Source organism: Tripterygium wilfordii, chromosome 10 (genome assembly GCF_013401445.1).
Source record: "Tripterygium wilfordii isolate XIE 37 chromosome 10, ASM1340144v1, whole genome shotgun sequence".
In the NCBI taxonomy this organism is placed as follows: domain Eukaryota; kingdom Viridiplantae; phylum Streptophyta; class Magnoliopsida; order Celastrales; family Celastraceae; genus Tripterygium; species Tripterygium wilfordii.
The window spans coordinates 3,439,349-3,547,776 of record NC_052241.1 but is presented as its reverse complement, the minus strand read 5'-3'; the positions used below and the strand labels follow the sequence as shown (position 1 = coordinate 3,547,776).

At 38.3% G+C, this 108,428-nt stretch overlaps 12 protein-coding genes across 13 annotated transcripts; 7 read left to right on the top strand and 5 right to left on the bottom strand.

The window, feature by feature from the left end:
* Positions 1–11,031: 11,031 nt before the first annotated feature.
* LOC120007682 (activating signal cointegrator 1 complex subunit 2 homolog) lies at positions 11,032–15,043 on the bottom strand. Of its 2 annotated transcripts, XM_038858075.1 has the most exons (4): positions 14,736–15,043; positions 13,265–13,319; positions 13,032–13,171; positions 11,032–12,442 (listed from the first exon to the last, which is right to left on the bottom strand). In XM_038858075.1, the coding sequence occupies exons 1-4, from the start codon at positions 14,892–14,894 to the stop codon at positions 11,303–11,305; spliced, it is 1,494 nt and encodes a 497-aa protein (XP_038714003.1). In that variant the 5' UTR covers positions 14,895–15,043; the 3' UTR covers positions 11,032–11,302. The 2 variants fall into 2 exon arrangements, with proteins under 2 accessions (XP_038714003.1, XP_038714002.1); XM_038858074.1 differs by having other exon boundaries at positions 13,032–13,319.
* Positions 15,044–18,818: 3,775 nt separating this feature from the next.
* LOC120007760 (GPI-anchored protein LLG1-like) lies at positions 18,819–20,698 on the bottom strand. The gene is made up of 3 exons (XM_038858184.1): positions 20,413–20,698; positions 20,270–20,326; positions 18,819–19,353 (listed from the first exon to the last, which is right to left on the bottom strand). The coding sequence occupies exons 1-3, from the start codon at positions 20,492–20,494 to the stop codon at positions 18,986–18,988; spliced, it is 507 nt and encodes a 168-aa protein (XP_038714112.1). The 5' UTR covers positions 20,495–20,698; the 3' UTR covers positions 18,819–18,985.
* Positions 20,699–21,426: 728 nt separating this feature from the next.
* Positions 21,427–25,730, bottom strand: LOC120007119. The gene is made up of 9 exons (XM_038857302.1): positions 25,394–25,730; positions 24,450–24,590; positions 24,217–24,309; positions 24,005–24,131; positions 23,378–23,487; positions 22,982–23,056; positions 22,323–22,405; positions 21,926–22,198; positions 21,427–21,829 (listed from the first exon to the last, which is right to left on the bottom strand). The coding sequence occupies exons 1-8, from the start codon at positions 25,703–25,705 to the stop codon at positions 21,973–21,975; spliced, it is 1,167 nt and encodes a 388-aa protein (XP_038713230.1). The 5' UTR covers positions 25,706–25,730; the 3' UTR covers positions 21,427–21,829; positions 21,926–21,972.
* Positions 25,731–31,107: 5,377 nt separating this feature from the next.
* On the top strand, positions 31,108–33,735 carry LOC120006949 (E3 ubiquitin-protein ligase RMA1H1-like). Its single transcript, XM_038857075.1, has 2 exons — positions 31,108–31,291; positions 32,839–33,735. The coding sequence occupies exon 2, from the start codon at positions 32,877–32,879 to the stop codon at positions 33,597–33,599; it is 723 nt and encodes a 240-aa protein (XP_038713003.1). The 5' UTR covers positions 31,108–31,291; positions 32,839–32,876; the 3' UTR covers positions 33,600–33,735.
* A 2,722-nt stretch (positions 33,736–36,457) lies between these two features.
* LOC120007902 (guanine nucleotide-binding protein-like NSN1) lies at positions 36,458–41,090 on the bottom strand. The gene is made up of 9 exons (XM_038858382.1): positions 40,976–41,090; positions 40,659–40,903; positions 39,924–40,056; positions 39,659–39,832; positions 39,243–39,478; positions 38,859–39,123; positions 37,633–37,812; positions 37,278–37,486; positions 36,458–37,015 (listed from the first exon to the last, which is right to left on the bottom strand). The coding sequence occupies exons 1-9, from the start codon at positions 40,992–40,994 to the stop codon at positions 36,638–36,640; spliced, it is 1,839 nt and encodes a 612-aa protein (XP_038714310.1). The 5' UTR covers positions 40,995–41,090; the 3' UTR covers positions 36,458–36,637.
* Positions 41,091–53,926: 12,836 nt separating this feature from the next.
* On the top strand, positions 53,927–57,685 carry LOC120008080 (tetraspanin-19-like). The gene is made up of 6 exons (XM_038858589.1): positions 53,927–54,252; positions 55,355–55,454; positions 55,975–56,055; positions 56,464–56,568; positions 57,175–57,369; positions 57,487–57,685. The coding sequence occupies exons 1-6, from the start codon at positions 54,086–54,088 to the stop codon at positions 57,496–57,498; spliced, it is 660 nt and encodes a 219-aa protein (XP_038714517.1). The 5' UTR covers positions 53,927–54,085; the 3' UTR covers positions 57,499–57,685.
* A 2,710-nt stretch (positions 57,686–60,395) lies between these two features.
* LOC120008048 (expansin-B3-like) lies at positions 60,396–63,024 on the top strand. The gene is made up of 4 exons (XM_038858552.1): positions 60,396–60,667; positions 60,742–61,042; positions 61,402–61,531; positions 62,384–63,024. Exons 1-4 carry the CDS (start codon positions 60,511–60,513, stop codon positions 62,576–62,578), a joined length of 783 nt encoding a protein of 260 aa, XP_038714480.1. The 5' UTR covers positions 60,396–60,510; the 3' UTR covers positions 62,579–63,024.
* Positions 63,025–63,989: 965 nt separating this feature from the next.
* LOC120008000 (clathrin light chain 1-like) lies at positions 63,990–67,147 on the bottom strand. The gene is made up of 3 exons (XM_038858502.1): positions 66,571–67,147; positions 64,978–65,131; positions 63,990–64,834 (listed from the first exon to the last, which is right to left on the bottom strand). Exons 1-3 carry the CDS (start codon positions 67,026–67,028, stop codon positions 64,220–64,222), a joined length of 1,227 nt encoding a protein of 408 aa, XP_038714430.1. The 5' UTR covers positions 67,029–67,147; the 3' UTR covers positions 63,990–64,219.
* Positions 67,148–67,229: 82 nt separating this feature from the next.
* On the top strand, positions 67,230–69,533 carry LOC120007999 (lanC-like protein GCL2). Its single transcript, XM_038858501.1, has 6 exons — positions 67,230–67,533; positions 67,631–67,809; positions 67,917–68,028; positions 68,133–68,249; positions 68,331–68,645; positions 69,032–69,533. Exons 1-6 carry the CDS (start codon positions 67,369–67,371, stop codon positions 69,368–69,370), a joined length of 1,227 nt encoding a protein of 408 aa, XP_038714429.1. The 5' UTR covers positions 67,230–67,368; the 3' UTR covers positions 69,371–69,533.
* Positions 69,534–85,080: 15,547 nt separating this feature from the next.
* LOC120007245 lies at positions 85,081–85,944 on the top strand. The gene is made up of 2 exons (XM_038857450.1): positions 85,081–85,587; positions 85,630–85,944. Exons 1-2 carry the CDS (start codon positions 85,081–85,083, stop codon positions 85,942–85,944), a joined length of 822 nt encoding a protein of 273 aa, XP_038713378.1.
* Positions 85,945–86,646: 702 nt separating this feature from the next.
* LOC120007244 (uncharacterized protein Mb2253c-like) lies at positions 86,647–87,882 on the top strand. Its single transcript, XM_038857449.1, has 3 exons — positions 86,647–86,801; positions 87,108–87,200; positions 87,543–87,882. The coding sequence occupies exons 1-3, from the start codon at positions 86,647–86,649 to the stop codon at positions 87,880–87,882; spliced, it is 588 nt and encodes a 195-aa protein (XP_038713377.1).
* Positions 87,883–103,587: 15,705 nt separating this feature from the next.
* On the top strand, positions 103,588–105,958 carry LOC120006846 (ethylene-responsive transcription factor ERF054-like). The gene has a single exon (XM_038856951.1). It carries the CDS (start codon positions 104,073–104,075, stop codon positions 105,402–105,404), a length of 1,332 nt encoding a protein of 443 aa, XP_038712879.1. The 5' UTR covers positions 103,588–104,072; the 3' UTR covers positions 105,405–105,958.
* Positions 105,959–108,428: the final 2,470 nt, after the last annotated feature.

Genomic DNA, 108,428 nt, shown 5'->3' with positions numbered 1-108,428 from the left:
TTTTAACCAAAATGGGATTTGATTCCCAATAAGGCATTTGGATTTTGGTTAATTACCATAATCATAAATTTCATCAAAATATAAAAAGGACAAAATTTATTCTTCATGTTTTTTGAAGGTGATGCCTCTGTGAATTTTGCAAATAAATCTCAACCCAAATGCTTCTGAACAATGTTTTAATCCATACATCATTCTGCATAAAAAACCAGGACATATACAAGTTGGAAGGTTTAAGTAAATTCTCAACCACTTGGGTAATGAAATTTTCATCTGTGAAATCGTATAAATCCGAAAGGTTATGCGTTCGATTCTCACAAGAAATAATATCTTTGTGACCACGCACTTGACTTTGTCCCAACTTAACATGTCGTCAGGTGTAGTGGCCAAAAATGGTCAGACTCATTTTCCTCAGGTATGGCTCGAAGTCTATTCGATTCTTTGACTAATAAGGCCCAAGGTCCATGCTTTATATTCAAATCCACTATGATCTCCTTGGATTATTTACAAATAAGGCCCACTGCAGGTATGACAGTTGTACATATCACGTGCATGATTGGACACCATGTCCATATCATTCTCTATTCAAGCAACTTGCCGCCCAATCTGTCTCTTTATCTCGCCCTCATCATTTGCCTTAGCCGCAATTACCAGAGTCGACCTTAGGGTTCAACCAATTACAAACCTTTCTTCGACACCAAGCCTGCAAGGTTTGCTACTCCATGCAACCTTGGAACTTGCGCCAATCCTATCATAGAGAACGAGCAGCAATTAGTGACATTTTTTTTGTTACCGATCTCATCAACCCTCTTTTATGACACACGCCGCTATCAAATCATACTATCATAGATCATCTTTGAGATCTGACCTCACAGGGCGTGACGTCATCTTCATTACCTGTATAAACTCTTCCTTCTTCCATGAGAAATGGGAGAAGTCGATCTGAATATATTCAAAGATTACGCTCTCTCCGCCTAATCATTCGCTTCTACATTCTGTTTCTCTAAACACTTTATCCAATGCGCCTCCCTCCACGTTTGCAGCCACCCACATTTGCATCAATTACAACTCTCTTTTTGACTTTCGCCTTAGCTGACTTAACCGTCAGAGTCTCTTTGATAGGCACCTCATCAGTGCCAAGGACTTTCTGATTGTCTTATGCCTACATGTCTTGCAGGTTGTTGGTGTCCCACCTTGACTTTTCTACGATTGTAGTTTGAGCACCTGCATTACGTGACGAACTTTTGTGTGCACTGATTTAAAGTTTAGCCCCATATAGATGTCCAAATAATAAACTTATGTTGTATCTTTCTATGTCATAAAAAAAAAAAAAAAAGTGAAGTAAATCCTCTCCTCTGTCTATATATTTTGCAAGTCTCCTCTGTCAGAGAGTTTTCTATTATGAGTATAATTTGGTTTGGTTCATAATACTAATATAATACTTCATATTGTAAGGGTAAATGATAGAATAGAACACACAATTTGAAAATTTACATTACACAATAGTAGAAACAAGAAACATTGACGTTCCATAATTTCATAACCTTAAATCATTTCATTTGACTACTAAATGTAAGAAGATTGCAAATTGTTTGTCAATGGAGTGACTACCTCAAACAATAGAAAAATAGTACGCCGCTGAGAATTATATATATATATATATATATATATATTCTCCTATGTGGATCAAAAATGTTGACCAAGTTTGTGGACTTGTATTTCAACCATAGATGTGGTGGGTCCCATAATAAATGTGTGACCCCCATTTATGTTATGTTTTATTACAACCATTGGATTTTGGTTCATAAACTTGGTCCACACTTTTTTGTCCACATAGGAGAATTCTTCTATATATATATATATAATAACTTTTTCAAACAATTAAAGAATAAAACCACACAGCATTGGAAATTTCAAACACTGAACAAATACATTTGCGTATTTCCTATGTCCGATTCGAGAAAATGAGTGAGAAAAACAAGGAAAGAGGATTGGAGTAAGTGGACCCTCTGATATGTCCGTTACTCGTGGGATTACTTTCGCAAAATTTAATTATTTTGTCATAATCTTCTGCTTGCCATAAAAAGATAAATTCTTGTTTGAGAGTGCTGTCAACTGCTATGAAATGCTGTGCGGTGATGTGAATTATAAAACTGTGGTCCGGTGTTGTGAGGTGCGGTTGACGTATCTAAATTACGGTTATATTAGATAACTAATAATATTAACATAAAATCGCTTAATGTTTACATTGTACATTAATTTAAAATAAAATAATTGACCTAATTTGATTAAGTGAGACAATTCAACATATATACTGTAAGCGTTTGGGAGTGCGGTGAGGTGAGGTGAAGTACTGTGAGGTAAAAAGTTGCAGTGCTATGAGATGAGTTCTGCTGTAAAAGTGTTTGACGTATTATAAAAAACTATGGTGCTATGAGGTGAGGTGCAGTACAAACGCACTGCCAAACATATCCAATTGGCTTTTTCACAGAAGAGAGCAGACTTTCTCATCTTCGTTTGTAAGAAATTTTTGTAAGGTCGAAGAAACTGCTTAAATAAAAGTCAAACGCGCTTTGATTATTGAAATTTTGAAATTGAAAAACGGCTCCTTCGAAGCCCAAAATGAAGATCCGAGACTGCTTATGGTAGGCCCAAAATATGGATTAGTGGGCGTCGGAGATGTCGTGGGCTGTCCAAATCAAAACCCAGTAGACCGCATCAGGTCCCAATTGACTTGTAAGTTGTAACCCGGACAATGAAACTCAAAGCCAATGGACCATTTTCAATGTATGCGTGGAACAAATCTGTACGTTTGACATTGTGTTTCCAGTTTGCCCATACAAATATATAGATTAAATCGGAAGCACTACACATCCATAAATTTACATAAACATGTGACATACCTATGTGATTTTTTTAATAAAGTTTATTTGTTTTTTCAATCTATGTAGCATGCCTATCTGATTTGTCACCTAGATTATGTAAGTTTATGGACGAGAAAATTATGAACATATATCATTTTGGTTAATTTAAGCATATGATTATTCACCATGAGCAATAAAGGGTCAACTTCTTAGTATGTGGAGACCAAACACTATATGATTGTTTTGAATATGGAATTTCATAATTCGTTTAAAATAGGAAAGTATATAATTACTATAATCAAATGGTATGGAAAGTATGTCAAATCATATTATATTTTTGTTGTTTCATTTTTAAAATTTATGCTAAAGACGAGCATAAATGCTAGCCACAAGTGCTAGTCAAACGCACCCAAGTATGATTGTTTTGAATATGGAGTTTCGTAATTCGTTTAAAATAGGAAAGTATATAATTCAACAGGGTTGTAAGCCAAAAAAGAACACGCTTAGAGCCTTCAAACAAAAATCACACATGGTGAGAAAATCACCACACAGTACGAAGACTGAGTATTCGAAAATAAAAGAACAGAAAGCCATACAAAACCAAAATAAGACAAAAGCAAGATCAAACTCCATCCCAGTAAAGCCTAGCAGACTGCAAACACGCTTAGAGCCTTCAAACACAACTATGGCCTACATTGTGTAACTCATTCTCTCTCTTTATCACTTCCATCAATAACTTCGGACCCTTCTCAAACCATGACCTTTGACATTTATCTACAGAGCCGCCTTTGCCAAATAATGGGTCGCTTTATTTCCAGAACGACGAACATGAGAAACTTGCCATGACTCAAACCCTTGCAGAGTACGTTTTATCTCAAGAATAATCCCACTCCAATCTGTCAGTAACTCCTCTTCACGTAATAGATCCTGAACAATAATTTGGGAGTCTCTCTCCAGAATTAAATCCTTAAATCCATGCCATGAGCAAAGATTACTACAGATAAGGCACCTTCAGCCTCCGCCACTGTTGGACCTAAAGCAACCAAACGAGTGAAAATAGTTGCAGCCAAAAAATTACCCACATAATCTCAAATGACAACCCCAAACCCCTTTCTATTCAAAGAATCACTGATCCCCGCATCCCAATTCACTTTAATACTTCCCCTTTTGGCCGAATGCCATGATACCTGATTTGTCGCCAAAATTGGTTCCACAACAAATGATAAAGAAGAAAAGGCTAGACTGTCAAGGGAGCCATTTGAACTAGCCAACCTTGCCAGCTGAATGGGATGCATAAACTCATGATCATGGATAAAAGAATTCCTGTGGTGCCAAAGCAATCTAAAAATATTCGCTAAAGTTGCCAAATCCTTCCCTGAAAGCCTCTCCATCGCAAAAGACCGAAGCTGCTCAATATCAAAAAAGTTAGAACTCATTTTTTGGATAGCTATAGTGTCGTAGGCAAACACCGGCACAGTAAATTCACAATGCCAAAGAGTGTGCATAGTCGATTCAGTCTCTTTTTTGCACATTGGCATCTCGCATCTCAAATAACTTGTAGTCTAAATAAATTAGAATATGTTGGCAAAGCATTGTTGAGAGAACGCTAGATGAACATCTTCGTAGAAGCATGGGTATGTAGAGACCAAATAGAGTTCCCTATGGGCTTCTTGCCATCCCTGGAAGAAGAAGAAGCCTTCACCTCCTTTACAAATGACCGAGCCTGATGGTACCTGCTTTTCACATAGTAAACTCCAGAGGAAGTACCATTCCATCTAAGAACATTCGGACCACTCCTAGGGTGCAAGGGAAGGACGCCAATAAGCTGAGATAATCTCCTTGCATTTTTGGATTTCTGCCCCAATGATGGATATACTTGAAAGACGGACATCTGGGATGCTTATACTGTGGGAGACCTTAAATCGGACATGGATACTCTGAAAACTTACATGACTGAGCTGAGGGATTTATTGAAACTTCGGCCAACATAAGACAAAGGCAAGATGCTAGTTGATGGGGAGTCCTCACACGCACTTAATGAGATCGCTCCACGAAAGGTCGCTCAACCCAATGACACCGCTTTGTTTGATGGTGACCCAAATCGACGTAGGTTGGAGCTGCCATTGTTCAATGGCGAGGACCCTTCGGGGAGACTTTTTAGGGTTGAAAGGTATTTTTCAGTTAATAGAATGCTGGATAATGAAAAGGTTGCAGCTGTTGTGGTGTGTCTTGAGGGAAAAGCCTTAGGGTGGTTTCAATGGATTGAGGTGCGCTTTCCTGTCCGCACTTGGCCAGCGTTCCATTCTGCGATATTACGACGTTTTAGAAATTCACAGGTGGGTAGCGATCATGAGTTTTTGGTGGCTTAGAAGCAGATTACTACAGTAGCTGAGTTTCGAGAACGATATGAGCAGATCTCTGCTCCTTCGCAAAATATCAGTGAAGAGATGCTGGCTGGAATTTTCATGAATGAGCTTAAGGAGGAGATTTGGGCTGAAGTGAAACTAAGCCCACCTCTTACATTTTCAAATATGGCTGGTTGTTCTCATTCCCCTACCTTGGCAGTCCTGTCTATCCTTCATGACCTGCACGAAGAAGTGTTACAGGATCCCAAGCTACAAGATGTTATAAAATGCCTCACTTTGGATCCTGGTAGCAAATTCCCCTACTCATGGAAAAGTGGTTGCCTACTGTATCATGGGAGATTGGTACTTCCTAAGAATTCCCCTCGCATCCCAGCAATCTTACAAGAATTCCATGCTACACCTATGGGAGGTCATTCGGGTTACTTACATACATTGAAGTGGGTCTCGCATATTTTTTATTGGTCTGGTATAAGTGGTGATGTTCGATAGTTTGTGGAGCAGTCCGAAGTCTGTCAAAGGCATAAGTACTCTACTCTTAGACCCCAATGGTTACTTCAACCTCTCCCTATTCCAAAACTTCATGGGAGGACTTATCAATAGATTTTGTTGGGGGATTGCCAAGGGTGCAAGGCATTGATACGGTCTTAGTAGTGGTGGATTGTTTCACCAAATACGCCCATTTTTTACTGTTGGGCCATCCATATTCTGCCAAGGAGGTGGGCATCCTATTTATGAAAGAGGTGGTGCGTTTACATGCATTTCCTCACACTATTGTATCTGATAGGGTTCGTATTTTTTTTAGTCATTTCTGGACTGAGTTATTCAAACTATCGGGTACTACTCTCAAACTGAGTATTGCTTATCATCTGGAGATCGATGGACAAACAGAGGTTGTCAATCGATGTATGGAGGAATACTTGCGCTGTTTTGCTAGCAGTGGCCTAAATGGGTGCCTTGGGCAGAGTTTTGGTACAATACAACTTTCCACCGTGCCGCGGGTATGACCCATTTTTAGGAGCTTTATGGTCGTCCTCCCCCCACTCTGGTTAAGGCTACTCAACCTTCTGCAGTAAAGGAAGTAAATGTGTTGTTGCAGGACCGTGATGTGATGTTAGAACTACTCCACACCAACCTCAGCCCTGCTCAAAATAGAATGAAGCAGTACGCTGATGGCAAGCGCAGAACTGTTACCTTCCAGGTTGGTGAACAAGTTTTCTTAAAATTACAGCCTTATAAATGGCATTCTCTGGCTCAAGATTCCTATCAAAAGCTATGTCCTCGATTTTATGGGCCTTTTACTATTTTGGAGAAGCTGGGTGAGGTGGTTTATCGTCTTGAATTACCTACACATTCAGCTGTGAATCCAGTTTTTCATGTCTCCCAGTTACGCTGTGTTTTATCTCTTGGAGTAATCAGTCAACCCCTACCTTCTGCGCTTACTGCTGAGTTGGAGTTACCCGTGGTTCCAGAAGATGTGAAGCAGCTCCGTAAGCTCCTTAATGGCCAGTTGGAGGTTCTTATCTATTGGCAAGGTCTGTCAAATTATGATAGCTCTTGGGAGTCTTATGATGTTATCCAATCTCAATTTCCAGCATTCAACCTTGAGGACAAGGTTGCCAATTTGGGGGGAAGTATTGATAGAACACCAGTTATTACAAAGATGTATAAAAAAAAAGATGGCACGTGGCAGCAATTGAGGGGTGCACTTGTGTTGCGTTTGTTGTTATAGGGTGGTGGTGGCAGCAAAGCAGGCATTCTGGACTTCTGTGAATTTCTCTGGAGAGAGATTGGGAGGTTCCTAGTTCCCTCGAAGCAACTAGGGTTTATCCTTCTAGTTGTTCTTGTTTAGCTCTTTCCTCTAGTTTGGATTTGTATCAATCTATTGTAATAGATAGCGTATCGAGGATAATTCAACCAGTATACTTCTTATTATCTATGTTCATTATGCTATTTGGGTGATATTGTGCTTGTTCTTTCATAGTTCTATCATCATACTGCCGAAGCCACTGCATCTGAGAAATCCTTCATCTGACCACCAATATTAGCATTACCACCCACCTTTTCAGTAAGGTCCAAATTGCATTAAAATCCCCAATGCACATCCACGCCTTAGGGGGAACTGGGCGTAAAGACTGCAGAAGAGACCAACTCTCGAACCTTTTACTAGCATCTGGATCATCATAGAAATATGAAAGACACCAAGAACTCCCAAACTGACCCTCCATAACATCAGCCATGATATGACGTTGGGAAAAACTTCTAATTGTAACTTCGACACAAGATTTCCATAAAAGAACAGGGCCCCCACTCCGACCTCTAGGCTCAACAACAAAGGCATTTTCAAACTGTAGAGAACATCGTATCTGTTCCACTTTATTCTTTCGAGTCATAGTTTCCATGAGGAAACATATGGATGGCGACTTAGCTTTCACTAGAAGGCGAAGTTCCCAAATTGTTCGAAGGTTGTTGAGCCCCCGACAATTCCAAGATAGGCACGTCATGAACTTTGGCGGGGTTGAACCTCAACCACCGCCTCTTTCTTACTCTTCTTAGGAAGGGATTCTACATCAACTGAGGACCATGTTGCCTTACCAGACCATCTTCATCAAAGCAATGCTTCTCACCTGTGCTAGCCAGAGCTTTCCCACCCAAATCCATATCGTCAGAACTAACCCCCCGAGCCCTCCTCTTCCATTTATTCCTTCCCCTAACCTCCATCTCAGTAAGAGACTCCTTCACCTGATTGTCCACCTCTAAATCTGCAACCACATTCATCCCCAACTTTGTGTTTGCAATGCCCCTCGTACTACTAGTCTCCAACTTCAGGTCACCTGAACGATTGGGAGTTTTTGCATTGACTTTGTTATTAACAATTACAACTTGTAAGTTTGTTGTAGTAACCTGGACCCCCTGTTCTATTCTCTTCGTCCAAACCAATATCATGCAAACTACCCCCAGGCTATCTCTTAATTGCTCATCAAATTGGACCACAGATTAACGCACCTCCCTGGGAATACATTCCTTCGATCCCAAGCTTCCTTAAGTCGAATCACAAGATTGATGTTCAGAGTTATCCTTTTCATTGCTAGAGTACCATTGATATTTTTGTTCCATTTTACAAATGAAAGGCTCCGCCCGTAGCCAACTTCCAAACTGGGCAGAGGAGGTTTGCAAATGCAAGCGAGAAGACTTTGGGCGACACATCCTCTTTGGGTGAATAATACATCCACAGTGAAAACAAAATTTCGGGAGCCTTTCGTACTGAAATTTTACCAACACGTATCTTGATGGGAAATGAGTAATCTTCACCCTAGGTAGGGCTCGGTATCGGGCCAGGCCTGGGTTGGGTTTGGCCTTCAAAATGAGGCCTAGGCTCGAGCCTTTGGGCCGGGCCTCGGGCTTTGGGCCCGACCCCACTTTGATTATTTAATATTTATATATGTATTATATATTATATATCAACTGCATTGTCTATATATATATATATATATATATATATAATAGACATGTAGTTGTGATACATACATATTATATATGTGTATGTATATATATATATATATATATATATATATATATATATATATATACACATTATATATATTGTACTGTCTATATATATATAATCAACATATACAGACATCGCAGTTGTGCACTGTAGACAATGCACAATTGCACTGCACATACACACACACATATATATATATTTTATAGATATATATAGAAATAATGTATGGTGCTATTGGCCAGAAGTGTCGGGCCTCAAAAATGGAGCCTAAGCCCGCCTAAGGCATCAGGCCAGGCTGCCTAGGCCCTATATAATTTTGGGTCGGGCCGGGCTTTGGCCCCTCATGGGTCAAATGGCGACCCCTACCCCTAGGAAGGGACTTTGACAAATCCAAGCTGACACGAGCTCGCAAGTACCTGCCCCAACATAACCCCTCCATATCTGAATGGGACTTTTGGAGGCCGGTACACTAGATTATACTTAATTGTAAAAAAGTGCAATCACTAAAACATCCTTTTAAAAAAGTACACTGGGGATCATCTTTTACCAAAATAACCTCAATTTTGATTTTCTCTCTCCACGAATTGTGATACAATAGTGATACTTTTAAATAGAATATCCAATTTAGTGTTCAATTTATATTTTTGGCTCATAAAATGATGATATAAATGTTAGAATGTAAATTTGATAGCATTACATGTCTTTCTGGTTCAATTATGTCATTTTAGTGGATTTTTGATGTTCGTGATACTATAGTGATACATCTCTGCAGCTGTAAATGTTTTTCCAAAACGAGCAAGAGATGTACAAACCAAGAAAGGAAAAGTAATTAGGAAGAAGAAGTATGCATATTGGTTCAATTGTATCATTTTAATGAATTTTTTGTGTTCGTGATACTATAGTGATACATCTCTGCACTTGTAAATGTTTTTTCAAAACGAACAAGAGAGGTAACCAAGAAAAGAAAATCAAGAAAGGAAAAGTAGTTAGGAAGATGAAGTATGCATACTAGTTTCATCATTTTAGTGGTTTTTTGGTGTTGGTGATACTATAGTGATACTATAGTGACACTATAGCGATACATCTCTGCAAAAAACGAACCAGAGTCCAGATCTGCAAAAAAACAAAGCACAACCCAGATTGAACAACGAAGCATAGTCCAGATCTGTCAAAAACGAAGCAGAGCAACTCGACGCAGTCCAGATTGAGCAACGACGAAGAAGGAGATGAAGAGAGGAGGAACTCGGCCAAAAACGGAGAAGAAGACAACGAAGAACCAGATCGAGAACCAGAAGAAGAAGAAGAAGAAGAAGAAGAAGGAGAGAAAGAAGGAGATAACTTTTAGTAGAGAAGAATGAGAGAAAGAGAGGACACACTAGAGTTGGATAGTTGGAGGGAGAAGAAGAAGAAGAAGAAGAAAGAGGAGGGTATTATAGGTATAAACTAAAAAATATCTTAAGTCAGATGACCAAATTACCCTTAAATTGCACTTTTTTACAATTTTAAAAATGTCCATGACATTTTTACAATTAAGTTGTCTAAAGTGCTCTTACTGTCAATTGTCCGTATCTGAATCAACTTCCACTATCCACCCAATGGTACCCCCAATTTTTTCCTCTAAAGCTTTGGCCATACATGCGATCGAAAGGTTGTGTATCTGCACCCAAAACAACTCTGAATCAAACTTTACTTCCTTGAATCGAGTCTCGCTCCCTATCTCTTTCAAAGCTATCAGATTATGGTCAAACAACCATGGTCTCCCCTCCATCACTCGCTCCTTGTCCCTCTCCGATTGAAAAATTATAGCAAAAACATTTTACCCTAGTTCATAGAAACTCGGAGGTGCCAAGATCTTCCTCACACCCAACATATTTCAACCCACCACATCCATAGCTAATACCCTGTCCGTAATAATCTTTCCCAAAACACCAAACTTGGTAGACTCTGTAGAGAGACAGATCTTGTTCCACCGAGATACCCCGACTATCCTCATCTGTTAATTTCAACGTTGACCAGACAGCTTCTAGATCCTCCATCAGAACCAGCCTTCACGGATCCGTCAAGATTTTTAAGAATAGAACCCAAATCAGAACTCCCTTTCTCCCCTTGGTCGAGAAAAACTAGGAAGAGAGACTCAAACCATTTCCTTTATGAAACCCTAGGTTCCACGAGAGAGAAATTGACTTCTTTTTTTTTTCGTGATGCTACCATTTTAAACTCCAGTGTTTGTGTTAATATGATCACTATAGACGGGGAAAGAAATTATACACAGTACAGCTTACAACAGAGACAAAGAACGGGGGAGAAAACGCAGAGTGTGTGAAGGAACATAATCAGATGGCACATAAATCAGTAGTTGATATTTAAGGTGTAATGGGATCTCCCCATGTACAATAATATTCGGACAAAGGGAGAGGAGCCCAATTCATGAGATAAGCAAGCAAGAACCATGAAAAATATAGGTTGTGCCTGCACAAGATATTATCGTGCCAGACTTTATTCAAATGCATGGTAGAAACACAGCAGCAGCAACGAGGATCACCACTGCTTTCTCTTCACCCCCTCTGAGACTACGAAACCCCAGAAGACTTCGCAATCAACCTGTTGAATACAGAATTAAAATCCGCATGCTGTCCGCTCTCCTCCATCCTCTGAATTACACTGACAACATGATCACCCGAAAAACCCAAGCTCATCAATTTCTCAATCAATTCGTTGTAGGGATGGTTGCGTACAAATTGTGAATGGTTTGGATTTCGCACCATAGCGGCTGCAGATGGCTGAGGATTCTGAAGAGATAGATTTGCGGGAGTATATTCACCCTGTGGGAAGTGAGGTTGCCGAGCTGGATGATGTGCTCTGGCTCCTTCACTGTCATACATCATATATGCACTTCCCGGAGGAGGCAGTCCTTGGTGGGGGCCAACAACTCCATAACCATCACCTGGTTGTGCTCCAAAAGGGACCTTCACTTGTTGAGGAGAAGGCTGCTGTGGACCAGTTCTACTGGCTCCAGTATATCCATAAAGCATAGCATCAGCACAGCTGGATACAGGAGGAACGGATGAAAATGACACTTGCATTGGCATGCTGCTAGGCAGTCTCTCTGGCGATGCATTTGTTGGTTGTCCAGAAGAGTAGGGAGGGTAAACTATTGATGACTGGGGCCTAACCTGAGGTTGAATAGAGGGCTGCTGAGGTGGAGGCACCTGCTGAGGTGATTGCTGTGGCCATTGCAGCTGATACTGGGGGAAGGGTTGGATGGGGGGTGTTTGATTTACTTGAGATTGTGCTGGCTGTGGAATCCTCGAGATCTCGTGGATTGGAGGAGTCCAATATTGAGAATCAGACGGCAGGTACTGACTCTGGGGGTGTTGGGTCTGGGATACTGGAGTAGGTAGCTGGTTTGCACTTAAATAATAGGGTTGTTGCTGGATCACATTCTGGGGAGCGGGCTGAGAGGGGAGGACCACTGGCTGTTGCTGTGGAGCTACCTGATGAGCCAGGGCAAGAGCTAACTGCTGGTTGTGCATTTCCAGAAAGTTTTCAGTTTTCTTGGCATCAGAGGCAGACGGCGAGGATTTATCCTCATTGGATTGAGATTGGGTTGAAGAAGATGACTCTTTCTGAACAAGCTGAAGCTTGGCCAATTCTTTCGGAGTATCAGCAAGCTCTTGCTTGTCCCTCAGGATCTGAATGGACCTGTGGACCTGCAAAAAGCATTATCAAACAAGTATCTTTAATCAAAAAGGTTAAAACTTGCATAGTTATCAAGGAACACAGTGGTTACAAGAGTATAGAGGAATCATAGCCCAAGGCAAAACAGACAGCCATGCTGCTTAAAGCAACTACATTTAATTCTTCCCTTTCCTCCAGCAGTCCAATTAGAAGAATAGACAGTTATATCAAGTGGGGAGCATATAAATATCCTTTTGTTATACCATAGATAAGCAGATACATCAATCATGAATTTTTGTTCTTTTGAATGGTATGAAACTATGAATCATGAAATAAGGTTGTAAAATAGTCTCTGACTTCATTTGATGCAGGAAGAAACACTAAATCTTTATGTTTCCCATTATGGGGAGGTTGGATCTGAAGTCAATGTGGGAATACAAGTAATCTTTACAAACACTTTATAAAACCAAACTGCGAACATTGGTAAGATATGAAATGTACACAATTGCTTAAGACGGAAGCCAGAATTTATAATAAAATCATAGTGAATAAACTCTAGATGACTAGATGTAAAACTTCATAGTTCCAATTCACAGAATCAATTTCCTAGATGTAACTCACCTCTTGAAGATGTTTCTCAAGAGATTTAAGTTTTAAATCTTCCTCCCCATGGTCACAAGATAAATCAGATTGCATTTCTCCAATTGATTTATCAAGATTGTAGCAATAGACTTCCAACTGCGAGAGCCGTGAACTGATTCCTTCAAGAAAGCGCATGAGATTGCCAAAATATTTTTTCATGCTTTTTTCAACAATAGAAGACACATCTTGGTTGAAAGAGTCTTCTGGCTGACCATAGGAAGTGGCAGGAAACACTGACAATCTGGTCATTGTGCTTTTATGGAAATCCTGTAAGGAATAGAAATACAGAATTCTCCAGTCAGTGGATCAACACTTAAAATGCAACTTTAACAAAAATAAAACCAGTGAACACCACCTTATTATATAAATTTAAAATGGAGAGTTCAGTTGAGCTAACAACCTAGTGATTTCATCATTTTAAAGACTCAGAAATAACCATTACCAAACATTCAAGGCAACAAAAGTATTTGAAATAAGTAGAAAATTCCTTTCATTGATAATACTCAATACTATAATATTGGCTCCCATATATTTCTTGTCCACCAAATTATCACTAAAGTTCTTTCTTTGATCTGGTCAAGTTTCTGAAGGACAACATTCTAGCAAGATGAAAGCAGCGCAAAACTAGAGTAATGTCGTAAGAAAAATATGAACATCATAAACTGAAGTAAACAAAAACAAGAAGGCAGAGCCAGCAAAAAGTATGGTATTGGTACCTTAACCAGAAGTTTTAAGGTTAATATAATCACTTTTTCAGGATTTCTTAAATATCACGGTGGGATGGAATTTCTTATGGCCTAATACTTATCCGGTGATCCATGACTAGGTCTATATCACTTCGTTTTTACTATCATTGAACTAATAAACATTTTAAAGGGAACAACCAGAGGTACGAAGCACAGCCCACTTAATACAAATACACAAATGTGTAAATCATCATAGGTACAAATACCTTAAAACCATTTGTGAACATAGTTATCGAGAGGCAACTTATTTGACAAATTGCCATAAGCCCAAAACCAGAAATAGAGTATAACAAGTTGTAATCACAATCTCCGCTGATCAAATAATATTTGGGTTCTTGTTCCCTCCACATTTCAGAATCAATGAAATGAAAGCGTGGTATCATACATCAACTTCCAAAACAATGCTCCAAATTAGTCTTTCCTGGTATCATCATTATCAAATGCCATAACTAGGTGAAGGTTTATTTACTCCTCTTATTCAGGAAAGATACTGGACCACAATGGAAAAGAGGGAAATTAAATTCGCAGAGGCTGATTAGGGACTTTGAGTACCTCGTCAATAGATTGAGTGATTTGGCAACCATTAATCCCTTTAAAGAAAAGGTGGATTTGATAATTCTGTAATCTTCAGACAACCAAACTAACCAACCTTAATCAGTAAGCCTCTTTCCCCTTCAAGGAACTGGCAGTTCTTTGCTTTTCAGTTTTAACAGACATTTCACTTCACATCTATCAGAACAATTGTCATGGATTATTTGTTTTCTATTCAATACCCAAAAAAGAAAATTAAAAGGTCAACGAATTCAAATATAACCGATATCAAAACTCTAACTACATCACCAGAAACCCAATCTCCAGATTTCCCAAACCCCCAACAAGAAACCAAGTATTAAACATGAACCACCAAAACCCAACAACTAAACAATGATTCCAATACCTTGCTGGAATTGCTCCCGACAACAGGATCGGATGAGTGGCCTCCGTTGGAGGAGTCTTGGTTGATGTTATAGTCCTCATAAGAATAGAGAATGTCAGCAGACGCAAAATCGAAACCGTTAGAACCAGAATTAGCCCGACCCGATGATCCGGATGCCATTACTATATGCAAATCGAGGGACAAACTGTTGTTCCTGGGTTAGGAGAAGGTCTCAACAAAGAAGCTCGTAACGATAGAGAGACAGAAGGAAAATGTGAAAGAATATAAAACAGAGAGAATATATTGGGCTTGAATCCTGCAAAGGAAAGGAAGGGTCTTGCCTTCTTGGTAAGTAAACTTATATAAATGTCTCGTTGGGTAAGTTGAAGAAAAACGCTTTCTACGTGGCTCAAAGGAACTCGGATAAGGACGAGCCTTACCGACCTTGCTTTTTTACAATAATAGCCTCGCACGTGTCGTTATTTCATTTAATCTCTCATTATTTAATTTATTCAACAAAAGCCACGTAGAAAATATTTGCCACGTTAGATTTTTTTAGTCTAAATGATTTAGAGGACTAACGGACCTCATTGTTTAGTGCAGCGGAACCGCTGCACATTTTACAGCGGTTCCACTGCCATATGAGAGGCTCCAACATGGAGTTTCTCAGGCGGATCCACCTAAACATTTTTTTTTATTTCTTTTAATTATGGGACCCATGTAATGATTATATCTTTACATTTTATAATAATTAATGTGGGCCCCATAATTTAAATAATATATACACAATTTCTGCTTAATATTATAATATTATATATTTTTCTACTTAATAAAATTATTTTCAGTTGTGATATAAATTCTTTTCTAATATACTTAATTTTTTTTAACAATAAATTATATTTATTAAATTAAATTTAATGATAAAAACTATTTATTAATATTTTAACAGTTATAATACTTAAAATAATGTAAGATTAATAAAAAATTATTATAAAATCATTATATTTAATATTTAATAAAAATAAATTGTTTTATTAACAAAACTATATTTATTATATTAAATTTAATAACAAAATTTGATATAAAAATTATACAATCTAATATTATAATACTTTAATTCAACAACATTTCCACTAGCATCAATTTTTAATTTGTCAAACACCTCACAGCATATTCCACAGCTTTAAGCTCAGCATATTTCCTACAGCATTTCCGCTAGCATTGAAAATCAAGATTTCCGCTTTGCCAAACAGAGCCAAGGGCTTGAACCACCCTGGAAAAAAATAAACGGCCAATAAACTTGTTTTGCAGAGTAAATGGATTATTTTTGTACTTATCCTATTAAAATTTTCAGCACAATACACATCAACAATAAAAGATCAATAAACTTGTTTTGCAAAGTAGGTGGACTATTTTGGGACTTATCCTATATTCTTATTAGAATTTTCAGCTTAATACACATCAACAACATAATATTATCAGCTTTGGGTTTTTCGGTTTTTGTGAATACATCAGGCCTGCACAACTTTGTTTTCCCAGAAGTTCTCTCATCCCAATAGTGTTCTCGTAGAAACGCATGCTTCATTGCGGAGTTAGTACAGGATGTTATCCTCCAGGAAAACACGTTGTTGATCTCAATAGTGCTCTCGCAGAAACGCACGCCTAACTACGGAGTTACTACGAGATGTTATCCTCCAGGAAAATGTGTTGTTGATGGTTAGGAACTGAAATTATCTATATATGTTAATACTCCTCTGCACTCAAGGACGGAGCCACGTGGGTCCTACGGGGGCACGTGCTCCCCTTGGATTTTTCAAAAAACAATACTACATATATATATATATATATATATATATATTAAGTTACAACTATTGTAGTAAATCGGTTAGTAGCGTGATGATTACCTTAGTTGGCCATACGTTTCACATCAAAGTCTTTTTTAGGTTAATTAATTGCTACCGTAGAGATAGTATTTTCTGTTATGAAGAATTTTTTTGTCTTTTTCTTTATTTACCTATTTTCACTTCAACGCCACAGTTTTAGGCAACGTCTTTTTTAGGTTAATTAATTGCTACCGTAAAGAGAGTATTTTCTGCTATGAAGAATGTGAAGAGTCGTTTGCGCAATCGAATGGGAGATCAATTATTAAATGATAATTTGGTTGTATACATTGAAAAAAAATGTGTTCAATGATATTAGTAATGAAGCTATCATACAACGCTTCCAGAAAATGAAAAATTGTCGTGAACAGTTATAAATGTAACTATTTTTTGTAAGTTATTTCAATATTATCTTTTAGACTTGTCTATTTGGTCCAATTTATATTTATTTTTGTCTGTGCCCCCCTTAGTCAAAATCCTAGCTATGTCCCTGCCTGCACTTGATCCACTAGTGGACTGTACGGGACCATGGGTTAGGATTACTTGTGGGTGGCCTGTCCATTGGACATATGAAAGGCCCTACAAGTACTCTTCATATGTTGATGGTCCATCCATAAGGACATCCGAAAGGTCCAACAAGTTACCAAAATGGGTGGAGCTGGATCCGATACCATATTAGAATTTTCATCCCAATATACATCAACAATATTATTCACTTTGGGTTGTCTGATTCCCGTAGATACATCGGGCCTGCACGACTTTGCCTTCTCAGGAGGTCACCTATCCCAGTAGTGCTCTCACAAAAACACACTTAACTGTGAAGTTACTACGGGATGTTATCATTCAGGAAAACGCATTGTTGATGGTAAGGAACTGAAATTATCTATATATGTTAACATATCCCAAAATATATTCGAAACCCGTTAAGCCAATTTCTCAATGGATACCAAATAGGCAAATGTGTGGAAAATTCAGAAATGAGAGTTTATAAATTATTAAATTGTGGAAGTTAAGTTTTGAACCCAAGACCTCTTGGTCTGATTTGTTGTTGTGTTTCATTCACATCATTAGTACCATATTCTAACAATTTAGCCTTCACAACTGGATTCGCATCCAACAACTTGATAGGTGTGTCACATTACTTTGCCAAAATTTTCCTACACTAAATCATTTTGTGATGTTTGATGTACTGAATTGGGTTTTCTTAAAAAGTTGGTAATCAGTATTCATGCTATTCAGGACTTATTTGATTTAATTAGTTTAGTTGTATGTACACATTGTGAAATCAATGAGAGCGGGCAATATGTTAAAAATTGATCTTAATTGGCCCATCCCTTTCAATAGGCACGAAGCCAGGACATAATATGAGGAGGATCATTGGAGATGGAAAAAAGCTAAGCGGGGGTTCGAGGGCAACGTCCTAAAATTGCGACGTGTCTTCTTACTTCAACCATTTGAGCATGATTTTGTGCAAGAGGGTCTAAATTGAAAATTCAAGGAGGTCTTTCTATAAATTAACGTATCTTTAAGTCTAAGTACATCTTTAGTTGTATGTACACATTGTGAAAGTCCATGAGAGAGGGCAATATGTTAAGAATTGATCTTAATTGGCCCATCCCTTTCAATAGGGACGAAGCCAGGACGTAATATGAGGAGGATCATTGGAGATGGAGAAAAGCTAAGCAGGGGTCCGAGGGCAACGTCCTAGAGTTGCGACGTGTCTTCTTATTTCAACCATTTGAGCATGATTTTGTGCAAGAGGGGTTTGAATTGAAAATTCAGGGAGGTCTTTCTATAAATTACTATATCTTTAAGTCTACGTCCATTTTTTTGAGGGGGTCAACTCAGTCATGTGGCTTCGCCATTGCCTTTCAAGACTAGTATTTCCTACATTGGATCGACTTAACCCAACTGAGTGGTATATAAATAAAGGTCCAGCTATTCTTACATAATGATGTGTTTTTTAGGCTTAAGCACTTCGGAGACGGTCCGATAGAACAAATACATGTGCGCCTTACTGATTTAAAAAAAAATGTGCGCCTTAGAACAAATCCGTGCATGCCTTGGCCCTGGATCTAATCAGATCAATATTATCAACTCAATCAAGTGTAGAATTTCAATCATTTCATCGTCACTGATCGATTCCACGAACACCCAGTTCACATTCAGATTAGCATTCCTTATCCTTCACATGCTGCTGTGAACAATTGTAGCCAAAAGAAAGAAAAATAATCACAAGTTACGTTTCTTTTCTCATCCTCTACTTGCATAGCCATTTGGCCTCAGGATTGTAAAATACATTTCAATATTCACTCAAGAACAGATTATGACATCGTATGAACTATCATGGAACATCATATGTTGCATAAAATTTTAACCACATTGCATCTTCTAGAACAGGTGGAATAGTAATACCAGAAAGCCGGCTGCGAGCATCAGCAGTTTGGACTCAGTTGCTGCTATGTGAGCGCTGTTAGGTTTGACAGTATTTTTTTGCACCGTTTCTGCATCGCTGCATTTAAGACCTTTATCATCTCCTTTGCACAAATTGGCAAAAAGGCCAGGTGGGTATTTTCCGTAGAGGTTTATGTAGCTGAACATGGTCGAAGCACAATCATTTGTCATGTCACTTACTTCGTCTGCGTGTGGACAAGCAAATTCCTTCAAACCTGAACAACATTTATCGGCTGGGTATTGAGGTCCTTTGCACATGCTTGTAACGATCGTGTAATTCATACCTTCAAAGTTTACGGGGCATTCTGCAAACAATGAATATGAAAGATCATCCCAACACTCTTTCACAGAATTAGATCAATCTAATAATGACTTAAGGATTAAAAATATTCAATCAATAATGAATATTCAACCAATATTCCTCATAATTATTGAAGTTGGAGTAAAGTTATAGCCTTATTGTCCCGGATGCAAGACAAAAATAGTAAATTGATTCCAGAACAACCATGTACCACACATCAAAGCGAACAATTTGCCAAACATTAGAGATAATTCCTCATTCTTCTCGCCGTTGATAAGAAATTACTGGGATATTCCTAACATGAATTTCAAGGCACACATATGTAAGTTTTAAGCATCAAATTTGTAAATGAATCCAACTGAATTGTATTCCAATAATTAATATTACCATAGGACGAAGATGAAACTCTGCAAAAAAATCTGTTGTAGGCATTAAAGGTACTTTTGAAATAGGAAAAGAGTTTGACATTTTCTACATTTTTTTTGTAACCAAGAACAACATCATACAAATTTCCCACTTAACGATATGATAAAATTGAGCCAAAGCTCACCGTGTGGCCACAAAGGGTATTGCTCCCATTGAGAATCGAATTAGGATCTCTCGAATCCATACGGTTTGACCTCATACAGATTCACCAACTAACCTACTTATCGTTAAACAATATAATTCAATGAATTAATAAGAAATATATTACTCAATGAAAATCTTAATTATGGATCAGGCAATCTAACATGCAAATTAACTTGCAACTATAAAGCTCTGATTTTTATATATATATATCTGGATAAAGCTCTGATATTCACATTATACCAATTCTGTCCAATAAACAATCAGCCAAAATTCAAGTATGGAGAAGAGAAATAGACTTCCCATACAAAACCCAGAACGAACACTGAAACGGAAAGGAAAAGGAGGGTTACTCTTTTTGGCTTGAAGAAGGGTACGGCCGGAGTGTCTGTCAGCTTCGAATGCGCCATCTGCACAACCCAATTAAGCATGATGAGAAGAAAAACAACCATGGCAATTTAAAGGAGGAGCAGAACAAGGTTGAGAAGAAAATTACTGGAAATATGAGAAGCCGCTGCAGCGAAACCCGTCAGAAGGAAGAAGCCAAAAAGACAATAGAACGACGAATTGGAACCCATTCTTCGTTGTTGTTGTCGTTCTTGGGAGACCGATTGATCAATCGATCTCCAACCAAAACCAAAGACATAGGAATTTTCCTTTTTTGGTAGCTTTTAACAGAAGAGGAGAAAGACGAGGAGAAACACAAGGAGAACGTAAGGTGGAGCTGAGGAGCACCGACATTCTTGTTGACGGTTGACACTCTCCGCACCCGCCACCGTCTAATGAAGACGTACGTAAAGATATTAGATTTTCTTGGGCTTGCAATAAATTTGGGCCCATTTAATTTTCTCATTTTGTACTTGAAACTGGAGGACATTAGATAATCGCATTGTTTTCATTACACACTTCAAGTAAAACTACTAAACTACCCATGTAATGTAATTTTCTTTAATGGGTTAATTAATTGACAGTAGGAATACATACCAACAAAATATTTGTGTGGACGCGTTTTTTCATCTAAGTATTATCCGTTCTGGGGTATCTCTATGAACATTCCTACCCTCTCATCACTGTTTGTATTGATCTCGTGCAAATGAGAAAATCTCTAATTCCTCTGTTTTCCTCAAATGGGTTTTGTTCATTTCTCAATAGATTTGATTCTCTTTGCCTCTCTCTGGTTCATATGACAGCCGCATATCATTCCTTCACCACTAAACCCATTTTTGTTCTATGTAGGAACTCTGAAGGGATTGTTGGTTGTGACAAGAAGATGAAAATGGGGGAGATCTAAAGGGATTCTTGGTATGATGTTGATGTTGTTGTTGTCGGTGGAGGTAGATAGGGGAGGGTGGTGGGCGCGTATGACTTGGAGCTAGCAGATGAAGTAGTCAGGGTTAGGGATTGGAGATGGTTGCGACTGTGAGGATGGAGATTGAGGGGAAGACAAAGATTAACAGTACAAGATAATGGGGTGTGTCAAGATTGAGCATTTTCGCAAGAAATTGAGATGTGCTTAGTAAATCGTGGGATGCAAATAGTCCCACTCAATTTCATTCAGAAAAGAAACTAACTTGCAGGGTATGAGGTTCTGGGATATCAAACAGAAGATATAAGCCCAAGAACATTAAGGACAATATTCATTTTGTCTGTCAAGTTAATATGGTAATGCCATGCAACTACATCAATTGCTGAAGAACAAAGTTACTGTCCCCATGTCTCATGCTACAAATTCTGTATCTCTTGTACAAGACATTCGATTAAGTATTTTGTGATTAGCTGTTATGCATGCGATAGTGATTCCAACTAAACTACGCAGCATGTCTGTTGGAAAGCTACCCAAGTAAGTTTTCATGGTGATTAGAAATAAAAATTGGAGTCCATATCAAAACTGAAGTAGCCTGAGAAGTGAGAACCTACAGCAGAGAACAGAATAATATTCAGAATGGTTGCTTGGATGGAGAAAAATTCAACTGAGGAAAGATGAATCAATCTGAAAAATGAAAGCTAACCTTGGTAATCTAAAATATTTCTCCAGACACTAAAGTTGATGTTCTGGCTAGCTATTAGCAGATGTCACTGCATGTCTCATTTTACGAGTGATGGACCTTCCCATCCGGAGACGCCAAGCTGTTAGTGCTTCTAACAACACTTCCAAGGCATCCTCTACTGCTTCAGCTTGTTTATCCAATCCAAAGGGGCTAAACTCCGGAACAAGTTGCAATTCAGAGAGGAGGCCAGCAGCTGCTGCGGCTGTACAGGTACGATCCCAAGATGGTTGGGGCCTGCCCCAAAAGCACCATGAATGGTCACCAGTATGTTCAATATGAATGATTGCTTTACCACTCAGAAATGTGTGGAATAGAAGGCCAGGAAAAAAAAATATTACAATTACAATTAAGGTCTTACCGAAGCTTATGCATTGCCGATGCACCTGTTGACAGAGATATGCATGGAAGTTCCTCCTTCCCCCAAATTGACTTTGCTTTTTCCTGCATACAGGACATATCCATGAAATAAAATATTAAAAATCTCATACAAAATAAACTTCCTTTGCAACTTTCCAAAGCTACCAATGTAAGTTGGCTAACCTAGTTGCAAACCCAAAGAGCCCCTAGCAATCTAAAACTCTCTCAGTCCACTAATATGAGGAGGAATAACAAGTAATAAACCTCTTCCACGGTGACTAATTAAACCACTCGCTAATAGTGAAAGAAACCTTGAGAAAGGCTCACCAGTTTCAGTTCAGTGCCTTTCCTGCCATTATTGAATTACAGGCAACTATAATTTTTTAACAGCCCAATATTCTTGATAAGTTAAACAGATATGCTCGTGCAAGTATTTTTTGGCTCCTAGCATCATTGATAATCAATAAAGAAGCCAACAATATAGTGGTCTGGTAACTAATGGTAATGTACTAATGTACATGTGCCACGTAGCAGAGGAAATCAAAGGAGGAAGAAAAAAAAAAAAAGAGCAGCATTTGTTGACAGACATTGTCAACCCAACAAATCAAAATGCACTGAACTGCACAAACAATGAGATAGAAGAAAAGTTTGCAGCATTACCCTTAAACGATTGAACATTGCAGAAGAGTTGTTCCATGTACCATCAATTAGAATGAAATTTAAACCTGTATTTGTCTGTGAAGCAGAATCAACAAGAGAATTACCACCTCGATGAACTGAGATGAGATGGGAAATTTCAAAATAAGAAAAATGAAGTTTTGTCCCGATGAATAGGAAATACCAAATTGCATTCCCTTCATGATTTTAGCGATTACTTAATCATTAATTCATCAATATTCAGGGCACATTGCCCACAGGATATTGAATGGGCTCTTCCACGTCATTGACAATTGCTGTCTTCATACAATATTTCATGGGATAATAGATGTTTTCTAGGATGAGGAACTGGTACTAGCAAAGACTGGCGGCATGTATAAGCATTAAAAGAAACAGTACCCTTATTTTTGTGCAATCCGGGTCAGCTAAAAATTCCTGATTGAAGACGTCCTGAACTGAATTGTTTGCTGCATTTTTGTTGGGATAAAGGCACCAAACCTTGTTTTCTCCTGGCACCAAAACGCAATCAGAACCAAGGTTTCTGCAGCTTGAAATGCTGAAGGAATGAAGAACAATAGAACATATCGTGGGCTGTCAGAGTTATGGGCTTGGGATTACTGTATAAGGTAAAGTAACTTAACTCGATCACGATAGATCAAGGATATCTACCAAAATTGAAGTCCAAAACATGGTTATGAACTCAATTTAATCACCAAATGATCATGGTCAACTAGAAAAATCCTGTTGCAATCTTCTTTTGACATTCCGCTATGCCCATTTCATGTATATAAGTATTACAACTTAAAAGAACAAAAGGAAAATAACATTTCATTAAGAATAGATGTTAGTACAACATGGTAACAAAACACTTAGAATTTGTTGGGACCCCAGAAATTTCATATACTCTTTTATTTGGTAAAAATAAAAAATAAAAACTTAGTGAATGAAAAATTTTGTGAATTCTCGATAATCTATTTATTCATCCTATGCTGGAGTTCCTAAAAGGATAAGAAAAGAGAAACAAACCTGCAAGCTTAAATGCATTCCACATGATTTCCTCATGTTCAGGAATCCCATATAGGCACAAGGTCGCGGCTTGGACTCCAAATATTTGCCATAACAATTTTCCAGTATTATTCTGCCTTAAAAAATCCTGCAATCATAGTAAGGTGATCTTGAGAAAATTTTCTATTGATTGAGAGACATAATAGAAAAGAAATTATATAAGATATCCTAACCTTCGGATGCATATATAACCAAAACTGGACGCCTGGCCATAGAGGGCAAGGCTTGACCATCGAACACATGCAATCTTCCATGGCAAGCCAGCACTGAAAATAATAGGAGTTTTATTTGTCAAAATGGTGTGTTCTCCTGTTTTATTGCAGATTGAACGTTGATCACACAGCCAAACAAAAAAGAATATCAAAGATGACAGTAATGGAGAAATGCATTAATCTCAGCCATGTACCTTTTGGCAAAGATAACCCCTGCTTCCAAGCAAACGGCATGCTATTTGTCGAGCTGAAAAGAAGTGGAGCTTTTTCTCAGAGTCACCTAAAGCCTGATATGTTGCTCGGTGTTTCTTATCCTCTTTAACTCTGAAATCTCCCTGGCGTTACAATAGAATGTGAACACACATATGAGAAATTTGTTGCCAACAAGAACAGCATTCCTGTGAACCAGAATTTAGCATCCCAAATTAACCATGACAGCAAGCCAAAACAAAATACCTTGAAAAAGCGCATCCACTGGGGAGAAGAAAATTGTCAATGATATGGAAGGGGAATGAGGAGCACTTAAAAGTCAAAAATATACCTTGTGAGATTGAGAAAATCTGAGGAGGAAAAATACATTTAAGGACTATATATTTACTCCCTTCAACATTGTATATTTTTGAATGATCAAATTTTGTAAATTCCGAAATTCTCCTACATTAAACTAACGCCAACCAAGAGTCAATACAACTTTCTTCATCCAATCAGATGAGAAGTAAATATCATAAAACTACAGGAAAATGAGAAATTTTTACTGTAATAATGGATTTTATCTTGTATTGGTTTCAAAATTATGGAAAACTGAGACATATACTTTGATCAATGCATGGAATGGCATTCAATTTCAAGGAGGTCTGCCATAAGTTTTCTGCACTTATGGCTCATCGTCATCGTCATAACTAAGTAATTTGTATCTACATACCCACAATAATTCACAATCACGATCAAATAAAAATGAAAAAGAACTCCACAAGAGAACCCATAACATATACCAAGTAAAATTCAAAAGAAAAAACAGAAGCATACATGAGTTGGACCAAGCATAAATTTTCTGGTGTTTATTTTCCAAAACACAAAGAGAAAATTAACTTTTATGTTCCTTTCTCAGCAACAAACCAAAGTACTGACAACTCAATACCTGAAGTTTGCCACCAATGCCCCCGAAGCTCATCTCTCCATCAAAATCTCTCTCCAAAAGCTTCAATTCCTCAATCACCTCCACAACCTTCACAGGTATCGGAGATATAGTGCCCCATCCCTGCCATTCCTGCAATGCGATAGGCCCATCGCAATTGTCATTGACATTAACCACTCTTGGCGAAGAACGAGAAACAGAGTTCAAGACGCTGCCTTCAAGGCTTCTGGGTGGAGTCTCCATCTGGGTTTTAGTGGAGAACGAGAGAGGTGGAATACAGAATTTGAATGCGACGGCCCTAGTCAGGGAAAGCATCGTTGTTCGTGGGTTTTTTCGTAGCTTTTTCACTCCGCGAATATCGATTTTTTTTTTAAATTTTTAACTGATTTATTTTGTTTATGGGCTGGACTTAGATTGAGAAGGATATCAATTCTGTGGGCCGGACTTTCTCCTATTTTAAGGCCGAATTCAGAATGATTGAACGGACGGTAAGTGCCGTGTTGTGGCTCTGAATAAAGTGAAGTGATTGGGCCAGGCCTCTCCATAATGGATTTCTTGTAACAGGAATGTCGACTTTCTGCCCTAGTGGGCTTTCAGTTTATGATCCGTCAACTTTTGAAATTTTCCATTGCTCCATTCTGGTTAAACCCACTTCAATTAGGGGCGGAACCAGCATCGGATATTAGGGGGTGCATTTTTTGTGCTGGGTCTGGGCTGGGCAACGCTCCGGAAATTTTTCGTGGGATTCTATACATATCACTCATTAATATTAAGACAAAAGTAAAAACTATATCCATAAATTTGATTATACCATTACAATTATTGTTTCCAAGTTCTCATGTTTTTGTAATATTGTATAATAATATTATTGGAATTCGATCAAACACTTATTTCTTAATATATGTAACTAGACAATCATTGAGACATTCACCTCACATCTCCCATTCGATTTCGCAATCGCTCATAGATGAATTTGAGGAGAGAATTCAGCCCATAAGATCATCATTAGTTGGATCATTCATCTTTTGGGCTGACTTATTAAGTTGGGCATTTAGTTTGTTAGTGTATTGTCCTAGGCCCATATTATGTAACTAATCTTTATTTGGTTAAGGGGAGACATTTATTGAATGACCCACTTAATCTAATTTATATAAATAAATAAAAAAAAAAGATTAAGTGGTTGCCCCATTTGGATAGGGGTGGTTCCGCCCCTGACTTCAATACTATCGACTACTAAGATCTGGGGGCTCTGTAATTCCTAGGTTGTATAAGTTCCCTGCAAGCCTCATATAATAGTTTGGAAGTTGTACCACATGACACTAGAGCCGACCCTTGCTCAAAACAACCAAAACTAGGGCTTTGGACACTAGGCTTGCCCAGGCATCATAATGTTCTAAAAAATTTTAACACCTAACACAGCCAGGTCCAAAATCAATCCAAAAATAAGTCAAAAGAAAATTTTAATTCATTCTCTCCTCCCTCTACTTTCCCTCATGCCTCAACACTCACACACACGATGCATGAGTACCGTCTTACTTTGCGGAATTTTCTCATTTTTTTTATGATAGGACACCACTTTTGTGTTTTCTCCACAAAACTTATTCTTCATCATTGGATGAGAATTATAGAGTCTCAGAAATTATATAGTTGCCTCGTCCCGACTTGCTGACCCTATGATTATTTTGTTGAAAAGTTGTGTGTTTCAATACCAACGACTCTTCTTGTTGGGATTAGTAGACCAACCACTTGATTTAGAGGAGAGCAACTTTATGTTCCTTTCAATCGGTATCCATGCGAAGGAATCCAATAGTAAAAGTCCTCAATTAATTAGGGACATGTCTTATCATTGTCCACCTGATTTTATGAATTTCAAAGGGCACTCAACGTACGACTACACACATTAACAGATGCAATTGATGCATCCATCATGTGGTCATGATATTAAAGTCTTCCTATGAAAAGTAAATAAGGAAGAGTGAAGAAAGAAAAATGAAAGATGCCTTGCGAGGGATTGAAGGCATCACAAAGCGAGATTCGAGTAAAGAAGATTGTTTTCAATGCACGCAAAGGAAGTAAAACGACAAGGGGAAGTGATACATATAGAACTACTCAAGTTTATTACAAGAATATTGTTATGTAGAGTTACGCAAAATTTGGTACGATAATTTGACTCAGTGTAATCGTCAAGACTAGTGTTTTGCTATTAGTCCCACATTATTTTGGCCAAGTTCCAGTGCTATTTAAGCCTTCAAATTGACATTTTACTATTTTCTGACACTTTTGTAATTTTTGTGATTTCATTTGCTTGTGTTTCCTTGTTTATCATATATTCACTTTCCTATTTGTTTAGGATTGTAGTATCCTATAAGATTATTCAACCTACGATTGATAAAAATATTTTGAGATTGGTTTTCTTTTTTTTTTTTTTCCTATGGATTTCAGATTCTTGTGTTTTAGACTTAAACTTAGAATGTAATCTTAATCTTAATCCGACTGCCTCATTAGACAATTTGGTCAGCTATAGCCATCTATAGTGTCAATTATTATATATATTTTTACGAATTATATGAGTTAGTACACCGCATATAAATAAATACAATGAATCTTGTCAATCATGTCTTTTTTTTTTTTTTTGTCTGGTGTCAATCATGTCTTCGATGATACCAAGATGGGCCAAACCATAGTGTGTGAATCCCAATAAATCCAACCTTCCATGATTCATATCAATTGATTAAAATAGTGTCTTCATATTTATGGCATAAAAGCTTTCACTGTACACGATTAAAATAGAATCTTTGCATGTAGGCATTGTACATATATCACAATGAACTCATATAAATTAAAAATCATAGTCAAAGCCTTATAAATATACTGATTTTTCTTAGAGAGAGAGATGCAATACATATAAACTCTTTAGTAATTTTTTCCCTAAGCTAATATGGTTTTAAATTGGCGCTATAACAATGTGTTGGAGTCATCTAATAGTTACACATAAGTGTGCTCTTTTTTTCTTTTTTCAAACGGGGGAAGGGGTTCATCAAGATGATACACGACATCGTCACCACTTCAATTAATGGCTCGGGGGTATACATAAGTGTACTTATTATATAGATGTCAACTTGTGTGTATAATGAAATACTATTATTGAAAACGCGTTTTAAAAATTCGTCAACCTAGAAGTTCTATAATGGATTGAGTTTGGACTTATATTGAAAAAACGGATAATATCTTACAATGATAATCAAATTTGAACAAAAAGAATCCATTAATATTTCCTAACATAATGGGATACACATGCAAATCCAAGTAAAATTAATTGGTTATTTTTTCATATATATCTATATGTATTAGAGAAGTTTGTAAACTATATTCCAAATAACTTCTAGATTGGAAAATGACCCAGCACCAAAATTGTCAAATCTGGATGACGGTCAACCATTGCGTCAACGAAATGAACCCCGCCGATGCTCCTCCAATCAGATCCTGCCACGTGACTTGGCGAAGTAGAATAATTATTTAGCAGCCTGGGCACGCCACCTCATACATAGATATGATGTACTAGAATCAATCGTACAATGTTGATGCACTAGAATCAATGGTACAATGTGATAGATTTATGAGTGGTTGGTGTATTTTTAAAATTCAAATTATAAACTACATATCACAATCATCAATTACTCACACATTTTTACCAAACACTAATGAATTGGCACAATTCTATTAATTCTGATAAAGCACATTAATATATGACATTACCATTGAATAATTTCTCGACCAAACAAAGCGAGTTCACTATTGTATTTTTCGGGCCTTTACACGTGACAAATGAGAAAGATTCTATAACACATTATCAGAGCCCCTTTGGACCGGATTGGCCCAACTTATCACCTTGAATTTTTTTTTCTTTATTTATTTATTAACTGTTTTTCTAGTGGGAAAATATTTTTTTTTATAAAAGATAAATGAATATTTATATTTAATTATTGGCCGACAAAAGTATTGCATGTATTTATTTATGGAAAAATGTAAAATGTTATACATCGATCTTGTCTTTGCCTTTTTCTGTGAATGGACTTATCACTTATTCCAAAAACCAACATCAGACAAATATTTATGTCACTTAATTACATCTCTAAATTAATCAAAAATTGTTAATGATGGACTTCTATGCATGCATTTCAAATTATCAATAAATTATAAGCAATTTTAAAATGTGAAAAAAAAACCCTAGTTTTATCACGTACCCGAATAGATGAGATAAAATCAAATGCAATATTCATTGACTTTTCATGTTTTGGGTAAGTTACAGGATAATTAAATTAACTAATATTTAAAGGACAAAAAAATAAACAAACACTAGTTCTCCAAAACGAGGGTGTCTGCAGTGCTGCAGGCAGTAGATTTATTGATCGTCAAATATACTTCAAGTGTGGGACTAACACTGTTTTATTTTCAAAAAACAAATTTGACAGCTGTAGTGAAAACTGTGAGGATTGTTTGTACTTTTTATTTCACTTATTTATTAAATATGTGTTTCGATGATAATAATATTATTATGTGCTTTCGTAGGAGAGCACAATCAAATATTTTTCTTTCTTATAAATCCATATTTATGATCTGTTAATTGTATGAAATATGTATATATGTTTGTATTGCTAAATCAACACTTTTTATAAGAAAATTCAACTCAATAATCGTAGAGGTATTTTCCACTTTGAACCTCAAAGCCCATATCGTTTTGTCTTTTAAAATGACCATCTGCAATTAAGAGACGTTGAATTTTAACTTGTAAACTATTAATTTCGTTTCCCTTAAACTTTTTGATACGAGATATTATCTAACGTTGATTTTAACAACATATAGTATTACTTGTAGATATTGGCACTCCTATTACTTAACATGTACACATGCAAATGGCAAGTTGTCTAGTAATTGAGAGAATAAATGCTACAATTCTTTGATCCACAAAATCATTAGTAGTTCTCTCAAAATCAATCTTTGATCCAATGATAACAAATGGTATCACACGTGCTGACGTGCACTAAATTTTTTTGGAGCCACCCAATGAATCGAAAATTTTGTAATTATTTTAGTTTCTTTAAAATAAAATAAAGATAAATTTTTTTTTATTTTTTTGGTACACAATCATGATCCTTTGACTCTACATTTGGTACAATAAATTTATACTGTACATAATCGTGACCCTCCAGCGTAGTAGAGGGCCAGCAAATAGTAAGTTTATTCATTTTATTGTACGTAATCGTGATCTTCCAGCGTAGAAGAGATCCAACAAATAGCAAACTTAATTCATTTTATTGTACGTGATCGTGATCGTGATCCTTCAGCTTAGAAGAGAGCCAACAAATAGCAAATTTATTCTTTTTATTGTACGTAAGCGTGATCCTCTAGCGTAGAAGAGAGCCAACAAGTAACAAGCTTATTCATTGTTGTTTATAATCACCTTCATAATATAATTTATCCAAAATAATGAAAATGACTGATAAATTTATTAAAAAAGGGAAATTCCAAACCGGCTCACCATGAGCCGTATTGCCACGTCACACCGTATATGGATTTTATCTTCTTTTTTTAAATTAATAACAATATGATCATATGTTATAATATTTAATATATCGGACACATACATACATACATACATACATTACATGTGTGCATATATATGTACCAGTCCTCAGGTTCTATCTATACTAGTAACACCTATATCTCTACCATCTCATCGCACACTACCCGCCATTCTTATCTGACACAACGTTTGTTAACATATTTGTTCTCTCTCTTGTATTCTCTCTATTAAAGACGCCATTGTTGTTCGTCATCGAAGCTCTGATTACAAATTAAAGGTTTCGAGAAACGCGAGCAAACTTTTGGTGCAATCTCTCGGTACGTAATCGTGATCCTCTACCTCTAGATTTTTGCTATGGAGGGTAGGAATTTTAGGTGCTTCTGAGTCATACTCGAACTTGGTTTTGAGATTTTCTGTTGTAGTTGTAAAGGTTTTGACACATTATTGTTGTTCTTGATGGCTTTTGGTAAAATCATTCAAATCCATCGAAGCTTTGTCTCTGATTGTTGGTAATTGGACGAGAACTCACGTTGTTTCTATATTAGCATCTCTGTCAGGGAAGGGATTCTTGATCTTCATCCTTTATGTCGTCCTCTGTTTCTTTAACTGGAATATGTTTCCTTCATAAAGACTCAATTCATCTTTTTCCTGGAATCATTGGCTAAAACTTGGATTCTATGGAGCAATCTGTGTGTGGAACTGGATGGGTCTTGTTTCTGCTATGTTGGATTGGGATTTTAGGCAAAGAAGAATTGCCAGATTTTCCCCAATAGAGGGACTTTGAAACCCTGATTTCACCTTCTTCTTTTTCATGAAGGCTATGATATTGATCATTGTTATGATGTTTTCCCAGAAATGAATTGACTTCTGACAGTTGAGATGGCAAGTTAGTTGGATAGTAGGTGAACACCAAAAAATTTAATGGTGCTTATGTGAAATTTGTTTCGATTAAACAAACCACCTACCAAAATCTTGCAAACATTCTTTACGCAATTAGAAAATGAAGATCGCGGGTGACTCGTTGGGATCCTGAAGAGTAAGATCTGACATCAAAATAATTCTTAGTCATATGATGGTGTGAATACTCCGTGTATACGTTTTTTTTATTTTGCTGAAAGATAAAATCTTGTTTCATTTTTTAGGTACGTTTTTAGCAGAACTAAGAAATAGATTTTTTAGAACTTTATACGCATAGGAGCTAACTTCGGTTGGTCTTGGATTCAACTTTGAAGATATGGAGCCTTAAGTTTCTTCTGCGACTGACCTTGTGTATCTCTGTACAGATTCAATTAGGTCTAAGCCTTTAATGTTTTTGACAAATTAATTATGATTAGATTGCTTAGAAGGAATGGGGTCATCTAATATCTCTTAAATATATATATGTATATATATATATATATATATATACACACACACACATGTCTGTGTATTATTCTGAAAGCATTCCACTATCCTCCTTATCTGCAACTTGGCCACTTGCATAATCTGTTAGAACTCTCTTGAAAATTGAATGTGGGGCCCATAATATTGACGATATACATAAATCTTGGTCCTGTGTTAATGAAGACTGTAATCTGCATACGTATGGTTGGTTGGCCCTTTTTGTTGTTTAGTATGAGCCATATTTTGTTTACAATTTATTTATGTTGGTTATTGTATATTGGATTCTAGCATGTAAAGTCCAGAGGCTGGTTTGCTCTCTCTGCTACAAACAATATGTACATGGCAGGGAACTTAACATTTTCCTTCTCTGATGAATTCCATGACCTTAATTAATTAGAGGGACTTTTCTGTGCAAAGTGTAGTCTGCTGTGATCAATACATTCATAGCCCTGACCTGGCTGTATTTGCTCATGATTTTTAGGTGTCGGAGGTAAGGAAAGATCTTGTGATTGAGTTCCAATGGCCACAGATCAGTACTTTGAAGATACTGCTGCTCATGATGAGTTTAACATAGACGAGAAATCCACCCCCGGGAAATGGACGCCAGCCTCAAATGATAGTCCCTCTGGTGGTTTTGATTGCAACATCTGTCTAGACTCTGTGCAAGACCCAGTGGTTACACTCTGTGGTCACCTCTACTGCTGGCCCTGCATCTACAAGTGGCTTAATTGCCAGTGTGTTTCTTCTGAAAACCAATATCAGCAACAGCAGCAATGTCCTGTTTGTAAAGCTGAAGTTTCTCACACAACTCTAGTCCCACTTTATGGGTGGCGCCAAACAAGTAAACCATCCAAAGGCAAAGCACCCCAACTTGGCATAATGATACCGGAGAGACCTCTTGGTCCTGCATGTCGGGTGGACTCACCGAGATCACCCATTTCCAGGGGTAACCCACCTCCTACTCAGCAACTCAATGGTGGCCACCCAGCTTCAAGAATGCTTGGCCCAGATGGCATGGAAACGAATATGTTCAGTTCAGTGATTGGACCTTATGGGGAGACTTTATATGCAAGGGTGTTTGGCAACACCATCACTAACATATATACTTATCCGAACTCTTATCATCTTGCGGGAATCAGCAGCCCAAGAGTTAGGAGGCATGTAATGCAGGCTGATAAATCGCTTGACAGGGTCTCTTTCTTCTTGTTGTGCTGTCTATTTATATGTCTCCTCTTGTTCTAACTTGATATTCTGTACCTTTTGGCACAATATATTCTTATAAAAATATGAGTAGCATACCATAGGTTTTAGAAGTTTTAGAAACGTCGAATCTCTGTAAATGCCATTTATGTAAGTATCTTTCCAGAGTTCATCTTGAGTTTCAGATTTGATTTGGTTTCAAATCTTGGGTTGCAAACCGTTGTGTTTAGTAATGATCAAAACTGAGATAGAGGATTCATGTGGTTATAGACGCTAATATAATTAGATCTGCTCTTCAGAGACAAACTTGGGATTTGCTATCCCAGGTAAGATTGTGGGATGATAGGAAGGGCTTATCCTGTTTGCTAGCATTCATCACCCCCACCTTACATGCATTGTCTATGGTTCTTAGTTTCTCTCCTCCTCCATACCTTGGAAATGGATGTGTGGTGGTCCAACCCAGAAGCAATCCAAGTTGTGAAATTTCTATTGTCCTTTGAGATTTGTTTTGGGTTCATTAGTTCTGCTTTGTCTTTTATGTAAAACCCAGAATTGAGTATTTAATATTGGATCAGAGATGGAATAGCATTTGTTTTGTTGGTATTCATTTGATGGGTGTCTTGAAGTGGTCAGATAAGACGAGCAGCCTCACTCTTAACAAACATCCAATTGCACAAATATTAGTTGTGTTGTCGTGATGGAATTAGGAGGGAGGGAGTGGGTGGTGGACCTGTTGATGGCGGTGGCGACCAAAATAAGGTCATTCTCCCCTCCCAAAGTCACCGTCAAGGCGTCAACAACAAAAAGAAAGAAAGAAAGATTGAATTCAAAACTTGTATGCACCACCTACTCTCAAATATAGGAAGTTTGGTATGAATTCAAGAGTAATGAATTATGTTTCTGAAGATGGCCAGGTTCACGATTAAGGTCTGAAACTCTGAATTATGAACAAAAATTCATAGTTTGTATCACCCCTTTGTAGTTTGCATACATCATACTTGTTATTATTCGAGTCTATGTCATGAAGTTTCCGCATTCTCCCAAGAATGAACAATAAAAATTATAAATATTAAACCAGTCAAGGCACTTTTTTTTGACAACTCTAGAACATCAGGTTGTACGTGGAGTTGCAAAATACAACTCTAAATATGTCTAAAAAAATCTTCTCCAACCGGGAAAGTATAATACAATCTGTCAAAACCGGATGGTAATTTTAGCACCCAAATGAAGGAAGGGGTGGTGGGGAGGTAAGAAATGAATGGAAAGGTAGGTGAAATACACCAACTAAATAGATAAAATTCATTAACCAAATAACTGCAATTCAACTTTTCGACCGCTAGAAATTAAACTCAAAAACACCATAAATACTCATTCTCTTGGTTAGGGCTTTTACCAAGATTTGGGTTCATAAAACATAATGGTATTTTTTCCATATAACTACTCATTGTCATGTAATTCCCACGAGTGTTCAATGAGATCCAACTTTAGTTGAGAGCGAGTTTTACCATTTTTAATCAAAGTTGACAAAATATAGATGAACTTAATTTAGTGGGCTTAAAATTGATGAGTTAACTACATGAACTTCGCCCCAAAAAAAATAAAATAGCACCCCATTTAGCACATTTGGATTGGAGATGCTCTAAAAAGTGATTATAGTGTCCGGAGTCGTTGAAAGTCCGAACTAGAGACTGAAGCTCTTTTCGCTCGACAATGTTTCCTTCAGTGACCCATTGCTCAAGGATAGGGAGAGTCAGATCAGATCAATGCAATCTTTAAAGGTGCTGTTAGGATTTGAGTTGAGAAGAGTGATGCCACAACCCTATAACAAGATCCACCAGTGGAAAATATTTGTTGCAGAAAATAAACTTCATCTCCTTCGCCTCTCTCTGAATTAGCTGGAACGACTAGGGTTTAACCACTCCAATTGCTTGTTCAACACTCCAATTGCATCTTTTCTTCGTTTGCAAGAAATAAATATAATTTTGTTTTTTGCAAAATACGATATTATATATATATATATATATTTTTCTTTTTTCATAACAGTAATACTCACTAATAAATTGTATTGACATATATGTGTAAGTGGAATTAGGAAGTATCCTTGTCGTCACGCGCTTGATTCACCCAACTTAGTCTTTGTATGTTGTTCTTGGTTAAAAAAAATTCAGTGGGTTAAATTAATATAAAGAAAATTGAACCTTGTTAATCTTCATATATATATATATATATATCTGCAAACGAATCAAATGAATCACCATATAAATCTCAAAAGTATGAAACTAAACAGTTGATTGACAAACACATATCATTTGTAGCAATAAAAGACTCAATAGAATACACTCAGTCTATAGTAGGGCTTGGTCCGGACGGTGGGAGTGGTACACCTTTTGGTAACATCACAAAAAGGGTTCCAAAGCTTGTTTCCTGTGACTGTGAGTTCTCATATTTGGGTCCTGAAATCACCAACTCATGAGCCTGTGAACCAGCAACCAGCACTCCTTGATACAGTGGCCGAGCCTGAGAAAAAGCTCCAGACAGAAAAAGAAGCATGGCTAGAGCCACTTTGAAGCACAAACTGTTGCCCTTGCACCCCATATTTGTAGTATCTGTCTCCTGAATACAAACTCTAGCTTTATATATGCTGGTATGCGAGTCTGCATTAAAGGTGCGCCGGCTCTGTTAAGTGGGATTTTGTACAGGTAATCCTTTGTTGGATAAAGTTGCCGGCGGAGCAATGAAAAAAATCAGTTGACTTGATTTGTCTGTCAACAGGTTGGCATATCCCAGAGTTTTAACAAACATGCTTGTTGCTAGATTTGAGCAGGTAACATGATTTCTATGGTTTTGCTTCTCACAGTCGTACGAGCAAGATATCGATCTCCTCGACCGAATTCTGAAACTAACAAGATAACTAATAATAATTGAATGGAGGAGAAGAGATCATTCTTAAGTGAAATACAGATTGTCACACAAAGTTTAACAACAAACTTGCCCAAAACTGGAATGGCCAACGCAAAAATTTCAATGTTGACTAAATAGTGTTCCCTTTCTTTATGCAAAACTCCGGCAATCAGTTTCTTTCACTCATCATCCAAGTTGACACCAGATAGAGGCACCTCAGCTACGATTCCAGTATCATCATCATCTTTCTCTTCTTCTTCGTCTCCATCTCCGACATCCATATCAGAATCTTTCTTGAAATAATCCACTTTGAAGTCATAGTCCTCATCATCCATAGCATCTGCTTGATTTGCCTTTTTCCTTCTTTTCTTCTCTGCTTTTTTCAACTTGGTATTAAGTATCCCTTCTGCTGTGTATAGCTTCTGATTTTGCCTGCCGCTAGCAGTCTTTGCCCTAGCATCACCTCCTTTTTCTTCCATTGGCTGGTCATCGACATCATCAGCCATATCTCCAGGTCTCTGGTCGCCTTGAGTTGATGGCTGGGGTTGATCATTCACCTGAGGTAGGATCAATTCAAAATTAACAAGGTGCAATAAAATCAAGACAGGGTGAATCGGGTGATAAAAAAAAAATTACATGAAATACCTTGGAATGATCTCTATTCGGAAAGCTAAGTAACTTTATAACTCATTCAAAATTAATCAAAATTGTTCTTGGAAAACAATTAACAAACATGAAATCCAGCCAGTAGGCTGCACGTAACAATACTTTCAAGACCAAAGGATTCTTATCTGTAAGACACACAAGTACATAACTAACCTCTAGCATATTTTCATCAAAGTTGAGAGGGCAGCTAGGAGGAACTTCAACAGGATCGAAGTCGTCAACAGATTTGAGACTTCCGATGAATGAAGATTCAATGTTATAAACCTCATCAATGTTAAACTCCTTCCCAAGCTCTGAAACTATCTTTGCCTCTGAAGGTTCTTGATTCCTAGTTGGAGGCATGGTGAAATATGGAATTTTACCTGAAAAATGCCATAAAAATTATGTCACTTCTAACTGATCAATGATTGCTTGGGGATAAACTCTCATCTTAATGTTTCTGATTTCCCGTCTCTGTTGGAGTATAAACAGGTTAGACAAACTGCAAAAATTTGACACAACTGCATACCCTCATTCCAGTCATGCAAAACAATTCTTGCAGCAGCCTCCACATCCACAATACCACCCTTTTTGAGCTTACCCCTGACAGTAGCGACCTTTTGTAAGAAATCATCGACCAAATCAAAGCTAGGGATTTTGTACAGGGTTACCAACAATCTGGCAGGGCAAAGCTTGAGAATTTCCTTCACTGCGTGGTCCACAGACGAAACTTAGTTAGTATATTAATCAAACGTCAAGTCGTCAACCACAATGATCACTCTAATGACAATTATAAGGACTTGTTTAAAGAAAAACAGTAACTATAATCCAATTACAATGACTGATTTAAAGAAAAACAGTAACTATAATCCTAATCACAGCAGTTATCTCACAGAAATGCAATACTACATTGACCAAAAAAAAACGATACACAATAACCCAGTGTACATGCTTTTTTGCGGAAACAGTGAGAAACAACTAGCCTATATTTAGACAATAGCATATGAAAATTTACCTCTCTAATTAGGAATCAAATCATCCACCATCCTTCTAACACAAATAATTAATGTTGTTGACAATACACTTTACGAAACAACTATATTAGCGAGTCATAAGCTCAACTCCTCGATAGTGAATATCACTCTAATGACAATTTCAAGGACTTATTCAAAGAAAAACAGTAACTATAGTCCTAATCACAGCAGTCTTCTCACAGAAATGCAATGCTACATCGACGAAAAAAAAATGATACACAATAACCCAGTGTACATGCTTTTTTGGCAATAAAGACACAAGGCTCATTTAACTGTGAAGCTATTTTCACGGAAACAATGAGAAGCAACTATCCTATATTTAAACAAAAGCCTATGGAAATTTACCTTTCTAATTACGAATGAAATCATCCACCATCCTTCTAACACAAATAATTAATGTCGTTGACAATACGCTTTACGAAACAACAATATTAGCGAGTCATAAGCACAACTCCTCAATAGTAATATCATTGTGTAACGGTGTAACCTTATCTCAATTCTTAGAGCTATAACCTATAATATTCCATCCAGAACAATTTCAAGGAGCCAAAAACCATTGGCATTTATCAATGTGAAAGAACCATTTCCTCATAAAGGGAGCAAGTTACAAAATCATCACATGGGGTTGGAGGGAAGAGGAAATACAGAACAACATGCCATCCACCTTTTTTCCAAACACACAGAGAAGTCAAAATATGAGATAAAGAAGAGCTTCATATACCAGGACCAATGGGATCGTCTAACTTCTCGATTCTTTTACAGTTACGAAGTGCTATAGATGCATCATTCTCTCCTGACCGAAGCATTACAACACCAGGGCAATCCAACAATTTAACATTCTTGTCCAACTGAACTTCTTGCATCGATCTAGTTAGTCCTGGAGTAGCACCAACATTGACAACCTGGCTCCTCTTCAAGCTATTGATTAGACTACTTTTACCAACATTTGGCAAACCGATAACACCAACTGTAATAGACTTCTTGATCTGCAAAAGACCAAGATACATAACTAACAAAGTCACAAGTCGTAAAAATTTGAATTAATAGTCATACTTAAAAGTGTGAAAATAAAATAAATACCCCCACCAAAAAAAACAACAACTACCTCATGACTTCTTGAATAATTTTTCAGCAATTTAATAAGAGTTTCAGCGCCAAGGCAATCACTAGTTTGCAAAAGAGTGCTTGCTTTTGCAGCCTTTTTTTCTTTTGCTGCCTTTTTTGAAGATTTCCATCCTAAGTTTGACCTCTGCTCCTGTGTGCTGCACTTAAAGGCAACCGTTGGTAATTCTTCTCTAAGATACTTCAGCCATTTCTCAACAGCTTCCCGAGGTACGAGATCTGAGATACAAGGATTAATTAAAATAATTTTAATTGAGAGAGTGCAGGTAACAGGAAAAATGAACTGCCCAATAATCCACTGTTAACAAATAAAATAGTCAAAGCCCTCGAGCATCTAATCATGTCAAGACAGTTCAATACCACTTTGCCCCAGGCCACAATAATAGAGCAAGAAAATACCAATTTTATTCAGAAGCAACACAAGGTGCTTATCAGGACCCGATTTCATCACCATCTTTTCCATATCAACACAACGGGTCCCAAGGGGATCCCGTGCATCAAGAACTTCCAATATGACATCCGATGCTTCAATAACTTTAGCCAATTCCTTGTAGAATGCCCTATCGGAGTTGTCTGAAATGAAGGGGAAAAAATAAAGTAAGGTAAAGAATTGGGAGATTATATGTGCTTGTCTCCATAATTTTCCAATTAAGCTATCATATACCCCGGTGTTTTCCGATTGCAATGAGTTCAACATCGTCGCTTTTCTTCCCAAAGAGCTGTTCTTTTGTAGCCGCTATATCACCCATCTTGGAGATATCATCATCCTCTAGTAAGCCCAACTTCCTTTTTCGAGCCTACAGATGTATCACCGATAAGAAATTAATGTTAATAACATACTTTATCATGAGATTGACTAGCATTCGACGCTAAATAATTAAATGATGACTGGAGATTTTAAATAAGGTAAATAAACACTCAAAAATTCTGAAAAATGATGCTTTAGCAACAAGGCGCAATAACATAAGCCGGCACATTTGGTGGAGGTTAGTCAAAAGTGTCAAGAAAACTAACAATGAGACCGTTTCATCTAAGCTCAAACAGAAAGACCCAACCATGGGATTAATTAAGTACCTAGGTTGAGTTCAAGATTGCTTATTTTTACTGGGTTTGGCTCCTTTCTGCTTATCTTTTTCCAATTTCTTCGTTTTTAGCACGAACAATCAAACTAAAAGTCTTAACTTCAATCTTCTGTTTTTACCACTAGGAACAGGTGATGGTAATTTCCCCTACAATACCTGCGTTTAACATCCACATATTCCAGTCCCCACGATAATTTTCCCCAGATATGTAAATTTCACATCCCCAAGTTCCAACATTTAAAAAGAAACCAATACAATAAGAAATCCCGAAAAACACCAATTAATGATCATTATCAAAGAAAACTGAAAACAAGTACCCTCTCCTTGCGAGCAGCTTTCTTTTGCTCCAACTCCTCGAGAGCACGGGCGCGGCGCTCTTCGAGAGCCTTAAGTTCCTGCTCCTTGAAGGGCCAATCATTGGGGATACCAGGGTCCTTCTCGACCTTCCGCTTGCGATTCAATCCAAGCTTCTTGGCCTCCTTGGCTTTCTTCTTGTGGTGCTCTTTGACCTTCTTTATAACCTTGTACTTCTTCTTCAGAGATACTCTCTTGCTCTTGCTCTCTGTATACCATAAACCACAAATTAAAATTTGAACAGATACTAATCAAAACGATAATGAAATTTGCAACTCACTCTTGCTCTTCTTCACCATCTTCTTGTTTTCTTTGAAAGCTAGACAGAGGCTCCGTTCACGGATTTAGGGTTTTGGAGGATAACCAAAGGGGCATAAAGGTCTATGTAAGTTTTTAATTCGTGGTAGAATTGGAATTAGGATTGTAACTCGGGCTCGGCCCACAGAACAGGTAGGTAAGCCTGGCCAATCGAGGCAGGCCGAGACCCTGGTGTTCAAGCGGACGAGGACACTAGAGTCCAAGCCAAGTCCAGCCCATTAGACAGCCCATAAAAACACAATTCCAAAGGGTTAACCCCATAACCAAAACTAGGGACTACTAGTAACTTTTTTTACTAATCAACAAATTATTCAACCCAGCATGTCTTTCGGATAGTTGATTGGACGTAAATCTTGGATAGCCAGAACAGACTGCACCACGGTACTGAAAGGTAAGACTAGGCCACAACCCATTTGGTAGAGCTGTCGACGGTTAGTTTTTGCCAACATTTTCACTCGGGCCGATTTTTTAGTGTTTTTTTTCAATATGTAGGCCTAGTTTGGTAAACAATTTTCAAAATAACATATATGCTAGCAAAAATTGTGGTAACATAAATACTAGAACATTTTAGTAGCAGATATATTTAGGGGTCAGCATCGGGCCGGGCCCGCTTGATTTTTTCAGGCTCTGGCTTGGCTCTCAAAATGAGGCTCAAGCCCCTAAGGCTCAGGCCTTTGGGCTGGCCCGACTTTTGACTATATAATATTTATATATATTTTTTTTCAGGGAAATGTATTATATATATGCATATGTGTAATATATATGTATTATATATATATATACACACACATACATTGCAAACATAAATTTAACATGAAAAGTGCATGATAATCCTGGATCGTTTGATATAAAACAAAAGACATTTCATACACTTTTCAGGTTGCATTTGATTTTTGTTTTGAACAAAAAATATATCATTGGGTTCGTAAAACCGATCAAAACACAAATATATTTTTTTCAGATTTTTGAAAAATGTTTTGGACCTTAAAAGTGAATCCTAAAAGTTAGAACCTCATTTTAGAAACTCATTTTAGAACCTCATGAGAAAATTCATCATGTAATATATATATATATATATTAGGAATTCTCCTATAAGTACTCAAAATAAAGACTTAAAATAAGTACAGTTTTTTGACCATTGATTTAACTGAAATGACTAGTAGAACCCACTGTTTTGGGGTCCACATGTTTTAAATCAATGGTGAAAACATTTGTACTTATTTTAAGTTCTTACTTTGAGTACTTTTAGGAAAATTCCTCTCTCTCTATATATATATATGTATATTATATATATATATATATATATGTATATGTATTATATATATAATATATGTAGATATATATACATATTATACATATATATAAATAATGTATGTTGCCTAGTCGGGCTTGGGTTGGGCCAAAATTGGCCTGAGGTGTCGGGCTTCAGGTCAGATCGGGCCCCAAAAATGGAGCTCAGGCCCGCCCAAGGTATCGGGCTGGGCTGCCCAGGCCAGGTATAATTTCGGGCTCGGGCCGGACCTAGGTCCGCTAGCCAAATGATGACCCCTAGATATACTACATGAATGCTTGGTAGTGTTTGGTTGAACTTTTACTGATAACATTTATGCTGTGTAACATTTTGATACAAATTACGTGTAGGAGTATTATACATTTTAGTCTAACAGAGGTAAATAACTGTATATATTAAAAAAATAATTTGTAAAATAAAGATATTTGCCATGTTCGCGTCGTTAATAACCAAATCTGCATCCTCGTCTTCCACGACAATTTCTTCCTCACCATGGGCCATGCTCTCATCCCCGACCGCAGACATAGAGCCAACTTCATTAAAATCAACATCAATAGCAGCATTTAGTTTAGTAAAATTGTGAAGTGTCATGCATGCTATCACAATTCTCTCTTGTGTCTTTCTCTTGTAAGAAGTCATCGAGTTCAATATCCGTCACTTCTTCTTTGTTATCCCGAATGTCCTTTCGATCACATGAGCCTGCGATGGGGGATCTATTTTGAAAAACAGGAACATGGTACCTTTCCCCTTTGTATGGCGCCAAATAGGCGGTCTTGTTTGCATACCCTGCATCCACCAGATAATATTTACCTACATTTAACAAATAAGGTGGTTAATAAATAAGAAATTATTATTTTACGTAAAACATGTCACTTATTACCTGGAGGAGGTTTAGGAAACTGTAGGTGCTTAACACGCAACGAATGTTCCAAGATCTGACTGTCATGTGCCGATTCCTCCTACCCAGCAGAAACATACGTATAAAACATGTCAAAGTCACACACAGTTAACACGTTTTGCATTTGTGTACCCTTCTGCCCAAAGTACTTTAGTCTCCTCTCTAGATCGATGATAGTCGGTATATGTGTCCCATCCAATGCACCAATACAATCTTTGAAACATATGTGGTAGCCTACATTGGGATGATCCCTAATGTACGAGGGTGTCTCATAAAGGGAATTCCCCGTGGGTGTAATTATCACCTTAGACATCTTCATTATAGCATACAACACCTCATGGAAGTAGCGACTAATTGTTTCTCCAGAATGTTGATAATGCTCCTGAATATCTCTGTTTGTTTCTCCATGCCCCAATATAGTGACAAACATTGCTACCATTTCAACTATGGTTGTCTTTTTAGTCTTCCAATCCATAATCATCCCTCAACACCCTGTAAAAGCTTTTAAAAATAGTAACATTCATTCTAAATGATTCATGACACCATACTGGGTTACCATTCAACACCTCGATCACCCAAGCATAGTGATGCAGATTGAAATATTTGATTTTTGGTATTTTAGGAAATATATTATTTGTGAATCAATTAGTATTATTTTCTTGGAATCATGTATCTTTTTTTATTAGGAGTAATTTTATTTATTTACTTTTAAGTATTTGTTTCCCGTTAAGAATGATTTAGTGTTTGATTTATGTTTACTATTTAAGCTTGTAACCCTCATAAAGGTAGGTAGTTTTATTATCGAGTTTTGATATATGAAATAACGGCCGTCTAAGTGTGTGAGCTGATTTACTTATAATTCTTGTTTGTTGCATAAGTTAGGATTATAGAAGAGTTGATTTATATTTGTCTGTTTGGATTTCTACGTTCATTAATCTCACGCTGCATCAGTTGGTATCGGAGCCATGGTTCGAGGAAAAGGCCATGGAGGAAGACGTGCAGCGTTGAAAGAGGTTTATGCATGCGATGAAAACAACACAAGAGGAGTAACTAGGTGCACGGGTACGACGAATGGAAAAACGGTGGGATCAGCTGAATGAACGTCTAGACACCATCACCAAGCTTCTAGCAAACCTCTCTGTGAATCAGAGGCGTCCCCAAGATCTTCAATTCGCCGAGCATGATGATTATCAAGATGATGAATATCTTTTGATCTAATAAGATATTCTGGAATTTAAGGAGATGTCTGACATTCCACCAATATATGATTTTTATGTGGATCAACCAATCTTTGATTTTTACGCAAGTGATCCAATTTTTGATGATTATCCAGATGAGTCAGATTTTTTGGTACAAGAAGAGATTAAAGAAGAATTAATGGAGGATCAATCTGACATCATTCAAGTTTCTAGTCTCGACAATCTTTTGGCACCTATTGAATTTGTTGATTTTGTTGTTCCAAAAATATTTGAACAACCACATGGAGAGAAATTTTCGTTAAAGTTGTTTCTAAATTTATTCAAGAGTTCAAGGTGGTCTCGTACCTTGAGTACAATTATGGTGATCAAGAAGTCGAGATGTTTCCTAGTACAATTCTTCAAAACTCGAGGTTGAGTTTTCTCCAACAAGGGGAGAATGATGCAGATTGAAATATTTGATTTTTGATATTTTAGGAAATATATTATTTGTGAGTCAATTAGAATTATTTTCTGGGAGTCAGATATCTTTTTTTATTAGGAGTAATTTTATTTATTTACTTTTAAGTATTTGTTTCTCGTTAAAGATGATTTAGAGTTTGATTTATGTTTACTATTTAAGCTTGTAACGCTCATAGAGATAGGTAGTTTTATTATTGAGTTTTGACATATGAAATAACGGCCGCCTAAGCGCGTGAGTTGATTTACCTATAATTCTTGCTTGTTGCGTAAGTTAGGATTATAGAAGAGTTGATTTCTATTTGTGTGTTTGGATTTCTGCGTTCATTAATCTCACGCTGCATCACATAGCCCTTCAACTCATTAGTCTTGCAAGGAACACTGCCCTTCCGAGGATAAACATTCCTAGATTGGCATATCCTGTTGTAGTACGATGCAAGGGTAAGGAATTGTAGCTGTACAGTTTCAACTACATCCTCACTACTATCATTATCAAATTTCATGCATTTATCGTTACTTTCACTACTGTAATCCAATCTTTCAACCATATCTATAATGAATTATGAAGAAATAAGTAAATTAAAATACATACTTGAATGCATTTAATAGCAATCCAAAATCCAAAACAATTCATGACATTCAAAATTAAACATAACCCAATTGTACTTGTCCAATACATAAAGTAAGATATAAGAATAGTCTCAAGCAAACAGACATGAAAGTAATTGTCCTAATAGTTATGAAAAAACAAAATACAGAGCAGTTGATAAGAAGATCACTCTAGCCACTAGGGCCAAACCCATTGCTCTCGTTGTAAAACTCAATCTAGTTTTTACAGTCATAAGTCTATTGAACAACTGCAATATTTTTTTTTCCATTCAGTTAACATCTCCAAAAACAACTTGGTATTCTAATTATCCCACCTAAACTTCTCACAGCCAGCTTCGACAACTTTATCTTTGCCTTTCAAACTCATTTCTATAGACTAAACTCATAAAATAAATGGGCCATCAGATTATCATATTCCCTAACCCATCATACCACTAAACAAATTATCTCAATTGGAAGATCAATTACTTTAGATTTCATAGTAGAATAAATTTGATCACTAATCCTCAACACATTCACAACTAAATGTGAATTCATACAAGTTATTAAGTCAAGATAATCTCAATTGATCTATCAGTGAATTCATATTTCACAGTTGCATAAAATTGAATTCATAGCAAAAGAAATTCATTACAAACAATGAATTCATATCAGTAAAAATGTAAATTCATGTATAAAACGACATTGTTGGGGGGAGAGGGAGTAGAAGAGAGCATAACATAAACATGTAATGATATGGGGGAGCCGCAAATCAGAATAGTAGATACAAGGGAGCAGAAGAAATCGATATGGGGGTCATGAAGTTGACCTAATACACATTTTTTAAGATGGAACGAACTCGTATATATGAAGGTAAAACGAACCCATATATCAGAACAACCCAAATCGAAGAAGCTAGGGAAGAACAGGAAATCGCAACCTAATATCGACGAGTGAACTGGGAAAGATGAAGAGAGATAGGGCTCATTACCTGTGTTCGGAATCTCAATTGCAATAGGCTCCCTCACAGTATGGCACTGGTTGCAATAGTACTATATAACTTTAAAGAAAATCATGATTTGATAACACAAAGGGGTATGAGGTACGGGGCATGAGGGGTAAAATTGGGATAACATTGATAAATTGAGGACATAATAGATTCTGTACACGAAATACTGGTAAAATTGTTGAAATGGTGAGCATTCTCAAAATGGGCATTTATATGCTCCCAAAAATGCCTCGGAATTTCCGTCAAAAAATGGTTGTTTGGCTTGTCAAAAAGCTTTAGCAAACATGTCTATAATAACATATGGTTTATTGGTCATATGAAAACTTCGGTCATAGTCGACCATTCAATTTGGTCAGTTATTCGGTTTTAGGCGAACCTTTATAAAAATGGGCTTTTCAGCATGTTATCAACTTCTTTCAAAAATGAGCCTAATAACTAAGCCCAACAAACATTAACAAAATAAATACGGTGAGCTTTATTTACACCCAGTTTTCACCAATTACACCCCAACTTTGGTCAATTTATACTGGGTGTAATTGGTAAAAATTGGGATGTAAATAAAGCTCACCTATAAACAGACTCTAAATATGTTACGGATCCACAAAAACTAAATGAAAAAAAGCCCAAACAAATAAATATTAAACACACTTTTAGTTTTACAGTTCAAAACTCCATATCATTCCAAAATATGAATGAAATAGGAGGTAATAGGAGGTTACCTTAATCAAATGGTTACCTTAATGTTGCAATAGGAGGTTCTCTTTGTTAATTGATCATATTAGTGAATGAAAATATGAATGTCCAAAATAAAATAAACTTTACCAAGAGGTTCTCTCAATGAGCAAGGCTGTGCAAAACAATCATCTAAGTTACGTAGGCTATACAAAAGAATACAAACCAAACCCTTATCTAACAACCACAGAAAAACATCTGGTAGTCATATTAAAGTAAATTTGGAGCCACACAAATTAGGTAAACAACTCATATATTATTGCAAAATTACGATGCAAGTATCATTGGAATCGAGTATCCTAATGACATTTTAAAGGAGGGACAATTTTAGAATGGTACCAAATAGGAATGGTTCGGGGTAGTAGTTTTGCTGACGTGTTGTGGCACATTGAAATATGAGAGAAGCATTGCACAAAATCTCACCTCACGATCAAGCAAAATCTTATCGAGACTTATAGTTTCACCTGTCTTGCTATTCCATATTCCTAAAGTCGGATTATTCTTACAACAACATCACAGTCCATCTTGGTTGGGTTGACACTTTTAAGCAGCCCCTTTTCCATTTAAGAAAAATCTTTATGTTAGCTTCACAGAAGGAATTCTCTTTATGTTGTGTGGCATGGATTTGGATCCAATTTTTATAGCACAATTGGTGAGGAAAAGAATTAAGTCGCATGAAGGAACCCAAGTGTTGTTCAACGCACAAAAATTTATGATGTAATCATATCTCTTCAATAGGTTAACGACCATAGGAGCTCACTTGAACTGTTAAACGCATCAATATTAATGTTGTTATTACATACGACCTACTGAAATCATATCTATTCAATAGGTTAACCACTCCACTACCGAAGCTTACTTGAACCGAATTAAACACCAAAAGCACCCCAGGCACAAAGAATTATATCCACAAAGCATCAATAAATGGATGTAATCCTTGGAGGGCAATAACCATGAAACTCAATACATACCAACAACATCGTGAGAAAACAAATAGGGAAGATGTTACCTATGGTAAGGTTGAAGGGGGAACCAACCAATGAAACCCCATTAGAGATCCCAAGCGTCGTCCTTGGCGTGCAAGGAAAATTCCTCTGAGATGCCAAGCGCCGCACATATACAATTCATGGCATGGGAACGTTTTTCCCAATTTATTGTAGATAAGGAAGGACAATGATCAGGGGCGATCGTTTTCCCCAATTTATTGCAGATGAGGAAGAACAACTATTAGGGAAGGAAGCGTAAAGAAGGGATATCTAGAATTAAATGGATTACATGTGTGCGAATCGTTACAAAATACCCATGAAATCAACCCAAAAAGAGAGAAACAGAAATGGAATAAAATCAATTTGTTATCTCCATCGAGAAATTGGAGACGTTCCAGATAATGGATCGAGAAAGAAATTCAAAGAACAGCCATGAACTCAATCAAGATCCCAACCCCTGTGTTAGAGAAGTGAAAGGATATGTTAGAGAAGTAAAAGATCTGTATTTCACTATTTGTTGATTGTGTACAACATGCCTTTATATAGGCGTTAGAAAGGAAAAGTAAGAAAAATAATGTCAATAAAGTAAATCAAAGATGTTGTTGATATCTTTGACAAATTCAAAGATTTTGTTGATTTGTCAAAGATATCATTGATATTTTGTAGATATCTTTGACAAATTCAAAGATTTTGTTCATTTGTCAAAGATATCAAAGATTTTGTTGATATCTTTGACATCCCCCCTCAAACTCAAGTTGGTGCAGTAGAAGTAAGCTTGAGTTTGGAAACTAAGTCTCTGAAACGACCTGGCAGGAGTGGCTTGGTGAAGAGATCAGCAGGTTGGTCAAGAGTAGATATTGAGCAGAGTTGAATAGTTCCCTGTGTGACATGCTGACGAGTAAAATGGCAATCAATATCAATGTGTTTGGTACGCTCATGGTAAACATCATTGTGAGCAATGTGGATTGCACTTCTATTATCACAAAATAGAGGTGTAGGATTGGGAGATTGAACTCCCATATCTCCAAGAAGCCAACGAAGCCAAACAATTTCTTGAGTGGTAGTAGCAAGTGCACGATATTCAGCCTCCGTGCTCGAACGAGCAACTGAAGTCTGCTTCTTGCTTCGCCAAGAAATGAGAGAATCCCCTAACAAGATGCAAAAGCCAGTGGTTGATCGTCTATCAGTGGGATCACCAGCCCAATCGGAGTCAGAGTAGGCGCGCAACTCAAGTGAGGAAGTAGCAGAAAAATGAAGGCCATAATAAAGAGTTGCTTTGATATAACGCAATATATGAATGACTGCTTCATAGTGGGAAGAGCGAGGAGCTGACATGAATTGACTAACAACATGTACAGCATAGGCTATATCAGGGCGGGTGACAGTAAGATATACGAGACTACCAACCAATTGTCGATAGAGGGTGATATCACTGAGAGGAGTACCATCAGAAGGTTTAAGCTTGATATTAGGTTCCAGTGGAGTAGAGGTAATCTTACTATCTGTGAGACCAGCCCGAGCAAGTAAATCAGAAGCATACTTAGCCTGAGATAAATAGTACCCGGTAGTGTCCGAGAGTACTTCAAGGCCAAGAAAGTAACTTAGAGAACCAAGATCCTTCATCTCAAATTGTTGTTGAAGATATTCCTTAAGATCAGTGATACCAGAATAATCATCTCCTGTAATAATCATGTCATCGACATAAATTAGTAGAAAAACATAGCCTAAGGCTGTCCGACGAACAAAGAATGCTGAGTCATAAGAACTGTATTGAAAACCACATTGTTGAATAGTAGAGCTAAACTTGGAAAACCATGCGCGTGGAGCTTGTTTGAGGCCATATAAGGCACGACGAAGGCGACAGACTGTATTAGGGGGATGTGAATAGCCAGGAGGAGGTTTCATATAGACTTCTTCAGCAAGATCACCATTGAGGAAGGCATTCTTCACATCCATCTGTGACAATGTCCAGCCTCTAGCAGCAGCAATAGCTAACAGACTGCGTACTGAAGTAAGACGAGCAACTGGAGCAAATGTCTCTTCATAATCAATGTCATACTCCTGAGTAAAGCCTTTAGCAACAAGACGGGCTTTGTATCGCTCAATAGAACCATCAGACTTGGTTATTATTTTGTAAACCCATTTGCAACCAATAGCAGACTTATTTGGTGGGAGAGAAACAAGATCCCAAGTATGAGATTGCTCAAGTGCCTGCAATTCTTCAGACATAGCTTGTTGCCAAACAGGATTAGATTTGGCCGCCGAATAGAACTGAGGCTCATATAAGGTAAGAGTAGTGGCAAAACACTGAAAATCACGAAGTTTAATAGGAAGTTCTCTTACCCGGGTAGAGCGTCGAAGAGTAGGGGAACTGGTAGTGTCTGCAGTAGATCCATCAGACAAGGAAGACAGTTCAGGAGCAGGCAAAGTAATTTGAGTGTCACTTGTATGAGACTCAGAGGGAGATGGTTCATCAGGAAATAGATCAACCATGTTAGTGGGAGAAGGAAGAGATAAGAAATGTGATACTGAGGAGAACAAAATGTTTTCCAGAAATACGACATGACGAGAAATGCGAAGGCGTTTGGAGATAGGATCCCAACATCTATAACCTTTATGTTCTATCCCATACCCAAGAAAACAGCAAAGACGAGTACGAGGTTCTAATTTAGTGTGTTCATGTGGTTGAAGGAGAACAAAACAAACACATCCAAATACTTTGAGTAAATTGTAGTTAGGAACAGACCCATAAAGACGTTCATAAGGCGATTGATTACCAATGACTGATGAAGGAATCCGATTGATGGTAAACACAGCAGTGAGAGCTGCTTCACCCCAAAAACGTGCAGGACAAGAGGCAGACATAAGGAGAGCCCGAACAGTATCTAATATGTGTCGATGTTTACGTTCGGCTCTTCCATTTTGTTGGGAAGTACCTGGACAAGAACGCTGACAAATAGTGCCATGGTCATGTAAAATGGTTAAGAATTTAGAATCCTTATATTCCATGGCATTATCAGTGCGAAAAGTTTTAATAGGACATGAAAACTGAGTTTTAATCATCTGAGAAAATTCATGATAGATTGTAGTAAATTCAGAACGAGTTTTCATGAGATAGATCCATGTAAAACGAGAGTAATCATCGACAAAAATTACAAAATATTTGGATCCCCCCATAGAAGCAGTAGGAGAAGGTCCCCAAATGTCAGAGTGCACAAGGTCAAAAGGTGCATGAGAAACATAATCACTATTATTGAATGATAAAGCAGATTGTTTAGCTAGAGGACAAGTTAAACAATCAAAATGATTATTAGAAACAAATCCCAAATGACCATGAGAAACAAGAGACTGAATACGACTAACAGAAGCATGACCCAATCGAGAATGCCAGAGACTCAAAGAGGAAGCTGGAACTGTGGATGCAGCGAACTCATGACACGGGAGAGTAGGATGCAAGGGGTGCAAAGAGATGAGCTCATACAGTCGCCCAACTTTACGGCCTGTCCCAAGCGTCTGTCCCGTCTTCGGATCCTGTACAGAACAGCCAGAAGGAGTAAATAGAATATTAAGACCAAGTTCACATAACTGACCAACGGATAACAGGTTCAAAGTGAGTTGTGGAATAAGAAATGTATTGGACACTGATAGGTTTGGAGTAGATATGTGCCCAATATGACTAGCTTTTATCCTTGAACCATTGGCAGTTTGTATAGATGGCAAATGCGAAGAAGAGTGTGTGGAAGTGAAAAGAGTAGAGTCAGCAGTCATATGATTGCAACATGCTGAGTCAAAGAACCATGATGATGATTTACCTGACACAGTGGTGGATGCTGAAATAGAATGGTTACCAGAGTTAGAAAGGAATTGACGAAGTAGTGACTCAAGATCACTGGTCAATTGAGTGGTTATGGGTACATGTTCAGGACTCTCCTGTGCAGTATGATCAGTTGTGGCAGCGGAAAGATGTGTTCTGGAATGAGTGCCCTGAGTTGATCCACCTTTGCTGGGACAATCTTGTTCATAGTGTCTTGGTCCAATTTTGCGACATATGCGACATTTGCGAGTTGGACATGTAAGTATCATATGACCAGAGAGATGACAATATCGACACTTTGAAGAAGTGTCAGCTTTCTTTGTTTGGTGTACCTGAGGAGTGGCAAGTACTGTGTCGAGATGTCGTGGTTGACGGATCGAGAGCCGTGTTTCTTCAGAAACAAGATCATCAAGGGCTTGATCAAGAGTGGGTAATGGCTTCTGATGAAGTAAGGCTGCACGAGTAGGCTCAAAAATATCTTGTAAGGCCATAAGAAATTGAATCAGCCGGCGATGGTCTTTATATGTGGTAAAAGCTTTGGCATCTTCAGTATTCTTCCAGACTGGTTCAGTAGGAGTGAGTTGATCCCAGAGAAACTGCATTTGAGAGTGAAAGTCAGTGACAGTTTGTCCGGATTGTTGACGTAGCTGATTGAGATTCTGAATTATCTGATATTGATGAGAGAGATCGGTGGCAGTGTAACGATGAGCAAGATGATCCCAGAGAGTTTTGGCAGTATCAAATCGACCAAAGTGAAGATTGATGGAGGATACTGAAGTATTACGAAACCAAGTGATGATTTGATGATTTTTGCTATCCCAAGTTTCTAAACGTTCAGCAAACTTATCATCAGCTTCATCTTGGGATTGTGTAGGTAGAATGAAATCACCAGTGACATATCGCCAAAGTCTCCTACCCTTGAGAAAGCTGCACATGGCTTGTGCCCATAAAACGTAGTTACGCCCATCTAACACAATGTTGATGGGTTGAGAGATATCTGATTTGTCCATAAGTGCAATAAACAGGTGCAAAAATAACAACCAGATCAAGGAATGACGAAAGAAAGGACTGCAGTAGGCAAGAAAGATGAAATAGAATTTGAAGGTGAGAAACTGATATGAAATGGGATAGTGATTACCAAGGCTTCGATACCATGTTAGAGAAGTGAAAGGATATGTTAGAGAAGTAAAAGATCTGTATTTCACTATTTGTTGATTGTGTACAACATGCCTTTATATAGGCGTTAGAAAGGAAAAGTAAGAAAAATAATGTCAATAAAGTAAATCAAAGATGTTGTTGATATCTTTGACAAATTCAAAGATTTTGTTGATTTGTCAAAGATATCATTGATATTTTGTAGATATCTTTGACAAATTCAAAGATTTTGTTCATTTGTCAAAGATATCAAAGATTTTGTTGATATCTTTGACATCCCCCTCAAACTCAAGTTGGTGCAGTAGAAGTAAGCTTGAGTTTGGAAACTAAGTCTCTGAAACGACCTGGCAGGAGTGGCTTGGTGAAGAGATCAGCAGGTTGGTCAAGAGTAGATATTGAGCAGAGTTGAATAGTATTTTGTTGATATTTTGACACCCTGGAATTCAGAGAAGGGAATGATAATTGATAATAAAGGGAAGAGAGAGAGGAGTTCATTTGATAATATCCTATTTTTTTATTTTCCGTTTGATAATATCCTACATCGCACCGTAATTCATGCGGAAGAAACTCACGCTCTCCGTTTTATATATATAGATATGAATCATATGATTAACGAAGAAATGATAAAAAAAAAGGGACAAACTTCAAAGTTGGATTTCAATGATGAGCAAACTTGTCAATGTAATATTAAAAAATAAAAAAATTAACAAAGAAATCAATGTCATTAGGATAACGTCACTAGAGCATCTCAACTAAGTTACGAGACGACTTAAATCATTTCCAAAAATTTTAGAACTGAGGATCAATTACTAGAATCGAATCGTTGGTGACGACCTCGACGATTCTCCAGCCTCCTGCGTCCAAGCCCTAAATCATTTTGTTTTGATTTTCTCGAAATTGTAAGTCGATTGGGTTTGGGCCTTGTCATCATAAGATAGAAGAAGATGGTGAGCGTGGTGAGAAGTTGCTTACAATCGGTGTTGAAGTTCGTGAATTCTCTGATAGGGATGGTTGGGATCGCCATGATTTTGTTTTCAGTCTGGTTAATTAGGTCTTGGCAGAGTCACACTGGTGATTGGCCCTTTCCTGCCCCTGATCATCCCGCTCCATGGTATCGTTTCTTTTAGAGCTTTTTGAATTTTGTCTGTTTGTATATCGGTTCTTTTTTTGTGCCTTATGATTTGACTATTCCATCTCTTTGGCACTTGACTCTTGGTTAGTAGTGGAGTGAATAATGGGACAGATTCATGCTTTGAAGTCCAGCTTTGCTCTAGAAGAGAATGAAAGGACACTTGTTTGATTGTTTTTGGTTAGAAATAGTCATAAATAACAATGTCAATTACTTGGGGAGGGCAAGTGAAATGATGGAAAATTGCATTAATTTCTATTGTTTGAATATCAAAGTGGAAAATTGAGGGGAAGCTTTTAATCGCACTCCAAGCCCTTTATAATTTCTATCTGAAGTGGATAAAAACAGAGGAAAATCGTGGGTAATAAGAAAATAGTGCCAAGAAGTTCATTTCACAGGTCAATCACTCTTTCTTTCCTTTGACTAATATATAGATGGTAATGGCTTGCATGCTAATTCTTGAGGAAGATTAGTGGGAAGGAGATGTTCCATTCTTGGCCTTCACAGTTTGCTGAGATGCAATAGCTGGGTGTTGGACTCTAGATAAGTCTGCGGCACTATCCTATGATCACAGATTAATATGCAATTATGCATAATTCGTTGTGCGAGGGACACCTATATATGCAATATGGAATGGGACAGTGAATTATACTTTGTGTTAGTGATGAGCAATGGAATTGTGGTGAACATTTTAATGATTTTCTAGTGACTAAAACTGAGGTATTCGGTTGGATGAATGAGGTAAGGTGGTTATAGTGTTTCTGCATATTTCCATTAGGTTTAGTAAATGGGAAGCAGACAACAGAACTTTCAGGCTCAATATCTGCATCTGCAATTATTATGGGAAAGATATTCTTTTTCTTGCTTCTCTTTGCCATCATGCCTCTGGATGTTCTAAAGGAGTGTTGGTAGCTGACATTTTCAAAGTGTTTGGAGAGCTCTTCTTTTTTACAGCCAGCTTCTTCAATTCTTGGGGAAGGATGCTATTCTCCCTCTTGCATATCTGTCTCTCTGTCCTTTCCTTCTTGTTGTGCTTCTATATGAATTAGTTTTAAGGGACTACATCATTATGTTTCAATTGCAGGTTCATTTACACTTTGCTTGGCCTTGGAGTCACTTTGTGTGTGATCACATGCTCAGGTCATGTAGCTGCTGAAACTGCAAATGGTTGTTGCCTTTATATTGTATCCTTTTCTTGATCTTTGATGTGTATATTACTAGCCCTCCATTGTCATCTAAAGTATGTACTTTAGTTTGCTGGATGTTGTATCTATTGCATGTTATTATTGCAAGCTTAATGGCCTAATCTTTAAACTTTATCTGTTTTTAACTTTTTGCATTCTGTTTCTTTATAGTTGTGCATATCAGTTTGAGTTGGTGCCATAATATCTCCCCTTTATGAACTTACGCTCAGGTGCTTGTTTTACCTGATGGTTGTTGAGATGGATTAATGTATAACTGCTAGAAATCTAGAGCAGGTTTTTTTGAAGGAACAACTGCATTACCAGTATGATTATTTTTCTTTTGGTAATGAACTTCCATTACCAATCTTTTACGGAATTGAACCATAAGGTTTTTCATTATCCCCAACTTCTTTTAAAATATGGTTTATTTGTGGAAGCTCAGTTTTAGGTATTACCATTGCCGTTGCCGAATTCTTTAATTTTAGCAGTTATAGTATTCTGTTAGCCTTAATTTGTCCAGTATATGATGTTCGTCTTCTTGCTTCTTATGCTGGAGGCTGGAGTTATTGCTGATGTATTTCTAAACCCCAACTGGGAGGAGGTAAACTATATTCATGAACACTTGCTCGTTCAATTTGTCATATTCTTATGTGCAGTGGCGTACTTGAGTTTACAGGGGCCCCGGGCGAGCTCTAGAAAAGGGGCCTGTGTTTTCTTTTTTATTTATTTTAAAATCAAAAAATTTTCTTTTATTTGTTTTTTAGTTGAAATATGTGGAGAATTATTAGTTTTTAATTGGTTTTTTGTGTTTAGATTAAATATAAAATCAATATTTTTTTTCAAAAATTTGGGACCCTAGGGATTTGGGGGCCTGGGGCGACCGCCCATGTCGCCCCACCCCTGCTTATGTGGTGACTTAGGAGGTTACAACTTAAAAAACAAAAGATGACTACTAAAAATTGTCTTGGTAACTGGCTAACTTAACTGATTCATGCCAACGTCTCTTCAGGACTTTCCAGAAGATCCAAGTGGCAGTTTTGATCAGTTTAAGCACTTCGTTCAGTCAAACTTTGAGATCTGCAAATGGGTATGCCTTTCAATTCTGTCCATACAGGTAAACCCTCCAACCTTCTCTCTCTCTCTCTCTGGCATGAATGTGTGTCCAAGGCAACATGTACCAAGTCTAAAACTGATGAAAATACCAGAAGTAACTGAATAAATGGAGAGAGGTGTAATATGACGTAGATCTTGCTGACTAAGTTTATTTTGAAGCAATGATATAAAATACCAAAAACCAAATACAAGTATGGACTTAACATAAGGTAAACAATTCCCGTGCATAATGCTCCCGCAACGGATGCGGTGGGGAAAAGCAGGATGTATACAAACCTTACCCTCATATAATATGTGGAGAGACTATTTCTAGGAATTGAACATTAATATAGATTTACATTAGTATCTTTCCCCCATAACCACCTCTCCCTCACTTTTTTAGTGACTATATTTTCAATGAAAACCCAATCCAAGGGTTTAATGAAAATATGTAAAATTTGTGCCCAAAATTAAAGCCATGGTTTTAAGAGAGGTTTAGCTTGATGTAAGTGAGGTGTTTTCTTTTATTTGGGTTTGACGCAGAATTGTACATTCTTAAATTTAGATTACCTTCTTGACCACTCTTTGATCCTCAGTATGATTGACTAGTAATGCCATCCATTTGCAGGGACTATCTTTTTTATTGTCAATGATACTCAAAGCTCTTGGACCGCATAGATATTATGACACCGACGATGAATATTATTCTTCTGAAAGGGTTCTTCTCTTGAACAGTGATGTTGTTAATCCCCCACATTATGTTGTTGGAGACCCTGTCTATGGATCCAGAAAAGATGCATGGAGTATAAGGATTAATGACAAGGTAGACTTGCTTTTCATTTAGAAGTAAGATGATCACTTGTTACTGACAAATATCAGGTTCTGATGTTACCATCCACTCTTGAATTTTTTTCCCCTCAATTTTCTTGCTCTTAATAAGATAAACAGGTGATTGGATCAACGCAAGAATGGTTGGGCGTGTGAATGTACAAGCAAGCAAAACGAACAGCGGAGTTTGAAGACTAAAAAGATGTGTACATTTTCGTTCCCTGCCAACTTTTATACGTAAAGAGTACTTGTGAATGTGCAAAGTTTCCTATGCTATTGATCTTAACAGTTTAGTATATATACTGATGCTATATGTGTTGTCAATCATATGAGCTGTGTTCTGTTGTGTTTTACTAATCACGCTTGTGAAGCATGTTCTAAGAATCATGGCTGAATCATATAAATTTCATTCAGTTCTAAGCATGTGCCTACCAACTCATCTGAGAATCAGAACTGAATTTGAACAACCTAGCATTCAGTTCTTACAACTCCTTAAAGACCAAAAGCCTGAGGAAAATATGGACTTTGTGAAGCTCTTGCTTTGTCTTTGTGTGTATATGTATATATATATATACACACCCCCCCATGATCCTCTTTTCAATCAATATATCATACAATTACACCAAACAAATTGAACTGTTAATTTGCAGCATAATATATAGTGGACAAAGTTTGTGTCTTTGTTCTATTGGCTGAATGGGATTCTCAAAGGCACATCTTCCTGATCACCTGTGCCCACCATTTAACTACTTTAACCACCAAATGGTGTGACTTTACTAATGCAAAATAAAGAAAGATCTTCTTTGATGTTGTTTATTATTATTATTATTATTATTATTGTGTTTTAACTGTTTATAATACTCTTTTGGAAAGCTATATCGTGCATGTTTCTCTGTTATATTTATATATATCTGTCACCTTGTGGCATGTGGCTCAGCCATTCCCACAAAAAGAAAGACTTGGCTTTATCCTTTGGAGGTGCTGTTGGTAGTAATAAACAATACTATAACATATAACGATCTCCTGCGCTCTTCTTTATTTTTTGTTGTAGAATGGTCAAAAGAATGCCTTCTTCTTGTTTTTTTTTTTTGGAAAACTTCACGTGAGGAGGAATGAGAGAATTTGTATAGGAGAGAGTAGGAGGCGGTAAGGTAAATCTAAAAAGAAATTATATGAATTTAATAGGAGTGGATGAATGTATGATCCATGATAGAAATAAATAGAGAAAGTGAATACATGTTGATTTCCAATGATGTTCGGGTAAACTCGTGTGCCCAATCCCAAACTTTTGGGATAAAGACTCGGATCATGTTGATGATGAAAACTTCACGTAATTAACTTAATTAATGTGATATGTTGATGTCCAACAGTCTTGAAAATACAACAATTAATTAAGAAATGAAAGAATGATTGAAATAATATATGTGATTGCAAGTGATCACATGCATGCATTGTGGGATGAATTATTTTCCACACTATCCGCTTATAAAATATGTGTGTTTGATTAGATTAGATTAGATAGGAGAAATTAGTGGAGATTCTTTTAGAATCAAATAAATTCATATCAATCTTGTAGCTAGAAATGTTGGATCATGTGTCAATTTTTAACATAAAATCAAATAATTAGTCATTGTTTTGACAAAACAAAGAAGCAAAAACCTCTACCATACATTTGGTTCATAATAGAATAAGAGTGAGCGTAAATGGAATGTGACAATGACTATGAGGTAAACATGACCATATTTGGTAGAATAATCTTTTTGCATATTAAAATTTATTCTCCACAAGGGAGAAATAGATAGTGGAATGAGTTTGATAGTCCATCATTCCAAAATCTAACCAAATAAGGGAACGGGTATTCTCACCCTCTAAGTGTCCATCAAATGTCCTGTTATAGATCATTTATAGTGACATTTGCATGGTTTTTCTTTCATATTCGTCATTAGCTATAGGAGTTGTGAATCTTGTATAGTATCTATCTGGCTGTTCATAGATAAGGTTGGTCCACAAATTAAGGGCCAATAATTCGCGAGTACTCCGCTATTTTCTCAGGAATATGTTGTTGTTGTTGACACTACGTAAGATAAGATATATTAATGTCCTTTATGTTTGTTTTTTAAAATATAAAAAATGCCTTCATTATGCTTTTTGGCCTTTTCTCATCACTCATCACGATACATGTTCTGAATTTTCTCAGAGAAAATTCGTGTATAATTGATAGAGCTGTGTATATTCTATTGTGTGTGTATATATATATATATATTTTTTTTTTGATAGGTTCATAGGCCACACACACGTTAAGTCGTGCTCGAAGGATATGAATGTCACCACAGCGGATGAAAACTACCCAAATCTCAAATCCCCTGGTGGGAATGAAACCCTAGACCTCAAGGTCTTAGGCAAGCAATCTGATCAACCAGACTATCTCCCATTCTCATACATATATCCTATGGTTCTTTAGAAACATGATTGAAATTTGTGATTGTCAGGATACATGGGCTTCTAAATAGAAAATCAAGAATCGGAGCCTCTCCTATTCCACAAACGACAAACGTTAAACTGAAAACACCACTATTTTTTTGCGCTAAAAATGACATGGATTTTCCCGGGAAACGAACCAAAAACGACTGTCTCAATAAAAACAGCCTCACTCCACTGCATTCATATCTAACCAAAACGATGTCGCGCAACTGACTTGACAGTTGACAGTTCACACTCTTTATTAAAAAATTACATAACGACTATTTTCTCTCTTCTAGACCTCACTTGGCTCGACAAGAAGAAAACAAACAGAACTAACGGTTTATAACTCCCCCGTACCTTACACACCAATACGGGATTAACGCCTTAACCGTCGGTGGGCCCCTCGAAAGCCCTCCATAATGGCACAACCCGTAAATAACACCCAAACCTAGGGCTTGAAAAGGTACAACGTCTGTTGTTCTACTCTATAAAGCATTGGACACGCCCCAATCGGGCTTCAAACACCATAGCGAAACGCAAAGCCGAACTGGAGGCAGAGGCAGAGACAGCTTGCTAGCTTGCTTTCCTTGGCAACAGTTTTTCTTTGATTCTCCGCAAGGGGGAGAGTTGTTCAGCCGCCGCCGCAATCAGCTGTTGAGTTGATTAACACACAATGCAGTGCAGCAGTGGCTCCAGTTGGTTCGTTACCATTCTCTGTTTCGTTCTGTTGACGTGTTTGGCGGTAGTGGGGGCACAGTTACCGTCCGACCTCCGTTGGAAGCCAGCCATAGCTACCTGGTACGGAGATGCCGAAGGCGACGGCAGTGTCGGTAAGTCTTACATTCCCAATCTCCCTCCTAATTTTGTAAACGGCGAGTCGACTCAGCACTAATTTTTTGTGAAGGTGGAGCGTGTGGATACGGGACAATGGTGGATGTTAAGCCATTGAGGGCTCGAGTTGGTGCGGTGGGTCCATTGCTGTTCAAGAACGGTGAAGGTTGTGGGGCCTGCTACAAACTGAGGTGTTTAGACCGGAGTATTTGTTCGAGGAGGGCCGTGACCATAATTGTGACGGACGAGTGCCCAGGGTGTCCTATTGGGACTACCCACTTTGACCTGGGCGGTGCAGCCTTTGGTCACATGGCTGTAGCCGGTGCGGGTGGCCAGCTCAGGAACCGGGGCCAGCTCCCTGTCATTTACCGCAGGTACTGACATTTTCACTGTGTAGTCTGTACTGTACTCTGCTTTAACGGTTTTTCCACTTCTCACTGCTTTTGATGTTAATTCTCTCTCCATTTTAGCTCTTTGTGCTTACCCGTTAGTCATGACTCTTTGAAAATGCCAAGTATTCCGGTAATTTTTAGGCTATCCCAAACATTGAGATCGATGTCATGATCTATGTGAAATTGTGTGCACACATATCAGTATTGAGATAGTTAAGATAAAAAACATTGAATCACATTAGATCCGTAGGGCCGTATTGGGATAATTAGGATAAAAAGCATTGAACATTTGACCATTCCAAGTGATGCAATTCACTCACATAATGAAGTATATTTTGCAGGACTCCGTGTAAATATCCAGGGAAGAACATAGCCTTCCATGTGAATGAAGGTAGCACAGACCACTGGCTATCCCTACTAGTGGAGTTTGAGGATGGAGATGGAGATATTGGGTCAATGCACATCAGAGAAGTAAGCGTCCTCTTCTCCAATTTGTTCAAATTCATTTTTTTTCACAGGTTTTAGGACTTCAATTATGCCCAATAAAGTCAAGTTAAAATTTTGAGGGAACAGAACAAGTTATAATACCTGTGCAATCTACACGTGCCCAACTTTATCCTATTAGTGTTGCACTTTCTCAGTTTACCCCAAAAGGCCAGGAGCACAAATGTGGTGTCAAAGAAGTGGGTCATGGGTCATATTCCTTGAAAAGCAATGCAAAGCATTGTACTTTTTGTGTCACTTCAGTTGTTGTTTAGGGAAGACAATACCTAATATTGCGGGTATGTTATTCTAATTGTGGCATAATTGTCCCACACTCCCATAGATGTTACCTTTGTTATCCCACATCGCTTGGCTAAGCCAAGTGATATGGGTTTATAAGAGTGAACCCTCAACCCTCAATCACATACCGGAGCTCAATTACTTTTAAGTGAGAAGGTTCAGGGAGAAAAAAAATTATGCAGGCCTGATTAATATATGGAAATCAATAAATCCAAAGTTGGATTGAGATTTTTCACATTTAATCAAGGAAATATTTATAGGGTCTAAAAATTGTGTTGATTTCATATTTATTGAACTGCATTGTGAAATTGAAAGAAGGGTCATTATCTCTTTCTGTCTTGACTCACTGCATGTGACAAAGTGGGGAAGTCACATTCTAAAAGACTGTTGAGAATTGGCCTGTCAATGGTGGCCATGGCCATTCCTCTTGTTTATAAAAAAAATTAAAGGCAACCCTTTATCTTAAAAGTATTGATAATAATAGAAAATTCATGCATTTCTAATAAAGCTTGATTTTTTTTTGTGGCTAAATATTGGCAGGCAAGTTCTAGTGAGTGGCTACAGATGAAACATATATGGGGTGCGAGTTGGTGCATTATTGGGGGACCCCTAAAGGGTCCATTCTCAGTGAAGATAACAACACTATCAACAGGAAAAACACTATCAGCAAGAGATGTCATTCCCAGAAACTGGTCTCCAAAAGCCACTTACACTTCTCGCCTCAATTTCTTCTAATACACAATATTTCAAGGGCCTCATCACACGTTAAAATATGCTATTGTGGGTTTTTTCAAAGAAGGGCAGCCATTGGATTGCCAATATATATATGTCGCATCCAATGTTCTTTCTTTCTATTTTTTTTTCCTACTATTGTAGTTTGAGAGTGTGTAGAGATCCATCTGTGTAGCCGCTACACAGATGGAACTGTAGCCCTCTCCAAATTAAGGAGAGAGAGCGAGTCACTTGGTTTATCATGTTTTTGTGTTAAGTGTGTGGGTCATCTGGTCCTCAATTGGTTTGGAGCTTGGACCATTGAAATCGATTGTTTTGTGTATTACTAATGCAAGTCACTTTGGTTATCATCTTCCCTAGCAAACTGTTGGCAAATCCTCTCTTTGATCATTGGTTGGATTGCCAAAACTCTGCTTTTAAGTAGAAGAGAGATGAATACAAGAGAGGATTAGCTCAGAGAGATTTTTTTTCCTTAACACCAGAAACAAAAGCTCATCAGAAGTTGCATATTGATGAGTGTGGTCCTGTGTACTGGTCCACATGACCTTGATCTTCCAAGTTTAATGGGGATTTGAGTGGACACAGAAGAGATGAAGAAGAATCTGGTGGGGATCGAGTTTTCAGATTCACTCACATGGAGAGTTATAGAGACAAACCCAGCAACTTGGGTTGGTTTGTGAGTGGCGAACAAAAGACAGTGGAAGGCCTTGCACGTGGTGGAGGTCCAACCAATATCGCGACTTTCACTTCTCTTTCTCATGTGAAAGGATCAATGGAATATCGACTGACAGGCCTTGCTCCACCATGACAGGAGCTGTCTTTGCCATTTCAATGCTTGGATTGTTTTACACTTTATTATGCAATCGCCATCCTGTTCAAATGGTCCAGAGAAAAATGCTACTGAACCAGTCTTTAATCACATATTCACATTGTTTCTGGACCCTGATTACATTACTACCCAGTAGTTGCCATTGATGAAGCTACAGCTTCATCTTTCCTGGCATCTCTAGATAGAAGGCATACTAACATGAGCAATGACATAGGTATGATGTGAAGGACTGAAGCATCATAATTCATAATCAATCATGCCCTCAAATCGAATTATGCAGTTTGAGATTTCCCAATTGTTTCTTTACTTTTATCATTCTGAATAACAAGAAAAAGATCATTGATGGAAGAAATTACCAAGATACAATTCATCAGTCTGTTGTTCCCTGGGAACCTTAGTTGTTTCTGTTTCGGGTTAGTAAGAACTGCCCTAATGCTTAAACGCCGAATATCCAGACCTCATATGTGTTGCATAATAACATTAAAGCCCTGCTCTGCAGATTCTAGAGGACCAGCCCCATGGATGATATAAAACAAACAAATGTACTAAGATCTTTAACTCGTATTAAGATGCAAACCTGTGGCGTAATAGAATAAGGAGATAAGTCTCATGTTAACTTTGAAGCAATAACGTCAAGATTAAGGATAGGCAACAAAATTTGATTACGTATATTCTAAATTTGTAAAGAAGCTCTCACCAGCCCTGCTGCAGATTCTAGAAAACCAGCAGAGAGCTGCTCTTATTATCAGTAAGAAATGCTTAACCTAAGCATTTAAATAATGGAAAGGAATCGACAAAAAGAGAACGGGTGATGATTACTCTGCAGCAGCAGGCTCAGCTTCAGCAGTTTTCTCAATATTAGCGGCAGCAGGAGTCTCTGGTTTAGATGGGTCAGGTGGGGCATGAGATGCACCATTGTTAGCAGGGGAAGTAGGTGTCTTCCCAGTTGTGGCAGGGGAAGTAGGCGTCTTTCCAGCCACGGTGGGGGAAGTAGGCGTCCTTCCGGCCACGGCAGGGGAAGTAGGTGTCTTTCCGGCCATGGAAGGAGAATTTGGCATTCTTGCTGCAGCCCCAGCAGCAGTAGGTGTGGAAACTTTCCCGTTCTTGGTGTCTTTCCCTTCCTTTGCATCCTTTCCAGCTTTCCCTTCCTTGCCATCCTTTCCATCTTTGACAGGAGCAGGTGGAGGTGGCAACATATGGGGAGGACAGTTTTGTTTCAGCTTAACGAAAATTTGCCTCATCCTCGAAAGGTCAGTAGGTTTCCCAGGCTTTGGTCCCTGAATGACCACAACTCCGGGCCTCTTTTCAGAATCTTTCTTCCCCCTTCTCCTCTCAATATTAGGCACCTCACGAGGAATGAGTTCTGCAATTGCTTTCCAGTACTGTTTATCAGCTTCTTTGTGGAATTTCTCTTGATTGACCAAGTACAACTACACAGAAGAAAAGTTTGGTAGAGTGTTGGCAATAAAAGGAAACAAGTACGTTAAAATAAGAAAATGGCAAGAGGGAAGTCAACAGCAAGAACAAATAAATGATGTATCGCATTTTGAGTTGTTAGCCAAGCTGGTTTCACCTTTTCTCGTTCTCTGTTGTTTGATTTATTTGTTTCACAGTTGAGCTTCCTTTTCTCGTAGAACGATCGTATATACTCTTCAGCTTCCTCAATGATCTGATTGCGCATCTCCTTCTCCCTTTTCTCTTTTTCCTCAAGATGGATGGCATTTTGACTGCATAATTGGATGATGAAGGTCATGCAACTAACAGTTTGTAGAAATAATTCAGACAATTCCAATAGCAATCAATTCCAATGGCAATCATCAAACATTGTTTGTAGACAATCCATCCCATTTTGATTTTACTCCTGTATATACTTACTCCTGTATATACATACTTACCAGCAATTCTCATAACTTCATTAAATAACAGAGACGCATTACATTAATGTAATTCTCCTTGTGATCATTCATTGCAGGCTACTTACATGATTCCAACACTGAAAAGGTAATTACAATAATAATTTTCAAAGGTAAAAATACTGTTAGAAGAAGTTAACCAAAAAAAAAAGTTGCTTAAAGAATTAAGTGAAGATAAAACTCAGACATAATAGCAATATGGAGGTCACAGATAAGTGAACTTGAGAAGCTGAGTGGGTTGAGCATTTCAGCTGATTAAAAAAAACACATGATCGAAAAGTTTCAATCTTTGTCAATGTAATTTCTGCATACTAAATGGCAAACATTATATATCTTTACGTTGTTTAGTAAGCAAAGATAAAGGAACAAGTAAACGGAAAAACTGTTGATTGTCGGTGATTTGGCAAATGAACAAAGCGTTCTTCATATTGTTTATTTTAGGATCGCCTTCTAATTTAAAATAACGCTAGCTTGAGTGACCACCTGACAGCCATTGCTTCTACTCCCAATATTAAAACCAAAACAAAAATTTCTCCGCATTGCAGTCCAGTACTAGTGCAAATCTGGTCAGTAAACCATCATGTGCACCATCACCACGGTAATTCAACCCACAAAAGTACATCAACATTAACGCCATGTTACCCACAAAATTCAGAACGCTTAGAGGTCATCTTAATTATTGTTGGCTGCTGATATCCTTTTGCTCCATCCAGATCTTTAGGCTAATGTGAAGAACTAGATAAAAGTTTCACATGCCCCTCAAATTGTTGTCATAAAATGGATTACAAACGAAGAACCTACCCTAGATCAAGACAATAGTTAGTCGTTTTTCTAGACAATTATTCAGAAATTGGCTTAACCTAATCATTGCTTATTCATCGTGGCATGGCATCGTCTTTCAAGGCTCTTATTTCATTAAACTTTCCATAGGGAAACTTGCTTAAATATCTTTCCCTTTTCCCACTTACATGAAGCCTTCTAACTCCATAGCCTTGGTTTTCAGTTCAAATCAGAGATCTTTCCCAGTTAAATTCCAAGGATTAAGCATCTTCAAACTAACACAACAAAACAAAAGAATTTTTGCATTGATTAAAAGCTGTTTCAGTATTTCTTAATTTATTTTACGATCTTTTAGTTCTCTGAGCATGAAACCAATCAAACCCAATTCCAACCATGTAACAACAAATCAAGATCCAAACTCATCCAAAAAAATCTAACTTTGGTGACTTAACATTAAAGGATCAGAAACCCACCGGCGCCACTCACGAAATGCCGCACCTTCCTCAGGCTCCATCTCGCTAGGAGGGGGTAGCACGGGTCCCTCTGAGGCAAAAAACCCGCCATAATCATCACCACCGCCACCATCATTCCCATTGGCCTCGCCGGCAGAGCTTTCAAAAGGCGTCACATAGTCCGGATTCGGCGTAGTCACACCGAAACCGTACACCTCAGGAGAATGCGGGTTCTCGTTGCCGTAATTAGGCGTGGAAGAATTGCCGTTGGGAGCATCAATGTTGAGGCCAGTAGACGCCGGAGGAAGGTCAGCAGAGAAATCATCGGCAGGAGAGAATGAAGAGTTGTAGCGTTGAGAGGGAAGACGTGGGTCGTAGCCATCGTCGTCGAAAGGACGGGTCGTCGGAGACGGTACGTGGTGGTCCTGGGACTGGTTAGTCAGGTCATCGCCTTCGTTAAACGACTCAAAAGACGCCATTTTTGTTCTTGGTGTTGCGTCTCTGTTACAGTGCGTTTGTTTGTATTGGTTGGTGTGGCTTTGAGTGATTTTCTGTAAAGAGAGAGAAGAGAAATCGTTGCGTTCGGATCGTTGTCCTTCTTTTTCTCGTGATACGATGCCGTTCAAAGGAAAACGAAGTTTGTTTGGTTTTTGCCACGTTGAAAAGGAATGCCCGTAGACGTGGAAGGAGCTCGTGCTCTCTCAACCATTGACTATGGCGGTCGTTTTAGTTTTTAATTGATAAAGTCGGTGTCTTGAAGCTTCAAGTTCGTATCTTCCATCTCTTGCTCACTACTAACTACACGAGAAGGAGAAAGAAATGGCGGATCGATTCTTTCCCAATGAAATTCCGAAATTTGTACCAGAATCAACGACAACGACGATGCAAGTGCCTTCCGAAGATTCTCTCTGGAGGCTTCTCTCTATGCCGTACTCTGCTCTCTCTCAGCTTTTCAAGCGTGCTGCTTTGGATCTCAAAGAAACAGTACTTATCTCCGTGTCTGGGTTTTGGTTTTGGGTTTGGGTTTCTTCATTTTGGTTTGGTTCGGAGAGTTCACAAAGTGTTTGTTGTTTTGTCTCAGATAGTGATAGAGACGTGGGGGCTCGGCGGGCAACGGGTTCGAGACTTCACTCTTTACTGCGGGACTCTTGGTACTGCTTTCTTGCTTTTTAAGTCTTACCAAGTCACCAATAACATGAATGATCTCACACTCTGCCTAGAGATTGTCAAGGCATGTGACTCTGCTTCTGTGAGCTCTCGGTAATCCATCTCTTTTATGTTGCCATTTTTTTCATGTCAATTATTTTAGCTGCGGTTTGAAGTTGAGGGGACTAATCAGCTTGAAAATGGATGTTATTGGGTGCTAGAGATGTGACTTTCATATGTGGACGGGCTGGTGTTTGCGCTCTGGGGGCTGTGGCAGGGAAGCATGCTGGTGAGGGCCAACTGGTGGATCATTACTTGTCTCAGTTCAAAGCGGTACGTTTAATTTGCTATGGTGGTGTCTTCTTATATCATCAAGGATTTTTGAATCCTTTGACTAGATTATACTGATTGATTGAGTCATTTGAACTACAAAACAGATCAAACTGTCAAGAAATCTCCCGGATGAGTTGTTATATGGACAAGCTGGGTACCTTTGGGCTTGCTCGTTCTTAAACAAACATATTGGTGAGGGCACAATTCCTTCTTCCAGCACTGTAAGACACCAACTTTGCTTCATGAAATGACATCAACTTTGCTTCATGAAAGATCACCATTATGTTGTTTATATTGTGTAGCGTGTGGTTGTGAATGAAATTATCAAGAATGGCAGAGCATTGGCCAAAAGAGGACGATCCCCATTGATGTTTGAATGGTATGGAGAAAAATATTGGGGTGCTGCTCATGGATTGGCTGGAATCATGCATGTTCTGATGGACACCGAATTGAAGCCAGATGAGGCTGAGCATGTTAAGGACACCCTTAAATACATGATTAGGAATCGCTTGCCTAGTGGAAACTACCCTGCAAGTGAAGAAGATAAGAGGGATGTACTTGTGCATTGGTGTCATGGAGCTCCCGGGATCGCCCTCACACTTGTCAAAGCTGCTAAGGTAAAGTTTCTATTTTCCCTTGATCTCTTGAATGGGATACCTTAAGATTTTTTGAGTAATTGAAATGTGCCTTTATTCTTTTCTGGGTTAACTTCAATTGTTGTCTTACTGCTGATTAGAGTCGGTCTAATGTTCTCAAATAAATTTACATGTCTTTGATAGAAACTAAGATATCAGAATTGAAATTATTTGCTTATAAATAGCGAAAATAAGATATTTCATAAATAATGTTTTCACAACTGCTCTGAGCATACTTTGAAAATCAGATAGATTTCAATCAAAACTTATTTCACCCTTCCCCATCTCTTTTTACAAAAAATAAAATAAGCCACTTTTTGTTTTTTCTTTTTTCATGACACTTGCAAAAAATAATTTCAAATTTTCAGGTTTTTGGAGATAAAGAATTCTTGGATGCAGCTGTGGATGCAGCCGAGTTGGTTTGGAACCGTGGTTTGCTCAAGCGAGTTGGGATTTGTCATGGTATCAGTGGAAATGCTTATGTGTTCCTCTCCCTTTACCAAATGACTGGGAATGTAGAATTCTTGCACAGGGCAAAAGCGTTTGCTTGCTTTCTTCTTGATAGAGCGCATAAACTTATATCTAAGGGGGAGATGCACGGAGGTGACAACCCCTACTCACTTTTTGAAGGAATTGGAGGTATGGCCTATCTTTTTATAGATATCACTGAACCCTCAGAGGCTAAGTTTCCTGCTTATGAACTCTAAGATTATATAAAACTGTACGATGTTAATGAAGGTTTGCGCTTAGGTAAGTTAAGTTAGCATGTCTATGTTACTAATATCTCCAAGTTATGATCCTGTGGGAAGATGTAATCCTAACTTAGTCACTTGAACATTCCCTATATGTCAATAAACTCACTTTTCTTCATTAGTTCTTGAGAAATTATGAGAGCCACCGAGTCCAATTATATATTGAAGGAAAGATTTTGCAATAGAGCGAAAGACAATAACTTCATTAAAGGAAACAAAGTTGTCTACATTAGATCAAAAGGCACTAAAGGATGCCAAAATGTTCCTTCATTCAGAAGGAAAAATTAGCTCAAGTCATTCAATGCCATTAAGAGAATTCGTTGCTTGGGTGAGTTGGAAAGCTAACACAGACTTGCATTCTTCAATGGCTTTAGCTCGAGCATCATTAACCTTAGCTTGCGCTGACACCTTAACATTTGTTGCCTCCTTCTCAGCGGCCTCAATCCGCCCCACCAATACGGATTTCTCCAATTGCAGAAGCTTATTCACTTGCTTCAACTCTTTAATTTTGGCATCGGCCTCATCAGCACGTTTCCTCTCGACAGACCTTTCGAAGGCCTTTAGAAGCTTATTCTTTTGCTCAAACTCTTTAATTTTGGCCGCTTCCAACTCATCAGCAAGTTTCTTCTCATACTTCATTACAGTTTTGAAGAGCTTCTGATTCTGAAGCTCTTTCTCTTACTCCAACTCTTTAATTTTGGCCTCCGTCGCATCAACACGTTTCTTCTCATACTTGTTTTCTTTCTCCAACATCTTCATAAGGCCGTTGCACCTTGTTAACCCTTCACCCATTGTGACCACATCTTGGGCCAGCTGAACGAGAGAGAATGAATGAGCAGAGATTAAAAGTAAAATTAACACACACACACACGATAACAAAAAGGCTGATTAAGGGATCAATTTTAACTTACAGATACAACTTTAGTGATGCAAGCGTTCTAGATAACCTTGATGCTCATATCATCATCAAGCCGACGTTGATCAGCAGGAAGAATAACAGGTATAAGAATGTCCCCAGTTTATGTGTACAGGACCAACTCTCTGAAGGCGGCAGGTTCTTTAACCAACTCGGCAATGGTTTTAACGCTAGTAGGCTTCTTCCTTGACCACGAAGGTCCTTCTTTGTCGATAGGTGCATTCCTCTTCTTCGATTGTTGGAAGGGAGATGCCCACTGGACTTGTTCGCCGGTAGGGGGTGTAAGGGCAAATTGCTCCAATCGTTGAAAGGTCAACTTTTACTTCTGTGGGGTCCGTCTGTAACTTTAAATCCTGCAGATGTCACAACAAGAACAATCGTGAAAGCTCCTTAACCGGTTTGGGTGGTGCCGGTCGTGGAGGCTCGGACGATCAAGTTAGTGTTCATCAGAGATGGAAGACCAGCGATGGTTTTAGTGTTTTGTCTGAATGTATCTTGTGAAGAGTTGGTAGATACTGTTTTTGTATTCTCTGGGTTGGAAAAAATGCTCGATCCCCCGCATATGGAAGGAAGGGGGTATTTATAATAGAATGAAGATCAACCTCGGGAATCGTGTGTACATTCCACTTGTCTTATTGGACCAATTTGTATAAAGGAGATGTATGAAAAGTCTATTATCTCGGTTGTGTCAGGGATGATAGATACACAATGGGATAAAGTAACAATATAAAATGATGAAAACAAGTGTTGCTAGGAGTATGAGTAGAATTGTAGGCGCTAATTAATGACTAGATATTTATATGAAAGAACATCATACCTAGGGATATGAGCCGATCACATCCATAAATGCCAGCTGCAAACTGGATTGATAGAAGCTGCTTTACAGGAAAAAGGAGTTCATGAAGTGGCGCTCTCATGTGCAAGCGTCATTACTATATTGGCCCCTCTACATGGCCGTCAACACAGTAAGGATGCCTTGAAACCTAGTTCCTGTTTGTTAGGGAAGGATTGCTATGAACATAGCAAAGTAGATAGACCATAAGACTCCTGCAATAAGTGTCAGACGTTATATCACATGGTGTCAGATGACTGTTACATTACTTAGCAGTGATGTAAAGGTTATCTATGGGCCTCGAGGTGGGCTTTAGGTCCGGGTCTAACTGTGATGGTTAGGTTCGTGGACCCATATAGTCCAACTAGATTTGTAATTACATGACCATGTGCGGCCACACCATTTTTGGCACCTACAATTGTCCCCCACTCTCGAAGCATTAAAGCAAATTCATCTTGGAGAGCAGCACGTAATGTATCCCTGCAATGAACAAGAAATGATGGAGTAAGTATAATTTGAAATGGAATGTGTAACACAGATAACCGAAGATGTTGTGTATACGGAACGTAGCCTGATGCAGCGTATCCTGAAGAGGCGTGTATAGCCTAGTGCTGTTGTACCCGTTTGATGCTGATGAGATACAATTTCGTTTGTTTGAAGCTGTATGGTAAGCAACCTCGTTTGTTTGAGGTTGGTGAAGTATACAACCTCGTTTGCTTGAGGTTGTACATAGCCAGCATTGGCATTAGCGTAAAAGCTAGATTGGAGTCAAAGTTGTGGCCTGAATTGGCGCTAGCATAATGACCGTAATGAAGCTGTTGATGTGGCATGAATTGGCGTTAGCAAATCAGCTATCCGATGAAACCGAATTATGTCTGGGGATGATCGTACACAACCTTGTACGTACCATTGAATGTAGATAATCGTAATGTTCGATACCTGCAGGAAGAATACTTGATGGCAACTTCATGAGTAACAGCATAATCAATGAGATAAGAATGCTATAAAAACAAAGATGATTCAACAATTGTCTTTATCTAAAGGTGTGCATACCAATTGACTAGTAGTTTTTGTAAATTGCCTCAAAGGTGATTATACCTCAGAACAACGTATATACGCCATTATACTAAGGTTAAAATAAATGTTTAGCAGAAATATTAATGGAAGTACTTCAATGCGAAATGATAGGTATTTAATCCACCTGACGTGCACAGTAAAAATTTGAATTGTTACGACCAACGTTCCCGGGGGAGCACGTTTCGGAAATCGTGCAGCTTTGATGGCTTTTGAGGGCACTTTAGGAAATGTAAAGCTTAAAAACTGAATTCTGTGAAAATAAAATACAAAACTCCCGATTGAGATTTGCAAAAAACATCCTGAATTTTGTGAGGAATAGGAAGGAGAAGAGAAGAATCACCCAACAAAAAGTATCAATCTAAGGTATCTCTCGTTTCCTTTTGCTCCAAGTTTAGATTTAGCGTAATGGCTCGACGTGATACTCAAGAATCGAAAAATGAAGAAGTACCTAGCAACGACGGGGCTCCTACTGGTCAGAATAGAGGTGAACAGGAAACCAGTGTTAACTATTCATGGACTGGGTCGGGGAGTCAAGAATCTGGTGATAACAGAATCGAATCCAGTAGCGTGGTTGATAAGGGTAAAGAATCAGGAAGAAATGGTCATATCAAAGGACCCTTGATACCGAAGGACCTGAACACTAAATCGGCACTAGCATCCAGTGATATGGACTACCTTCGACAAGAATACAGAATTCATTCATCCATCGAGATCAGACCTGGAGCTGACACAGAAGGAGTTGATCACCAAGTCCTTGGGTGGTCAACATTTTACCTGCTGTCGTTTCAAATAGGGCTAAGATTCCCTATACCAAATTTACTAGCAGATGCTTGTAGAATATGGAAAATATGTCCAAGCCAATGGATGCCGAATAGCCTCAGAATTTTGTTGAGTGTACAGTGTTTGGCTGAGAAAGAAAATATTGAATTTGGGATTAATGAACTAGCAGTAGTATATTACGCCAAAGAAAGTGGCCTAGGAAGATATTGCTTTGTACGGCGGAGAAATAGACAAGACCTGATTCTTGATACTGTCTCCAATGACCATATTGGTGGTTGGAAAGACAAATATATTTTTGCTAGGGGCGCCTTAGTATATGGGCTTCATGGGGATTTGAACTCGAATTGGGTTAAAGCTAATAGTAAGTTTCTTTCCTTTTACATCTGTTAATGATTGTTACTGAATCTTATGCACCGTTTCTTTGCAGTGTCAAAGATTTCTCTGAGCAAGTGGAAAATCAGTCCAGAAGTGCTCAAAAGAGTGGATGATTTCTACAGCCTTGGGGAACGTAAGAGATCGCGAAAAAACATCCTGACTAGTAATTTAAAGAAATCGTCTCTGTGGAGATATATCAGTGTGTATGAACTCCTGAAAAAGTAGTTTATGTCCCACAGTTAATTATGCGTTGGACACTTATTCTCCGTTGCTATATGCGCAAGTGACGAGATGTTTGAGAAGGTGTTTGCTGATATAACTGACTCGGATGATCTATATGAGGCTTTAATGCAAGATGCCGAACAGAATCAGCAAAATCAAGAAACCTCAGGTGAAGGTTTTGATGCAGCTAAATGTGCTGCAGAGGCGTCTAAGACTAAAAAGGTTGGGAAAAAAGGAAAATAGGTGAAGAAATGTCTGAGAAGAGGTTAAAACAGAAATAGGATCCTACTGGTAAAGGGAAAAAGAAGATCATTGAAACCAGTGGAAAATCAATAACTGAAATGGAGGTTCCTAATGTTGGAGATGGAACAGAAGTCCCCAGAAAACTCCTTCACGACGTCATAGCGTCAGGACCTAGAGGTCGCGGTGGCGCTCCCATTAACAGCCATGTCTACCTCTGCAGCCATCGTTCTGGATGACGAAACAGATGAGGATGAAGGTGAAGGACACACAGTTCTTTTAATTAGACGGCTTCCCAGGATCAGAACTGCAAGGGTAGATCCTACTGAGCCAATTGAAACACTCGGGACAGAAGACCGTGGGGATTTCGATCCAATAACTACTGACTGTGTTGACACAATTTTGGAGACCGAGATTGCTAGAGGTGGAATTGTGGCGAGTGGATCTAGGATTGAGCTACCGCTAATGGGTAAACAAGAAGTGGAGGGCATTGCCCAGAGAGAAGAGGATATTCAACCCAGGCTTAGATTGGATGTTACAGGAAGTGAAACGGAAGAAATATCCATATGGGTCCCTAAATCCTTGACTATTTCTTCTGCTCCTGTGCTTCCGCCCGTAGGTATCAGAAAATTTGTCTTCCCTGAAGATGCTAAGAAATTGGATTTTATGCCTCTACCTAGCAAGTTCAACTACTCAGTGACTCATTGCTTCACTGTAAGTTTTTTGATACATTCAATGTAATAATCATTTTAATCAGAAGTACCTATCATTTACATTTCTAACTGGATATGAATCATATATGATTGATTCTACATTCTTTGCTCCTCTGAAAGGCTCTGCAGGGAGTACTAACAGCTGGAGAGAATGCTATTGACAGTTTGGCCAAGGAAAGAACTGAAAAGGAGATGCTAGAAAGCATGATGAAATTTTTGGAAGACAATTTATCTCGTATCACCGCCTTACAAGAAGAACTGAAGCTTCAGCTGGTTGGGGAGAAAAATAAAAACTCTGAGATGTCTGCTCAAATCACAAGGTTGGAAGAAAAGCTGAATGAAGCAAATGAGAAGCTGTTACACTCAGTCGAATCATTGAGTGCACTGGAGAAGAAAATAAATGATGATGCATATAAAGCCAACCAATTTGAGTCAAGAATTACTCAGGCAACCAGGGATGCTCAATACTTTAAGGGCTGCTGGGAAGGAGTTACCAAATGCACCACCAGTCTAACAAGCTTGGGGAGGTCTCCAAAGAAAGAGACATGTTAAAAGATTCGTTGGCAATGCAGACTGTAAAGACAACAGAAAAGGTTGAAATGGCTAGAAAAATGGAAGAAAACTACATCGCCAAAATAGGGGCCATGGGAGGTGTTGGGCAAGCCATGGAAAGGTTCAGATTGCTAACCCAATACAAGAAAAATGAACACCATAAATGGGATGTAGATTTGTTGCTGAAGAAGGCTATGGTAGTGCTTGAACACTATCAGCCTAACCAAAGATGGGTTATTGACGAAGAAGAACCTGAAGGGCCTGGCATTGGGAACCAATTGGCGCCTCTAGAGAGTAACATACTCCCTCCTGGAGAGCAACTCCCATAGAGGCAGTTGAGACGCCAGCACACGAGAGTATTGATACTCTTTCAACCTCTGATATCGCCAAAGAAGGACCTCCAACCGGACCACTGATCTTTGGGATTGAAGCTCCAGCTCCTCAGTCAGAAAATGTGGGCCAAGATATCACACGTGTAGAACCTCCTATTATTACTAGAGTTACAAGAACTGGGACTATGGAAGAAAATGTTTAGATGAATTTGATACAATTCCTTAAATTTCACATGTCAGTACTTATCATTTTTGTTTATAGCTTTTCATTCCTATTATTCATAACTGCTTTTGAATTGTTTATACATATTTGTCTATACCACCTCATTCTGTCCCCCAGTTTTAGTTGGATTTTTAAGACGTAACTCTAAAAGTCCAATTGAAACTGTAATAGTTTACTTTGAGATATGCAGAATCTATTGAGATGGGACATATCTCTGCCGTTATATCCAATTTAAAGAATATGGCAGGGTGAATCTTGAAATATAATAGCAAATATTGACTTAGGCAACGTACAGAGTTGGATGTCCCGGCCAGGTGTCACGGAAAAAACCCGGGAAGGATGACAAGTATCTCCTAATGTTATTGGTAGACTCAAAAGGAAGATAAATCCGCAAGACTCTTACTCTATATAAACAGCATAAAACGAGCTCTAATGTAAGGGTCTCGAAAAATCGAAAAAAGAAACTTTGGTGATATTGGTATCGATGATCAGGCTACACTGTCAGTTTTGGCAAAGCCCATAGGGGTTGCCTACCACTGACGATGAGTTTGATCATCAGTGCTTTATATCACGGTGGAACAGAAATATGTGTTAATGATCAAGGTATATGAAAGGCTTATTGTATTAGCAACGTTGGCCTGGCTTCATTGTTAGTGCTGGCATACCCCATGATGGTAGCCTAATACTGAGAATGAGTCAATCCAACTGGGCTTCTATGATATCTAACCATAGTCGATCGTTTTGGCGACGTCATGTTTTGGCGACGCCACGTTTTGGCGATGGTATGCTGTAAAGATTTTACATATCGTAGAAATTAATTAATTTTCATTAAACGTTTTTGGGTCTTTAATATTGGATGAACCCTTATCCCCCAGTAATAAAAGCATTAATGATATTCACCGAGTAAGTTAATATGGTCTTTCATTTATTATTGTTTTAACTATTTAACGCTGGTTTCAAAAGCCTTTTACAATTCTCTAGATTAATTGAATTTAGATATTCAAAGTCATGATTACGTTAGACTTCTTTGTCTACATTAAATGTTTATGTAGAGATTTTATCGGTTGTAAAGTTAATCTTGATCCTTTGATTACTGCAAAGAATTAATTGCAGATTTAATTGTGGATACGTTCAAGAAGATAAAAAGGTAAGATTTTTCACCATATAAAGACTAACTTGGATTGACAAAGAAATCAATCTACGAAACATATAACCCTTTATTATCACAGAAATGGCTGCCTCGCAAAGCTCTGTGAAATCTACCTTGGACTCAGACGATCTTAAAGATGTGAGTTCGTTCCTTCCCCTAGATTATCGGAATCCTACAGAATATATTACTGATCTGAAGGAGGAATTGAAGGAAATTGACAAAGATATGCAAGACTACGTAGACAAGATTGCAGAGCTTACCAAGGCTCTACAAACTACGGGGAGTGTTTTGTACCAACTTCAAGAACTCGCATAAACGTGAGCTATGGAGCAGGAGACCACAAAACTTCAAGACTCTCTCCTTAATCTTTCTGTCTTGATTAAGGAGACTAGAGAGAATAAATGAGAGTTTAGATCTATGGTCTTGAGAGTTTTGTGTAAAAGGGCTCTTATTGTTAATAAAATTGTACTTCTCTTAATACTGTTTATTATTATTATCTTTATTTATACTGTGCAAATAGTGTACAAATGATGAACAATGGTAAAGCTTTAATAAGTCAGAAAATAAAAATTCATTAATTAAAAGAATTTATCTGTAACGAGGACGCCCCTATATTTTGGTGCCTGAACGTCTCGCTGGACTGTAGAACTTCATACTATTCAATTTCTGCACTCAAAGGAACAATCAAAGGTAGTCGATGGGAATCCCATCGACACTCCGATGCTTAAATTAGTGCATACAGTTTATTAACATACACATTATCGTGGACTGTAAAAATTAAACATTAAAGACATTTAAAGAAACTTATACAAAAAATGATAACAGCATAAAGACAAAAAGGTTAGAGGTTTAGGAATGGTACAATTTTAGATGAATGGCGTTCCAAGGATGTAAGATTGCTTCACCACTCTCTCTGCGTAGCTTATAGGCGTCATTCCCTAGTACTCTGTTAATCAAATATGGACCTTCCCAGTGTGTACCCAACTTCCTAGCGTTCAGCTCCCTGGTATTCTCAAAAACCTTTTTGAGCACCCGATCTCCCTCCTTAAATGTCCGAGTTCGAACATTCTTGTTGAAGTATCTTGAAACTTTATCATGATAAGCTGCTGTTCATGTGAGCGCCCGGTCTCTGAGTTCATCAATTGTATCTAACTGATCATTCAACTCCTGCCAATTCCGCTGCTCATTGGCCCATTGGAACCTCGTAGATGGGAGTCCAGCTTCAATAGGGATTACTGCTTCTAATCCATAAGTTAAGGAAAAAGAGGTTTCCCCTGTGGGCGTTCGTGACGTTGTTCTATAAGACCACAATACTCCAGGCCGCTTATCGGCCCAAGCTCCCTTGGCTTTCTCCAAACGTTTTTCCAAGGTTTTGATCAAGGTTTTGTTGGATGCTTCCACTTTTATTCCCCAATTTGCACAAAACTCCTGAAATTTATGACTGGCAAATTGTGGATCATTATTTGTCACAATCTCCCTGGGCACTCCAAATCTGCAGATGATATTCTTCCAGACAAATTTCTTCACGTCAACATCTTTTATCAATGAATAAGACACCGCCTCTATCCATTTCGTGAAGTAATCTGTCATTGTCAGAAAATATTGTCGTTATCCTGAAGCTTTAGGCAAGGGACCAACTATATCTATTCCCCATTTCATGAAGGGCCAAGGTGCCACAATAGGAGTGAGTCTCTCTGGGGGCATGTGAGGAATCTGAGCAAATCTTTGGCATTTGTCACATTTCCTTACATAATCATCGCGTCTGACCTCATCATTGGCCAATAGTACCCAGTCGTCAATGCACGATGAGTCAAACTTCTTCCTCCAGAATGATTACCGCATTCCCTTTCATGCAATTCTGCAAGTGCATACTGGGCTTGCACCGAATCTACACACCGTAGTAAAGGACCTGAATAAGACCTTTTGTATAACTGCCCATCATGTACTGTGTACCGAGTAGCTTTAGCAACCAAGCGCCGTGACTCATTTTTCTCTGCTGGCAGAACACCATCAACCAGATATTGGAGAACGGAGTCATCCATGTCTGGCCCGAGCTAACTGAAAGCCATCCTCACTGTCATTCTGGTTTTCTGAGCCCTTCTGACTTTTGATCGATGACCACTTCAGATGTACCAGAGGAATTGTCTGCCCCTGAGTGGTTTGGATTGATCACCCAAGATTGGCTAGTGCATCTGCATATGAATTCTCTACACGTGGAATTTGAGTTATAGAAAACTCTACGAACGCCAATTGTAATTCTTTCACCAGCTCCAAATAACAAGTCATCGTGGGATCGTTGGCCTGGTAGGAATCAAGAAACTGATTCACTATCAGCTGTGAATCCGAGTGAACCTTCAAACTTGTTACTCCGAGTTCCTTAGCCAACGTCAGACCAATGATCAGTGCTTTATACTCTGCTTCATTATTGGTTGCATGAAAACCACATCTAACTGCCCGTTGAATCACACTCCCTTCTGGGGAAATCAGAACAATTCCCAAGCCACTGCCTCTGACATTACTAGAACCATCTACGTATAGGGTCCAAACCTTTGGTGTCTGACCTACCATGCAAAGTAGTTCTCTATCCGCCTTTGGCTGTATAGATGGAGCAAAATCAGCTATGAAGTCTGCCAAGACTTGTGACTTTATTGCTGTTCTAGGTTGATACGTGATATCATACTCACTGAGCTCCATCGCCCACTTGATTATCCTTCCAGACAGCTCAGGTCTATGGAGTATACTTCTTAATGGAAAGTTGGTCACTACAACAATCAAATGACATTGAAAGTATGGCCTCAACTTTCTGGCTGCAACCACCAAAGCTAAAGCCAACGTCTCCAGTAAATTATACCGAGTCTCTGATCCGGTAAACTCTTACTCACATAGTATACCAGCAACTGCTTTTTATCTTCCTGCCTAATCAAAACTGCACTTACTGCTACCCCAAAGACAGCCAAGTACATGTACAATTGCTCTCCGGTGTTAGGTTTGGACAATAATGGAGGGGAAGTAAGGTAGGCTTTCAATTGATTCAAAGCATCCTCACACTCAGGGGTCCATTCATAGTTAATCGATTTCCTCAGAGTAGAGAAAAAATGACAACACTTATCGGATGATCTGGAGATAAAACGACTGAGGGCCGCCACTCTCCCATTAAGCGTCTGAATGTCCTTGACACAAGTCGGGGAAGGAATGTTAAGAATAGATCGAATCTGATCTGGGTTGACTTCAATTCCCCGCTTTGTGACCATGTACCCTAGAAAATTTTTGGATGCCACTCCAGAGGAGCACTTGGCAGGATTCAACTTCATATTATACTTGGTCAGCAACTAAAGACTTCTCTAGCATGTTATTGATATACACTTCCATAGTGTCCCCTAGATATTTTGAAAATGTCTTATTCACCAGTCGCTGGTACGTGGCTCCAGCATTCTTCAATCCGAAGGGCATCACCTTATAGCAATAAATTCCCCTTTTAGTTATGAAGGTCGTCTTCTCCTGATCTTTCGGATGCATCAAAATCTGATTGTACCCAGAAAAAGCATCCATAAAACTCAACAACTCGTGACCAGCTGTTGCATCGGCCATCATGTCAATTTGTGGCAGTGGGAATGGATCTTTCGTGCAAGCTTTGTTCAAATCTGTGAAGTCAATACAGACTCTCCACTTGCCATTCTTTTTCTTCACAACGACGACGTTGGCTAGCCAGTCAGGGTATTGTACCTCCACCACAGACCCATTGTCTAACAGCTTCTGAACTTCTTCATTAATCACTAGATTCCATTCAAGAGCAAATTTCCTTCTCTTCTGCTTAACTAGAGGATATTCAGGATTGACCTTGAGCTGATGCATTACGACCTCAGGGTCTATCCCAGTCATATCTGCATGGCTCCATGCGAAACAATTGTGACGTTGCGACATGAATTGGATCAATCTTTCTCGTAGATGAACAAGCAGTTGCGCTCCAATCAGGGCTTTATGATCTGGAAAGTCAGGATAGATCTGGACCTCATCAATCTTCTCCATTCCTGGCTCATCTGGTTCCAGACCGGGTGCCTGGTTCTGTAGCTGCTATGAGGACTCATTGTTACTCCTCATGGTGGTTTTGTAGCAACTCCTAGAAGAGTGCTGATCTCCCAAGATTTCCCTAACGCCACCGTTAGTGGGGTAGCGTAGGACTTGGTGATAAGTAGATGGTACGGCTCTGATAGCATGCAACCAAGGGCGTCCCAAAATGGCGTTATAAGCAGAAGGTGAATCCACAATGAAAAACTGGATCTGCTTGTTCAATCCTGGGGCATAAATGGGCAACACAACTTCACCCAATGAATGACTCACCTCGCCATTGAACCCAATGAGTGTTGTCGACTTCCGCAATATCAAAGTCTCATCCAGACCCATCCCTTTATACGCAGTCAAGAACAATAAGTTGGCTGAACTTCCATTGTCAATCAAAATTCGTTTCAGATTAATGTTTGCAACCTGAAGGGTAAGCACCAAAGCATCATGGTGCGGGTGTAGAAGTTGGGTAGTTTCGTCATCAGCAAAGACCATCACTTGGTTAGTGAAAGTCCCTACAGACCATGCCATTTTAGTAGCTGGGTTTGTCGCTTCTTTCTCATGTTTCTTAGCAGAGGTATGAGACAGTCCATTAATTTCTGATCCTCCAGATATTACACAATAAGTTTGAGTAATTGGTGGTGGCGGTGGTAATGCCTCTGGATCATCGACTTTCCTCTTCTCCCAAGTGGCTCTACCTCGTTCAGACAGCAAATCTCTCAAATGGCCTTTTTTAGTGGGTAATCCACCTCATACCTGAGGCCTCTGCAATCAGGAGTGGTATGCCCAATATCTTGGTGAAAATCGCACCACTTCTTAGGGTCCTTCCACCCTTCAGTTTCTTTCTTGGGCGGCCATTTCACCTCATTGCCAATCTTCTTCAAAACTTGCACAGCCTCAACTTGATGTATCTGGAGGGGATACTCCGGACAATTTTTTGCATAATCAGATGCTCAGACTTGCGGGAGTGCCAATTATTGCTAAGCTCGCCAATGGTGGATTTCTTTTTCTTAGGACGTTTATCTTCACGTTTCTCTTCCTTAGGGGGGTTAGATGTTTTTCTCCTTGCATCCTCCTCCTATCGAACAAACACAATGGCTTTAACAAGAGCTTCTTCGTAGCTCGTTACGTCACACTTCGTGAGTTCTTCATAAAACTCCCCATCTGGGAGTAAACAACTCCGAGTACTTATGGATCTTACGTAGGAAATCACGAAGGGATTCTCCCACTCGCTGTGGCAGTCGATATAAGTCATCAAAGCACTTATGGATCTTACGACTACTCGAGAACTGTAGCATAAACGTCTCGATTAGTTTCTCGAAAGAAGCGATACTGTCGTTGGGTAAGTTTATGTACCAACGCAGAGCAGGACAAGTAAGAGTTGATCCGGATCCTTTACACATACAAGTCTCATGCATCCCGTATGGTATGGCGACCGCACCCATCTTCAATTTGTAATGGGCTATATGATCCTCAGGGTCATCGGTCCCATTGTATAACTTCATACTCGGTACACTAAACCTATGTGGCAAATCCGTTTGGCATATGCTATCAACAAACGGCGACCCCATATAGCAATTGGAGTTGATTTTGGCCAAGGCAAGAGGGGCTTTGGTTAACTTGTCTATATCTCCTCTCAACTCAATAATCTGCTTGGCCATCTCTGCCTGAGCAACAGAAGCTATAGTGGGTCTTGTGAAAGGTGTAGCAGGAAAGCGTGGTGGCTGCGGAGGCCTACTTCTCGGGGAATTTGTCAAATCTACAGGAGCGTCCTTATTGACATTCTGTTGGATTTCTTCTGTCGCGGGGTCCTTACCTCTCGAGGTAGAAGCATCATACCCCCCGGGGGTGGTCCCTATAGGTGTCAAAAATGGTGTGGCCCCCACATGGTCATTTAATGACAAATCTAGTTGGACTATCCGGGTCCACGAACCAAACCATCACAGTTAGGCCCGACCTAAAGCTCACCTCGAGGCCCATAGATAATTTTTACATCACTGTTAAGTAATGTAACAGTCATCTGACACCATGTAATATAACGTCTGACACTTATTGCAGGAGTCTTATGGTCTATCTACTTTGCTATGTTCATAGCAATCATTCCCTAACAAACAGAAACTAGGTTTCAAGGCATCCTTACTGTGTTGGCGGCCGTGTAGAGGCGCCAATATAGTATTGGCGCTTGCACGTGAGAGCGCCACTTCATGTACTCCTTTTCTTGTAAAACAGCTTCTATCAATCCAGTTTGCAGCTGGCATTTATGGATGTGACCGGCTCATATCCCTAGGTATGACGTTCTTTCATATAAATATCTAGTCATGAATTACCGCCTACAATTCTACCCATACTCCTATCAACACTTGTTTTCATCATTTTATATTGTTACTTTATCCCATTGTGTATCTATCAAACCTGACACAACCAAGATAATATATTTTTAATACATCTCCTTTATACAAATTGGTCCAATAAGACAAGTGGATTGTACACACGATTCCCGAGGTTGATCTTCATTCTTCTATAAATACCCCCTTCCTTCCATATGCGGGGGATCGAGCATTTTTCCCAACCCAAAGAATACAAAAGCAGTATCTACCGACCCTTCACAAGATACATTCAGACAAAACACTAAAACCATAGCTGGTCTTCCATCTCCGATAAACACTAACTTGATCGTCGGAGCCTCCACGACCGGCACCACCCAAACTGGTTCAGGAGCTTTCACGATTGTTCTTGTTGTGACCTCTGCAGGATTTAAAGTTGCAGACGGACCCCACAGAAGTAGAAGTTGACCTTTCATCGATTGTAGCAATTTACCCTTACAATTTGGCGCTCCAGATAGGGGGTCTTTTGCAAGTATTTGATCAAGAGGATTTCACGACAAGTCCCAATTATGGCTGATACCAACGAAGCCACTAACAAGCAACTGATGGAGTTCATGCAAGTTATGAGAGAAGACATCTCTAGAAATAAATAGCAGACGGATGCGCGGTTAGAGTCAATGGCTAACGATAACGCAGCGCTCCGCGAAGGGATGTTACAACTTAGAAGTCAAAACACTTTCCAAGGCCATGATCCTGTTTCAGTCCAAATTCCACCTTTTCCCCGCCTTGAACAAACACCACCTAGAGAGCCTTTGCCTTACCCTCTAAATACCCAATTCGTCCCTGGGATTAACCCCAGGGGGTGATGCTTCTACCTCGTGAGGTAGGGACCCCGCGACAGAAGAAATCCAACAGAATGTCAATAGGGATGCTCCTGTAGATTTGACAAATTCCCCGAGAAGTAGGCCTCCGCAGCCACCACGCTTTCCTGCTGCACCTTTCACAGGACCCACTACAGCTTCTGTTGCTCTGGCAGCTATGGCCAATCAGATTATTGAGTTGAGAGGAGATATAGACAAGTTAACCAAAGCCCCTCCTACCTTGGTCAAAATCAATTCCAATTGCTATATGGGGTCGCCGTTTGTTGATAGCATATACCAAACGGATTTGCCACATAGGTTCGGTGTACCGAGTATGAAGTTATATAATGGGACCGATGACCCTAAGGATCATGTAGCCTATTACAAATTGAAGATGGGTGCGATCGCCATACCATACAGGATGCATGAGACATGTATGTGTAAAGGATTCGGATAAACTCTTACTGGTCCTGCTCTACGTTGGTACCTAAACTTACCCAACGACAATATCGCTTCTTTTGAGAAGCTAATCGAGACGTTTATGGTACAGTTTCCGAGCAGTCATAAGATCCATAAGTGCTCTGATGACTTATATCGACTGCCACAGCGAGTGGGAGAATCCCTCCTTGATTTCCTGTCTGGGTTCAATACGGAGAAGGTGTCCATACCTTATTGTGATCCAGGGACTGCCATACAAGCACTCCGGAGTTATTTACTCCCAGATGGGGAGTTTTATGAAGAACTCACGAAGTATGACGTAAGGAGCTACGAAGAAGCTTTTGTTAAAGCCACTGTGTTTGTTCGATGGGAGGAGGATGCAAGGAGAAAAACATCTAATGCCCCTAAAGAAAAGAAACGGAAGATAAACGTCCTAAGAAAGAGCAATCCACCATTGGCGAGCCTAGCAATAATTGGCGCTCCCGTAAGTCTGAGCATCTGATTATGCAAAAAATTGTCCGGAGTATCCCCTCCGGATACATCAAGTTGAGGCTATGCAAGTTTTGAAGAAGATGGGCAATGAGGTGAAGTGGCCGCCCAAGAAAGAAACTGAAGGGTGGAAGGACCCTAGAAAGTGGTGCGATTTTCACCAAGATATTGGGCATACTACTCCTGATTGTAGAGGCCTCAGGTATGAGGTGGATTACCTGCTGAAAAAAGGCCATCTGAGAGATTTGCTATCTGAACGAGGTAGAGCAATTTGGGAGAAGAGGAAAGTCGATGACCCAAAGGCATTACCACCGCCACCACCAGTTACTCAAACTTATTGTGTAATCTCTGGAGGATCAGAAATTAGTGGACTGTCTCATACCTCTGCTAAGAAGCATGAGAAAGGATCAGCGAACTCAGCTGCTAAAATGGCACAGTTTGTAGGGAATTTCACTAACCAAGTGATGGTGTTTGTTGATGATGAAGCTACCCAACTTCTACACCCGCACCATGATGCTTTGGTGCTTACGCTTCATGTTGTAAACATTAATCTGAAGCGAATTTTGATTGACAATGGAAGTTCAGCTAACGTATTGTTCTTGACTGCGTATAAAGGGATGGGCCTAGATTAGACTTTGATATTGCGGAAGTCGACAACACTCATTGGGTTCAATGGCGAGGTGAGCCATTCATCGGGTGAAGTTGTGTTGCCCATTTATGCCCCAGGATTGAACAAGCAGACCAGGTTTTCCATTGTGGATTCACCTTCTGCTTATAACGCCATTCTAGGACGCCCTCGGTTGCATGCTATAAGAGCCGTACCCTCTACTTATCACCAAGTCCTACGCTACCCCACTAACGGTGGCGTTAGGGAAATCTTGGGAGATCAGCACTCTTCTAGGAGTTGCTACAAAACCACCATGAGGAGTAAGAATGAGTCCTTATAGCAGCTACAGAACCAGGCACCCGATCTGGAACCAGATGACCCAGGAATGGAGAAGCTTGACGAGGTATAGATCCATCCTGACTTTCTAGATCATAAAGCCCTGATTGGAGCGCAGCTGCCTGATCATCTACGAGAAAGATTGATCCAATTCTTGTCGCAATGTCACGATTGTTTCACGTGGAGCCATGCAGATATGACTGGGATAGACCCTGAGGTCGTAATGCATCAGCTCAAGGTCAATCCTGAATATCCTCCTGCTAAGCAGAAAAGAAGGAAATTTGCTCTTGAACGGAATCTAGTGATTAATGAAGAAGTTCAGAAACTGTTAGACAATGGGTCTGTGGTGGAGGTACAATACCCTGACTGGCTAGCCAACGTCATTGTTGTGAAGGAAAAAAATGGCAAGTGGAGATTCTGTATTGACTTCATAGATTTGGACAAAGCTTGCCCGAAAGATCCATTCCCACTGCCACACATTGGCATGATGGTCGATGCAACAGCTGGTCACGAATTGTTGAATTTTATGGATGCTTTTTCTGGGTACAATCAGATTTTGATGCATTCGAAAGATCAGGAGAAGACAGCCTTTATATCTGAAATGGGAATTTATTGCTATAAGGTGATGCCCTTCGGATTGAAGAATGCCGGAGCTACGTAGCAGCGACTGGTGAATAAGATATTTTCAAAATATCTAGGGGACACTATGGAAGCGTATATCGATGACATGCTAGTGAAGTCTTTAGTTGCTGACCAACATCTTGAACATCTTCAACAGGCATTTGATCTATTGATCAAGTATAATATGAAGTTGAATCCTGCCAAGTGCTTATTTGGAGTGGCATCTGGAAAGTTTCTAGGGTACATGGTCACAAAGCGGGGAATTGAAGCAATCCAGATCAGATTCGATCTATTCTGAACATTCCTTCCCCGACTGGTGTCAAGGACATTCAGAGGCTCAATGGGCGAATGGCGGCCCTCAGTCGTTTTATCTCCAGATTATCCGATAAGTGTTGTCACTTTTTCTCTACTCTAAGGAAATCGGTTAACTATGAATGGACCCCTGAGTGTGAGGATGCTTTGAATCAATTGAAAGCCTACCTTCCCCTCCATTATTGTCCAAACCTAACACCGGGAGCAACTGTATATGTACTTGGCTGTCTCTAGGGTAGCAGTAAGTGCAGTTTTGATCAGGGAAGAAGATAAGAAGCAGTTGTTGGTTTACTATGTGAGTAAGAGTTTACTGGATGCAGAGACCCGGTATAGTTTATTGTAGAAGTTGGCTTTAGCTTTGGTGGTTGCAGCCAGAAAGTTGAGGCCATACTTTCAATGTCATTCGATTGTTGTAGTGACCAACTTTCCATGAAGAAGTATACTAGATTGACCTGAGCTGTCTGGAAGGATAATTAAGTGGGCGGTGGATCTCAGTGAGTATGATATCACGTAGCAATCTAGAACAGCAGTAAAGTCACAAGTCTTGGCAGACTTCATAGCTGACTTTGCTTCATCTATACAGCCAGAGGCGGATAGAGTACTACTTTGCATGGTAGGTCAGGCACCAAAGGTTTGGACCCTATAAGTAGATGGTTCTAGTAATGTCAGAGGCAGTGGCTTGGGAATTGTTCTGATTTCCCCAGAAGGGAGTGTGATTCAACGGGCAGCTAGATGTGGTTTCCATGCAACCAATAATGAAGCAGAGTATGAAGCTCTGATCATTGGTCTGACGTTGGCTAAGGAACTCAAAGTAACAAGTTTGAAGGTTCACTCGGATTCACAGCTGATAGTGAATCAGTTTCTTGCTTCCTTCCAGGCCAAAGATCTCACGATGACTTGTTATTTGGAGCTGGTGAAAGAATTGCAACTGGCGTTCGTAGAGTTTTATATAACTCAAATTCCACTTGCGGAGAATTCATATGCAGATGCACTAGCCAATCTTGGGTGATCAATCCAAACCACTCAGGGGCAGACAATTCCTCTGGTACATCTGAAGTGGTCATCATCAAAAGTCAGAAGTGCTTAGAAAACCAGAATGACAGTGAGGATGGCTTCTAGTTAGCTCGGGCCAGACATGGATGACTCCGTTTGTCCAGTATCTGGTTGATGGTATTCTACCAGCAAAGAAAAATGAGTCACGACACTTGGTCGCTAAAGCTGCTCGGTACACAGTAGATGCAGGGCAGCTATACAAAAGGTCTTATTCAGGTCCTTTACTACGGTGTGTAGATTCGGTGCAGGCCCAGTATGTACTTGCAGAATTGCATGAAGAGGAATGCGGTAATCATTCTGGAGGAAGAAGTTTGACTCATCATGCATTGACGATTGGGTACTATTTACCAACGATGAGGTCAGACGCGATTGATTATGTAAAGAAATGTGACAAATGCCAAAGATTTGCTCAGATTCCTCACATGCCCCTAGAGAGACTCACTCCTATTGTGGCACCTTGGCCCTTCGTGAAATAGGGAATGGATATAGTTGGTCCCTTGCCTAAAGCTTCAGGACAACGACAATATTTCCTGGCAATGACAGATTACCTCACCAAATGGATAGAGGCGAGTCTTACTCATTGATAAAAGATGTTGACGGGAAAAAATTTTTCTGGAAGAATATCATCTGCAAATTTGGAGTGCCCAAGGAGATTGTGACAGATAATGGTCCACAGTTTGCCAGTCATAAATTTCAGGAGTTCTGTGCAAATTGGGGAATAAAAGTGGATTTCGCAACGCCAAGACATCCATAATGCAACGGGCAAGCGGAAGCATCCAACAAAACCTTGATCAAAACCTTAGAAAAGAGTTTGGAGAAAGCCAAGGGAGCTTGGGCCGATTGCGTTGCCTAGAGTATTGTGGTCTTATAGAACAACGTCACGAACGCCAGCAGAGGAAACCCCCTTTTCCTTAACTTATGGTTCAGAAGCAGTAATCCCTGTTGAAGCTGGACTCCCATCTGTGAGGTTCCAACGGGCCAATGAGCAACGGAATTGGCAGGAATTGAATGATCATTGGATACAATTGATGAACTCAAAGACCGGGCGCTCACACGAACAGCAACTTATCATGATAAAGTCTCAAGATACTTCAACATGAATGTTCGAACTCGGACATTTAAGGAGGGAGATCGGGTGCTCAGAAAGGTTTTGTGAGAATACCAGGGAGCTGAACGCTGGGAAGTTGGGTCCAAACTGAGAAGGCCCATATTTGATTAACAGAGTACTAGGGAATGGCGCCTATAAGTTACGCAGAAAGAGTGGTGAAGCAATCTTACATCCTTGGAACGTCATTCATCTAAAGTTGTACCATTCCTAAACCTCTTACCTTTTTGTCTTTATGCTGTTATCATTTTTTGTATAAGTTTCTTTAAATGTCTTTAATGTTTAACTTTTACAGTCCACGGTAATGTGTATGTTAATAAACTGTATGAACTAATTTAAGCATCAGAGTGTCGATGGGATTCCCATCTACTACCTTTGATTGTTCCTTTGAGTGCAGAAATTGAATAGTATGAAGTTCTACAGTTCAGCGAGACGTTCAGGCGCCAAAATTTAGGGGCGCCCTCGTTACAGATAAGTTTTTTTAATTAATGAATTTTTATTTTCTGACTTATTAAAGCTTTATCATTATTCATCATTCGTACACTATTTGCAAAGTATAAATAAAGATAATCATAATAAACAGTATTAAGAGAAGTATAATTTTATTAACAATAAGAGCCCTTTTACACAAAACTCTCAAGACCATAGATCTAAACTCTCATTCATTTTCTCTCTAGTCTCCTTAATCAAGACAGAAAGATTAAGGAGAGAGTTTTGAATTTTTGCGGTCTCCTGCTCCATAGCTCGCGTTTTTGTGAGTTCTTGAAGTTGGGACAAAGCATTCCCCGCAGTTTGCAGAGTCTTGGTAAGCTCTGCAATCTTGTCTACGTAGTCTTGCATATCTTTGTCCATTTCCTTCAATTCCTCCTTCAGATCAGTAATATATTCTGTAGGATTCTGATAATCTGGGGGAAGGAACGAACTCACATCCTTAAGATCGTCTGAGTCCGAGGGAGAGTTCACAGAGCTTTGCGAGGCAGCCATTTCTGTGATAATAAAGGGTTATATGTTTCGTAGATTGATTTCTTTGTCAATCCAAGTTAGTCTTTATATAGTGAAAAATCTTACCTTTTTATCTTCTCTACATAAACATTTAATGTAGACAAAGAAGTCTAACGTATTCATGACTTTGAATATCTAAATTCAATTAATCTAGAAAATTGTAAAAGGCTTCTGAAACCAGCGTTAAATAGTTAAAACAATAATAAATGAAAGATCATATTAACTTACTCGGTGAATATCATTAATGCATTTATTACTGGGGGATAAGGGTTCATCCAGTATTAAAGACCTAAAAACGTTTAATGAAAATTAATTAATTTCTACGATATGTAAAATCTTTACAGCATACCATCGTCAAATCGTGGCGTCGCCAAAACGATCGACTATGGTTAGATATCATAGAAGCCCAGTTGGACTGACTCATTCCCAGTATTAGGCTACCACCATGGGGTATGTCAGGACTGACAATGAAGCCAGGCCAACGTTGCTAATACAATAAGCCTTTCATATACCTTGATCATTAACACAGATTTCTGTTCCACCATGATATAAAGCACTGATGATCAAACTCACCGTCAGTGGTAGGCAACCCATATGGGTTTTGCCAAAACTGACAGTGTAGCCTGATCATCGATACCAATATCACCAAAGTTTCTTTTTTCGATTTTTCGAGACCCTTACATTAGAACTCGTTTTACGCTGTTTATATAGAGTAACAATCTTGCGGATTTATCTTCCTTTTGAGTCTACCAATAACATTAGGAGACACTTGTCATCCTTCCCGGGTTTTTTTCTTAACACCTGGCCGGGATATCCAACTCTTTACGTTGCCTGAGTCAAGATCTGCTACTATATTTCAAGATTCACCCTGCCATATTCTTTAAATTGGATATAACGGCAAAGATAGGTCCCATCTTAATAGATTCTACATATCTCAAAGTAAACTATTACAGTTTCAATTTGACTTTTAGAATTACGTCCTAAAAATCCAACTAAAACTGGGGAACAGAATGAGGTGGTCTAGACAAATATGTATAAACAATTCAAAAGCAGTTATGAATAATAGGAATGAAAAGCTATAAACAAAAATGATAAGTATTGGCATGTGAAATTTAAGAAATTGTATCAAATTCATCTAAACATTATCTTCCATAGTCCCAGTTCCCGTAGCTCTAGCAATAACAGGAGGTTCTACACGTGTGATATCTTGGCTCACATTTTCTAGCTGAGGAGCTGGAGCTTCAATCCCAAGGATCAGTGGTTCGGTTGGAGGTCCTTCTTTGGCGATATCAGAGGTTGAAAGAGTATCAGTACTCTCGTGTGCCGGCGTCTCGACTGCCTCTATGGGCCATGGCTTTCCAGGAGGGAGTATGTTACTCTCTGGAGGCGCCAATTGGTTCCCAATGCCAGGCCCTTCAAGTTCTTCTTCGTCAATAACCCATCTTTGGTTAGGCTGATAGTGTTCAAGCACTACCATAGCCTTCTTAAGCAACAAATCTACATCCCATTTATGGTGTTCGTTTTTCTTGTATTGGGTTAGCAATCTGAACCTTTCCATGGCTTACCCGACACCTCCCATGGCCCCTATTTTGGTGATGTAGTTTTCTTCCATTTTTCTGGTCATTTCAACCGTTTTTGCTGTCTTTACAGTCTGCATTGCCAACGAATCTTTTAGCAGGTCTCTTTCTTTGGAGACCTCACCAAGCTTGTTAGACTGGTGGTGCATTTGAGACTCCATTACCTTTACTTTGTTCTCAGCACTCTGCAGTTGCTTGGTAACTCCTTCCTAGCAGCCCCTTAAAGTATCGAGCATCCTGGTTGCCTGAGTAATTCTTGACTCAAATTGGTTGGCTTTATATGCATCATCGTTTATTTTCTTCTCCAATGCACTCAATGATTCAGCTGAGTGTAACAGCTACTCATCTACTTCATTCAGCTTTTCTTCCAACCTTGTGATTTGAGCAGACATCTCAGAGTTTTTATTTTTCTCCCCAACCAGCAGAAGCTTCAGTTCTTCTTGTAAGGTGGTGATACTGGATAAATTGTCTTCCAACAATTTCACCATGCTTTCTAGCCTCTCCTTTTCAGTTCTTTCCTTGGCCAAATTGTAAATAGCATTCTCTCCAGCTCTTAGTACTCCCTACAGAGCCTTTTAGAGGAGCAAAGAATGTAAAATCAGTCATATATGATTCATATCTAGTTAGAAATGTAAAAGATGGATACTTCTGATTAAAATGATTATTACATTGAATGTATCAAAAAACTTACAGTGAAGCAATGAGCCACTGAGTAGTTGAACTGGCTAGGTAGAGGCATAGCATCCAATTTCTTAGCATCTTCAGGGAAGACAAATTTTCTGATACCTACGGGCGGAAGCACGGGAGCAGAAGAAACAGTCAAGGATTTAGCGACCCATATGGATATTTCTTCCATTTCACTTCCTGTAACGTCCAATCTACGCCTGGGTTGAATATCCTCTTCTCTCTGGGCAGTGTCCTCCACTTCTTGATTACCCATTAGGGGTAGCTCAGTCCTGGATCCACTCGCCACAATTCCACCTCTAGCAATCTCGGTCTCCAAAATTGTGTCAACACAATCAGTAGTTATTGGATCAAAATCCCCTCAGTCTTCTGTCCCGAGTGTTCAATTGGCTCAGAAGGATCTACCCTTGCAGTTCTGATCCTGGGAAGACGTCTAATTAAAGGAACTATGTCTCCTTCACCTTCATCCTCATCTGTTTCGTCATCCAGAATGATGGTTGCAGATGTAGACATGGCGGTCGCAATGGGAGCGCCACCCCGACCTCTAGGCCCTGACACTATGGCGTCGTGAAGGAGTTTTCAAGGGACTTCTATTCCATCTCCAACATTAGGAACCGCCATTTCAATTACTGATTTTCCACTGGTTTCAGTGATCTTCTTTTTCCCTTTATCAGTAGGATCCTCTTTCTATTTTGACCTCTTCTCAGACATTTCTTCACCTATTTTCCTTTTTTCCCCAACCTTTTTAGTCTTAGACGCCTCTGCAGCACATTTAGCTACATCAAAACCTCCACCTGAGGTTTCTTGATTTTGCTGATTCTGTTCGACATCTTGCATTAAAGCCTCATATAGATCATCCGCGTGGGTTATATCAGCAAACACCTTCTCAAACATCTTGTCACCTGGGCATATAACAGCGGAGAATAAGTGTCCAACGCATAATTAACTGTGGGACATAAACTATTTTTTCAGGAGTTCATACACACTTACTGATATATCTCCAAAGAGACGATTTCTTTAAATTACGAGTAGTCAGGATGTTTTTTTCGTGATCTCTTACGTTCCCCAAGGCTGTAGAAATCATCCACACTTTTGAGCACTTCTGGACTGGTTTTCCACTTGCTCAGAGAATGCTTTGACACTGCAAAGAAACGGTGCATAAGATTTAGTAACAATCATTAATAGATGTAGAAGGCGCCCCATGAAGCCCATATACTAAGGCGCCCCGAGCAAAAATATGTTTGTCTTTCCAACCACCAATGTGGTCATTGGAGACAGTATCAAGAATCAGGTCTTGTCTATTTCTCCGTCGTACCAAGCAATATCTTCCTGGGCCACTTTCTTTGGCGTAATATAGGATTGCTAGTTCATTAATCCCAAATTCAATATTTTCTTTCTAAGCCAAACACCGTACACTCAACAAAATTCTGAGGCTATTCGGCATCCATTTGCTTGGACATATTTTCCATATTCTACAAGCATCTGCAAGTAAATTTGGTATAGGGAATCTTAGCCCTATTTGAAACGACAGCAGGTAAAATGGTGACCACCCAAAGACTTGGTGATCAACTCCTTCTGTGTCAGCTCTAGGTCTGATCTCAATGGACGAATGAATTCTGTATCTTGTCAAAGGTAGTCCATATCACTGGATGCTAGTGCCGATTTAGGGTTCAGGTCCTTCGGTATCAAGGGTCCTTTGATATGACTATTTCTTCCTGATTCTTTACCCTTATCAACCGCGCTACGGGATTTGATTCTGTTATCACCAGATTCTTGACTCCCCAACCCAGTCCACGAATAGTTAACACTGGTTTCCTGTTCACCTTCCCGTCGTTGCCAGGTACTTCTTCGTTTTTCGCTCACGTCGAGCCATTACGCTAAATCTAAACTTGGAGCAAAAGAAAACGGGAGTTACCTTAGATTGATACTTTTCGCTGGGTGATTCTTCTCTTCTCCTTCCTATTCCTCACGAAATTTAGGATGTTTTTAGCAAATCCCAATCGGGAGTTTTGTATTTTATTTTCACAGAATTCAGTTTTTAAGCTTTACGTTTCCTAAAATGCCCTCAAAAGTCATCATGCTACACGATTTCCGAAACGTGCTCCCCAAGGAACGCTGGTCGTAACAATTCAAATTTTTACTGTGCACGTCAGGTGCATTAAATACCTGTCATTTCGCATTGACACGTGCTATGAAGTACTTCCGTTAATATTTCTGCTAAACTTTTATTTTAACCTTAGTATAATGGCGTCTATACGTTGTTCTGATGTATAATCATTTATTTCTTTGAGGCAGTTTACAAAAACTACTAGTCAATTGGTATGCACACCTTTAGATAAAGACAATTGTTGAATCATCTGTGTTTTTATAGCATTCTTATCTCATTGATTATGCTGTTACTCATGAAGTTGCCATCAAGTGTTCTTCCTGCAGGTACCGAACATTACGATTATCTACATTCAATGGTACGTACAAGGTTGTGTACAATCATCCCCAAACATAATTCGGTTTCATCGGATAGCTGATTTGCTAGCGCCAATTCAGGCCACAACTTTGACTCCAATCTAGCTTTTACGCTAACACCTATGCTGGCTATGTACAACCTTAAACAAACGAGGTTGTATACTTCGCCAACCTCAAACAAACGAGGTTGCTTACCATACAGCTTCAAACAAATGAAGTTGTATCTCATTAGCATCAAACGGGTATAGCAGCACTAGGCTATACACGCCTCTTCAGGATACGTTGCATCAGGCTACGTTCAGTATACACAACATCTTCGGTTATCTGTGTTACACATTCCATTTCAAATTATACTTACTCCATCATTACTTGTTCATTGTAGGGATACATTACGTGCTACTCTTCAAGATGAATTTGCTTTCATGCTTCAAGAGTGGGGGACAATTGTAGGTGCCAAAAATGGTGTGGCCCCATATGGTCATGTAATGACAAATCTAGTTGGACTATCCGGTCCCACGAACCTAACCATCACAATTAGGCCTGACCTAAAGCCCACCTCGAGGCCCATAGATAACATTTACATCACTGCTAAGTAATGTAACAGTCATCTGACACCATGTGATATAACGTCTGACACTTATTGCAGGAGTCTTATGGTCTATCTACTTTGCTATGTTCATAGCAGTCCTTCCCTAACAAACAGGAACTAGGTTTCAAGGCATCCTTACTGTGTTGGTGGCCGTGTAGAGGCGCCAATATAGTAATGGCGCTTGCACATGAGAGCGCCACTTCCTGAACTCCTTTTCCTGTAAAGCAGCTTCTATCAATCCAGTTTGCAGCTGGCATTTATGGTGTGATCGGCTCATATCCCTAATTATGACGTTCTTTCATATAAATATCTAGTCATTAATTAGCGCCTACAATTCTACCCATACTCCTATCAACACTTGTTTTCATCATTTTATATTGTTACTTTATCCCATTGTGTATCTATTAACCCTGACACAACCGAGATAATAGACTTTTTATACATCTCCTTTATACAAATTGATCCAATAAGACAAGTGGAATGTACACACGATTCCCGAGGTTGATCTTCATTGTCTATAAATACCCCCCTTCCTTCCATATGCGGGGGATCGAGTATTTTTTCCAACCCAGAGAATACAAAAACAGTATCTACCAACCCTTCACAAGATACATTCAGAAAACACTAAAACCATAGCTGGTCTTCCATCTCCAATGAACACTAACTTGATCGTCGGAGCCTCCACGACCGGCACCACCCAAACCAGTTAAGGAGCTTTCACGATTGTTCTTGGTGTGGCATCTGCAAGATTTAAAATTACAGACGGACCCCACAGAAGTAAAAGTTGACCTTTCAACGATTGTAGCAATTTGCCCTTACAATTTGGCGCCACATCATTTTTGACACCTACAGTGGGAGCAACAGCAACTTTATCAGCCATTTCGTCTCTCAAATTGGAAGAGCATGAAACGACGGATTTTGACTACATATTACAAGTATAAAGCTAAAGAGAGGGGAACCAAACCTGAAGTGCTGGGAAGAAATGGTGAAAAAAATCTCCGGACTCCCAGTTCTATATACATCATATCATAGTCCTAGCCCCAATAATTAGATTAGAGTCCCTGAAAGGTCGCAACTGAATAATGAATACTGATCAAAAGGTTTGGGTTGGCGTGTAGGCTGAATGATGGTGGGCAAGCTGGATAACTGACAAGGGGGTCTTGTCTAGGGAAGGCAACGGGTCGGGTACCCTTCCATTTATAAAATACCAAAATCGTTTCCATTTAATATACTCTATACCAAAACCGTTCCAAAACCATTTAAAAAACCATTTAAATTTCCAAAACCGGAACCGTTCCATAACCGTTTATCATCGGGTACCCATTTACCATTTAACTTTTAATTTTTTTATTTTTTTATTTGAAGATTATATTAATATAAATTAATATTGAGTATGATTTATATTAATTATGATTTTATAATTCAAATTAGTCTAATTTATAGTTTTATTAGTATGCTTCTATAAATATATACGTTTTAATATGCTTTATTATGTTATAATTTAATATCCTAGTAGTATATTTTTATAGATGATTTATAATATTATTACTATAATGAGTCTTTTTATTAAACGGTTCGGGTACCCTAAACCCGGCACCAAAAACCAAACCCGACCCTAAACCATGACGGGTTTGAAAAGAAAAACCAAAACCGTTTGCAAAACCTATAGGATCAGTTTTCGGGTTTTAAACGGACCGGGTACCCTGTGAATAGTGCTCGGATCGGTTTTTTTTACCATCCCTAGTCTTGTCACCATGAGACGTTTCCGGGCCGAGTTTATAGAGTTGTTTGAACTTTGGAGGCCCATGCATGTCATTCTCCAACCGACTATCTTGGGCTGGAGCCGTGATGGACTCGTTGCTTGAATAAGTTAGAATCAAAATCTGGGCCCAATCTTTTGATCATAAAATGGGCCTAAAAGCCCATATGTGGATGTCGGTGCTCTCGTATATACTTGACCTCCACGGAATGTTTATGATACTAACATCTACCCCACGCGTTGCTACGGGACCTGTACAATTGGACTTAACACTGGTATTGAGTATATTCTTATTATCATAAAAGATATAACTGAGTTACATTCCTGGTGAATAATTCATGGAGATGACCAATTGAGAATATCATTAGAGATGACCAATGAAGTTGAAAAAGTTGTTGTATTGATACGGAGAATAAAACAGTCAAATAGGAGACAGAGAGAAGTCAATAAAAAGTGTGAAGTTAAGAACTGAACAAAAGAAAATATCAGAATTGAGTTTTTGAAGAAATATGTGGCATTATGTGATAAAGCCAAGTTCTTCCCTGGAAGGGTTGGACATGTTGTGCCATAATCTGCATCTTCATAAGAATTCTTCCTTTGTTGGACCCAGTCCTGTTTTTGTCAATTTTGAGTACAACCATGTAAGGAAATTAAAAACTATACAAAAGAAGAATTTAAAGGAAATAAAATATTTCATAAAGCTACCAAAAAAGTTTACTTACCATACCTACGCTTATGAAGTTACCAAACAGAATCCAAAAGAGAAAAGAAAGATATGATAAAAGAGTCAGGTAATGAGATTGTCAACAGAATAAGTAGAAAATATGGCGAAAGCAGCTCTCAAACCACTAAACCAAAACAAATCTCGTAATAGAAGAACCAAACAATGGTCATACCTGTAATTTATGAAAAGCAAAAGACCCTCACAGATACATGAAGAACAGCAGAACTACACCCATAGGGAATGTCAAGCCTCCTGTTTTGAATTCAATGATGTGTCTTCTATTACTGGAAAAGGAGCTTCCAATTCATGTGTCAACTCAGGTTCAGAAAATAGAGGATTTAATTTTTAAAAAAAGAAGCAACAACAGCAAACAAAACACAAAATAAACAGCAAACTCACAACACATTGAAAATTATTGAAACAGAGATCGGCCAGAAAACAAATCAAATTATAGCAACAAATAGGAAGATAAGAACAAACAGACAGATCAAATTAGGAAATCAATAATAGAAAGCACCAGCCAAATCCGTCAATCACCCGTAACAAATAGAGGAAATCGGTAATAATATTGTTTTTTGAATCAAATAAATTATAAATTATAAAAATATAAAAGAGGTGGGATCAATGGTGGGACTGGGGGTACATAGAGAAAAAAAAAGTAGGGGGTGTACAGAATAAAAAAGTGGGTGCATTTAGATGAACCTGTATACATACATATATATGTATATTTATATACATGTATATAAATACATATATATATATATATACATATATATATATATGTATTTATATTTGCAATGTATGTGTATATATATATACATAATACATATACATATATATATTACACATATGCACATATATAATACATTTAATTTCCCTAAAAAAATACATATATAAATATTATAGACTCAAAACATGAGTCTCAGTCTACCAAAAGCCCGAGGGCCGGGTTTGACGGGATTTTATATCTTATATTAATTTATAATTATTTTGTAAATATTTATATTAAATAAATTATAAATTGAAATGATTGAATGAATTTCATATATATTATATTTATAAAAATGTGACAATTTACATTTTGCTTCACTATTGTTTGAAAACATCCCGACTAAATTGGCATCCTTTTACCAATCATTCATGTGTATTTTGTAATCGAGGAAAAAAAACCTACTAATGCAATAAGATTACTTTTGGTTGTCGTAAGGAATGGTAATCATAATGGTAATGGGGATGAGAATGGTAATAAACATTACAATGATACATTTGATTACATTATGAATAGTGATATATAGTAATGACGAATTAATAACGTTTAGTATGCAAAAAAAAATTTGTTGGAATGGAAATGAAGTATTTATTGACCTAGATACCCTTACGTGTTTATGTCTTTTATCTCCTCATAAACAAGTCATGATAATTTGCCAAATAAAATCAATTAATATGTTAGTAGATTTTTTCCCTTTGATTATGTGAACTAGAAGGTATATTTATGTTGAAGTAGGGAATGTATTTTTTTTGTTGTTTGCAACTAAAATTCCTTTTTAAAGGTTGGGTCTATGCTTTGTGAATTCTACTTTATCCTGAAGTTAAGCCAATAATTTTAAGCCCGCTCAAGGTTTCTTTCCTTTATTAGTAGAATGCATTCATTTTTCTAACCCAAATGAGTTGAGATTTGATTCATGGGTTTCGCCCTATAGTAGCTACGTTAATAATAAACAAAGTCATGCGAGCCTGATATATCATCGGGAATTGGACAAACTAAAACGAACAATAATGTTAATGTGTATGAGGGTGTGGATTTACAACATAGTATTAGAGCGATTCTGTCCAGCTGGACATAACCTCTACTCCACTTGTTGAGTCTTGGCATAACAGCCCACAAGTGCAAAACCAAAGACATCTCTTTCAAGTTTTTTCATGTTTTGAGATCATGTGCGTGTCTGGTGAGGCGGAACCAAAAGCATCTCTTTCAAGTTTTATCATGTTTTGAGATCATGTGCGTGTTTGGTGAGGTGGAATCAAAAGCAGTTTCGTTGAAAAAAAAAAAAGTGTTTCCCTTTTTTATAAAAAAAAATGGGAGATTCACTATATAACTATAATATTTGATTTTTCTAAAAAAAAACATAAAAACATGGGTCACACTTTATGAATATTTTAATATTTTGTTAACAAATTCAGCTTTTAATTTTCTAATTCTTTTACTTATTTTTATTTATATAAACATTATAATATAAAATTCACTATAATATAATAAGTAAAAAAAAAAAACATACGAATCATAATAAAAAATTAATTTTATGATTTATATTTAAAATTAATTATAAAAATCATAAAATATAATATTTATGTTATGATTGGACAAGATTTATAATGATGCAATTAACAATAGGGTCATTAAGGATTTTTGACTAATTATGCCATTGTAAATGACGTTATTGTAAAATCACAATTCTAGATGTTATTCTGATAATAGATTAGAGTTCAGTGTTATATTAGTATTTAATTATTCTACGAGAGTTAAATGGAAAAAAAAAAAGAAGAAGAAGAAGAAAAAACCTCCAGAGAAAACAACTGCAGCTTTGTCCAATTGTCTCCATCTACTTGAAGAATGAAGAGGGCAAGTGAGGATCGATTTTTTTTCTCTTCTTTTCTTTTCTTTGTCTTCTCAGTTTTCCAAGAAAGATATGAGAAAGAAAGAAACGTGTCAGTTTCCTGAGTCCCAGAAACTTAAAAAGAAAGGTAAATCTGTTTCTCTTATTTTGTAAATGGCGTGGCTAGATATTTTGAAGATCAAATATCGTCATATCAGGAGCTCAATTTACTGCCATGACCTTTTTGCATGTGTTTTTTTGGTGGGGATTTGACAGTCCTGTTGACTCCTGTTACCCATATGTGATTGTTTTTTCATAACAAGTTTCAAACATCAATGATCATTCCATTAATTTGTCAGTACTCCAAATTAGGCTTAATTTAATTTATTCACATCACGATCTTTGCTTGTTTTTGGTGCCATTATACCCTCCCTCACCGTGGAGTAAACCAAAAACATTTTACAAAAAAAAAAACCATTAGAAATTTATATATTTGTTTGCTGTCGGAGAGGATTGAACCGAACAAAAGAGTGTGAGTACCATACTCTCAATTCCTGACTCCAATTCTCCTCTAAAAATTATGTTAAATAATGATTTATTAATGTGAAAATGACATATTAGAGTTTAAGAGTTAGAAATTAGTGAGAATGGGAGATAACCTGATTGGTTAGGTTGTCTACCCAGAACCTTGAGATCCAGGGTTCTATTCTCACCAGGGGGGTTTGGGGTTTGGGATTTGGGTAGTTTTCCATCCGTTGTGGTGGCCTTCATGCCCCTCTGGCATGACTTAGCATGTGTATGGCCTGTGGGCCTTTCAAAAAAAAAAAAGAGTTAGAAATTAGTGTTTAGGATTTACAGTTTAGGGTTTATGATTTAAGGCTTAATTTTTAATATTTAGGGTTTAGAGTTTAACTTTTAAGATTTAAGACTTAATTTTTAGTATTTAGGATTTATGATTTTTTTTTCACAAAATTTATTGTATTTTAACATTAGAACACTAAAATATTCAATAACATATTTTTATTCATGATTTAACATACTTTTTGAGGGAGAATTAGAGTCCGGAATTGGACTCCCTTCTCCCTTCAATAACCAAATAAGACACAGTCTATTGGGGGAGCTTAATTTCACACTAATGGCTCGAGAATAATATGACATTAAATGCCAATTCAAGCAAGATTTTGTCGTAACAAAGTTTCTAAACTTTAATGATTAGGGTGGTCATACTCCATAATATTATTTGACTATTATAAAAAGTTTGTCCCTTTAACACTTACACGTACTAAATATTGTTCATTATTGGGTTAGCACTCGGAAGATATTTTCGCACATTGACTTTTTTATTCATATGCATGTGTAATTGAGTAAAGTGACTAGATTAGGTGGCCACCGACACGTGCCGATTCTCACCGACTTTTTTCGAAGACACCGTAATGTGTTTGACTTTGTAATAACAAAGCGGAACCCACGTGGATTTTCTTCAACACCTCCACCGAAAGAAAGGGGCCAACGTGGATCACTACAACATAACACATTCGCAAACACTTCTTCGTGACGGATAAACCACTCAAGAATCGGTCTATTTCGAAACTCGCCCCCTATTAAGACAAGATCCAAATAAATTTGTGAGCTCCACTTATCATGCACATTAAATTCCATTGTACAACGGATGTCGGGAGTATGTTATAATTTGTTTTACAGTAGACCCTACTTTAATAAATATAAATCATTAAATATATTTTTTTAAAATAAAATAAAATTATAAATGAGTTTTGATCGTGTTTATGAGTCTAACAGTATTTTTTGTTCCAAATAAAAATCAAATTCATAACAAAATAGACATGAGATGTTTTGGATTATATTCAACGGATCATAATTTTCATATCTTTTTCATATTCAATTTGATTTTTGTTTGGGAAAAAAAAATCGTTAGACTCGTAATCCCGATCAAAATATATCCATAATTTTAAAAATAAAAAATAAATTTTTATAAGGTGTCATCCACCATTGTACAACTCAATAGCTGTAATAACTAGAATACCGGTTGATGGAATCCGTAACATTACTGATATGATAAACTCTCTTACGGTATCTACCCATCGATGGTTGAGTTGCCTTGTTATGCGTTAGAGTTTCCAATTATTATGTGCTAATCAGATGCAGTCCTTTTCTGTCTGATTTTCTTTGACCAGAAAATAAGGTCGGTCGCACATAGGCCTCAAGTCAGGTTTAGTTGTGCCAAGCATTGCCTACCCTAAATGCAGTTCATATATCTACATCATACGCGCGACTAGTCTTTCTAGAATTAGACAATGTTAAATAAATTTTATTTATAGATATATGAATCATGTTATTTGGCACAATACATCCCACCTTAGCCTAATAAGAGATTAGTTTAATAATCTCAACTTAGAACAACACATTGATAAACTACATACCCAATTGAATGAGTCAGCTCAAAAGATGAATGACCTAACTAATGATGATGATACATGTCCACTTAACCCAATAAAATATTAATCATATAAAGGTAATCATTTGATAAGGTGGAAAAATGATTTACATAGAAAAAAAATTTCGAGGCCAATACCCCCGTACCCCACACAAAATTTTAACATCCCTAATTATCGATACTATTTCTGCCCTTGAGTGCATGTAACATACAATTACAGAGTTTTTGGCCCATGTGACAAAATAAACTTAGTCAATAAGATTTTATATTTGTTCTTTAAATAAATGTACATGAAAACAATCATCCTCCACGACATCTTAGTCGAACAAAACAAAGGGTGGAGATCATGAAACCCGAATTTCGACTTTTTTAGTTACTGATTTACTTCAATTTAATACTTTTATAGTAATATATATCTTGTAATTATCCGTACTGTTGTTTGGCACTCTCTGCTTTAATTTGCAAAAGGTTGGGAAAAGATGCATACGCAGAGACTGAGTGTTAGTGGGGGAAAGCAGAGGACGAATTGGAGTGCAAGCAACGAAATATTTTTATATTTCTGGCGAAAAGACGAATCAATACAATAACCGTGTGGGTCCCCTCACAAAGCCAATCCAATTCCAACCCTCCAACTCTGGAGATTTCTTTGAACTTATTATGAAGTCGTCCTCCAATTCTTTTTCTGCTCTCTTATAAACCCTCCCCCCACTTCCCCTGCATTCCTCCTCTTCTTCTCACAGTTCACCAACAGATCTCTCTGCTGCCCCTCCAAACCAACATTGTCCACTGTTCATATAAAGAAATTCTGGGCTTCGCTTGAGGGTCTTCGCTGCTGCCGCTCGCTCTCTCTAGTTTCTTCTTTTTCGGTATTCAAAGGAGGAGACTTTGGATGGGTTCGTTGAAAATGCACAGTTTTGGTATCCGATTCTGTTTTTGGTTCAATCGGATTTGTCATTGAAAACACACCCAGATTCAACGTTCGGTTCTTTTTTTATCCTCTGACCAAAACTTGATCTGGGTTTTGAATTTTCCCTGCCTTTTTTCCAATTGGGGGGTTTTTTATGTCCATTTGATTGGAATCTTCTTTTTTGCTTTGACGACCCATCTCAAATTCTCCTCGACTGTTTCTGTATTTAGAATCATCAAGCTTTGTGTAAGAGAGCGAGCAGGTGCGTAAAATCCTTTTTTTTTTGTTCAATGGCTGAATCAAAGAACAGTGGCAAGTCCAAGAAGGGTTTCCATGAAACCCAAATGATGAATTTGGATATTGACAAACTTGATCTTCGGTTGGAGAGTCAGCAATGGAAGCCAGTTTTTGATGAAGCTTCCGGGTCACAGAGACCTCTAAAGAAGATTTGTAGCCCTAAAGGCCAAGGCCTAATTCAACCCTCTGTTTCTTCCTCTGCTTCAGCTAGTTCAGTGTCTTCTTCTTTGACTCCTTCACGGCTTGCATTTCCTTTCGCTATTGAAGGGTCACAGCAACAACCACCTCTTCAGTTTCCTCAACAACAACAGCTCATGGGGTATCCGCCACTTCATTTGACACCAACTCAGCAACAACAGATGATTTCTTTTGATCCAAATCAACAACAACAGCAGCAGCAGCAGCTCGGCGGGTATTCGCCATTTTTCGCTGGTGATCCGATGTCCCTTCACCAACAGCAGCATCAGCAACAATTGGTTCAGTATTGGAGTGATGCACTGAATTTGAGTCCAAGAGGTAGAATGATAATGATGAACAGGTTGGGGCAAGATGGGAGGCCATGGTTTAGGCCACCGGTGCAGCCTCTAAACACAACCAAGCTTTACAGGGGAGTGAGACAGAGGCATTGGGGAAAATGGGTTGCTGAGATTCGTCTTCCTCGCAATCGGACTCGCCTTTGGTTAGGCACATTTGATAGAGCTGAAGATGCTGCCTTAGCCTACGATCGCGAGGCTTTCAGGTTGAGAGGAGAGAACGCTAAGCTCAATTTCCCTGAACGTTTCCTTAATAAAGATAAAGCACCATCCACTGCTCCAAGTTCAACAGTGTCCTCTCCACCAACTCCACATCAAAGCAGCAATCCTGAACTGCCCCAACAAGCACAAGAAGTCCTGCAATTGGAGTCTATTAAGACAGAAACAATGCCACCACCGTATCAGCCTTGGCTGGATAATCCCGAGAACGATTCAGGATTAGGGTCAAGCGAGGCTACTGCGAACGATGATGTTCACGAAGTTGCAGAGGGTTCTGGTGCAGGGGTAGGTGCTTCAGGGTATCAAGAGATGATGTGGGGAGAAATGGCAGAGGCATGGTATAATGCAATTCCAGCAGGTTGGGGTCCAGGTAGTCCTGTTTGGGATGATTTGGACACCACTAACAATCTTTTATTGCAATCACATCTTCCATTTGTCAATCCAAATCAAGAGGAGATTAATTTTCCTGATCTCCAGAGGCAGCATGACAACATGGGCTCAACTTCTTCTTCTTCTTCTTCTTCATCTTCTATCTGTCCCATGAAGCCTTCCTTCTGGAAGGATCAAGATTGATTTTCTCCACATATTATCACATTTGCAAGTGGTAAGATTTCCTTTTCCAGGTTTCAGGTTCTTCAGGCAACCCAATCAGTCCTACCTTTTATCACTCACTGGTAGCAGATTTTTCACTGGACAACCTGTGATTCGTTTGAAGCTTCACTCCACCTGCTGCAAAGAAGGCTGCATATTTCAGGCCTTGAAGCAGTTACAAGCTAGCTCATAGTTTACACAGTAGAGTGTCTGTTATATCTTCAGTTGCATTAGATCTTGTTTGTCTGTTTTCCTAGTATATGTTAGAGATGTAGTGCTAGGACCAGCATAGAGTGAGACAGTTTTGTGTTCTCTCTCTTCATTGGTCTGTCCATCACTAGCTTTGTTTTTTTTAGCTTGGAGGATGGAATCAAGTTGTAGGTTTTGTGTTATCTATCTTTGTAACTTTCTATTTATGCTGATGTTCATTTCACCTCATTTATGAACTTTGCCCTAGATGGAATGTATGCATTGCATTCTGTGCTTAAGTGCTGTTTTGCTTGAGAAACTAAAAGTCCGTTTGGTTTGGTTTGGTTTGATTTGTTTTCTGTTTTCTACATTTTCATTTATGTTTCCTATTTTTTTAAAAACGTCTTTTCTTTGTTTTTTGTTTTCAAGTGATTTTTTGTTTTTATGTGTTTTACAAAATGACAACTCAACGTGTTTTTCATATTATTTTTTGAAAAATGAAAAATTGAAAATGCATGGAAAGCAAGGATACTAAGCATATCCTAAGAACGTGAAACTAATATCAGAATTTCCTTGTCTTGTGGAGCCAAAATTCTTTATAATGTGTTATCAAGCAATGAATATTACACGTTCTTGTACAATTTCACTTCAAGAATCTTCAATTTCCATCACGCCTGATGATCATCAAGCCATATACCATCCTATCTTCAATAATTTTAGAAAATCTAGTTCAAATACTACGTATCAATATTGTCTGTTTTGGATCAAATGCTAGCAATAATTTTTTTTTGCCTTTTTGAATTGTCAGCGTTGATTTTTAAACCCAGAAAATGTGTTGTTTATGGTGGAGGTACTAAACAGTTGGTTATACATCACGGCTATATTAATCAGTTGTGAGATAAAATCATAATGTATAACATGCAACTATTATAAACAATGAAATAAGCACCAAATTAATTAACAATGTTAACAGATTAATTAATCAACACTCAGGTGATTGATGGTGAAATGCTATGGGCCCTGTAACCGCCCATGAGTTCATACCAATATCTTATTTGTGAAGGCAGATAATGATAAACCAGCAATAAGAATAATAATAATAATATGTTTAGGAATTGACGGCATGCAGCTAATAAAATAATTATATCCATAAATTAAACTAATACCAGTCATTATTACTAAAAAATATGTAGATGGCGCAAAGACATCCACAACTAAACCCAATCTTTTAATATCAGTGTGGATTGGCTGCCATCATTTTCTCTTGCATAAAATTAATTATCTCTTCTTGAATAGTTATAGTTAATAATAATTTTCTATGTTTGGGCATGCAACCCTCCATCTGTTTTGTTCATCAACAAGGACAAATTAATTGTATTTAGCATGCCTGCATGGACAATATACATGCTATTCTAATATTGATAGGTCATGGTTATCACAGAATATGACAATATGTGGCCTTGTTCTTGCTTCTCTATCTCGATTCTGTTGTTAATTCTCTGTGTAACTTTTTTTTTTTGGGGGAAATCTTGACTCAATCATTCGGCGATAGTCTGGTTGGTTGTCTCTCCGGATTAGGGTCTACAGTGCCCAAGGTTGGGAGTTCGAACAACCGATTGAGATATTTTCTTGTGCAATCCTGGTTCCATGGGTTTCTTTTACTTCGGGGTCCCTGCCCACATGAACTTCGATCATGCCTTACTTGTCGTTCACAGGTGTTTCATCGGGTAAAAAAAAGAAGAAGATTTTGACTCTCCAATATAAAAATGGCTTATAACACATCTTTTAATGATAGGTAGGCTAGAGTTGGGACTGGAACTTGGGTATCACCCAGTTCGAATATATGCCATAACTATCTCGGCTTATGGTTATTTTAGACTTTCGAAAGTTGTGACGTAAGGATTCCTTTAGTAACGCAACGCGGTCAACCCAACTCCATTGTTAATAGTTTCCATTGAGTCTCTGCACCTATCCTTGTGTTATTCTTGCTTTCTGAATCTTTCTTTGTTTTTGGACAATATGATTTGACTCAGGATTACCCATCTTTAATTATAGAGTTTCTCTGAATTTGAAAATTATCACTTAGTAAGTTTCCGTATTAAGGCTCAATCCAATTAAGTCCGTTAAGTCTAAGGTGAGTTACTGTTTTCAAAGAGCGTAATTCTGAGTTCATTATTGGTTACAACAAATAAAACAACTCTAATGCCAAATGTGAAGACTTCAAATGTCTAGATTGAACTGAGCACCGACCATAAGGCAACTTCTTGGTGCCTTCAAGAACAAGCAATTGCTGTTCACAATAAAAAGGATTTGGTTGGTAACAAAAAAACACAGATGAAGTATCACCAACTGAATGAGTGGTCGACATTTTGTGACTAATTCTTACTTGGAAGAAGAATCATTTTCGTCTTGAATTTTGTCGAATGAGTTTATTAAACCCCTAAATTTTATTTCGGACTAAACAAGATTACATTGATTATTTATTATTATTATCAATATTGTTGACATATTGATACGAACATCCCACATCGTTTAAGTTTAAATGTGAGAATTATGATCTATTGATAAGAAAGGTGTTTGTTTCTTTAATTAGTTGATGTAAGACAAGTTTAATAGATTTATTTGGTAATTAGGAGAGTTAGTTTAATTATTTATTTTCCGTATTAAAAAGTCTATTTCTAGTAGAATTATTAGAGTTTTAGTAGTTAATAGGAATTCTAGTCAAATTAGTACTTTAATTTTATTAGGGTTTTATAGTTTTAGTATTTATAGGGCTCTAACTCGTCAGGCTAAGGAATATATTGAATCTTTGAAATA

Bases quoted from the DNA above. Each gene is read 5' to 3' on its own strand.
- LOC120007119 (XM_038857302.1), bottom strand. From the start codon at position 25,705: ATGCTTTCCCTGACTAGGGCCGTCGCATTCAAATTCTGTATTCCACCT. The intron at 24,591-25,393 runs GTATTGAGTTGT...TTGTAACGCCAG, and splicing joins GCATTGGTGGCAAACTTCAG to GGAGATTTCAGAGTTAAAGA. The intron at 23,057-23,377 runs GTACTGTTTCTT...TCTGCTTCACAG, and splicing joins CGGATTGCACAAAAATAAGG to ACAAATACAGGTTTAAATTT.
- LOC120007245 (XM_038857450.1), top strand. From the start codon at position 85,081: ATGGGCAATGAGGTGAAGTGGCCGCCCAAGAAAGAAACTGAAGGGTGG. The intron at 85,588-85,629 runs GTATTGTTCTTG...GGCCTAGATTAG, and splicing joins ACAATGGAAGTTCAGCTAAC to ACTTTGATATTGCGGAAGTC.
- LOC120008080 (XM_038858589.1), top strand. From the start codon at position 54,086: ATGGTGAGCGTGGTGAGAAGTTGCTTACAATCGGTGTTGAAGTTCGTG. The intron at 55,455-55,974 runs GTATCCTTTTCT...TAATTTGTCCAG, and splicing joins ATGGTTGTTGCCTTTATATT to TATATGATGTTCGTCTTCTT. The intron at 56,056-56,463 runs GTAAACTATATT...ACGTCTCTTCAG, and splicing joins TAAACCCCAACTGGGAGGAG to GACTTTCCAGAAGATCCAAG.
- LOC120007999 (XM_038858501.1), top strand. From the start codon at position 67,369: ATGGCGGATCGATTCTTTCCCAATGAAATTCCGAAATTTGTACCAGAA. The intron at 67,810-67,916 runs GTAATCCATCTC...ATTGGGTGCTAG, and splicing joins TCTGCTTCTGTGAGCTCTCG to AGATGTGACTTTCATATGTG. The intron at 68,646-69,031 runs GTAAAGTTTCTA...TCAAATTTTCAG, and splicing joins CACTTGTCAAAGCTGCTAAG to GTTTTTGGAGATAAAGAATT.
- LOC120006846 (XM_038856951.1), top strand. From the start codon at position 104,073: ATGGCTGAATCAAAGAACAGTGGCAAGTCCAAGAAGGGTTTCCATGAA.
- LOC120008000 (XM_038858502.1), bottom strand. From the start codon at position 67,028: ATGGCGTCTTTTGAGTCGTTTAACGAAGGCGATGACCTGACTAACCAG. The intron at 65,132-66,570 runs GTGGGTTTCTGA...CCAATTATGCAG, and splicing joins GCATTTCGTGAGTGGCGCCG to TCAAAATGCCATCCATCTTG. The intron at 64,835-64,977 runs GTGAAACCAGCT...TCTTCTGTGTAG, and splicing joins ACAACAGAGAACGAGAAAAG to TTGTACTTGGTCAATCAAGA.
- LOC120008048 (XM_038858552.1), top strand. From the start codon at position 60,511: ATGCAGTGCAGCAGTGGCTCCAGTTGGTTCGTTACCATTCTCTGTTTC. The intron at 61,043-61,401 runs GTACTGACATTT...TATATTTTGCAG, and splicing joins CTCCCTGTCATTTACCGCAG to GACTCCGTGTAAATATCCAG. The intron at 61,532-62,383 runs GTAAGCGTCCTC...AAATATTGGCAG, and splicing joins GGTCAATGCACATCAGAGAA to GCAAGTTCTAGTGAGTGGCT.
- LOC120007902 (XM_038858382.1), bottom strand. The intron at 39,479-39,658 runs GTATTTTCTTGC...CTTGTATCTCAG, and splicing joins GTTGCTTCTGAATAAAATTG to ATCTCGTACCTCGGGAAGCT. The intron at 37,813-38,858 runs GTATATGAAGCT...TGGACCACGCAG, and splicing joins AGACGATCCCATTGGTCCTG to TGAAGGAAATTCTCAAGCTT.
- LOC120007682 (XM_038858074.1), bottom strand. From the start codon at position 14,894: ATGGCATCCGGATCATCGGGTCGGGCTAATTCTGGTTCTAACGGTTTC. The intron at 13,320-14,735 runs GTATTGGAATCA...TATTCCTTACAG, and splicing joins TCGGGAGCAATTCCAGCAAG to GATTTCCATAAAAGCACAAT. The intron at 12,443-13,031 runs GTGAGTTACATC...TGCTTTTTGCAG, and splicing joins TTGAGAAACATCTTCAAGAG to GTCCACAGGTCCATTCAGAT.
- LOC120007244 (XM_038857449.1), top strand. From the start codon at position 86,647: ATGGAAGCGTATATCGATGACATGCTAGTGAAGTCTTTAGTTGCTGAC. The intron at 86,802-87,107 runs GTACATGGTCAC...GGCTGTCTCTAG, and splicing joins GCATCTGGAAAGTTTCTAGG to GGTAGCAGTAAGTGCAGTTT. The intron at 87,201-87,542 runs GTATAGTTTATT...TAGTAATGTCAG, and splicing joins TTACTGGATGCAGAGACCCG to AGGCAGTGGCTTGGGAATTG.
- LOC120006949 (XM_038857075.1), top strand. From the start codon at position 32,877: ATGGCCACAGATCAGTACTTTGAAGATACTGCTGCTCATGATGAGTTT.
- LOC120007760 (XM_038858184.1), bottom strand. From the start codon at position 20,494: ATGGGTTCCAATTCGTCGTTCTATTGTCTTTTTGGCTTCTTCCTTCTG. The intron at 20,327-20,412 runs GTAATTTTCTTC...TGGGTTGTGCAG, and splicing joins AGCGGCTTCTCATATTTCCA to ATGGCGCATTCGAAGCTGAC. The intron at 19,354-20,269 runs GTAACCCTCCTT...CATTGTTTGCAG, and splicing joins CCTTCTTCAAGCCAAAAAGA to AATGCCCCGTAAACTTTGAA.